We start from the raw sequence: 144,179 nt of genomic DNA on the forward strand, positions 1-144,179 counted from the left end.
GGAGTACCAAGTTCCTAAACACTCTCTCTATTCTGGACACAGAGCCTGACAGGTCTGAAATATAGATCAAAGATCGTGCCCGGGGTATAGATCAAGTATGGGCAGGGTGGAGAAACACATGCATACTTAGTGTGTTTTGTGTAAATGGAAGACACTAAAAGAGTATATTTTATACTTCATCCCGCGATCTGGCATGCCTAACAACAGCTACAGTCGTTAAGTAATTCACGTCTGCAGCAAGAAAGATGATGTTGATAAATATTGAGAGATGGATATGTGCCCGACAACACTCCAAATCTCTCTCCTTATCCCCTTCTCACTCCTTTTCTCTCTCAAAATGTACCTCCCCTCGTTATATTGGGGGAAATGAAGACCTAAACTGTATACCAGAAGTATGATAGACACAGAGGCCACAAACATCAGTCAGAGAGCAGGCAGACATTTGTTCAGCTTCGCCCTGAGCAGACCAGGCAACACTATTAAGCAGCTTTAGGCCATCCATCACCCTCTCGGTGCCGGGTGCCAGCAGCTCCCTTTTAACTTTTCGGAGGTCATACTAACAGGAAGCAGTGAGCGAACACGATGTTCACTGACATTTCGTCCAGGGGCCCATCAGTGAGCCTTAGGCCGGCCATCTGCAGGGAAACCTGCCATTCCTACGGCAGGAGGAAACTAGGGGGACACACTTGGGTCAAACCAATAGACTGGGAGCTGACAACCAACGCTGCTCAGGTGTCAGACAGCCTGCTTAGCAGACGGAGGGAGCTACACGGGTGAAACACTTTTTCAGTTGTGTTTCTCAAAGACGGGAGGCAGATAAGAGAACTGGGAATGTTATGGAACCCACATTTACCCTGAGTTTCCAATCAGTCGACATGCAGTTGAGTTTCAAATTACAATATGAATTAAGTAAGAATTTTGTCAAACGTAGAATGACGGTATTTTCGGGGTACTGTGTTTATCCTGTTTTACAGGTGGGGATTAAATAACAGCAGAAGTGTAGGCCCATGGATGGGCAGCTCACATCTGTCACACATACATGTCTGAGGGCCAAGGGCCACTATTGAGGCCAAACTCCAATGAAGAATTGACAGGGGACAGATGGATAAACAGACTGACACACAGATAGACACGTGTGGTATGCACATTCACAAAGATAAAGAGAGTATCAAGTAGACAGGCAGATACTGGCCAGAAAGAAAAATAACAATGAGGCAGATGTGAACGAAGAAAACAGTTTTACGCTAATCAAAACACTATGAGCTTCTGGTACCACAGAGTGATTCAACTCAAATGTCAAGCAGATTACCATTACGGCCTATATTTTTTAGTTTAGATTTTAGTTTACTAGTGTATGAAACGGCATGCATTTTGGCCACAGAAGGCAACTGATACATTCGTATTAAATGGCTGTTAGGAAAGGGCTCACACAGCCTGTATGCCCACTCACAGCTGTTCCAGTGTCAGTTACCAAGTTACTCCAATGTATTATTTAAAAGTTGATATTGTTGATATCATGAAAACATCCATGATAATTCAGAAGATGTTTCCCCTGTCTTAAGACTAACAATCTCTTTTGATATAGTCCCTCTCAAATCCATGAATAAGCGCCTGGATTTTTTCACATTTTTGGAGAATCTCTCATAGCATGATAAAATAAGCTGTAATGGTTGCTTCTCTAAACCCTTAGTACTATTAAGGAGTTTAAAACAAGAAGTCCTTTATTGCCATACATGTGATGGATTCTGAATTGCTAGTTATACAAATGAATAATTAAATTTAGGTGCTAAAAATAAAGGGTTTAGTAACAATGTCCTGAGTTGTTAACAGTTAATCATAAGTGATCTCCTTGAGGCCCTAGATTATTTCACCAGCTTCTGTAGTCTAACATCCAATTTGTACTATATTACAGATTGACACTCAAAATATTTACACTTTACTTTGCCATCTGGTATCCTGATGGGTGGATGGCAAAGTTAATGTATTAGATTACACAATCCAGAAGAAGCATACTGACAAACAACAATGCAACTGGAATGAAAAAAAAAACATGAACAAGAAAAAAATCACATATATATACAGCTCCGGAAAAAATTATGAGACCACAGCACCTTTTTTCTTTCCTTTCCAAAAAAATTGAAAAGGAAGGTCTTGAGTGAGGAACAGAAGCATTCAATTTGCAGTGGTGGCAGATTCTGCTATGAAATAAACCAAATCACTAGGTCATGTCTTGTGTACCTGTCTGTACTGGCATATTTATGGCAAATAATGGATGACAAATGATAATATCAGAATGTGATTGGACCTACAGACTGTAATGTTGGAGTGCCTAGAGGGGCGTGGTCAGACTCCTGGGAAAATGTTTTATTTGGGGTGCAATATTAGCAAATATGATACACACAAGGAGGTTCAAGACCCACATGATCATATAATAACAATGGGGTGTTCTCAAGTCATTGGAGAGATTGACTGATTTAAACTGATCTGGTTAACAGCAGACTCTTGAGCAGTCAATGATGGATGGTTAAATATGTTTTCTACAGGTGGGTGGGTGGGACAGGATGGATGGGAGACTTGAGGATTTGTGTAGAAGAGAAAGAGGAGAGGGAGAAAGGGGGATGATTAACATCAGGGTTGAGTTTTCATTAGAAGAGAAGAAGGGAAAAGCTGCAGGGATATGGTATTAAAGTGAACTCAAGTGAACTCAAGTATTTGAATGGTGATACATACTGATATACAGCTCTGGAAAAAATAAGAGACCAGTGCACCTTTTTCTTTCCTTTCCAAAAAGGTTGAAAAGGAAGGTTTTCAGTGAGGAACAGAAGGGTTAAAATTAAGACACCACTGCAAATTGAACGCTTCTCTTCCTCACTCAAAACCTTCCTTTTCAACGTTTTTTTTTTATTCCCGAAGAATGTGTGCAGTGTGGCAGGGCGCGTTATCCATCTGAAATCAGGTACCTGGTCTGCGATGATGCTAAGGTAAGTGGCATGTATCAATTTGACGTCCACATGAATGCCCAGACCCAGGGTCTCCCAGCGGGAATCACACTGAATTTAATTTAGGAACAGAGGTACCCCAGATATGGGGAACTTACATTTAAACTTGTTGTTTTGTGATTGTCATTTACCTTTGGGAGATGTATTGGAACATTTAGCTGAGTAGCTAAATCAGCGAGCTAAGTAGCTGGAGCTACTCAAATGGTCTAGCTATGTGACTGTTGGAAGAACAAGAGCACTACAATCTGACAGCCTTGTATTTGAGTACACTAAATGCATAGGGTCTGTATGGGTGAGTGAGACTTTGTATCCTGCCTATCTGCCTGGATACCACCGTGTCTGTCTGCCAGGTGTGGTTGGAGCAGAAAGGTGGTGGACAAGTGGAGGGAACCTTCATACAGGGAACACCTTATGGAGTTAGTCTAAACCGGACGAGTGGTGGTGGATGGCTTGAATCTTACGTAAAGACAAAAACAGGCAAATAATGGCCCAGCACAACCGTGACGTGCATAACAAAATCTCAGAACTCAACTTGTCGGTCCGCATTATGGATAGGTTATTGCAGCAAACAGTTGCTATGGTTTCCACTGCAATAAGTTAAAAAAAAAAAAAAACGGGTTCGAATTAGGGTTAGGGTTAGATGCTCCAGTGGTCACTGGATCAGTAACACTGGAAAAACAACACCCGGACAGACAGAGCCCAGTTCAGTTTCCTTCCGTACTCTACACAGGCTTCAAACCCTCCACCAAATAGCGCATTTTTGGGATAAGATGAAATTGGATGTTCACAGCATGAACGTACAGCCATCTAATCTGGAAGAAGCACATGATGCCATCACAACACATTGGAGCAGCATTCTTTTGGGAGTTCTATAAGTAACCACTCTGCCGGGGCGGATCAAAACACCACAACCGATCAGCGACCACGAAAGACTAAAGGTACGGACACTGAAAGAAACTGGAACGTAGACGCAGAACATTTCTTAGTGTCCATACCGGGAAAGGGAACAGAGAAGTGGGCCAAGGCGAGGGAGTAGGTTCAACAACGTGGCACCAGTCAGACTGGCAATGCACGCCCAATCAGCCTGTTCACCCATGTAGGCACGCTTGCTTGCCCACTACTCTTAATCCCTCTCTCTCTCTCGCTCTCGCTCTCTCTGGGGCCTTACCCTGGCAGCATACCCTGGCAGCACACCCTACTAGCATACCATACATGCCTCATCAGTCACAGCATTGGCAGCCATGCCCAGTATTGAGCCTCAGATTGTCAACTGAGAGTTAAGCTCATGATGATTCTGGGAAATTGGGAGATTGTGCACTTTTGAAACTGAAGAAGAGGGTGTGTTGTGTTCAGGACTCGGTCATTCAGTGAGACAGTTTAATTGAAGCTCTTTGCTCCGAAATCACGTGTGATGTAAAAAAAAAAAAAAAAAGAAGTGAAGTGAGGTTTTTCTGAGTTTTGTTTGTCTCCAGCCAGGTGTGACAGCGTCTGTATGAACACAAACTCAGACACAGAAATAAGCACATCTCTCTGCCCTCACACACTCTACAATATGTCAGAAGAATCTGTGAAATTGCTTTGATAGGATGGAGTAACAGTAATGAGAAGTGAGTGTAATGTGAGGGCTAAATAATGAAATAAGTTAGTGCTGGGCCACAGAGACAGCTGTCAGTAGCCCTGTTCTCAGCCTAAGCTTTGCTCAATACTGGTCGATACCCTCCAACAGACAAACAGACACCCGTTCACTATCACACACACGCTCTCTGGCTCCAACCTCCCATCTCATGCACCAACAGCTCTTAACTTTCCGTCAAACCTGCCATCATCTTCTAGAGAACATGTTGCCACCTCCCTGTTTTCAACTTACTACTGAATGGTTCAATTGAATTGCAGACTATGACTGACTTGTTAAAACTGAAAAACAAACATATCTATCCACCCCTTAAAAGAAATCAACACCTTAGGAGAGTTACACGTTTCTACATCATACTTCCCAATCCATTCCCTAAATCTCTTCACTAAGTCAAAACATGAAATAATGAAATTCACCACCCAATGATATCATATGCCTAAAACGTAAGACATCAATGAAAGTTTGATTAATGACTTTTGAAATACAACTTCGTTAGCTTGCTTGACCATGCAGCTCGAGTTGACATGGTAATATGTATCTTCTATGACCACATTTTCATGACTTTGAAAAGGTACATTTAAATTACATCTTTGCCTACAATGAAAGGATCGGGACATTCGTAGGGTATTTCTTTAATACAAGAAGTTTCCCTGAAAACAAAAATAAATGTCAAACTGTCAATAGAGTTGGCCCAACATAAGTGATGCAGATATTGCCACATTTGCTATCTCCGGTATGTGGTTATCATGCCAAAATAAAAGCAACAGGCAAGGAATATTATGATAATAACAATTAGCCTTTGCCAATCCAAATTGGACAATTTCTAAAACGTTGCCCTCCGGCTCATTGACTAGCTCAGAACCATAATATCTGTGTCATCAGTTCACTTCTATTGTTGTTATTCTCATGTCAGCGGCCCGCTGATCCACATGTTACCTCAGACCCAGTCCCAGCACGGAGTCTGGAGGACATGGTGTTTTTAAAGCATGTCTTCATGCGTTACTATGAAACTATGCAGATAATATCTTCCATGCACATGTGGTTCCCCTCCCTCCGTCGCTCCATCTTTCCCCCTCTCCCACCCTCTCTTCCTCTGTCCGTTCTGTCTGAAAGTCTTCAGTGAGTTACTACTGCAGCTGGAGCTCGTGTTCCTGTTCTAGGTCTGATTAGGAAAACACAGTTGTTTACCACAGACGCACATCTGAAGGGGTTTGTCCGTAAATACGGTTCAAACCAAAAGTTTTTTGGACAGTGACACGTTATTCCCCTTTGTTTGGGCAGTGTACACCAGCACTTCAGATTGCAATGCCAATGGTGTTATTTTCATCCGTTTTGGAAATTACTACATGTGTTGTCATATGACAACCAGAATCATTGATGAAGACAAGTGAGCCAGATCCAGTGGCAGCAATGCCCAAATCATAACAATTCACTAGAACTCTGCAGGCTGTTAAGAATTTCTTTAGGCCATCCTGTTTTTAACTGTGTTTTTTTTTTTGTACATAGCAGTCCAGCCTCTGATGTTCAGCTTGTGAAGTCTTCTGTGGATGGTAGTGACTGACGCATCCATGTCTATGTCCTCTAGTTTTCCTGATCTTGTTGGCTTGTTTTTCCGTATTATGGTGAGCGTTCTGTGTTCAATATAAATACATCTGCAGAAAAAAGTGTTACAGTCCAAATGCTTTTTGAATTTATTGTACATTAACTCTACCAAAGAATACAGACAGAACTAGACCAATGTTAAAAGGCTTCTGAACATCACCCATCAGGACTGTACTAGTTTCAGTGACACTGATGTGCAGACTTTCGTGTACTGTTGGCATGCAGACAGACAGAAGGACAGCCATGAATCTTACATTGCTGCATTACACATTTAGGCCAGGAGGCCTTAAAGGGGAATTTCACTATTTATTTTAACTTTACCTTAAACGATTCCTCCATTTTAAAAGAATTTGACTGGACAAGAGGAAGTGTGCACGTGCTCACACCAACGCAGAAGCAGAAACCCCCTCCACTCATTATGGCGTATCCTAGCAGAGCAAAGAGAGTTAGGAAAAGAAAAAACAGCTCTAAATGCCTCAGAATCCCAACCAGTTATTACAGCTATCATCCCCATGGCTGCAGTATAATTACTCTGCCTTGGACAGAAGCATAACTCTAAATACTAGAGACTGAACAGCCATAAACAAAGGCTCATCCAAGCTAAGAAAAGCATCTAATAGTGAACTGTAACGTGATCCCATACCCACCATATAGCTGGCGTCCAGAACAACAACATCAATTAAAGTTGCAAGCAGCATTGACGGACTTCAGCTGTGTGCAGCACTATGCCACAGTCAGAACAAATTGGACGCAGCCTACAATGAGCTACTTCAGTGCTCCTTACCATGCTTGCCAAGTATCACAGCTCAGCATGGAAAATCATGTTGAATTCTAGAGATGCATTTCAGACCATTTTCCATGTATTTTTGGACCAAATAGCTACAAGAGTTAGCTTATGAATGTTTAAAGTATCAGCCCACATGGAAAGAACCTATATGAGGATATATGCGCATATATGTAACCTATATGCAGTCTATATGCACATATATGCTGCATATATACAGCATATATGCACATATATGATAATATATATGCTGCATATATGCGTGTATATGCCACATATAGGCAAAACTGAGGTGCATATATGTGCATATACAGGCCATATAGGTCTCCTGTATTGCTTCTTTATATCCACATATAAGCCCTATATGTACATACAAGATACGTCTCCTAGCTCATGGCAAGATCTGGTCATTTTGTAGCTCATATCTCACTTTGGAAACTGTCATACATGATGCCTAGCTCATATTTTCTATTATCAAGGCAATAACTAAGAAATAACTAAAAAAAATTATGCAAGAACTTATGTATGTGCGAACACGTGAAATGGGTATCACATCTAATTGGCATGTTATGGAATTTAACTATGGCACTTAAGTGAGAGGAGATGGAAAGCTATGATGTCTACACGTTTTCCTGAAACATTTACAAGGTCAATTCTTTCTTGTATGAAAATAGTGGAAAAGAAGGAAATGTATAACAAAATGGTTTGTGTTTTTTTTATTTTTGTCAATCAAGCCTTTTTTCCAATTTCAAGTCACTTCCAGATTCACATTACAGCTCATACACATCCACACATTCACCGTTACATCCACCAAATGCAATGTTTTCTGTATTGTCTTAATGCATTTTCCAGAATATGGCTGAAAGGTCATTACAGTCTGAATGTAGCAAAAAAACTAACAAAAGAAAAGTACATAGAACATACATTCAGGTAATCATCATCATCCCACATCTATCTGAGCATTTCACTGTGGTTAATGAATTTGAAGACAATGTCAACATTTCTGTTCACAGTTTTAACAAACAGACACTTTTCTTTTATCTGAGATGCTTGTATAGCAACTAAAGGCCCCAGACATTTCCCTACAGGGATGAAATAACAAGGATTCTTAAATTGACCGCAGATGTCCTGTTTCACTTTTTGGTAGTACTTCCCCACTGCATAACATGTCTCCCCCTGCCCCAGATCACAGACAATGAATGTCTTCACAGAGAAAATACTTTCCTCTCGATCAGAAAGAATGACAGTGTACGAGTTTCTCCGAAAAGTACGCGAGTAGTTTTGTGAATGAACTATTTCAAGATTAACCACTACTCTGCAAAAATACTTCACAGTGACTCTATTTTCAAGGTTGCTGATGCTGTTCAAGGCCAGAAAATCATCATTTCTGATCATACAAATTTTAGGCCTACCCAGAGATGTAACACCATGACAGCGACTTACTTCCTGCACCATTTTTTTCTCAACTGAAAAAGACTCTAAGAGAGCTAAGTAATCATCAGAAGCTGCCACCACGGTTTTTTGGGAAAATGATGGAAATGCAACCTGTAGCCAAACTGTTTTCATTATCTGCAGAGAAACTCCCTGGCTGCTCTTTATCATATCTAAAATGATCCCATTGTATGACTCAAACACAAATGCAGACTGTGCCCAGAGGGGACCCCAGTTCCTCACAGTATTGGGCAGATGAAGGCACAAATGTACATTGAAAGTGACATTATTGATCCCATAAAGGGTCTCCATTTCCTGAACAAACTCTGTTAGCAACCCCTCAGATTCTGATATGTGCAGTGGTGATATATTCTCACCGAGTAGAAGAGAAACCCCCTTTACCAACTTAAACCAGTGCTTCAGATATTTTTCAGGTAAGACCCCTTTCAATGTTGGTATGCTGTAATAAAACAACCACATGTTCCACTCGTGTGCCTTCCAGAACTTTTTCTCTTTCACTGAGCGGGGGACACGGGAAACATTACAGGGGGGTTTAATAGAAGTTAAAATGTCATCAATCTGTTCTGTTGAGTGTCCGATATACCATGGCGATTGGTTGTTTTCAGAATGAAACCACAGCGTGGTGATGCTTCTTGCTACACCCAGCAGCACACTGTGCATATAATCTGGAACACAGCCATCAATGATATTAAAATCAGGTAGACAAGACAAAATACTAGGCCCTTTCACTCCCTTAGTGGGGTTTCCAGCAAGAGCCTCTTCCACCAGATCATCAGTCTGGGAGGGATTCCTCAACTCTGCTTTTTCATAGGGATAAGCCCTTACACGCCCCCTGCGTTTTAGCACACTTGTTCCTTTCTGCATACAAAAAGAACACCCAAACTCACCATTAAACTGTTTAAAGTTCTGAATCAGTGGCCGAGCAACTGAATCTGCCACCATGGTAGTAAGCAGTACTTTACTTGTGACAATTTCCCCACTTTCACTTTCCCATATAAGACCATTAGAGTACAACTCTATGCATTCATCGACAAATGGTTTCATGTAAGTGTTCATATTTGGTTTGTTTTGACCAAACCACAGGCCACAAAGCATAACATGTTTTGCACGTAGCTGTATTGGCAGTTCATTAATAGTACACAAAATTGGCCACAAACTTTTTGTGTTTGATTTGTGCACTGGCACTCCATCACAGTTGAAAGTCAGTGATATGCTGTCTGGTGATGCAAGGGGTGATAGTTTTTTGTATAAATGTCCATCATATATATCTTTGATGGAGGCATCCTTCTTCTCAAAGCGGTGTTTCAGGTGTTTCCCTAATTGGTGGTCCTCAAGCAGTTTTTTAATTTGGTATTTTAGTGGCAAGTACAAAAAACACTGGTCTTTTTGTGCATGCGCTTTTGATGTGTCCTGGTCACAGACTGGGCACTTGACATTAAAGGGACCTTCCTGCATGCTTACCTTGCAACTCTTGCACACATAATGTACTTCTAATATGTCTTTCACTGAATCAAATGCTTTGTAGAAAAGGTACTTTGAGCCACTAACCAATTCCCCACCAGGACCAGCAATAAAGTTGATAAGATGCATGATGTCCTCCAAGGCTCTATTTGTTAATCCATGTTTGAGTTTTAATGCCAGCAGCAGGAGTTCCACCTGTTCTTTTGTTGGTTTCTGGTCTAAAGTTGGACTTGTGGGGTCTTCTAGATGTTCCTCTACTGGCTCCCCAGGTGAAGAGCTAGGGCCAGGTATGGGTTGGTTCATCTGTGAATTTAAAACATTGGATTAGCAATCCCAAATTTGCACAGACTCATACAAATGTACCATTTCATGTGGTTGGTAACCACTTGCATTTGAAGGCTCAAGTGTCTTTGTTTATTTTTTTAACAGTCTTCTCCATAGATTTTTTTTGTCATCATAAATTAATTTTATGCCCCCTTTTGTCCACATGTATATTTTTCTGACACTTTAAGCAACATCAGGAGGAATTGGGTTGTGGAATTATCTATGATGATTTACATTAACTAGTGTGCATGCACATGCACCAACAAAACAAAAAACACCTAACTTTAATATTTTAGCCATTTTTAGCAACTTACTGTGTCATCAGAAGCAGTAGACACCGGGTCATCTTGATTGTCCTCTTGGGTGAGATACCTAAAATAAAAATAAAAATCATTCAGCAAGAAATATGTAGGCCTAATGCGTGTGTGCGTGTTTTCTACTTACTGAGTTGTAGAAGAAGAGGCCACAGCTTCTTCATCATCACCCATATCTTCAGAAATGTCCCTAACAAAAATGTTGTGGTAATGTTAAAACACTTCATGCATCACTCAATATAATAGGATTGATATGACTGATTGATTAAGTCCAAGCAGGTAAATTCCATTCATGAGGTGAAACCTTTAAGACTGTAGATTCAAAACACACAAAGTGAAATATTTTCCTGGCTAGAGTTCCAACTTGAACCGTTTTCTTTATTTATTTACTTTGGACATGGAAAGGTACAGTGGACATGGAAAGATACATTTTACCTTTATACAAACATACTTAACATACATTAAGGGGAATTATGCCACATGCGTTTACATGGTATAGGAAATTATCTGTAGCTGGTAGCTTTGTTAGCTGGCTAATTTAGCAAGCTAGCTTCTAGTACGTTTTGTTACAAGACTTACTTTCGTTTACGTCTTCTCTTTGTTCTTTCTGGAACGGGTGCTTCGTCGTCAACGAGGTACCTTTTGTAACGTACTGGATCCATATCTATTGCTTTTCTTTAATTGCGTCTAAATTGCATTTCTCCACTCTGCTGCCACCGATCAGCCGCTACAGCGTCGCGTAGTTGATTACGTCATCCGCATGCGGCCCAGCACACTATCTTTCGCGCCGAAAGATAACGGCTGGGCGTAAAAATGGCGATATCAGCGTTGGAGATCCGCTATGTCCTACTTGAATGGACTGAGGGTGAGGATAGAGGGGCCCATAGTATTTTGGCTCTCGACTGTGTCCGGAATTTTTCAGTAAAAAAATTTCTTGAAAGGACTGAAAAAACCGAGAAGCTGGTGGAATGGCGAAAAGGCCGCCAACCCTGGCAGGTGCACCTAGCAAGAATTATTGACGTGGCAAGTATGTTACACGCTAACTTTATCTGACGTTATGTAGTTACATACAACATTTAATGTTTTTTCTCGCTCTTAAAGAAGTCTAAAATGGATCTTGCTAGGTACCTGGTTAGCAATAGCTTCGCTTTCTGGCTCATGTTAGCTACATAATTTGCTAATGTAAGCGAAGTCCAATTGGGACTAATGTTAGATTTGGTAACGTTAAGCATGATTAGACAAACGTTTGCAGTTCATGATAACATTTTAATTTTATTGCACCAGAATTTGAAAAAACTCTCCAAATTAAACTGCGTGGGATCGAGATGGAGAAAGAAGTCACACAGCAAACAAAACGTCCTCACATCCCAAACTCAAAGTACCGTGATCAGGGGCAGACTGAGAAGGCTTCAAAGAAAAGGGTAACTGACTGCACCAATTGGTGCTTTACTTAAATGATCTCCCCCTCTCTCTCTTGTTTCTTAATGTGTAGGCATGTGTGTAGGTTTGTAATTGTGTCATCTATGATGATTTCATGTGCTTTGTTGACAAGATGTATGTGCAAGGTGGTGTAACGTAAGTTAATAAGAGTTGGGCTAAAAGTCAGTCTGTTTCTCTCTGTCAAGGTTGACAATAAAAAGAGAAGTCCTTCTAAATACAACCACGAGGAGGAGGAGGAGAAGGAGGAGGAGGAGGATGAGGCGCGTCATGACAGGCCTTCAAAGAACAAGGTACACTACCAGTCTGCATCCAGTGTGTGTTGTTACATTGCAATACAGTAAAGATAAGTAAGACTTTTATAATAAAGTGCATTACCAGTAGCTGTAACAAGGTATGACACCGGCACAGTAGGCAACTTTGTCCTCTCTCTTTCTCTCTCCCTCCCAGCGGGCCAGCGAAGAGGAGGAGCGTATTGGGGATGAAGAGGACATAGTACCACCCTCTAAGAAAAAGGTAGCCTAAATGATGACATCCATTGTGTTGTGTATTACATACATACATTACATGACATACAAGATGAGGAAGTTTCATGTTTTAAGTAAGGAATAACCACCAGGAGGCCGGACAACCAGTTACATATAGCCAAGTGGAGGGACTTCTGCCCTAGACTTCTTGCCACCTTCCTCTTACACCTCTTGTGACATCCTCCCAGCCAATCAGAATCAACCATTTACAAGATAAGTTATATAACAATTAGCTGTTGTTCTTCTCTCTGTCTCTTTCTCGTAGACAGCTGCTGAATTTAGAAAACACCTGGATGAACAGATGTGGGAGAGAAGGAAACTTGACCAAATGCAAAGAAATTTGCAGGAGTTGAGAAATGAAGTCCATTCTCTTAAAAATGAAAATGCACGTCTGAAAGACATTATCATCAATCGTAAGTATTCCTAATTTTAATATTTATTAGCAAGGTTTTTTCTGGAGATGGATATTGCGGTGGCAGAGAAGTGTAAACTTAGAAATGTTATGGGCTGAAACACGTGTTTGGCAAAATATGTTGTTAGCTGGTGAGGTAGTGTGTGTGCTCATATAGCCGTTGATAAGATTCAAATTAGATTTATATTTATTTGTCTCTTTCTGGAGGAATTTGTAGAGGGTTAACAAAAGTCATGGCCTAGAGAACATACAGTTCATGAGAATAAATGATGCTTTTCTGCCTTCAACGGCTCAAGAAGGCAATCGGCTCCAGAAAAAAACCCTGGGGAATTAGAATTTGGGAGAAATTGGAGAAAGAAAATTGCGTTCACAACCAGGTTTCCTCTGCAGAGCCTTATCAATGGGCTTTGGAGGGTTTTTAGCTTGAGTTCACAGCTGAAGGAAATGTCTTTCGAAGAGTAAGGGCACTGAGTTGCTGGGTGCTATTTTGATCTAGTGATTGTAATTATAGTTTTTTCTTTATATAACCTCTTTCTAGAAATCCCTCAAATGAAAAGTGACATCGCCATTATTGCTCAAAAGGTAAGTTCCTCTGATTTTCATTGCTTTTTAAAATTGTTTCTCAAGCAGAACTGGAGAGACTTGTGATGTTGGGCTGATTGATAGTGTTAATTTTTTATGTATTTACACTTTAATTTATTTAAGAGAATAACTATATTTTTCTTCTATGAAGAAGACTGGAAGGACTCCTGTGGAGGATCTAGATTCCTCCTTCTCGACCTTTGGAGAAATGCAACCGGTGAGTAACCCCCTTGCATTTTTATTTATTTATTTATTTTACTTGTTACTCAAACAGAGCTATATGGATTTTTATGATGTTTGGCTGATTACTTTTGCATGTAACTTTAATTTATTGGCATGTTTAATGTTTTCCAAGCCCCCCCTGTAAATAAGAATCTATAGTGGCTTGCTTGGATGAATAGAAATTGTTGAGTTTTACTATGTTTCTTTCTTCTCTAAGACTCCAGAGAGGAGACAGAGCCCAGAGGACACCGAGCCCTTTAAAGAGAGTCCCATGGTGACTGAGCGCTTTCGAGAGACACCACAGGTGTGTGTAACCCTTTTATACCTCAGATTTTACTTAAGGCTCCAACTGAGCTATAGGGATTTTTATGTTGGGATAGTTAGTGGTAATATGTAATTTACTTGCCCCATATTTATAAAATTGTTGAAGAGTTTAACAATGTTTTTCTTCTCTAACAAGACTGCAGCAACAGCTGAGACCTCAGCGAAAACACAGGTGAATAACATATTATGTAGTAAGGATGGGTATAAACTGTGTGCTTTGTAGGAGCCAATTAGTGTTATAAGTGACAATCATCCTCTCCTCCTGCCCCCCTTCACTCTCCACCCACTGTCTTTTCTCCTTCCCTACTCTCCATCCAACCTCCTCCTTTCCCCCCACCCTGTCCTCCTCCTTCTCTCCTTTAATAACGTTTTGGGCAGTGATTAATTTGTTTCATTTCTTTATCATTCATCTGCATTTATACATATCATTAATCTGCATTTATACATAAAAACCTATTAACTATTGGGAAGCTAAGCATAAGAATCAATATGAAACATGAAAAAGTTTCTAAAAGTTGCCAATAAATGTATATTGTGATGTGAAATTATTTTTCAGATGGAAGTTATAAAGGGCTCTGGGGTGTTTTGCCAGGCAGAAGCGTGGAAAGCAGCCCGCCTTGCCCCCTCTGCTACTGCCATGGTGCGGAATCTGCTGCTGGGCACCTTTGATTTGGAGACTTTGCTGAAAAGCAACCTGAATGGTACAAAACAACATGTTCCTAATCTCTTCAACATGTTCCTAGTCATATTCTGTGGAATAAATTATGTGTGTGCGGGCATACCATCGCTTTTTTACTTGGCATTTTTGTATTTCCTTGCACCTCAAGAAAACATGATGTGTATATAAAAAAAACTCTTGCTTTCTCCACCTTCATTTTACACCCCTTTCATAATAATTTTGAAATATTACATTAAGGTGGGAAGCCAACCAGAGGGGATGGGGAGCAGCTGGTCGCACTTGACCAAATTAAAAAGGCAGCCATTATTGGTGAGTAAATGCATAATGCATTGAGAAGGGAAAACCAAACTTTTAAGACTTTATAAGTTCACCACTTTAACCATAGCCTACTTGTATCAATATTTATTAGGCATCAATGGAGACTGCATAAAGTAGGGCACCAATTATTGTTACTGTATCTGCTTGGCACCTTTAATACTAATTCATCGCTTTCTGACTTCTTGATCCTACCTTTCCTCTTCTAAAGCCACATTGCTGGGGTATTGCGCTGTAAGGTGTGTAGTCCTCTATTTTGTAGAACATATAGTGTTGCAAATAACCTCATGGCATATTGTTGTCGTCTGAAGTGTTCTTAAATAATCATATTCACCCCTCCTTCACCTTAATCCCCTCTGTCCTGTGTTTGTGCCTTATTTTGTCTATACCGGTAATTGATTTGCTTGATTTTATTGCTTGATCTTATTGCTCTTCGAGTAAACCTGGCATGGCAGCTCGCGGGTGGAATGTGTGTGTGAATGGGTCAATGGGAGGACATTGTAATGTATTTTGGGGGTGCAGGAAAATGCTATAAAAGTGCAGCCCATTGACAACTAGATATGTTTACATGTGCAAAGTTTCTTACATCAGATAAAAAATTTGAGGGATTAGAATATCTGAATCTGTTTACATGGAAACAAATAATCTAATCATGACGTGCATAAACATGCACCAAGCCTTATTCAGAATAATAGCATTTTGACATCCGCAGAGCGGTCTTAATTTCCCTAAAACAACTGCAGAAGTTGTACTTCACCTGTGTTTTAAGCTAAACAAAAAACTCGGGAGTGGCAACATTTTTCCTATCCATGAATTTTCTCTGCTTTGGATGCACATGATTGACCGTGTGACTGTTAACAATGCAATTCCCATGACGGACATGTGCATATGAAAGAACGATGCCCCCCCCCCCAAAAAGGGGGGGTGATGTTTCCAATCAGAATTTCTTTCAGATTTAGCAGAATCCAATCAGAATCTTCCAACTGACGTGTTTACATGACACATTTTTTATTATGGTCAGCCCTTTATCCAAAATATGTCTCCAGTCGCAGCTGTACTGTAAGCACTTTGGGTTCCTGATGAAGCACTATATTATTATTATACTGTCTAATTATTTTTGTCTTCTCTAGATGCTACATTGAAGAAGTGGCCGGCAGCCAGCCGAGGGCAGATAGGCACATCTATCAATTCAAAGCTCACGGAGCTGAGAAGATCAACAAGATAAATAGTTTTTTTTTTCTATTCAGTTTTTTGTCTTGTTTTTGTTCTTGTTCTATTTGATTGTTCTTAAGTAAATAAATAAATGTACATTTCTACATTTTGGGCTTTTATTTATGTTGCATAGTAGCTATGGATTTTAATAATTTTACTAATATATAGGTAAACATATAGGTGCATATATACATGCATATATGCACCCATATATACTTGCATATATGTACCTATATAGGTACATGTATGCACGTATATATGTACCCATATATGTACACATATGTGCATATATGTGTACATATATGGGTACATATATACATGCATATATGTACCTATATAGGTACATATAAGCCCGTATATATGTACACATATGTGCATATATGTGTACATATATGCACACATATATACGTGCATATATGTACCTATATAGGTACATATATGTACCCATATATGTACATATATGTGTATATATGTACATATATGTGTATATATGTACATATAATATAGGAAAACGGCCAATTTTATATATGTCACATATATTAAAAACATATATCAAAACCTATATTTAAACATATATGTTTATATAGGTTATTTCCATGTGGGAGTGCCAACCAAGCCATATAGCTAACTAGCCACAACTTTTATCAGACCTAAAACAGACAAAAACCACAGACTGTACTACCCCGCATTTAACTTAGTAGATACTGATATTATTTGCTTTTGTTTTAACATTATTGTTTTTTATTTTTGACATTACTTAATATCTAGCTAGGAAGTGACAAAACATTCTGTAGCCTGGAGTCCTTCATGTAATCTGGACTGGACGTCTCTGGATAAACATGTATTTCTCAACCCGATTTGGACATTGAGGGACACATTCAACCAGCCGTGAGGTAGGAGTCCATAGCTAAGTACAATTCTACAGGAAAGCCTCTGTTGAAGTTAACCCTTTTCCAGCCTGAGTGGGATGTTCATTTTCTCATTCGATCAAGACCTGTTGTTGTATTAATTAATATAATTTGGAGGGGTAACACATTATGTGAAGAGAGAATACATATTAAGCTGTGAAACAGCCCTTTCACATCATATGACTGGTAACTGGTAATCAGTTAAGAGACAAATCCTGAGGAAATGTGTATTTCGGACAAAGACTATTTTGTCCCTCAAACAATTTCCAGTCACTCACTTTATACCGACACTTGCTTGTTTTGTACAATGTAAACATCTAAAATTAGAAATTAAATACCTGTTACTGAAAAACGGACACCACCTACTTTGAAACCTTTGGTTTATGAATGGGTACCTGCATGTGTAAATTGTGTCTGAAGGCAGGCATTGTAAAGGATTAACACCAGTGTTGGTTACGAAACTATTTGGACCGGTCAATTTGTCACTTAAGACCATTAAACGCAAGATGGTGTTTGGAAAGCCAACTGCTAATTGTGCAGATTGGTTACAGATTGGTTTTGAGGGGCCTCTCCCTGGCAGAGTATATGAGCAGAGTGGGGCTGGTGTGGGGTGAGTTGCAGAGCGCCTGTACTTTGGCTAGATATCAAACATTTTAACGCTCTGGTAAAATCCCGCCATGGGCTCTACGCTTGCTCCGCACAGCCTTTGTTGTTTTTCTTTATCACCCTTTAGATGTACTCGTAGCCTACGACATGCAGATGAAATGTTGAGTGCTTCTTCTCAGCGGCTCCATTCAGAGCTGTAGGAAGATGTTATGATCAGGGGGGCTGATAATGGTTGAACGCATGGCACACATTAATTATTATCTGCTTACCTTTGGACAGAAAGGTATGGGATTCCATAGGCTGTTTCTATTAGACTGTTGTTAAGGATCAAATAATAGTTTTCTTAGTACATGTTTAGAGTTCTGCTAGCAGTCTCAATAGTAATTGTTCCTTTTTGTGAATTATTGGTTGGTGACCTGGCCTTTGACATGGCAACCAGGGGCCAAGGGGTTCAACTGCAGAATGTTCTAGTGCCCTTGTCAATCAATGACAGTGATAGTACTGTCATTAATAGAAATGCTGATAAGTTTGGTGCTCAATCTGTTTTTACCCCACATTTACACTTAAACTAAATAAAGATACTTTTTGTATGTTTGTCAATTAGCATTTATATATCAGTCATACAGCATTTCACTAAGAAATACATTTTACATTAGCTCAGGGTATTGATTACACACATTTAGCTGTAATTATTGTGGTCAAAATAGTCTCTTCTTTTGTGTATTGGTGTGATCAGTGTGTCATTGGTTTGATTGGCTCCAAATTGTTCAAGAAATAAGGATTATATGGTAGTTTTGTTACATTGAAGTTTTATTGAACCACATCCCCTGAATGAGACAAAATTGACAGATGATTTCCATTGCATTTCTGGTACACAAGAAAAGGACACAGACACATTTCTGCTATCAAGCATTTATCAGAGCATAAAAAAAGATTCTACATAGTGACAGTGACAAGTTTGGTTCTCAGTATTCCAGCACTCTGGATTTGAAATGATAAAATGTCTATGGGGTTGAAGTGTAGACTGTCAGCTTTCATTTGAGGGTATTTTCATCCATATCGGATGAACTATTTAGATCCGCTCAGGGAGTGGATTTTGCACGCTGGATGGCTCTCTGGATGGATGGGTTTGGATAGCCTCTGTCTTTAAATCGATTAGACATATTAATAGTTTTTTCATCCAAATGTTGGAGTTCTGGGCGATAATGTCTTCAATTGTACAAATTTGCCAGTGTTCTTTTAAGTATTTTGGGTGATTTCTGGAGATTCCTTTCCGGTGTTCCTTTTCCATGACTGGCTTCACACCGAAATTCCAGAAAGTCCGTAAAAAAATTTTAAGATTGAAGAATAATTAGACTGTGCATTTCAAGGCCTTAAGGAGTCAGGGGGAAATTAATAATAAAAAAAAATTATATTAGAGAGTAACGATTAACAGATTTTAAAAAGTAACAATTTAAAAAAGACTACATGGAGACTTTACTTGCATCCAGTTTGTAAGGCTTTAAACCCCTAATTGAGTACTGCTCTGCCCAGGTTGACTGTGACTGCATCTCTCTCGTTTCCTGTCTCTTGCACACACAAACCCAGCACTGCCATGGTGTCGTCCTGCTCCCCTGTTTGGCTCAATCCGTTGCCGTCTATCGCACTCATTAGTCTGTGAGGAGTGTAGGACCTGTCATTCTCTCCCTCTATCTCGCACGCATGCACACGGAAACAGACAGACACACACACACACACACAGAGGGGAGAATGTAGGACCTGTCATCCACCCGCCCAGGCATCACTGAAGCCTGTGACCCGCGGACACAGCGCCCAGGCCCGGCCGCACCCAGGCAGCCCCAATGACAATTAGCATGGCCAGCATGATACAGGGAGAGAAAAAAGGGAGAAGGATAGAAAGAAAACAGAGGGATAGAGAGTGGAAGACTGCCACTTGGCTGTCACGGTGAGGCGCCAGGCGACAGCAAGAGTTCCCTGAGGAGAGACAAGGACTGTGACCCCAGCCGTCTCAACGGCGTAACGTTCCCCCGGCTTCGGATGCACTCTTTCTCTGCTCTTCTCTCCACTTCGCTCCCCTCTTGCTGTTGTTCAGGGCAAATGGAGATGGCCGAGCCTGTATTTCACATCAGAATTCACAGTTTCGGCAAAGGGCGATTATACTCCCCTCACCCTTGACAACGAGCAGTCCCTTGTGCGTTCCTGCCTGTCTGTTCACACCTCTGCCTTTGCGCATGGGTTTCTGTGTGTGTGTGTGTATGTGTGTGTCACTGTCGGCAGAGGTAGAGACAGGCTGGTACAATATAACCTGCAGAGCAGTGTGGCTGAGGCTGGTAATGACTTAACATAAAATAAACAGACCTACAGATCAGCCTGACACTCATTATTTCCTCAGACGAATAGAGAAGCGTGTCCTGTGAGGCCTCCAATACATAACAGATATATAGACACAGTCTATATGTCGCTGTGCTGTGCACGTGTCGCTGTGCACGTGTGGGATTATATTATCATGCCCTCCAAAGGTTTCGGTGACAGTGCGGGTGTGAACCACCTGAAACATACGAGAGTGGGCTAAACACCTTTGCCTGGTTTACCTCCATCCATCACACACCAGCATGGTCTGAGTCCACCCCCTCAAACTAGAAAACAGACCAGAGGTGACTGGTCTAGTTAGTACTTCTCACAGGCGGGCCTACCCCCCATCTCTGCAGTCCTCTTACAGAAGAAACTGCTTCTGCTGTTATAAACCAGCATCCCATCTATTCCAAAGATAAATACACAACAGATCCAGTGTTCAAGGGAATAGGTAAGAGATTAACAATCTACACCATATGAAGTTATACATATGTATACATCTTTTTTTCTACAGGTAAGGTGCTTAGCAACACCAGAGAACAGATAACATCTTGGATGGTGTGTTTTTGACGAGTGACAAGTTTGACAAGTTTGATGAGAGTCTATTTCAGTACATTCCGGTCATTGGTGAATGAGCTCTATAAGGAATGACAGCCAGAATGCGGGAGTGACCAGTGTGAAGTATCTTCAGTGTGAGGTATGTTTAATCTAGTACCATTGAGCCTGGTGTTTTTTGTACAGGGAGGGATAATTGTCCAGGGTGTAAACAACTGTGATAAATGTTGTCGTGGGGAAAAGGTGGTATAGGGGAGGACGTTGTGGTTAACTTGAAATTCATTGAGGAAGTTATTAGCTCTCATTCATTCAACTGTTTTGAAACATAATATTTTCAAATAAATGTTAAATAATTCCAAAGATACATATTTGAAGTATTTAAAAATTCATGCCTAAAACGATCAATCCACTTCCCATCATCACTATCAAATGGCGCCTCAAGGACAACCAAGACATCCAACGTAAGAAGTACTATTGTGCCTGCCACTAATTATGAGCAATATGGGCTGTGAATTTTTTTTATTTGCTGTTTATCCTCTTGGCCTTTCATTCAAAATATTCACAGAAATCAAGCCATTCATTGTAGTAAAATGATCAGACATTTTTTTATGTGAAAAGAATTCTCCTGAACAGGTGTGTAACAATTATTGGCACACCTAGAAATTCTTATGAGTCAAATCTATGTTCATCTGAGTGATTAAGAACACTTAAGTGGTAAGCCATGACTTCCTGTTCACTGGGGTATAAACATGAGGTGACAAACAGGCCAAATTCCCAGTCATCCATCACTATGGGAAAGACCAGAGAATACAGTAAAGATGGGCAAAAAAAAAAAGGTTGTTGAGCTGTACATATCAGGAAGTGGCTATAAGAAAATAATAAATAAATAAGACATTTAAAGCTAATTGAGATGTTAACAATTGGCCTAGAAAAGAGGGAGTGTATCTATTTTGACCCCACACACAGAGAGGATGGTTTGAGTTGCCAAAGAATCTCCAAGGATCACTGTTGTTTAATTGGAGATGTTTCTTAGGTCTTGGAGTTAAAAAGTCTCCAAAACTACAATCACACACCACCTACATAACCACTTGTGGTTGCAATGAAAAAGCCTTTGCTGTCACCAGTCAAACACACTCAAGCACCTATACTTTGCCAAACATTAGTTTGAACTTTCAATGGAATCAGGTTCTATGGTCAGATGAGACTAAAATAGAGCTTTTTTGGAAAAAAACACAAGAAGTGGGTTTGGCATAGACAGAAAGTTAGCCATGCAAAAATGTATCTTAAGCTCCATTGTGAAGTATGGTGACGGATCTTTGATGTTGCAGGGCTGTTTTTCTTCCAAAGGCCCTGGAAATGTGGTTGGGATACATGTTATCATGGACTTCATCAATTACCAGTAGATATTAAATCAAAACCTGACTGCCACTGCCGGGAAGCATATACTGGGCCATGGTTGGATATTAGAGCTGGACAATAATCCAAAGCACACCTCAAAATCTGTTTTTAATCTTCCAGCACAACAATACAAAACATAAAAACTCTGCATTGTTTCACAAAGTTTGGACTGTTCTGGAATCTCTATTCCTCAGAAAATGAAGAATTTGAGTGGTTTCTTACAGAAAATGTTGTAAAAATATCAGTAGAAAACCACACAGAAACTAATTTATGGTTACAATAAGCATTATGGTCAGTTATCTTCTACTTTATCGATAAGGTGTATCATCTGCGAGAAGTTGGCCCCCCAACCAAAAATAAGCGTAATTGTTTGTCCATTTGTGCAGGTTTATGCCATTACATTTTTATTTGTGCTGCTATATTTTTTTTAAATATTTAAGAATATTTTAGAGGTCATCCTGAGGTCACTAAGCCCCAAATTCAACCAACATAGTCTTGTTTGTTTCTGTATTATTTGTGACGGTTTGTACCGTTAAAAGTTTGGTTTGTGCTGTTTCCGTGTTTTAGATAATAGATATTTAATTATAGGTGATGACGTCACCAGCCCCTGAACCTTTTGCCATGCAAGCACACATTATAATACAACAGAATCTGCACAGCAGGCACATATGCAAAATGAGCACAAATGCACACACAAAGAAAATGACCAGACCCAGAAAAACAACACACACACACACTACGCAGCACACTGAACTGAAACATGTCAGACATGTGAGTCAGACACCAGTCACGCGTCTCACATTTCTCGGTGAAAAACCGCACACCTCGTCTTAAAAGGAGCCCACACGTGTGGACGTTTGCATGCCAACTGACTTGAAGCAGGTGTGTAAAAATAATTGTTAAGTGTGTATATGGTGACAGCAAGTAGAAAACATTTAAAAAGGAGTCAATCTAATTGTTAAGATTAAAATGCCTGGGAAGTAATCTACCATTGGCTCAAATTCTGTTGCTTTTTGTCTTCACTATTGTGGATATAACGGAACACAGCAGTGGAACCCAGAACTATTCTGTGTTCCATTGTGGATCATTACCACTGGAGCACACAGAAGAACTCAGAAGGATTACTATGGTGTAAGTAGGAGCAGGCAAAGCTCCACGCCAGATAGAGAACCTAAACATACACAAGTATGCACATGAAAGAAACAAGCAAAAACACATCCATGCACACACTGGTACTGTATGTTTACTAACCTCCAAGTGAGGTCATGTTGAGTTTTTATACAATCTTTTGTCAGGAAGGGAGGGCAAGGACAAGGAGGAGTTGAGGAGCTACATCTGCAAGTGCTTTACCGACTTCTGGACTCACGCTGCCACGTCAACAAAACACTGACAGAGCGCCAGCATGGGAGTCGAGCAGCGAAGAGCACAGACACGCACAGACACACCCACACACACACCCACACACAAATTCCACATTAACAAGAAACAGCTCATTATATAAAAATAAAAAAAATGTAAAAGAAAATATTTGGGGATATTCTTTGATATCCTGTACGAGCCCTTTGAATAGACTTATTTTCCACAAATTACCTTCAATGAATCTGGAAACAGGCCTTAATGGCTTTGACACGACGGAACAATAGCACCCTGATTGATTTCATTTACTTGTAAATACCAGAATGAAAAACATACATCAGAGAGCTCCAGCCAGAGTCAGACAGAAGGGAATAGGACCTAAGCTCAAGCTGTGTTTATTTTTAAACACAGAATTTCAAAAGAATATCTGAGGAAATCTTACTGCAAAATAAAGAATGACCTCACATGCCTGTCAGAACTTCATCAATGCACTGGAGCTCACACACACAGTAGCCGATCACGGAGAACCAACGTCAGTGGAGTTGAAGAGTCACCACCAGATCTGTATTAAGTCAGAACTTCAACGTTGTACCTGCAACGTGTCCGAAAAGCATTTCCCTCCTAATTACCACTAATACCTCGGGTAATGTCAGGTAGGTAGATTTGCCGGGCGGGCTATACTTCCAGCTCTTTTTTAAAGTGGCTTGTTTCTCCAAACAAATTCAGATCTTGAGGTCCACAGTGCCCGTCTCTAAATTAGTCTTTAATCAGCACTCCATCAAATATTATTGAATCTTGATCTGTAAGGCGAGCTAAGCTGAACCCCTGGGTCAGTTTCTGTTTAAAAACAAAAATGTGTGTCTATGATCGTTAACTCCTGGTCACTGATGTCATTTCTTTGTACATGACTATGTTCCTCCCAACCTTCAAATGTTAGAGTACTGCAGCATATCCACATTGAAGATGCACTTGAGATTAATAATATGTAAAGGTCACACAACAGGCCTCAGTCATCAATTAACATGATCCTTTTCTAGTATTTTCATACAAAGGACTGTATTTTTGTGATCATAAAGCACCACCTTGTGGTCATATAATAGAACTCCCACTGAGCAAAAACACTCCAGCCTCTCAGTCTCTTATTACAGAAAAAAATTAAAGGCTACAGGACAGAATTAATGTATAAACTAAACATTAACCCAAATCTACAGTTAATGCAAAAATGAGTTGGACATAAAACCGATCCACAGCAAAGAAACAGCAGAGACAGGATGAAACAGATATAGAATTTATTTTCAACCAGAAGTAGGAAAATACATAGGTAAGAGAAAAGAAAACAAGCCAAATGTGTTAAACAAAAAAACTAGTCCAAAACACTTAAACAAAAAAGAAAAAGCCTTGTTTACCAACGCGTGTCTTAATTTGTACTAGAGTTTAAAAACAGCTGCCTTGATTTTCCCCATCTCTGTTGATGAATATTCTTTGAACGTTGTGCAAGTGTTTTTGCTGGTATTCCATAAACGGTAAACAAGCAGTTGGTCCAGTGTATGTACACAGTGACACACAACATAGATGTACTCATAAATCAAACAACCTTCACTACTGGCAGGAAAAAGGATGAGCCCTAAATGCACAGGGACAGTTAGCGGCAGGAGAGAGAGGTCAGCCCTAAACATACAGGGAGGGGTGGAGGCAGGAGAGGGGTCAGCCCTAAATATACAGGGAGGGGTGGAGGCAGGAGAGGGGTCAGCCCTAAATATACAGGGAGGGGTGGAGGCAGGAGAGGGGTCAGCCCTAAATATACAGGGAGGGGTGGAGGCAGGAGAGGGGACAGCCCTAAATATACAGGGAGGGGTGGAGGCAGGAGAGGGGTCAGCCCTAAATATACAGGGAGGGGTGGAGGCAGGAGAGGGGTCAGCCCTAAATATACAGGGAGGGGTGGAGGCAGGAGAGGGGTCAGCCCTAAATATACAGGGAGGGGTGGAGGCAGAAAAAAAGGGGCAGAAACCACTGGTACGTTTAGTGAAATTGCAGAAATCAGCAGAAAGGAACTGTAGGAATTGACCTCCGCTTGATGGGAAAAAGAGTTGAGTTAAATAAAAAAAAGATTACTTGATACTTTCAAAAAAGTTCTTAGTGACTGAGTATTATTGCCCAGTTTCCAGAGAATCAAAATGACCTGTCTGAAATGAGAACTACTGCAAGACAAACTTTTGTTTGAGGAAAATACTGGATGTTCCTTCCCTTACAGCCTATCTAGTTACACCAGCAGTGCTAGAACAGGATGTAAAGAGGGACAGAGGGCGCTCTAGACAGAACGCAGTTTTGGCGCACACCTTGACAGGGGAAGTCCTAGAAACACCTACAAGCTGACAGAAACGATGCATAAGTAAAAATTGTTGTTACAATTTTAGTAACACTGATCCTCAAATTAAGCTCATGGTGACACATTAAGCCATGCGATTCCAACTCTTATCCATTCATAGAAACGCAAGGTTTAGGGTTGGCAAAGAGGGAGTTAAGAGGTTTACGGACATACTAGGCAACTACTCAGTTTAGTCACTGTGAAACAGAGTGAGGTGGACCAAATAGTACTCAAATCACATCTAGCTACCAGCAGAACATCTTTAGCTTGTGTTACACTAACATGGTTCACACAAGGCAACAACAGGGCAGCCTACAACCGAACCAGTTAGGAAGACAAGGTCTACTCTTGCCTAAGATCATGGCATATGTCTGTTAACCTAAGCGACATCCCAAATAAAGCAGAGAAGATTAAATATTCACATTTGCAAGATAAACTATTAGGAATTATTTCTTCAATTAGCATTCTGCTTCCACATTGAGTGATCCAAATTTGTCCAAGTATATCTGTCAATTATAAAAAATAAAGTATAGTTTCTACAAAAAAGAAAATGTGTCATTCGAAAGAATTAGATTTTTGGAAGTTAAAGTTGAAAACAATGTAGCAATCATTGGATATACACATTAACAACACAATTCAATGTTTTAGAAAGGAAACATGAGATACATCTTTTATTCACACTTTACAAAAAAAGCTAAGTCTTTAAATCTACTACAATACTATCAGCAATTCAGGGATATTAAACCAGACACATTGGTTTCTGTTCAAAACAACATATCAAGTGGGAAAGAGGGGACAAAAAAAATGAAAAGCTTTTGAACTAGGCTTACAACTAAATTCCCTGTTCAAATGTTTTCCCTTTGTAAAAATTCATAAAATTGTAACTTTTAGCAGTGGCAAAAGTATTATATTTTACTTTAAAAGCTGATAATTTACTAATAATTGGGGGAAAGAAGGAGGCGCTGTAACTGTCTACCGTAAGTGCATATCATTATATTTCCTGTTAAAAAATGTGACAGCTGAAACAGAGTCAGTCACCACTGACATACTTCATGTTTTGGTCCAGGTGGAAACAAAACAGATGGATAATAGCAATGTCTGTCAGGGCCACCTGTCCTACAGATGGTACTACACAGAGGAGAGTGGATGGAACCATACAGGGCCTTCAGTACAGAGGTTAAAAGACTAAGGTAATACACTTGACTGTTCTGAATTAAGGGAGGTAAGACATGGGGTTAGGGGAACATGCTTTCATAGATTAAGAATTAATCTTAGAGGTGGCGGGCAGTGGCAGGAGAGAGGCTTGGTGGTTATGGGGTTAGGGGACCATAGAAGGGGCCAGGAGCACTGCTTAAAGGAATATTGACTTTGAAGCCCTTAATCTGCCTCCCTACCCAGATGAACTTGAATACCATTGAGTCTCTGTATCCAGGATTAAGAAAGTATGAAGTAGTTTTACAAGCCAATGCTAATTAGCGTTAGCATAATGATGGGAAGGCTACCATAACCGCTATAATGCACAGAATTCCTGTAGATTTCCATTAACTGCACCACTGCTAGTTAGCATAGACACAAAAAGACCACATCCAAATTCAATTATACTGGTGAAGGAGACAAAATGGAATACACAACTTAATCCAACTCTGGGAGAGCAGAGGGCTACTTCACCAAAATCATCAACTATCCCTTTCAGTACAAGGAGGGTGCAAAACAAGTGAAGGGGCTTAGAATACAAATATTTCATACCTGATTACTAGATTGCTCAACAAGGAAGTATATGTACACATCATAATAACATTGTCACAGCTCATACAAAAATGAAAGAAAATCCAAACCATAACAAAAAAACAAAAGGACATAAAATCTTCACAAATGTCTCAACAGTATTTAAAAATAAACAGAAGAGGTTGTTCCGGTGTTCGGCAATTGGAAATAGTGCAAGAGGACGAACTGCTACGGTGAGGCACGATGTTTCCGGTTACACTGAAACGACGAGAGATGGAGACACGGGTGACCAAAAAGCATCACCCAGGAGAAAATCGAAGATGACAAACCATTTTCCTGTGTTGAGCACTACAGACCGGGGCCACATACGCCTGGTCTAGGGCAAGGAAACAGGGTGTCATTAAAGAGCCAGCCTTACATCAGTCTGACCTGTGAGTGGGCGAATGGGCAGGCTGGCAGCTTGTGAGGATCAATGGCTTGTGAGAAGCGTCAGAAGGTTTCGTCAGTAGATCTATTTACAATCTGAGCAATGTGCTCTCAAATCAAAACAACAGCAGGAAAACAATCAATAAAGATACATCCAAACAGTTAACCATGGGAGGGAGTGCAAAGTAGTGGCAGCGATCCCCCGGAACAACCCCTTACGTCTTTTCTACAAGCTGGTCATTTCAATTCATCTTAACATTTACTTGATAAAAATTTAGCCATAGTTTACAATACAATCTTGTCTCGTTTTTTTTTTTTCTCTTCAAATTGGATCATAATTTACTCCTAGTACAAAAAAAATGCCAGAAAACAGCTATTTTGTGGCTCATATACAATCGTGTAAAGACTGAATCTATATTTATATTCTGTACAAACACTTGTGAAAAAACCCACTGCTGTAGAGTAGGGAATTTATGGCTGGGGGAAAGTCACTACTGGCCTCAAGAGACAGTGCTACAACATCTGCCTGTGTGTGTATCAGTGAGAGGATAGCTGGTTTAAACTCCAGTATATCAGCGATCGTCCTCCCTCTGCTTAAAAAGTAACAAAATATCTGAAAAAATAAAGTTGAGAATTTCCCTGTTGCCTTGCCCCTCAGCCAAAATCCCCTACACCCTTACGAAAGTTGGTATATGGTCTAAATGAAGTCATTAACAAGACAAAGTTGACGACTGTCAGGTATGCATGCAGAAGGTAAAACAAGTGTGCAAAAGGGAATGGTAGCTGGCCACTAAATACATGTTACAAAAAACGAATTAAAATCATTCAATTTGGTTTCAGTCAAGAGGAAACAGATTCATTTCTAGGACTACGCCTGACTGGCACACCGACAAGACTCTGCTAAATAGAGCTTTGCTGGCTGCCACCAAACAAGTAAAGACAAGTGTATTTGGTGGTTGCAGTTGTCCTTTCCTAAAAGGACCATAACCAACATCTAAAAAAAAATATATATATATATAATCAGTGAAATAGTCTGCCATGCACCACTTGGAGAGGGACACAACTGACTAGGTTCTAATACCCAGTGGACTGGTAGCACCAGATAAGCACCACAGTACTGGACCCAGAAGGATGGGACCTGTAGCACAGAGAAGACTGGGCTACACTCACCTGGGACAACCCATCCATGGTAGATAACCATCTACGGTCTATCATACCTTCATTGAGCCCAGTAGGGAAGAGAGAAGGGCCCGCCCTTAGCCTTGGCTGGTGAGCCAGAGACAGACATGCTGTTTTTGCTGGTTTGAGATTGGTAGACGACAGACAGACCATTGGCTGCGAGCTTAAGGAGTGGTTGCCTTTCTCTCCTGGCCTTGTGAAGGGCGTCAACAGCTTAATTGATAGGTTTTGCTTTTGTGGCGTTGTTTAAGATCGCACAGGTCATGTCAAAGACAAGTATCCGGGGGTATTGCTAAAGGGACCTGTCCATACGGGACATGGGAGATTCAAATTTGTCACTATACGGTCCTTTTCATCTGCTCAAGAGATACAAAAGCATTTTGGGTTAGAATGACGGGGAGGGGGCATCCAAAATACATTATAATATGCATAACAAAACAGACAGATTGACTTTAGCATTTTCAAAATGAAAATGAAAAATGAAAAAGGACAACGAGGAAAAGAAAAAATATATATATAATATATCCATAGCAACAACATTAGAAATCCCTGTGGGCCAGACCTCACTGTACGGCTGGTTCTTATTTTACAGGTTGTTCGTGTTGTCCGTCTCGTCTTCCTGAAGAAGAGAGGAGCTGGAGGGAGAGGTTGCGGGCTGCAGAACAGAACACAGCGCCCCCCAGAGGTGTGGGTGTCTCACCACTACCTGCGCCCTCCAGGCAGGTGGATGCCGTTGACCTGGTTGTTGCCCTGGCCCTGGGGCAGGGTGCTGGGCAGCAGCAGCTCCAGCTGGGCAAATAAGGAGAAGTGGTCGGAGGGGATGTGAGGGTGCGGGCAGCCGCTGATATTGTTCTCATGGAGCCAATTGGAGTCCAGGGGACCCAGGACACCCAGCACATTGAGCTGAGGCTTGGAGTAGAAGATGTAGTCAATCACACCCTGAGGACAGAGAGAAAGAGACGCAGTCAATCACGCCCTGAGGACAGAGAGAAAGAGACGCAGCCCGGAGGACAGAGAATAACAGTTGCAGAATACCTAATAAAACATAAGACCCAAAATTACAAAAAAAAATTACAGACTCCATGAACATGGCCTTGCGATGAAGGCAGACCTGACTCTCCAAAAACATTCCATGTGCACCTATCCACAAAATGAGGTGGAAGCAGAGCTGCACTTTCAAACAGTCTGAAAAATCTGACCACACTAGTCACAATTTTCCTCCATCACATAAGCAATATTGGTGACCGGTTGCTATGCGGAACGGTCAACCAGTGGAGCACAAACATTGTGAACATAACCCATCTCCACATATCTATCAACCATGTGCATTTTGAGTTATAAAGGACCATTTTATAACTCAAAAAGCAAGATTTTTCATATTCAAGGGCTTATTGGACAAGAGGCCAAGTCAAACAGTGTTCTGTAACATGTTAAAGTTTGAGATGCAAAGACCCAAACAGCATTCCACACTAGTGGATTGTAGCGCTGCATTTTAAAAGGCATGTAAACAGGACCGCATCAGTGTTGAATTTCCTGCCACCGATGACAGTCCGTTACATTCGCAATTCTTACACGGTCCCGCAATTTGTTTGACGTCACCGCTAACACCTCAAATCTAGTTAGCACACCGACATCACCCCAGTAACAACACTACCGGAGCAGCACGAAATGCGGAGACCCAACACAACATTCAAGCGGCCCTTAGCGTGGTCAAATCGTGCTTGAGAGCAATGTGTTGTTAGTGTGTATAGCCGCAGATATGGGCACATTCTCTGAGTGGGAGAAAGAGAAGAGGTTTTTAGCATCTTCTAAGTGCCCGAGCCAAGTTAACAACATCCCTCTGGTACCCATTTCAGCTAAAAGGTACACCCACACCATGAGCAAGCCAAATCTCTAGTCAACAATGACTTGGCCAACAAGAAACAGACATGGCAAATTCATTATTTTGTTTTCATTTCAGAAAATATGTTGTTGACTTTGTGCTGTCAACAGATGGCCAATCAGACCCGGATTAGTATTGCAATGTTTGAAAAACCATACCAAACCTTTGCGACCCCATCTACGGTACTCCAGGTTTCCACGATGTTGTTATATCCCTACCTACAGCATAAAAGTCACAATGCTTTAACTCCCCTAAAACTCCTCTAACGCCAACTAAAGTGTACAGTTTGTTATTCTTTCGGTTTTCACTTCTGTTATTTATTATTTTCCATTTGGCAATGTTTACCATGCTAATAAGGCCCCTAGAATTGAAGTCATGAGAGAACATGATGAGCACCCTGATGAGAACATGCAGCACCATCAGCACCTACATAGTCATCATCAGTTAGGGAAATGTTTACAGGTCAAATATCATCTCTGTGTAGGGTAACGCTTTCTGGATTGCCCAGTGTTAATGCTGATAGACACCACATGGAAGTGATTGCAGTGATTCTGAGCTACCGTTCAGTTCTTAAATCTTGCTTTGTCCATCAGGCATTGGTCAATATCCTGTTAGTGTCTATTGTCACACTTGTCGGTGCCTCCCTTTATGGTACAGTCAGTCTGGCTGACACCTAAGTTGAAGTCATAATGAAGAGTCTGGAAATGCTATTTTGATGTCGATTGAAGAAGGATTTGCTTTTCTACTCCAGTGTTTCCTCCTCCTGAAAACGCCCACATGGCACACAAACCACTACAGTCCCAGCCGAAATGCCTTTCCAATACAGCAGGGGACTGAGACTAACCACCTGTCATACCGGAAGCAACAGTCACTCACAGAATAATTACCCAACTCATTTAGTGGATATTTTGCTGCAACATTTACAGTAAAATAACAAAGACAAAACCTGTGCAAGCCTAAGTACATAGTTAGCTACAAGCTAGCAATGTGTGTATGGTTTTAAACAGTTAGATTACATTTGATTAATGCTGCCAAAATGCCAAATTGCTAATTACACTTAATAAATGTTGCAAAAAGAGGAACACATGGCTGCTGCACAATTTCAGCTAACATTGGCAAAAAACATATAACCAGTTCCGTTTCTGAACACACAAGCATTCTGTTTTTGCAAACCTCTCCCAAGCACCACCCAACAAACGTGTAATTATTTATTCAAACCGAACTGTAACTTTTTGCCAGTAGGTTCCACAAATGAAGCAGATACATTTAAAAAAACACTCCAGCAACCCCATGCAAAGTCACTAACATAAATAACAAATGTAGTCATCAGGACGTTTTCAGCAGGATTGAGGCGATCAGTCAGAATTTGTTTAATCAGCAAAAGCTGTCAATTACAAACTAATGATAAGACTGCTTAAAATGTTATTTTACAGCCTTCTAAATCCTACAGTCACATTATTATCCTATTCCAAATCTCGTTCAGTGACGTTCTGTTTAGCCCATTAAAACAGGATTGTGATCGGTGATGTCTGAGACAAGGTGGGGTCCCTTTTTGTGGGTGGCAGTTTAAACAGGGTGATCACATGACTGGAGTACTACTCCAAGGAACTGTCAAGAAAGCCTCAGAACACTTTTTTTTATCTGCGGGTGTCTCACCTTGAAGTCGAAGGTGTAGTTGGTGTAAGGCATCAAGCCGTCCTCATAGGCGCTCTTCAGGTTAAAGCCGTGGGTGATCCTGGAGTTGGACGTGGAGTTGCCGTTCTTGCCATTGCAGTTGAAGTTGGTGAGGCTGTCGAGGTAGCGCAGCTCCTTGAAGTCCTTGTGGGTGCAGTCTACTCCCCCCTGACTCAGGTACTCTACCACGCCTGGGGAGAGGGAGGGAGAGGTTTACATGGGTCCTTTACATAGGGACACAAACACGGGTCTTAGCTAGAGTAAGTTTTAGGACAGGGAGTTCAAAGGAAATCATAGCACAGGTTTTATTTTATTGCAAAACGTTTGAACCTACTGAACACCAACATGGTGGTCAAGCGTGTGCACAGTAAAACATCCCCTACCGGGCAGCTAGTGGGCCAATCATATTTCATGCTGAAATCTTTCCATTCCATACAACCCAGCCACTCACCAGAGTCTGGCAAAGAGTTGAGGTCAGCACAGAGGACTAGAGGGATGCTGTTGGTCTCGCCCGAGACAGAGGAGAGTTTGAGGCTGCGTGTGGCTTTGTCCACGATGTTCTTCACTTCAGACAGGAACATCATGGTCTGAACCAGCTTGACATCAGAATACTCCGGGTCCCAGTGCATGTGAGCGTTGGCCACCAGGAGGAGCTGTTTCTCCATACCATGTAGGGACTTGCCAGCTGTAGAGTGAGTGGGAGAAGTGTACTGGTTACATTAAAGGCAGAACACAACCAAGAGACACTCTTGAATAGTAGAGCCCTTTTGAAGTTTTAGGATTGTGTAAAAGAATCGTGTTACAACTTTAAGATCAGTTTAGGATACCTGACTATTCATACGCAATGTGCACAAAGTGAAACAAATGTATGACTTTTTAACCACTGTCAGTGACAATTAAATTACTTCTACAGTCCTTTCTGTTGTATGAAAATGGTAAGAACCAGCTGAAAAGGCAGGTGCTAAGTTTAGGGACTGGCTGCAGAGTGAAAAACAGGAGAAGGGTCTTAGCTTGAGTAAGATTTTACAACCTGGAGTTACAACCACGCTTTTATTCATTTTTGTTAAAGCATCTCGGAGCGTAACTGAATGCGTACAATGGAATTAGTTTATTCTCTCTAAAGTCTACTTACACACATACATAGAATGCTATAAATAGAATTTAAATAAACAGATCATATTATCCAAGGCTTTACTGCTACAATAGCATGTGACTAAATATGCAGCAACCCTAATCCAAAGGTATTTAAAAACTGCAAATATAAACAGGACAGTTGTAAAATCTTAGAGATTCTGAATATTTGGCATGAAGCTCCATCTACTTTCCCTGGAATCTGATTAAACAGTGGACACCATATGTATTTCTCTGCAGTTTCAAAGAAAGTTGCACTGTAGCATTACCAACTAGGGTTGGTGAAATGCCAGGAGAACTATGGGACCAACTAGCATCCTAGTTGTTCCAGTAAACTTTTATAGTACCAATGGTAGTTAGCAATGAATAGCAAAACAACTTCAACCTTCCTTCACGCTGAATGCAGGTACAAGCATCTACAAGTTAATTGGCCCCTGGGGAAACCATCGTTATATATTTGGGGCACTACATGGATCACTGGTGCTCTCAGATTTGATGCCCTCACATTTTCACAAGGACAGCCAGTCCAAGTCCCTCTGCATGGTGGTAAGTTTCAGGTTTAGTTATGTTATTTACTGACGAGTATCAAAAAGGGGAACAAGTCACATGAACACCCATTTAAATGCCCAAAGCCATCTAAACAGATTGTTCTTACAAAGCGTTATCACCTTGTCTAGGACTTATCACTACCAGTCAAGATAAAACAAATGTATATATTTTTAAAGCAATTTAGCAATTATCCAGAATGACTTGAAGTGGCGAGTGCATAGATTTATATAAAATGTCTTAAAGGCCTTTTGTGGGAATTGAACCCACAGACCTGCTGCTACACTACCAACTTAGCTAATAACCAACATTTAAATATTTTAAGATAGGGATGTGGCATGCTTGCGTGCACATTTCCCCCACTGCATGCTTTAGACAGGACACAAGCACTGGAATCCATAGTATATAAAATGATGGAAGCACATGCAAGCAATTGCATTAAGTAAGAACTGTTGACTAAAAATGTATACTGTTCTAGTGTCCTTCAATAGCCAAATAAATTGGTATTTTTTGACCAACAGCCTACAGATGAATAAACTAAATGAGGTCAGCCCTAATCAAAAACATTCTGAACAGTGAAAACCAGAAAAGGAACCTGGCAAGCCTAGTCCAGCCTGCCAGCAATTAAAAGTGATGAAACGTTCCTGGGTTCGAACCTGGGTCTCCAACGCGAGCGGCTGTGTTTTTAACCACTATGCCACAGAGATACACATTTGAAGATCACAAGACACCATTAAGCATTGAATTAAATAGACTAACATTTCTTATTAGGTTCACCTCCACCACTGTATGGCTTTTGCCACTGGCCGTTTTAACAGCTTATTAGCCAGTAATAGACTTACTAGTATCTACTAACGTACTGGAATAGTCATAGGAATTGAGCAATTGCTAGAGAGCCTGAAAATGATTACACTGCCAAAGCTACTTCATTTCATGGCACAACTTTTGTTTTTCTTGCATTAGTGAATGACATTGACACAATAACTATCAATATAGGTGACAATAATCAACTTTTTCGTCAAGCGAAAAGACGAGAGAATCGGGGAAACCCCACTCTTTTGTGATCTAGACTATATTACCCCAAAAAGCATGCACGGGTGCGTACTTGAAAACCCATCAGAAATAGTCGCAATACAAGCGTAGTCAGTTTTATTTTAGGTTTATTATAAAGTAGATACTGAAGGTTGTAGCCAGTGAAGTTGTCTATCCTGAATAAAAAAAGCAATACACATACGAGCACAGTGATATTGTGAGGGTCCTGGCAATCCCCAGCCCTACCTAGGTTCATACTTTTGGTACAGTAGAAGATTGGGTCAGTGTCAATAGACTAACATTAACTTGCCCAGAGTTACAGTCAAGTGGTGCTGATCCCCTGGTTGTGCGCCAACTCTGAAGATCTCAGAGAGAGTGGGATATGCAGAAACATTTAAGTCAGACGCGTATAACACCTTGTACATTTGGTGAAATAAGACAACTACAAGCACCAACCCAGGGTTTTTCCTGGACCAAAAAGTAGCTTAGGAGGTGGGCGGGGAGGGGCATGTCAGGGGGCATGGCTAGGCGCTGCAGCAGTAGGCAACGTTGGCCCCCTCATTTAATAAGTTGAGGCCCCTCCCCATCTTAATATTTAAAAAAAAATCCTGAAATTCTCCAAAGGATATGTTTGTTATTTTTAAGAATTTCCTGAAATAAAATTTAAAAAGTTCTATGCAGGTGAAACCAATTGCCTTGCTAACACGGCATTTTAGATGCTGCTATAATCCTATATAAATATGTTCTGAGAATAGCCCATCAACAAAATGTAATTGTCACATGTTGTAATGTGAAAATATTGAATACATACCTCAAAGCCACTAAGTATTAAAGGCTTTAGAACTACCAACCCTAATTAAGACTGTATACTGTACATGCTCGTAGGTCAGGATTTTATTCCAATAATGCCCAAAACAAAACCTTGCTCACCACTTTGTTGGTTCAGTCACTGTCTCACTACTCTCTGGGCCACTCTGTCTTCCAACTCCTCCTGGCTGCCACCTCTACTCTAGCTTCAGTGACTGGCTCACTAGCTTACAATCCATTCTACAAAACTAAAAACAAATTGTATAAAGCAGTTAAAAGGAGTTGTTGACATTAATATATTACTACTTTATATTTAAAACGTTATTACAACGTTTTGCGAGTGAAATGTTTGGGCTTTGTGGTCATCTTGCTAACGTACTTTCCATTCGTGGTCTCTTACTCAGAGGGGAAGATTTAACCTATTTTGCCTTTTCCATGGTTTCACAGGCAAAATATGAACCCATTATCTAGCTACCTAATTATTCACAAAACCGAAACGCCAGAGGCAGCATTAACTTAGCTAATGTTTAAACATATAGACAAAGTAGCTAACAGACAAAGTAGAGGCTTCAGTCTGGGAGATTATTTTCACTTCAAATATCTTAACCATTTCAGTGCCAGTAAACAAACGGTTATGCTACTACGGCGCTAGCTAGTAGCTACCAGAACATTGTGCCCAAGATCCGAAGAACGAGTTAAGACCGGATTGGCTATCGGATGTCCAACTTTGCTCCTTGTTACCGTAATCCTTCAAAAATGCCAAAGTAACGGGTGGGTTTCAATGGGTTGGTCATTTTCTTTGGCGGGTCGAAAAAACGTTTAGGCGGCCGGCCCAAGGGTTTCTACAGCAGAAAAACTCCTGCTAACCTAAAGCACATTGGCAGTGCTCACTAAGATTTGTGGTGCAGCACGGACACAGGAACGGGAAGAGACGTGCCAGGGGCCGGATGTGGCCCGTGGGCCTCGTATTGAACAGTGTTGACATGTTACAGGGCAATGGTACTCACATGACTCCTCCATCATCTCCTTGCGGACCTCTAACAGCACGGCCACTCCAATGTTGTCCTTGGTCATGACTCTGTTGAGCATGGCCTCCGAGCCCTCAGAATTCGCCATGGCCAGCTGGTTGAACTCCACTGTGTGTTTTTGCACCACACCGAATCTGGGAGGACGGGAGAACAAAAGGACAGAGAGGCAAGGGTGAGGACATGGAGATGGCCAAGCAGAAAGAATAGCGATGAATGAAAATCATTGAGCATGTCATGCATGGGGTGAAGAACGTCTTGGGCACGCTCACTTTTCTGTCCTGTAGAACACAGCACACCCGTCTACATGCTTTCGGTCTGACTCGTGCATGGTTCTGGCTCGAGATTTCGGGCTGAAGAAGCCCTCGTAGCCCTGCTCCTTTAGCTCTGGCAGGAAGTACTGGTAGTACTGCTCTGTCTCAACTTCCTGTTGAAAACAAATCAATAAAATTCATAAGATGAAAGGGGACAGGTACTACTGAATGCACACAAATACAGCAGAAACAGGCATGTGCACTTGTGGCAATAATTTAAATAAATGCATCGATTACATATCAGAGACCAAACCATAGGACTCTAAGCCCTGGTTAACACACACCTGCAGGCTAATTATATCAGCGTTACAGCTCATGATTTCCTGCATGATGGACTTCTTCCTGTACTCCCAGTGGAGGGCCCAGGAGGGGCAGTATCCGTAGAGCTGGCGGGTGGCGTACTTATCACAGAGCACGTTGTAGCACATCACAGAGAACAACGCTGAGAGAAAGAAAAGAGGGGAGAAGGACAGGCACATCTCATTCACCTCTATTATGGTTTTCTAATTTACTGTGGTTTTCAGATGTTGGAATTGTGTGCTGGTTGCAGCACTAAAACTACACAGGCAGTGTTTGCTGGTTTCTCACCAGAAGGCCTTGTCTGGTCCGGCTCTTGGAGTGCAATCCACGACCGAGACGGAGGCTGCTCTGTGGGAGCTGGGGAGAGGTCAGTGGTCAGCAACCGGTACTGTTCGTCATACTATTCAGTGTGAGTGGGTGGGTGGCTGACTTACTGCGTTTGATTGAACCTGCCAGATTGTCCAGCAAGTAGTTGAGCAGTTTCCTGGTGCCATCATGCTCCTGATAAAGGTTCATGATTTCTTGTGCAAGTGGGTTTCCTGTGAGGAGCAGGAAGACAAGGAATAGACAATGAGGACTGATATGAAATAAAGGGCCACAGGATCAACACAATGGGGTCTCCAGGACAGAATGGTTACCAAGACGATAAGCCACACTCACCTTTCAACCCCAGTGTTTGTAACTGAAACAGTTTCCCCAATTCGAAAGGCAGAACCCGCAACTGGTTGTTATTTAAAAGCAGTTCCCTGTTGAGGACGGACACATGTAAATGCAGTTGTCAGAGACTAGCCCCCTGACAATAAAGCCCCCTTTCCTCAACCTTTCATAAACAACACATTGACCAGTCATCAAAACAGGCAAAAGTAAAATCCTCTGGAAGCCAAATAGGCTTTTTAAATGGGACAATGGTATTTTCAGGCACTAACTAGTGACAGGGCCAGTTTAGAACAAAGTGAATCGTAGGAAACGTGGTCATCAGCAGCTCACCTGAGAGACACCATGTTGCCGAGCTCTGCCGGCAGGCTCCTGATCTTATTGGACGACAGATCCAGGTACAACAGGTTGTGTAGTTTGGCAATGTCGGGCGGGATGCGTGACAGGCAGTTGTCAGCAATGTGTAGGGCCGTGAGGTGGGTCAGAGACCACAGAGACGGGCTCAGGCTCCTGACATTACCTGGAGCGAGGGATGTGATGGTGTGTATATGAAGGTAAATCAGGTCTCAGGATGTGAAAACATTCCAAGCCAAGCAGACCACTGTTTTTACATCATTTGACTGACCATATAGGTACACGTCAACAATCATTCTCAAATTCCCTGTAAAACAAAATATAGAGGACCACATCTCCTAACATGATCTAGCTTGCTGGTCCCTGAACAAAATAGGTTGAGCAAAACAGGCCTAGACTAATAGGAGAACAGCATTCCTCCAGAGCCTCTGGGCTACCCCCTGCCATGCTCACCAGTGATTTCCAGCTCAGCCCAGTTAGACTTCTTTCCATTGGCTGCCTCCTCTGTTGACATGATGGTGTACATCCGCCTGGGGTCTGGCGGGTCATATTTTTCCTTGGGCATTCCTGCTGTAACACTAAGGAAAATAAGCTTTTTTATTAACTATGAACATTTAATATACTGATTAATGTCAAGCATTAGGGTATCATTTCCACAAAGCTTTTTTTAAGGTAGCTACTTTAAATACTGTTCACTTTAAACACGCACATGGCATACATCCTTGTACGTTTGTTTGCTTGAGTCTGATAACTTCTAAAAATGTATGGCTAGGATTGTTAGCTGGCTGGTAGGCTACTAATTGCCCTAAACGAGTCGGAATGAGAATGCATAGATTTACCACTTAGCAATGAGGTCACTGAAACAGAACTTGTAGAAAACTCATGATTTAACACTACAGGTAGCAACTGATCTAAAGTATTTTCAAGCTATTCATAAATTAGGCCGCACAAAGCAACTAAGAACCACCACTAGCTTCCTAGCTAACTCTGAGACAAATGTGCAAGCTAAAAATGAGTTACGCGTTGAAGCCACCAGTTCAGGAAAACAGTGGCTAACCAACCTAGCCTGCATGTTAGTGATAGGATAGTTAGCAAGTTAGCCAACGGCCTTCAAATACATTATACAGCACAACTTCGCAAGAATCATAGTTGGCTAGCTAACAAAAATGTAGAAATGAGAATATACTAACATTTGCACGTTTATTTCTAACTTTACATAAAACAGTAGGTTGATTGAGCAGTCAGTAGTTAACTACCGTAGCTATGTTATGGCTAACTAGCTAGCGTAGCTATGGTAGCAAATAGCTAACTATTGCTAATTCAAAACTCCAGTATAAGCTTACGTTGGCTAGCTACGCCAGCTAGTTAGCCACATTTTTCGAGCCTATCCGACTTCATAATGGAAAGGTGTAGTCGCACTTTAGGAAACATCCATGCAGTAATAATTTGAAACATTTGATTTGTGGATCTGTTTCACCCACACACAAAAAATCGCCGCGAATATAGATGTTTACCTGCAAACGCATACCAAATCGTGAGGACGAGTGCGTGCTTTCTTTTGTTTCTACTCTTCACTCGTTTCCGCTGCTATATCACAGGGAGCAAACAAGCATCATGGCGACTGTCAGGACTCAAGATTTTTTTTGTGTGTGTGTGTCAATGTGTGTGAGATAACAACGCTTGATGCTATTGGTTGGCTGTTGGACGGACCGTACCACTTATGGACGTTACCATTTCTGGTTGAACCAGAGCGGCTTTGGTTGAACATTTGCGGACCATGGAGCAGTAAAGGCGTGTTTTTTTAAGAACCAACAGCTGATAATCAAACTCTTACATATTAACTGATCCACGTCTCATCTATCATGAGTACTCGCTCTTTTTATCTGATGTTATTCCTCTCCCGGAAATAAGTATATTTGGCCCAGATGAACTATAAAGGCTACAACCAATGATTCGTGTACTCCCGCATATGCATGTAGTCAGGCTGAAGCTAAAACGCATGGGAGTGAATCGGACAGAATGGAAGTAAATACCGTCTACGTTGTCTTGTCAAAAATAAAAGGTCTATTTTTTCATGACTACGCGTGCAACTCTGGTAAAAGACACGTGTTTAAGCAGGATCTGACATTGTGAAATATGGATGAAAAAACTACATGTAGTGTGAACATTTTAACTGACAGTTGCAATATAAGAAGTACATGTGCGTTGTGCGTTGGTTGTTATATGGCGTTCAGATTTTAGTGGGTCTTAGTTGAAAAAATTAATTAAGAGAAATTCCCTGTACATGACCTTCCCTACAGGAGATAAACGTAATTTAAAATATAAAATAGTAATTTGGTCTGAATATTGTAATGAATAGTAGATTACCTGTTTTCATATTGACTATTGCGACCTATGCAGGCTGGATAACGTTACCGTTTCTGTTACCTATATGGGTAATAGGGATGCACGGATATATTGACCTGCAACTATCGATTGGTTTAAAACGGCAAATTATTTCCTGCCGATGTGTAATGTACAACTACAGAAAGAGGTGTATTTATTATATTATCAAATAATTTACATTTTTCATTGTGCTTATTTTTGTGAGTCTAGCTGTTATTAAAATATATAGCTGATTGAATTAGCATTTCTTTATATAAGAAGCATAATCTAAACCAACACTTATTTAATACCAGGTAGAGAAACATTGGTATCAGTTGGCTGTGCTTTATGAATATCGGATATTGGTATCAACCAATCCAATCCAACTTTATTTGTAAAGCACATTTAAATCAACCAAGTTGCTGGACATTAACATGATTCAGGACAGATTATAAACACAGCAGTAACAAAACGAACATTATAAACAAGTAACAAACTGGAAAATTAAAATGTAGTGAATAAAAGTGAGTTTTAAGTCGTGATTTAAAAATGTGGAGGCTGGGGGCCAATCTGACTTGCAGAGGCAATCCATTACACAGCTTTGGGGCCACGACTGAGAATGCTTGATCTCCCCTTTCTGAGCCACGTTCTAGGGACAACAAGGAATAGCTAGTCAGCAGACTGATTTTCTAATCAGTGAAGTCCTAATATTAATACTGTCCCTAATATTACTACTGTCACACATTTCAGGCCTCTTTATTGTTCCTAGAATATCTCCAATTCTGAGTCAGGGCTTTCTCCTTTAACAGTTTTGTGGAATGATCTGCCAATACATGCCAGAGACAACACTATCAATCTTTAACTCTTTACTGAATACTCATATCATCTGTAGGGTCTATCATTAAGTGTAGTCTTGCCCACTGATGTGAATGGCAAAGCACTGGATTAATCTTTATCTCATCCTTGGATGTCTACTTGCATATTCAGCCTGGCAGTCTCCCTTATATCCACTGAGATACACTTATTATTGTACCAATATTATTACTGAGTCATGTTCCTTCCTTTCCGTCCCTAAGTGCCTCAGGGTGGTTGGTGGTCGGTTGGTGTCCCTTTGGTGGCCTGGGGCTATGCTTGGCAAAGTAAGTGGAGCTATTTCCTGCCTAGTTGGCGCTGTTTGAGGATATCTTTGGACAGGGCCAAATTGTCTCCAAACCCCTTTCATTTCTGTTTCCAGTTTAAATGCACTAATAATCCATGTGCCTAGAGCTAGTTGTTCTTGTCTGATGTAAGTAATCTTATATGGTATCAGATACTTACAAATGATAAAGGCCAATCGTCCAAGCAGCCTTATCCTGAGTAGACATCAGTGCTTGGCTAACTTTTTCTGATGTTCAGAAATATCAGACCAGCATTTTTAAAAAAAGGCAAGGGAGGGAGAAATTCAGCAGTAGCACTTAAGTTAAGGGGGATCAGGTATTTTGATGTACAACACCGTTTCCCAAAAAGTTGGGATGCTGTCTGAAATGCAAATAAATACAGAATGCAATGATATGCAAATAATATATCCCTGTAATTAATTGAAAATAGTACAAAGACAACATATCAAATGTTGAAGCCCATATGCCCATTTGGAAATTGATGCCAGCAACACGTTTCTGCCATACTGGCATTTGTGGATGCAGCGACAGTGTGTTTACAGACAAGGGTTTTCACAAGTGTTCCCGAGCCCATGCAGTGATATTTGCTACATAATCATGTCTGTATTTAACGCAGTGCAGCCTGAGGGCCCGAAGTTCATGGCCATCCAATATTGGTTTTCGGATTTGTCCCTTGCGTACAGATTTCTCTGGATTCTCTGAATATTGTAATGATATTATGTACAGTAGATTATGAGATCCCCAAACTCTTTGCAAGTTGCCGTTGAGAAAAACATTTCTTAAAATTGTTGCATTTGCCCGCAGTCTTTCACAGAGTGGGGAACACCTCCCCATCTGCTTAGTTGTGGGGTGTTCCACCATGTCTTTTCTAGCCTTACACAACTTTTCCAGTCTATTGTTGCCCCTGTTCCAGCTTTTTTTAAACTTGTTGTTGGCATCAAATTCAAAATGGGCATATATTTTTCAAGAAATAATACAATTTCTCAGTTTCAACATTTGATTTGTCTATGTACTATTTTCTATCGAATATATTGTTTAAATGTTTTGCACATCATTGCATTTATTTCCCTTTTACAGTGTCCCAAAATTTTGGGAAACAGGGTTGTATATACACACACGCATAACGATAAAAAAAAAAAAATGTGTTTAGCTTTCTTGAAAATTAAAAACTGAAGTATCTGATGTCAGTGCCACTCTAACAGAGCTTCAGAGTTTCTCTGGAGATGGAAGAAACTGCCAAAAGCAAAACTATTTCTGTAGAACTCCATCAATCAATCAGGCCTTTATGGTAGTGTCTAGGCAGAAATCACTCCAGAGTAAAAGGCATCAGCCCTGAAAAAGATTTTCAGGTCTGATGAGACCAAAATCAATTAGGCCTGAATGCCAAGTGCTACTTCAGGCAAAAACAAAGTAATTATTATCCCTGGCTAATGATTATCCCTACCGTGAAGCATGGTAGTTGGAACGTCATGCTATGTGGATGCTTCTCAACAGCAAAGATTCATCTTTGTGTGACCCAATTCACACAGGCAACATAACTCTGGAGTGGCTTTGGGACAAGTCTGTGAATGTGCTTGAGTGTCCTGAAGACTGAATTCACTGATGCTCCCCATCCAATCAGACAGAGCTTGAGAAGAACTACAAGAATGGAAGAAACTGCCCAAATCCAATACTTGTGTATGAGATATTTCTTTGATTTCTTTTTAATTAACTGTCACTTATCTAAAAACATATTACACTTTGTCATTGTTGGGTATTGTGTATAAATTATAATTTAAGATGTGGTTTTATACATTTTCAAAAGGCACTGCAGGTCACATCAATACTAATTTATATTAAAACAACTTAAAAAAGAATAAATATTTATTTAAAACAATGAATTGGTAAATTATTATTATTATGAAAATGAATTAATCATGAATAAATACAAATAAATCCACAACCACTGAACTCAACTGGTTAACTTATTCTCAATGAGAAGAGGCTAGCAGATGATCCTGAAGGTAAGTGAGGGACTCGTGTACATGTGGAGGCAGGGCTTGATGCAGGTCAGCCTGGGATCTGGACAGGAAGGATTCCACAGCCTCTTGGACATCCAACCTCAACACAAATTCACTTTTAATCTGGACCGGAATGCGATCGTAGCCCCTTCGCTCAGTTACTGCAATTCTCAGGTGACCTGGAGGATATGAGGTCAAGGTGCAGATAAGTTAGGAAAAACTGTAAACTGTGTAAATTAGGTGATGTTGAACATATCCATTATTAATTAAACTGTTGAGAAAGGCTTTTGTTTTGATGAGTAAATCTTTCAGTAACCCACATTTCATGACTTCCTCATTGCTCAGCAGCAGCATCCATAGAAGCTGAACCAACTCCTCCCACTTCTTCCAGCTCTCGGCTCCATCCTGAAAAACAGGATAGACAGACCGATATGCTAGACGCACAGGTAACTGATGATGGAAGGGAATGTGACCTAATTCCAACCTAGTAACTCATGGCAGTCATCATTATTTTTTTAGATAGAACTACTCACCGTCGAGTCTGGTGTGGGTGAGGCGTTGTGTAGGAAGTGTAACAGCAGGTTCAGAGACATGAGCATTGGGGTTTTCTGTGGACTTGCGTGTCGCAGCAGGTGCTCTGTTAGTTTACACCTCAACAGTCTGCTTTCTAAGGTCTCCAGTAACAGCAGTCTAGGCACAAGAAGAGAGTCTATACACAAACACGTTCATTCCGACACTTCCAACCATTTCACCAATATTGTACCAATCTCTCTACCCTCCAAACTACCCCTTGCCCACCTTCTGACCACCCTTTCCCCCTGCCCAACATCCCCCTTCTTTTATCTGACCTGTGGTGTCTTAGAGGGAGAGTGCTGATTATCATGTGGAAGAGCTCCCCAGATAGTTTGCTGGAGTTGAGAGCTGGTAAGAGGTCCACCTCCAAGGCCAGGGACAGCATCTTCTGCAGGAGAAAAACCATTCTGCACACACACAGTCTGAGTGTACTTCTTTCCATTTTGAATCCTTTGAACAGTGATGGTGTGTGCTTGGTGGGGTGCTATATTTCTATTCTCAAAGCACTGTGTCAAGGTCCGTTTAACTCACTTTAGATGTTCCTTCTGGGTTTTCACCTTGATGATGTCTGCAGACATGTTGTTGTTGTCCCCAACTGATTTGACAATTGCAGCAAAGAGCCAATTAATAACATCTCTAATGGGAAGGATAAAATGCACAAATATGAATTTATTGGCACACAAACAAAAACAAAATGCAAATCCATATTTTAAGAAAGTTATGAAATAAATATTAATGTTTTGTCCTGGACACAATGCTTACCTGACCTGGCTGAAATGCAAGTTACATGATATGGTTTTACTGGCGATGGAATGGTGGAGGTCACGGAAGGAGAGTTTGACCCGGAAGTCATCTTCCAAAGTCTGAACAACATACTGCAGCAGCATACGTACAACATCACAGCGGAACCTTCCTCCTTGGCTCTAAGGTGGAGAACCGAGGGAAATGGTTGTGAAGTTTCTGGATATTGTCAGGAACTGGAACACATTGTTGCACACATCACTACAGAACATCCCAAACATGCTCAATGGTTGACATGACATGCCCAGTGCGTATATAGGCCATGGAAACAGAGACATTTTCAGCTTTGTGAATTGTGAACAGATAGTTCTGACAGGCGGCATTATGATGTTGAAACATGAGGTGTTGGAGGTGGATGAATGGCAAAAAATGGACGACGAGACCTCGTCACAGCATCTCTGTGCATTCAAACTGATGAAATGCCAGTGGGTTCCTTCTTTCTTAGGTAATGCTAAACACTACGATGACTCCAGCCCCACCATGAAGCATGCTGTTCACAACACTGACATCCGCAGAACGCTTGCCCACATGACACCATCTGCCTGGTGCAATTGAAACCGGGATTCATTAGTGAACAGCAGTATCTTGAGCATTGAGTTGAACATTTGCCCACTGAAGCTGTATAGACAACAAGCATGCAGAAGAGCTTCTTACTACAGTGTCTAAGGATTGATGGACGTTCAGGGCTACAATTGTCTAGGAGACAGCACATTAAATGAACCTGGAATGGGAAATAAGGATGATGCCATAGGCATGGCCATGTTAATACTATAATTTGTTTAACCAAAACCACACAATTGCATAGAATGAAACAAGGAGAAACCTGCCTCAATTTGTCAAATAGAAAGTCTGTATATCAAAACGCTTTGTAACCAAATGCATTATTTAGAATCAATTATTTCATGCCTCTTGATCTATTCCTGGGTTAGTTTGGCCTGCAAACCGACCCCTGATCTGAAATCCTCGGTTTGATGAACTGATGCATAAGCCCAAGTGTATAATTCAATCCTCTGATGCTAACAGAGGGCTGTCCAATACCTGTTCAGCAGTCATTACTGTGGTCAACAGCTCCCAATCCCATGGGACAGTGGCGATGTTGGTGTGACTGTGCATCTGGGTCCTCATGAGGAGACTGTAGGCCTCCAGACAGAGAACGTCGTGACACTGGGGGTCCAGCAGGATGCCTCTTAGGAGGTGTCTGGTGATGTCGACAGGGGGGAAGAAGCGGGGCTGCAGCAGGTCAGAGAGCAGCTGCACGGTTCCCTCTGGGTAGTTCTCTTCCATGGTACTGTACACCAGACTCAGGCTCTGTCTGCACAGAGGTTCCGGATCACCTAAGCCATCGTCCTCCTCTTCCTTATTCTCCTAGACAGAGATAGATGTAGCAGAGGACATACATTAGACGTTTTTTTCTGCGTTTGTGTGTGTGAGAGAGTAGAAAGAAAGTAGAGAGAAAGAAAGGAGATAGAGGGAGAGAGAGAAATATCTTTACCAGGTTCTTAACTGGTCCAGACAGCAGGGGCCTTAGCTTCTTGAGCTGGACTGGACACACATAACACTTGTCCTCTCTGCTGACCACTGCGTCATCCTCACCACCTCCTCTCTCTCCACCCATATCCTCTCCATCACTGCCATTCTTCCATGCAGTTGTCATCAGACTCTCAGCCCCCAAGTCAGCTTGAGGAGCTTCAGTAGATCTCGCCTCCTCATCCACCTCGTCAGACCGCAGAGACAACGGAGGATCACTGGGGATACTAGACATGTATGGCATCGGGGGGCTATCCATTGCCAATTCCAACTCAGTGTTATCCATGGTCAAAGCTGGGGACTCACCAGCTAGGAGAACTGTTGAAGTAGGACTAGGGGTCTTGTTGGGCCGGCTTACGTTTATACAATAAGTTTCTTCCGCGCTGGGACCAAGGGATGTGGTGCTGGTGGTTAAGGGGGGAGGTTTGGGGTAATTGTGGGAACTCTCTTGGGGAGCATGCTTGTCCGGTTCTATGGAAGGACAGCTTGGCATGAAATTGTTGTAACTGGTAGAGGGGGCATTTGGATGAACTTTGTCCTGCTTGAAACTCTGTTTGCCAGTTGCAGAGGTGGGATTGTAAACTGGGTCACTCAGGTTGACACGCAGTGTGTCATCATCAGACGGAGACGGACAGAGGGACGTCTCAAAGGGAATTTGTGTACGGGAATAACAGGTGTCGTCGTGCTGAGCTCTAAATGCACCGAAGCCATCTGAGAACCTGACAGGGTCAGGGACTAAATCACCAGGTAAATGATGTGGTCTGTCTACGAGGCTTTGGGAGGAGAGAGAGAGACCTGTGTCTCGTAGTAATTGTGTGGACCCTGGTTCTTCCTTTTTCTCTGTCCTAACAGTTTTGTCTATTGTACACAAAACTCCTATTTCTTGTACTTTTAAAGCATCCCTTTCTTCTTTTCGAGTACGGCTCGTCTGCACTTCTTTTGAAAAATGTACAGAGTTCTTGGTCTCCGGCATTAGGCATTGTGGATCCTCTTTTCCTTCACACAGTGGTTTTGAAGTTATACCTGAATATAGTTGTGACTCCTGAGTGATCTGTTCAGGGGAAGACTCTAAGACTTCTGCTTTCTGTGCAGGCATGTCAAATTTTGGAATACTTGGTGATTTTACAGGACATTTTGGAATGTCTATGTCTGAACTTTTCACAGTGCTTTTGTCATCTGGTTGTTCAATCAAAGAAGAGTCACTGATACAACCAATATTGGATTCAAGAATGTCACTTTCTTCTGCTTTCAAAACAGCTTTTTTCTCAGTCAGCCCTTTTTCAGGTGGGGAGTGGGACAGAGACCCTGGACTTCTGATGTGTGCTCCTTTGTGTTTTGAGATTCCCTCACGTCTCTTATTCCCTTGACATTCTTCACTGCCCAGCACTGGACCTGAGTGATCTGACAAGTTGTCACTTAAGTCCACCACTTCCACAGGCTCATCTGGATCTTTCCTTCTGCGCTTCCTTGGTTGTGGTATAGTCCATTTCTGACCAGTAGATCTAATCACAAACTGAAAGGGAGACCGGTGAACAACATAACTAATATGAGACTATTTACTGCAAGGTGAACATGAAAATAATTTTAACAAATTACATGGAAGTATTTGCATACATTTGCAATATGATCTCAGGTACAACTGACAACAGACATTTCTGCTAAACATATTATCAGGGATGCAGACACAATTCAAACATGTTTAAATGTTATGAATTCATTTTGATTTCAAAGGTGATTCCTTCCTCTGTGACCAAGAGAAAGTGGTCATACTGACTTAAAAACTGTTTAGTATATTTTAATGTTTAGAGGTATAACTCTACCTAGTACGATAACATCCTGATCCTTCTGTTCCGGTTCATTTGTGCAAGAGAGAAAAAAGTATTTATCTGGACAGCTAAGGAAATCTGACCCGGCACTTACTCTGTACTTACTCTGAAATCTATAATGACATTACAGATTTCATATACTTTATCCTAGCTCCTACAATGGGGAAACCAATCTAAACACAGGAGTGGGCAATAATTACTGCTTAGCCATTCCTAGGGCAAACTGCACAGTTTTGTCAGAACCAGTCCAGAATTGCTGCTAGGTTACCTTGTCTGGGTAATTTGTTTACGTGGTTTTCAATATTTTTTGTGAGACATGGGAAAGGCATAACCAAAAAGTGGTTACTATCTATGTTGATATGGCCAACCAGCTGCTAACAACAGGACGCCAACGACCTTACGAGCTAGCTAAGTATTTATAATTCAGAAGACATTATTCTAATCGAAGTTGGAGAATTAGTAGTGATGTCGTAATAGATATATTATACAGCCAGTCATAAGGTGGCATACATAGTATCTAAACCTGTCTCCCTCCAAGACTCACCCTAACTGTACATGTCGTGATTAACGACGTAGGAGAACCCGTTACCAGCACACTGTACTGTAACTAACTACACACGATTGTCACGAAGCTGGAAGTGGCTACTGAAAGTCTTCACCAAAATGTAGCTACAAATGGACCGTATCTTTTAAAGAAAAACTTAAGGTCAGGTCAACAATTTTGCTAAATTCCAAATGTAACCCTACGAGTTGGTGGGTGATGCGTCGTACAGTAATTGTACTGTGTATATATACGTGCATCAACAGTAAAACGTTTACATTTCCTCCACGCCCCCAACTGGTTTTGAGGTCAAGCTACCATACACGCAATTAGTGAGGCATGCTACAGAATAGGGCGTACGACTTACCGGTGTGTATGCAGCAAGGTTGACCCATCCTCTCCTGATAAATGGTCTTGCCTCGGCCTTGTTCTCGGTGTCACTGTAAACACCTACAACTTCAACATCCGAGTCCACTTCACTCCCCGAGCTGAGCGAAATAACATCCTCCATCTCTCGCTGTCACCTTCTCAAGTTAGCCATTTTATTAACCAGCTAGCCTGCAAATAAACTCAATCATTTGAATTTGAATCTTAGGTCCGGGTACCTATCTATTGTAACATTACTTAAACTAACGTATTAAGACGATTATATAAATTTTATAAACACTAGGTCGTAAACGTTTTGTAGAGATAATCCAAGCCATCATTCAAAGTATTGCAACAGAACAAAGCATGTCGGTAAATAGTTTTTGCAGTTACGCAATACGTTACAAACTTGTTAGCTAGCAAGCTACATCAGATGAGAAAGGATATCTGGCTACTACAAACGTCTACCGTTATGGGACACCTGCCGCAGCCGACGATGTACTTTTAGAATAAAAGTTTCGAGATGGACGATATTTAACGCCTAATTATGTTACTTTATCATAACACAATTCTAATAACTCATAACGTTGGTTGAAAATGTACATGTAGCTAAATTGACTATTTCCTTGTTTTGAACAGGATCTTACTGGAGGAACTACACCGCAGCTTATCCTATATTTCCAGCAGAGGGAGATACAGGTCAACAAATAGTAAGCGAAGTAAAAATGCGACATTGGGTGTTCTATGCCACATTCACACGAGTTTATGGGGATGGAAACTACAATAGGCACCCACTAAACACAACAGGAAACAGCTGTAGCTGTGTGCAGATGTACCATGTTTGCAGACAGGCGTCCTATTCCAACAAGCCATGTGTAGACATGTTATAGTTTGCAGTAATGCGGGAGCAAGAAAATAAGTAATAACTGTATACATACAGAACCAGGCAAAAGTTTGGACACTTTGGACCCTGCACATTTTTTTTTTCTCATTGTAAAATAATAGTGAAGACATCACAATTAAGGTATAATGCATATGTAATCATGTAGTTATATTCAAAATTGCTGCCTTGGTGAGAGCTTTGCACAGTCTTGGCATTCTCTCAACCAGCTTCACAAGTTAGTCACCTGGAATGCTTTTCCAAAAATCTTGAAGGAGTTCCCACATATGCTAAGCACTTAGTGGCTGCTTTTCCTTCATTCTGCATAGCTAGCCGCTTTTCCCTTATTCCAAACCTTCTCAATTGGGTTCAGGTCGGATGGTTGTGGAAGCCAGATCATTTGATGCTTTGAATTCTAAATAAATCACTGACAGTGTCACCAGCAAAACACCCCGACACCATCACACCTCCTCCATGCTTCACAGTGGGAACCACAAATGCAGAGATCATCTGTTTACCCTCTCTATATCTTACAAAAACGCAGCGTTTGGGGTGATGATGAGCCTCAAATTTGGACTCATCAGACCAAAGGACAGACTTCCACCAGTCTAATGTCAATTTTTCATGTTTCTAGGCATCTTTTGGTGTCCTTCATTCATGGTTTCTTTGCAGCAATTAGACCATAAAGGCATGATTCACATAGTCTCCTCTCAACAGTTAATGTTTAGATGTCTGTTACTGAACTATGTGAAACTTTTATTTGGGCTGCAATCTGAGGTGCAGTTTATTACTGATTTTTGAAGCTGGTAACTGTAATGAACGTATTCTCTGAAGCAGAGGTAACTCTCGGTTTTTCCAGTTGCTGTCCTCATGAGAACCAGTTTTATCATAATGCTTGATGTTTTTTTCAACCGCATGGGGAGAAATGTTCAAAGTTCTTGATATTTTCCAAATTGACTGACCTTCATGTCTTAAAGTAGTCATGGACTGTTTGTTTTTCTTTGCTTATTTCAGCTGTTCTTGCTGTAATAGGGACTACTACAGTACAGGAGATGATAGTCTTCTGTATACCCACCATGCTTGTCATCCTCTGTATACCCAGCCTAACGCATTAAGAAGGAAAGAAATTCCACAAATTAGTTTTTAACAAGGCACATCTGTTAATTGAAATGCATTACAGGTGAATAACTCATGAAGCTGGTTTAGAGAATGTGAAGAGTGTGCCAAGCTCTGATAATGGCAAAGGCTGGCTCTTATGAAGAATCTAAAATATAAATGTACTTTTTTGGTTTCTACATGATTCCATATGTGTTATTTCATAGATTTGAGGTATTCACTATTATTTTACTATGTGGATAAAAGTGTGTCCAAACCTTTGGCTGATACTGTATATTGACTGGGTATATTGTAGGTTTTCAAGATGATGGTCTTACAACAGATTAACTGTATACATTTTCCTTCAGTTATGGGCTAAGCGCCTTCTATAATGTTGCAAATGATGCTTTCTACTACTGAGACAACCATAAGTCTGTTTTCTCTGGAAGGGGTCAGTCCTTGTGTATTGTCAGACTCCTTTTGATTTGATGAAAAAAAAATGAATTTTCTAGGCATTTCTTTCAGAACTATTGTCCTTAAATTACATAAATCTTCAGAACACATTTGGAAAGAATATTTTTGATCATCAATACGGTTAGGACACACTTTGACTATCTGTTCTGTCACAGTTCTGGACCCTTTTCATGACGCAGAAAAGTATTTGTCAATTGTCCTGTGTTGTCTTTTTATGTGTTGGGGGAAAAGGTTTTATTAGATGCCAAAAAACAAACAATTGCAAATGAAGACAGAATGGGTGCATGCCTTTTGTAACATATTAGAAAACAAACAAGAAGACAGACACATAATAAAGGCATAAAAAAACAAGGTACAAACACACAGCAAAAAAGAAAGACTCCTAACATCCTGCTCCCACGTTCCCAAATAACTCACCAGAGTGTGGGGAGAGGAGGGCACATCATTCTAGTCTACTTTAATTTCTCCAGCCAAGTTACATGAATAAGAAAATTTTTTTTTAGCCAGAGTTCTGATAACTAGGGCAGGTAAAACTGCAGCCCTTTTTTAACATGCATTTCACAATATGAAATGTTGATAGACTAATTGTGGTTTACATTGGATATTTTATATATTGTCTTGGAATGCCCATCACACACATAAGCATGTAGGTTTCTCCCTTTTAGCTTTAAAAAGTGAATAATATAGCTTTTTATATTCAATCTCCACATAGCTGAATTTCTTTGGGGAGCTCTTAAAAGGGAGATGCTATAACTTAAAGGATTTCTGTATCCCAAAATGGCATGTAACTTATTCACTTAATTATTTGACTTTACCTCAACTCCAATGTAAGGGCTGTATCAGAACTTTACAAACAGAATACACAATAATTTGTCTCCCTTATCCACCTGGGAAATACAACTGTACGCAAAGCATCAAGAACATCATGCAAATGAATTCATCTCCAACATCCATCTGAGAATAACCCTTTCCTCATAATGAACATCACACAGGGAACATAATTCACATTACTAATGACTTTTTAGGTTCCTATGACTTTAACTGTGTAAGCAACCACCCCCACATCAACGCTTACAGAGCTATATCCTGTCTCTATTACTGTCAACAACCTGTGCCGTTTCTCCGGGTAGGCCTCAGCCACCTTCTTGCCGTCATTGTACAGATGCAGGAAAATATTTCTACCTCGTTATGGCGCCCCTGAAATGGACCACGTAGAAACTGCAAATTGAGTTGAGATACTGTTTGTGATGCCAAATTTTAAGTTGCAACAAGTGAAGCAAGTAAAAGACACGACGACTAAGTGAAAAGCTGTAAGAACAACGTTTACTATGAAAGGCAAAACCATCCGTTAACGTGTGCAAAGATTGACAACCATCACTTTTCCCAGTTGCATTACATTCCTGCTCTACTCCTTCATACCACAGGGGCCTACACTGATGGACCAAATCTCTGGTAGACCAGAAAATCACAATGTTCAAGTCTGAAGGCTGTGATATCTCTCTGAAGCTGTTGTTCTCTCAAATAACCTGAGACCATTAGAGAGTCATCAGCCCATATCAGTGGGGCAAGAAACATATCCACATTTATAATCACTGCAGTTTTATGGAAAAATAAAATATTGTAAATATCTTCTCATCTCAACCCTATTATCTTGCTTAACTAGGGATTTATTAACACATTAGCATAGAGTGGCAATACAGTATGCATTAAAATCCTGGCTTGTCTTAGCTAATGGCTTAAGCTGAATGGCAGTGCGTTAGTGGCATTTTTCTGCTGGTTTTCATTGAGTTTTGCTGTTATTCAGCATCATATTTCTTCACTTGGTATTGATTTTCATTTTTCTCTCTTACTTAGCCCGTAACAACACATCTCCATGATTGTCTGTGAGAAAATTCAGAATGCCCAAGACTGCTGTCAAAGTTGTTTTTAACAATACAGCTCCAGAAAAAAACTTCTGAAAATATCAAATTAACCCTGAGGAAAAATGTATCTTTGACAGTTGATTGAAAGACATAAGTAACTTGAAATGTCAGCTTCCTTTCAACTTCGCTTCGTGCCTGACCTTCATTTGACGGGATGATTCATCACTATTTCTTCCTCCAAATGCAGTGGGATGTACAGTTTACTTGTATCATCTAAGGGGAACATTGTAAGATTTTAGGGCTATGATTCATTCTAAACAGGATGTTCCTTCTCTTTTGGGCTATCTTACTCTTTCCTTCTCCCCTGATGATCTTCCCGATCACAGACATGATAGGACTGGATTGGTAAAGGTGACAAGATGGTATTTCAGTAACCAGATGGATTTTCTTTTACCCTCCCTGCCATTGCAGATACACAACACGTTCAGAGGGGAGTGGACTGCTAGGTTGCATCCCTAAGGCTGAGTCACTGTACGCGACTGATCGGAAACGATAGATAAAAGAGCAAAGGCAGAGAGGAGAAAATGTATATATGTGCATCTTTACCCCTCAGCACTGCGGTCTGTCCCCTCAGAGCAGAGATAGCTCAGTGGACTGATTCACACTCATTAGAGCAACTCACACACACGCATGCACACAATTACACACACCATCATAGAGATAGCAGTTTAGTTGACAGAGCCAGCGGCTGACTTCAGGGCTATTTGGGAAGATATTATACACATGAGGAGTGCCTTAAGCCTTTTGGGAGGCTCTATACAGGGTTTCCTGTAATTCTACAGAATTAATTATGGTGTGAGAAAATCTGGTATTTTAATATATATTTTCCTGTAATTCTATCATTTTTGCCAGGGGGTGGGGAAAACAGTTACAGTTTTAAAACACTTTCTTTGATTCAACATATTTTACCATTATATAGCCATTATCTGGCATTAAGGAATCTAAGGGAGAAATGAATAGGGACCATCTGGAGGTCAGGTCATTGTTCCCTATCATTTATTCGGAACTTTCTCGTCTTCCTGGTTGTTTGTGTGTAGGCAGAGGTGCTCCTCGTTTGGAGCTGCATTTATTGATTATTTTTTTCTGAATACAATAACATAGGAAGTTTAACGTACTGTAGATACATTCAATATAATGTATTAATTATAAATTATATTGTATATAATTATATTTTATATTTCATTTATAATATAAAGAGAGCCTGTTATCTACAAACTCTACCTTCTGCGATGGGCAGAAATCTGTTTTCAGACAGCGATTGAGTTGCGCAAGTCGGCTTTAGATCTCGTCACTACCCCTAGCTGTTTAAACCTTTTTCCTACGCTTGACTTATTTTGGATTAAATAGTGTGCAATTACACAATTTCTGTATACAATTTGGTGTGTATTCACATATTAATGAACTGGTGTTTCCTGTGACTGATGGGCATTGTGGAGAACCCAAGTGACACTGAGACAGAACACTCAGGTGTTTTTAAAAGGATTGACAGAGGGGGAATTGGTCTAATCTTTACCAGCTGTTTTTCAAAAGTAACTCTGAAAAAGTTTTGTAAGTCTATATGGGTGATTTGATTAAGTTGGCACTTACAGCTGGGATGTTACAACTATTCATCAATGTGCCAAGCCATTGTAGCTGCCTTGGAGCAGTTTTTAATGAATATAGTAGTAGGTGCCTTAGCCAGGTGAAAAATAAAGATGAAGAAACAGTAGACATTGCTTACTGCTGCAGTTCTCAGCTGCTGGCATGAGGCCATATTTTCTATGCATAATTTTCATTATTTCAGTAAGACCTACTGTTTACTCTCTGGCCATACATCCTCATCACCCAGACGAGATAGTTCTGTTAGGAGTGTTATTTAATATTCAGCAAGGTCATTTCCTCTTTTGTGTCCTACAAGGACTTTCAATATTGAACACATGAACAACACGTGCTTAGGTCCTTATTTAAACCTGAATAACAATGTAAAGATGAATAACTCTAAAATGAAACCAGTGTCCTTCTTGAGCAACACAGAAAATGTATTGAAATTCATATAATTCTGTATTATTCAGCTGTGTCCCACTGCATAAAGATGGTTGTTCTGAGCTAGCTGACAAATCAAGGTTCCCAGAGCTTTCTAGGACCATGTGTTGTTTTTGTTAAAAGAAAATCTAGAAATGCCGTAATGGGGGTAACCTAATGTCCACTAGAAGGCAAACAGTGTGAAATAGTGTTTCTTCTTGCATATTTTGAACATATAGTAATATAGTCACCTTTGCTACTGGAATTGAAATTCTGAATAGTAAATGTATTGTTTTCTAATGCAAGTGTTTATTTCGGCATACTTTTTTATATTTAGTAATTTAGTCTTTTTGTCAAAATGTGGGTAAAGTTAACTTTTTTTTTATTATTGCAAAAATATAGTTGTACAAAATGTACTAAAAGAAGCCAAGAATACAGTGTCAATGAATTACAAACAATTTGTGAGTTGTTGTTGCAACTCCCACATTGACATCAGCAGATCAATGACATCAGAGTGTACGAGATATAGTTTGACATAACTTTTACTATTCAGCGTCAAGTTCACTTGACATAAAAATCACTGCGCAAGTGCGGAACTCAATTATGTGGATTAATGCAAACGTAGAATAGTGCCTATGTCATTATGGTGTATTCCACATACACAACAGTTGTAGCCCAGTTTGTTGCAGTGAAAAAGTCCACCTCATTCAAGCCTTTATTAAAACAGTGCCCAGGATACTTCCACAGATGGAGAACACGCCCTGTTAGACAGCCCTCGCCCCTTAATGTCATATGCTATGGAGATGGCTCAGACAGCACCCTGCCCTTACCAGGCTACTGGAACCCTTGGGTTCAGTTCATGTGCTGTATGGGCGCAGAGTCTCCTCCAGTAAATTTTAGGAGGAGATGAGGTCCTGGTACACACCTGCGGATTATCTGGTTTGGGGGGCCCTGATGCTGTCCCTGTTCTTGTCCACCTGGTCATACTTTTGACCTAGTCTAAAATCAAATAGACTCTGGATTTAGCCCAGAGAAATTTATAAATTATTCCAATTGGAATCTTAATATCTCACCCGGCACAGCCAGAAGAGGACTGGTCACCCCTCTGTGCCTGGGTCCTCTCTAGGTTTCTTCCTAAAATTCGGCCTTCTTAGGGAGTTTTTCCTAGCCACTGAAATCCAACACTACTGTTGATTGCTCCTTGGGGTTTAAGGCCGGGTGTCTCTGTAAAGCACTTTGTGACAACTGCTGTTGTAAAAAGGGCTTTATAAATACATTTGATTGATTGATTGAATGCACGAAGCACAGCAGGCACATCCACGGATAGACCCCGGAGGGGGCTTGAGCCCCTGCCCTTTGCCCATCGGTGCTCATATTCATGCATCATTCACATGCATTCTGTCTGTATGATATGCGTTGTTCATGCGTCGTATTGTTGCTTTGGCTCATGCCCCATGAAAGGTCTGTGCGCAGCCTTGAGGCACAGGACATCTCTGTTGGTCCTCAGAAACAAATGATCCACAGATTCTAATAGTTCAAAGGAATATGCACAGACTGTGTCCAGAAACAGAGCCAAGTCAATGGCCTGAACTGGTCTTGAGCACCCTTAAGAAACCGTACAACCAGGAAGTGCGCCTCTCAGGTTGCTTTATCAGTTCCCATGTGACAGGCTCAGTTAGCACAGAGGTAAGGCTTCCACCCTGCTCAAAGAGGCTCTGTAGGATCATCTGTAGAGGAAAATCATGGTTGGAAGCTGCAACAGTTACACTGACAGGGCTGACCATGCATTTTTATCTCCCCTGCCCACTCCAGCTGTCAGCACCTCTGCCCTATCACCCTGTGGATTCATCCTGAGCAACCCCTGTTTGTCCTTCAATCCAGTATTGGTGAATGACGTGCGGAACGAGTTGCTTAATACGGAACCTTGTGAACTTTCTGGGCTCGATGTTCTGGACCCCTTTGTCTGATTCCGTCTGCTTCCATTATCTCAGCCTCTATCACCTTCATGTTAAACCTCTAATTACAGTCAGCTGTATTTCCACAGGACTGGAAAGCGGCTGCTGTTGTCCTTCTTTTCAGTTGGGCAAAAAGCAAGACCTCAACTGTTATATGACTAAATCCTGCCTTTCTTAAGTTTTTTTCATTTGGCTAAAGCAGTTTGATTCTGTCTGCCACTGCATTCTAATTAGTAGATTCATCAAGCTAGGTTTCTCAGATTGTCTAGACTGGTTTGAAAACGATGTGTCTGTTTATTCTACAGTGTGTCAAATCAGAGGCCCAGTTGTCTAGATCTGTAATGGTATCTATGGGTGTTCCGCAAGGTTTGATTGTTGGCCCAACTTTGTTCTCTGGCTATGTTAATGATGTTGCTGCCAGTATCTCCCTCAACCACTTTTATGCCAGTGTACACAATTTGTCCAAAACTGGTTCCTAATCCACAGCACAGTATCCCCTAAAGACCATCATAAACAGATACAATCCCTCAGATGTAGTTCACCACATTGCCTTTCGATTTGTCTTCAGGTCCCCCTTCAACACTTATCACTGTTACCTTTACCCCTTGCTTGCTCTTGCTAAATACACAATGCCAGACTCACTGATATAAATTAATTATAGAAGTCACTGCAGGAGTTTAAAACTCTAAAACAGGCAACCTCAATTCTAAGACCAACAGGCAACCACTGCAGGGTGTTTGAATAGGTTATGCATGCTCTCCTATTTAATGAGGGCTCTCTTTCTTGTTGTTGTTAGCATACAGGGTAATATATTCTGAATTAACCATTCTGAATTTTTCGACAGGAGAACAATGCAATAAGCCATGTGCTAGTAATAAAAGCATGCATTAGTCTTCCAATGTTGGCCTGGCGGAGAAATTTAAAAGGTTTGGCAATATTTGGGTGGGCTGCACCTGTGGACCCGGCGCTGGCACGGTGATAACGGTTGGCGTGACTGTGAGAAATGCCATGTCATTACCAACACGTGGAGAGGAGGAGAGCTAAGTGCTGTGCGAGCCTGGCCAGATGGTGTGGACAGACAAATCCTGGCCCACTGACATGGATACACAACTCATGAAAAGAAACATGAAGAGGAAGAAGCAAAGAAAGAAACCTGATGGGAGGGAGACAACAAAGTACATACAGACTGAGATACCGAATGAGAGGATAATTGCTATTAGTAAGAGAGAGGATGAACACTACGGCCCCAGAACCTTTTAAAAGTTTGGCTCCTACAATCAGACTGTCTGAACATTATGTACTTGTAAGCACAAGAAAACATGAGAGTCCAGAGTAGAACAAAACAATTTGAAATGTAGAGAGGTTGAAAGAAGTGTACATTTCTACGAACAGATTTGAACAAAAAACAAAGCATTGGCCAGGCTGCCCAGTGCTACCCACCTGACACTGTCTGTCTGAGTATGACAAGGGCCAACTTCCAACTGTCTGAACAGACTAATTACTTACTACTAAAAGGAAACAACCTGTCAAGGTTTGCTGAGATTAAAAGGGATTAAAATGAAATGTTTTGGGAAGGCCTACTGTGACTTAAGAGAAAGTTGAATGTTGCAGTATGTTAGAGTGGGGCCATTTGAGTTCTTATGCTCACAAACTACATTGCTGTCATGAAGTAATGGGCCCTGCAACTGACATAATGAGCTTTTCTTATCTTCCTTTCCTTTTTGGGGGTATGAGAGAAATGTTTACTTTAAAACGGTTGCCTCGGTTTATGTTTGGGTGGATTTAGAGAGAGTTGTCATTCAACTAATTGGACAGACAAGGAACAATTAATCTTGTGAAAAAAATAAAAAAAATACACAATGCTTACATATTTTCTAATTTTTCATTCCTAAATAATTTGGAGTATCAAGGAGAGCATTACCCGTGACAATCTAAATACATGCTGGTGAATAATTAAGGGACATTTTTTTCTTCAGTAATAAAAAAGGCACATTCAAACATAAAAATAACAGGGAAAGGAGCCAACATTAAATTAGATTAATTTTCTAATGCATACACTGGAAAGTGATTCACATACAAAACATTTCTAAGTGGTTCATCCGATATAGATGCAAATACTATCAAATTATAATCACATTTACCCATAGTCATTGTATCATTTCACATCCAAAGAACTGGAAAACAGAAACCAAAACACAAAAGAATTGTGTCCAAATGCTTTTGGAGTTCACTTCATATGCATGGGTTGGCTGGCGAGTTAACTGCACAGGATACTGGACACATATTTGATAGGTATTGTGTAATTACGAGACATCTTTCTATTTTGTCACAAGTTACAAGGATGGAAAACATATCAGCAGCTTAACCTGATGTGTATACCAACCAAAGTAAGCTGTCACCACACATAAAATGCATAAAATGCAAATTAATTATTTAAAAATCATATAATGTCATATTCTGGATTTTTGTTTTAGATTCCGTCTCTCACAGTTGAACTGTACCTATGATAAAAATTACAGACCTCTATATGCTTTGTAAGTAGGAAAACCTGCAAAATCGTCAGTGTATCAAATACTTGTTCTCCCCACTGTACATGTCACACAGAGGAGCAACATGATACATGCTATGTTTCTTCATTATTATTATGTTGAAAACAGAGTGCTTAGTTATTCTATTCTGAGATGAATCTGGGTTCCTGTTCAGGTGAGCTAGTCATAATCAGAATACAAGAATCAAATAAATGTGGTGGTGTTATTGCTGTATATGCTGTAACTAGAAATATCCAGCAGTAACCTGCAGATGATGAGCATGTCCCAGATCTCCTGACCATGTTTACTACAACCTTTGATGTTAAGCCTATTTTTATAATGACAGTATATCAAATGTTTTTTTTTTTTACTTTCAAGTGCAAATTCCTCTTTCTCTTTCTCTGTCTCACTCTCTCTCCGCCCCACAGAATATCAGAACCACCATTATTTCCCAAGTAAGTTTAGACATTCCCAGAATGGTAGTGCTAGTGTAAATAACATATACAGAAATTATTTTTAAAAATGTATGCAAGTTGACATCCATGTATGTTTTTGAGACAGTGAATAATTTTTTACTTAAGAAGTTTGGATTTGAAGTTAAACAATTACTATGCAGTTATATTTTAAGTCCATTTAAAAGATGTGTACATAGTCCTCTTTTTTAGTCTAAATTATCTCCAGATAAAAATTAAACATTCATTATATAATTTTTAACAGCAATTGAAAATGGCGGCACTAAAGGCTTGGCAGAGCCTCATGGGGGAGGCGATACTCAGCATTGCTGCAATAGGGATTTGGCTGATTGACATTGGCACAGAATTGAACTTGAACTTCCATCCTCTCAGGCTTAACGCACATTCTAGGCATAATATATACTCTAGCCAACACAGAATTTAATAAAACCACAAGAACAAATGTGTTGATCCATGAGTAATTTGGAAAGAGCAGATTTGAGCTTGGTAGACACTGAAGAACAACTGCAACATGATGATGAAATTCAATTTGTAATTGCACAATTATGCTTTTAATTTCATATAATCTGGCTTCACTTGCGGGATGTCTTGTTGTGCAATGACCACCCACAGTTGCTAATTATGTAATTATTTTATACTTCTTTTTTTAACGAAGAACCCAAATGTTAACTAACATCACTCTCATGATGCGGACTGCGACTTGTATTGTTTTTTGTAAGACAGCATCAGATACATCGCCAGGAAGTACACACACTTAGATCACGGGACGCTGCTTAGCTCCCTCTGACGGTGTCTGTTTTGTAGAGATTGAACCAATGGCGAATTACAGGAAAAGTATGAAAATTCCAATGCAAATTTGACAACATGTGGCAAAGAAAAATATAAATAATGTCTGCAAAGTATTTTAGTCTGCATATTTATGTATATATAGTTATGTGTAATGTATAATATTTTACTGATTCGCTCAGAATTAGCCTTAACAGCAGTAGGTACAAATAATATCCAAGTCTATAATGACGTAGTTTAAGTCTAATATCCTATATGACGAATGAATAAGAAATTGGTGCTGTGGAACCAAATTTAGAACAGAACAGTGAATGGAAACCTGAGTGTCTGAACCCTCTGTGACTTGTCTGTCCACACCCAGGCTCTGTGATTGGCCAGGCCTCAGCAAAGGAACCTCTCACCCTCTTGCCGTCTCAATCACTAACACACCCAGTATTTCTGGTCATTAGTAGAAGACAGACAAACTTGTTTCATGCTGTCGTTCTGGCTGATTCCTGGACTAGTCTTCAGTGCTGGTTGCCAGTCTGCTGCCTGCCTGACGCACATGAGAGTGAGAGAGAGCATGAGAAAGATCGTTTTGGCTGGGAAAGGAGCTCCAGCAAGAGGGATAATTATCACTGCTCCAACCATAATAAAAGGGCTGTAATTATCAATACAGCCATGCGGAACTAAAACACTCTGATGGACTCAAGGCAAATGTCACACTATTAACAACGTTGATGAGTGTCTCAAACATTTTGGCACTTTTTACAGTTCATGCCGCTCTAGTTGGCTTTACATGGGCTTTAGGGCATATCTCTATTTAATCTCAGTTGACATGGAGGTCAGTCTACTGCCTCCCACATCATCCGTGTCAATGAAGGGGCAAACCTGCCACTCGGCCATCGTGTGAGTGTGCATGTGTGTTTGCTGCTCGCAGGCAAAATGGTATTAGAGGTGAGAGGTCAAAGTTGGAGAATTAAAGGAATGCTAATGGTGCTGTGGAAGGAGAGAGGAGAAACGTGAAGCGTGCGATGGGAGGTGTGCTATTATTTGATATATGAGGTTAGAGGTTAAAGTCTGGGAGTGAGATTAGAGGTGGAATTGGGTTTGTGACGTCACGAGGGGCCTGGTGATAGAGGGGCGCTACATTCCCTCCAGCTGGCCAAGGATTTTGTTAAGCTGTTTTTTTTTCTAAGCCCACAATTTGAGTTACTCTTGTTTAGTTTTGTTTGGATAAATAAATTGACAAAAAAATCTATGAAATAACAACCCTGAGGGCTACCTGCACCCCCATAACATCACAGGATGTACAATGAGATGTGAGGTCACTAGTATTATTGGCAACCCTGTGGCTACATTGAGGACTTACTGATTGTGTTGATTACATCACAACAGGAAGCTGGATCCCAACTGGCAGGATGTGGGGTATTGTTTTACAACTTGGAATAGAAAAAGGTATGTGTGTGTGTGTGTGTGTGTGTGTGAGAGAGATAATATAGAATGAAAAGTTAATGTGTAAATATTTAACTGTTACTCTTACTATTATTCAGCTGTTCAATCTACGGTTATTCAAACCACAACGACAATATCTCAATGGAGCAGGCATAAAGTCACTCTCCCTCGGCTGTTACATATGTTCAAGGTGAAAACAAGTTCTCAGTAAAAGTCTATTACACAGCATACTGCATCACAATAATACATCAATTTAGAAATATCTTCTCTTTGTGGATGTATTCATCTGGCCGACCCAGACTGGCTGACCTAAAAGTGTTTTGATGTTTGGAATATTCTTTCTTTTTTTGCTGTGCTGCCGTCTCGGAGACATGTTGCGTTGCTAATGACTGGACCAGAGCAGAGGTGAGCGGAGGTGGAGCCGGTGAGACTAATGTTCTGTGTCTGTATTACAGGTGGAGCTCTTGGGGCATATCTGCATCACCAGGCCCAGCTCTCATTCGCTATGACAGTCGCCCTTTATGTGAGCAGACTCTCACAGCACTCAGGGAAGTACAGGGGTCAGTCGGAGAGTGGAGAGATAGGGGACCCCTGATAAATGCATGTTCCACAGCAGACAGATGCAGAAAAGAGCTTCTCTGAAAACAAACCTGCAAAATTCATATATGCGTAGAGACACACACACACACACCCCCACACGCATATATAGTCATACACAAAATGCGTCACACAGAGGAAAACACAACACAAAGTCAGCCTTTTTATTGTTTTTTTGTCCGATTTCTTTTCATTCAGTCGTCATTCAGTCCATGTGCACCAGCGGGTTCAGAGCAGTGCTGGGTTTTGTCAAATAGCAATCTGCTGGGCTTTCCCAGTGACCCTGTGGCTTTGTCTCTGTATGCATGTCGCTACGCCTCTATAAGCGCTAAATAGCTTCATCCCCAGCCTTACCACAGCCACGCCACTGCACCGCTGAACAGAGCATTCTGTTACATCATTAAAAGCCTACAGCAAATCTAATCCGAGGAGCTGAACAGGCAGCCAGGTATTTCATTCATTTCCAGCTCATTGTGTAATTTAAAATGGGATTGAGCGAGTGTGGTGAATTATAATGCAAAAAGTGCATTACTTAGCATGATTTACACATTGAGACATTTACACATACATTACAGTAATCTGCAAGTAATTTGCACAGTTTCAGTCTTCATCTCTTTATTTCAAGAATCAAATACATTATTATATATTTTTTTCAATTATCAACTGTTATTATCAGTAGATGGGCAAAGAGATCCTTTTCTTGTGTGTATAAGAGTAAATAAGGTTTGGAAATATTAAGTAAATAACCAAACAGATTATTCTAGACAGCCTCGACTGTTCTTTATTCTAGGTAAACTCAGACTCTCTCTCCCTCTCTTGCTAAGTTTGGTGATGGGTTGGTCTTAGAAGTGATATCGCCCACTTCGTTCCCCCGTGAAAACACATTCCACAAGCAGTGTGCCTCCGTTCGCAGCGCGCGCTGCCTCTTGTGCGTAACGGGGACGCTTGCCTAACAAACGAACGTACAGCACTGCGCACAGGATTGGCCGACAAACCTGAAAGAGAATGTTCTTTTTCACACTGGAATATCACCCATATATGGAGACTTATTTGTATTCCGGACTTTGGGGTGATGAAAACACACTGGATATGGTGTGAGCACGGAACATGGAGCTGCTGCAGACCCTGCATGAAACTGAAGATGATAGCAGCTTGCCGGGACGCAACGGTTCCTCAGGTATTATACCTATGTGCTCTACATTTCTTCATAGATCACGCAAACTAGCGCACGGCACATCTCCATTTCTGAAATGCTCTAGGACTAATGGCTTGGTCTACATTTTAACAATTAAAAGATAAAAGCTGTTTTGGGAGGAGGCGTGGCGGAGGGCAGGCAAACAATAAATATAACACTGTAGAGAAGATGCCTTTAAAATGGATGTAGCCAAATTCATCCCTGTTGCCAACGCCTCGCAGAATGTCAATGCCTCAGACATGCCGAGACCTCTGCCGCACACAGGGCTGGTCTCTGCTCTTATCGTCCTGGTGGTCTCCGTTATAATTATGGTCACCATCGTTGGTAACGTGCTGGTCATTGTGGCCGTGCTCAACAGCCGGGCCCTGCGCGCGCCCCAGAACCTTTTCTTGGTGTCCCTGGCATGCGCGGACATCCTGGTGGCCACACTGGTCATCCCGTTCTCCCTTGCCAATGAGGTCATGGGTTACTGGTACTTTGGGAGCACCTGGTGCGCCTTTTACCTGGCACTGGATGTGTTGTTCTGCACCTCGTCCATAGTCCACCTGTGTGCCATCAGTCTGGACCGCTACTGGTCCGTCACCAAGGCGGTGAGTTACAACCTGAAGCGGACCCCGAAGCGCATCCGTTCCATGATAGCTGTGGTGTGGGTCATCTCTGCCGTCATCTCCTTCCCACCGCTCATCATGACCAAGCACGATGAGCACGAGTGTCTGTTGAACAATGAGACTTGGTACATCCTCTCCTCCTGCGTTGTGTCCTTCTTCGCTCCAGGCTTCATCATGATCCTTGTCTACTGTAAGATCTACAAGGTGGCCAAGCAGCGCTCCTCCACCGTATTCGTGGCTAAGAACGGCCTGGAGAGACAGCCTTCCCAGTCGGAGACATGCTTCGTGCGAAAGGATCGGATGGAGATGGAGAGCCCCAGTAGCCTGAGCTCTGAAGAACGCCACCGGCAGGAGGAGCTGGACGATATCGACCTGGAGGAGAGCTGCTGTGCCTCGGACAACAAACCACGGAATCCATCCGGCGCGCGTTTCTCCAAGCGCAGGAAGGTGGAGGGCTCAGATTGTTGCCCGCGTCAGAGCTGCGGCATGTCTTGGGCCTCGGCGCGTGCCTCGCAGCTTTTCCAAGACCCTAAAACCTCTGCCAACGTGGCCCTGGCAGCCCAACACCACCGCTTTTCTTCGGCTTCGTCCAAGATCAAGGTGGCCCAGATGCGTGAGAAACGCTTCACCTTCGTGCTTGCAGTTGTGATGGGGGTGTTTGTGCTCTGCTGGTTTCCCTTCTTCTTCACATATAGCCTGCATGCAATCTGCAGGGATAGCTGCTACATCCCTGGCGCTCTCTTCAACGCCTTCTTCTGGATCGGTTACTGTAACAGCTCGGTGAACCCTATCATATATACTATTTTCAACAGGGATTTCCGCAAGGCGTTTAAGAAAATAGTTTGCCGGACTTCAAAGCGCAGTAATGCCACTTGAAATGAAGGGGTCAATGTGAGGCTGGGGAGACTGAGCGTTACTGCTTATCCTTACAAGACTTCAGTTCTTACTGTACCTGCGCACATCCTTGCACCTATGAATGACTATTCATTCCAAAAGGAAGTTATAGGCTTGTGAGTAATATGATGGTATCAAAGTATTTAGTGTTGTAAATAAATATGTGAATATTGAACAATGTACCAAGAAAAGAGGATATATCAAAACAAGAGAAAAATATAATGTTGTGAATGATGATTTGTTATTGCTATACTGAATGTTATTCCCTGCTTTGAACGTTAGGAATTCATTGCATATTCAGTCAGGTAACTGAGGTAGCCTCACTCTGAGACACATATATAAACATGTGCCCGTTATAGTGCCACTGTTTGGGTGACAGTGTTTGCAATGTGTCTTATAATACGAATGTAGTTGACAGATTTTTATGCATTTATGTGACAGACCACACCCATGTGAATGTTTTTTTGGGGTCAGTAGAGGCCATTTTGTTTAAGATACTAATGTTAAAAATATTGTGTTGAGTTACATGAATTTCGGTTTTTATTCAAAATGGTGTAAAATCCCATATGATGCATCTTACGGGTTCTTGAGTCAAATTTGTTCCTTATGAGGTGAGGGACCTATGTATTGAACTGGACTGACACAAGAGGTGTGACCTTGCCAAGGTCAAATTAAATTGCTTGTTATGGCACCACCATCTGGAACGTCTGTGTGTTTTAAAGAAAAACGCAACATTCACCAGCATTTAATCACAAAGTTTCTTTTTTTTGCTAGACTCAAAAATGTATGGACATGCAGAGACCAATTTACAGTGCCCTACCCACTTTAGTTGACATTCTTGTAAACTGTGAATCATTCATTACACTCGTTATAAGGACTGAGAGTAAGCACAAAGTGAACCACCTACTCGCACTCTTAGTTGCTAAAGAGACCCATTTTTCTAAGAGTGTGGCCTTTGAATTAGTAGCCAAAATGGTTGGGAATTACTAAAGTTGCTTGAGTTTTATCAAGAGGTGTCAAATGATCATAATGTAAATAAATGTTAACTTAATAAGTTAATGTGGCTCTTAATCAATGTTTTATTTAAAAATCTATATTCTATTAAGGCTGCTTTAGGGTGGGTTGCTCTGCTGTCCATGACACAGTATGGGAATGGCATATTCTGTGGTTTACGAACCATCCTAAGACCTGGAAATAATTAGATGAAAGTAATCATTAGCAGATTGAACAATCACACTTTTGCACCAAAATCTCATGAATACATACAGATGAAAATAAGGACAAATTACCTACCGAATAATCCTTATTTATATCATAAATATTTTTGAATGTGATATATTGTTGAAAGTATTTTCATTTTTGACCAAAGAAGAAGCTATTTGCCTGCAGATTAAAAACAGGTCTTGATAGTATCACACAGTGTGATCCATTTTCCAACCTTTGGAAATAGAAAAATGAGAAAATGTGCTACTATTTGTTTGTGTGTGTGTGTCCGTGTCGGTGTGTGCGTGTATGTGTTTGCTTGCTTATGTGTGCATTTGTTTATGTGACAGAGAAATGTAAGAACAACTAAAGGAGAACATCAAGCATGGTTATGTCTTTCTGCTACTTCCTCCTCTGTGTTGTTTTGGTGGCAGTCCATTAATGTTGAGGCTTTGTGCGTTGTGACATGGAATTACTGTGGGCTTTGTTTAAATAATGGACGAATGTCCAAAAACTCAACTGTTGCTCCTTAATCCTGTATGTGTTCTTGTGATTCGAATTTTACCAGAGGGCTGAATGTAAAAAAAAATTCAACTCTTCATCTTTTGTTTCAACACGTTAAAGCAAAGCCACAATGCATCAGACGTTCATGCCACCACACGTGAACCCACTGCTGGCCGTGTTGCCACATGAGAGTGCTTCAGTGAGGTCATGGACTGCATGCGTGTTAGATATATATCCGTTCGTGCCAGATATTGTCATCACACATACATCACATACTCTTGGTGCAGGTCGAAGGGTTGAATTAACAGAGATGTGGAGAGTGACAAATTGTCTTTTAAGGAAACAGGCTAGCAACTCCAGTCCGTGGTTTTAATGCCACAGGGATCTCTGTTTTACAGCCAGCCAATCAGAACATGCTTCACTTGACCTGGGTCAGGTCTCATGTGGGGTCTGTCAAGACGCATAGAGGATGTAAGTCCAAATATTGGGTTATAGTGCAGTGTTTCCTAAACTTGGTCCATGGAACCCCAAAGGGGGTTTGCATTATGGTTTCTGCCCGAGCAATAGTCAGCTTATCAAAACAGTGCAATCTTAACAGTAATCATATCATTTGAATCAGCCGTGTGGTATAAAATGAATGGCACAGCATTATTGTTCAAGACGAGGACGTCATGCGGTCGACTTCAGCCACTGTCACCTTTGAGTTAACCTTTCAAATGGTTGGGTTCAGAGGTTCCAAACCTGTTCTGTCTCAGAGACGGCCCTTATTAGAAAGGACATTTCCTCGACGAAAGTCAATTGTTTTCGTGGGGAGGGGCGTTCTGGGTTCTGTTGTCTGAGCCACAGAGGAATGTCTTGAATCTTCCACCACCCCCTATTGGCTGGGCAACAAACAAGCTGAGCTGCACAAACTGTGTAACAGTGTCAGTATATAGTGTCTAGTGTCTAACAGGCTAGTGTACCAGTGGCTAAGAAAAATAAGACAGTAACTGTCACATCAACCCGTCCTCTGGGGTTTCACTGAAGCTGAGATCCTTGAATTCGTTTTTGGGGTTTATTTATGAGGTACTTGTCAGAGGAGGGAGTGATCAGACATTATTTTCATGTGTATTTTCTGTTTAAGGGAGATGGTTTGAAGTATTCTGCAGATTATTTATTCACGAAATTAGTGGGTCTGCATGTGAGATGCGGGATTGGCGAAAATATGTGTTTGTCTCAAACACACCCAGAACAGCCTGGCATCAAGGGATACCCCTCAAGCCAAAACAAATAATTTTGGCTTTATCATCTTAACTGTCAAATAAATAGATTTCTGAAAAAGAGTATTTTGGTGGTAAGAACACAACACGTTTTTATTCCAAGGATTAAATAGTATTTTTATTAGCGTAAAGGGGAATTTCACCATTGCTCACCTACTTAATTTACTAATTACTTTTGTTAACTATGATGCAGGTATGTGACAAAAATACAACTTCTCCTCAACACAATTTAGGACAAGCAAATGAAATTGACTCTCTGTATTTGTTTGTTTATTAAGTACCTGCATTCATAGCAATGTAGTGGCCTCCTACCTAACAACGTGGTGATCCGAAAATAAAATAAAAGATTTATGGAATAATTTAAAAACAATATTTTTTTTTATTAAACACGCCAAAATGTGCCTGTGTAGTGTTCAAGGCCTGGCTGTACTAATTACAAGGAAGTGAAAAAAAGTGCTGTTTTGTGTTTCTTTTGCCTTGCGGATCACATTATAGGCAACAGCTCACTGAACACTGATGTTTTGTACAATCCAAGTCAACTATACCTTAAACACCAACATTAACACGTTTACCAGTAGAAATAACACCTACTGCTATAGATGTTCAGAGAGAAGCCAGAACAGCAAATTGACCATATATAAAATCCGTTGGCTATACATTTTACAGTAGTCACAGATCTCAATGGTTCATTTTCACATTGCACAGATTTAAACAAGCAAAACTCAAATCAGTAGCCATTTGAAAGACAGGACCATGCGTAAAAAGAGTAGTCTAAACATTTTACAGTACCACAGAAGGTGAGTCCTACGGCAGCCTTTCTTTTTAACAAGAAGCAAGGCAGAAATCTACAGAATTAACTTATTTGCCGTTTTAGTCCTGATAATATGGTTGTTGTCCAACTAATGTAGGACTAGTAAATACATTATTTAGTCTGTATTACAGTGTGTTTAACTAAGATATCAGCCGTCATATCCCAAAATCCAGCTACTACTTTCTCTGAAACTATTGCATAGAACTAGCCTACTCTGGTTCAAACATGCACAGTATATGGTACAATTAGAATCAGACACCAGAGACTGGACCAAAGCAAGAAGCACCACCCTACCAGAGTTGTCATCTTTTAGAAACAGGAAGAATGTACATTTGTCAAGATATCTGCTGATTAGAACGTTGCCAAAAGACATCGAACAAGGACCACTGCTGCTACACACACAAAAATAATTTTAGCGCAGTGTTACATGGAGCCCTTTGCTCTTCTGTACACACTAGTGTGTTGTTTAGCGCACAAATCCCATTCCTGCTCCTTCTGGCCAATTATGTGTGAACCAATTCTCACTGACCTAGAAATCTCTCAAGATTCAAACCACCCAAGGGTCCCCCAGGGTGAAATGCCTTTATGTTACGGTTGCCTTGTACTTAAGTGTTTAGTGCATGAACAGTGGTAATTCTTGGAAAAAGTGATTTTTTTACAGAGCTCATGTCTTCAAGTGTTTTGGAAACCTTACAATCTGATCTTTAGCACTACAAAGAAACCAAAGAGTCTCATTTGCTGACTCTGTCGGAGGAAAAACACTATATTCTTGTCAAATAGAGTAAGTTAAGGAAAGTCAAGGTGACATTGTTATGTACAATTCATATTCAGACAAAAGCATTCACATGGTGCTTCTAATATTAAAAGTATTAACATGAATATAGCTTTTTCCCTGGGTACTTTTTAATCATACATTTTAGTCCCAAAAAACAGACATCTTTTCAAACAGCAAGATAAGAGTTGTGTTATGTGTTATTTGTCTGTAACTTCCAAGTTACTGTATCTTCTAACATTACATTATGAATGCACAATAATAATCCAGGACTCCCGTGCAATTTATTTTCTGATAGCATTTTGCTGTTTTCGATCACGATTCGAGGCGACATGAAACTCCCCTGTCAAATCTTGCTACTCAATTCAATTATCTTTCTAATCAGCTGCTTTATTGCTGCAAGAATGAAAAACAATGCTGTTTAATTATCAGTGCTGTTTCTCTGTGCCCCATCCGTGTGTCATCTCTCCAGGCTTCTCTTCTCACACTGACCTTCCTCAGAATGCTGTCTCAATGCCCCAATCACAGCCTGGCTTGTTAATACCCCTTGGTTGACCTATCTTCACGTTTGGATTTGTTTAGTAATTCCCAAATCAAAACACAAGGAACGATGTGCATTCCCAAGTGATAGATATACCAGGCTCCAAAGCTGTTTTACTTTTGCTATATTTCATCCTTATTTATTAACAGAACCAATTGATGAAGACTTCTTTCCAATGATGCCCTGAAAGATATCATTTCTGGTATCTGAAAATTATTTTTCTAAAAAGAAACACTGTTTTAATAATACCAAAAAGTTATAACTTCCGTTCCGCGCGCTCAGCATCCCTTCAGTGGGTATGTCTCTGTCTACTCTAAAAGGGCCACTATAGCCTCTATACTGGCCACCCTCATTAACTCTGTTCTAAATAAGTCAACAAGAGAATAGTCATGGAGGAGAACAGCCACGCTGACCCCTGACCCCTGACCTCTACCCTCCGTTCTCAGAGTACATAACGAGAGTTCCAGACCAATGGGACCAGGACGGATGGAACTACAACAAGGAAATCAACAAGAACCATATTGAGGGGAGAGGAAGGGGTGTAGCTGACGACAGGTTGTTTAGATTGACAGGATGGACAAGGCTATTTGCAGGCCCAACAGGCTCGGCATGTGGATGGGTTCTGAATCTTTCAAGATTTAGGGAAGGAGGAGGAAAGTAAGGGTCTGAGAGAGAAAGAGACATGGGGGGGGGGGGATTAAAAAGAGAGAAGCCTGGTTGTTACATCTCAGCCCAATTATCTTGATCTTGTTTGTCAGACACAATGGGGACATGTGGGTAATTGCTTTTCTTCAATTGTTTTTAACAAGATAATGCTGGAGGCGTACAAGGCCAGTCCACTCGTCACTCCCTGGATTGGACCTGCGTAGCTGCAGCCAGTGAGGGCAGCTTGGCGTTGTGGTGATTCACCTAACGTCAGCACTGAGCGAGGGGCCAGATGACACCAGGCCACTGTCTGCTAGTGGTTAGCCCTCTACAGCTAATATGCCAACAACACCAACCCTTATCAGAGCTACCAGCAGGGGAACACAGGATAACTGCAGGGGAAATCACCAGTGTCCTGGAGCAGCTAACGCTATGTAGCTCCATGTGTCATTGTGAAAATGACAGGATAGGCAGCGTTAGGAGAACGTAGTGTTCAGAACTGTGTTCTAGAGGAGCTTAAACTGTCCAGCTACTAGGCTCCCAGAGGAATCAATACAGCATTTCCCTTAACAGAACACAGAATCACCATCACAAATCACACCATCATCTGCTATAAAAAAGGACATGTCAGCCACTTAAAACATGTCTGTCACATTTGTCCCCCAACATGGACAGAGAGGAGGCAGGCATCAGGTCTTTGTAACAGCTGTCACTTTATAATACGTTCCAACACCAGAGATTAACATTGAGATTTATTGTAATAGGCTTTGGTCACCAACACTGTACACACATCTGACAAACGACCAATGGGACGACAGGAGACAGCATAGTCTACTAGAAAATGACTAATCCAACACACACACACACTGGCTTCCTCATTTATACTGTATGTAATTATTGAAATGAATGGAGCAGAGGGACTGTAACATCCCTCTGTGTTGCTTGACTCTGCTACAGAGCAAGTGGAGCCTAACGTAACATCTGTCAGTGATTAAACTAAATGCTACTGACATCTGCTCCTATCTGTCCTGTTGCATAAGCTTCCACCTCTAAGACAAGTCTCTGTTGATGAAGTGAACTAACGTCTATACAAGAGTCAGAAAGGCATTCGCTGGGACTCAGCTTCAGATACCATTCAAATCTAACCATCTTTTCATGCTCATGCAGATGTCTGTGGAGAGCAGAGATAAAAAGGGCATTTTCTGTGCTGATTGCCAACAACTAATAATTTTGATTCAAATGTGTCCTTTCTCCTCATGGGCCTTCTGGGGCTGATAATGGTGGCATCAGCTGTTTCCTCGAAATGAAAGTTGCTCATTTTTAAAGTCGATGTATATATATGTATCCCAGATATAGTTGGGGGGTATCAAGTTTGTGTGCGCGTGTCTGTGTGTGTGCCTGTGTTTAGGCACATAGGCCTACTCTTGTGTGCACGTGTGTGTGTGTGTGAAGTCTATTCACGCCAGCATGTGTAATTGAGTTAGTGCAAACTTTTTGTGTGTCCAAGTTCCCAAAGTATTTCTGAATGTGTCCTTCTCCAGGCGTGTGTGGGCTAGCTAGCTTAATAGATCAGGGCAGTTTGCAGTAGCGATTCTTGTCCTCTATTGAGCCAGGGTACTCTGGGTTGTGATTAATGAACTATTTTGCTGAATGTGTTCTCCTTCCACATCGAATGTACTGAGTGGCTATCGTAGATGGGATGGGGCTTAATTAGCCGGCTGAAAGTGGGGAGAGAGGGTGCCTTGGGGGGACAACACAAGGGCAGACAGGCCTGCCCACACACCATAGCATAGAGCAGTAGACCGATCAGCGGTGGTACTGAGTGTCGCAAGTACTGAGATCACATTACTCTCTGTCTCTTTGTCTTTCTGTTTGTTTATATATTTCTCCCTGAACTATTCACTCAAGCTTTCTTCTTTCAGCAGCCACACACTTAGTAGCTCACAAATAGCCTGCTCATGTACAAGCACTCCCTGGCCCTCGTCTCCTGTTGTCTGTTATCGACACGACCCCACCACACACAGTTTCCCGGGCGGTTGCAACAAACACGTGGATGTCGGTGGGAAGAAAACAGTTTGGAAAAACACTTTCACCTCTCATATCAGAACATGAACCTGTAGAGAACCCTAACCCTTACCCGTTGTCCTCTGTTTCTGCAGGGTGCTTCTTCATAACACGTAGAGACAACCTGAACATACGATTGGTAGCTGTATTAAGTCCAATCAACCTTGATAAGCAGCAGATACTCAACAACTTGTATTTAGTCCAAGAGTCATTTAATGAAACAGCACTGAAGCCTTCTGTCTGTATTATGAGGGGGTAGGAGGGGTTACATTGTTTCTACAAGGAGGACCCATATGGAAATCTAATATATGGCCGTAAACATTAAAATACATGATCATATAAGTTATTTACATATTTCTTGTATATTTTAAAATATATGTACATATATCTATATGTGTTTTGATCAAACCAAATACATGGTTACAACATATGTGCTCATATAAGAAATATAAGTTACATACATACACTCACCTAAAGGATTATTAGGAACATCTGTTAAATTTCTCATTAATGCAATTATCTAATCAACCAATCACATGGCAGTTGCTTCAATGCATTTAGGGGTGTGGTCCTGGTCAAGACAATCTCCTGAACTCCAAACTGAATGTCAGAATGGGAAAGAAAGGTGATTTAAGCAATTTTGAGCGTGGCATGGTTGTTGGTGCCAGATGGGCTGGTCTGAGTATTTCACAATCTGCTCAGTAACTGAAGACCCCACCGGGTACCACTCATCTCCACTACAAATAGGAAAAAGAGGCTACAATTTGCACGAGCTCACCAAAATTGGACAGTTGAAGACTGGAAGAATGTTGCCTGGTCTGATGAGTCTCCATTTCTGTTGAGACATTCAGATGGTAGAGTCAGAATTTGGCGTAAACAGAATGAGAACATGGATCCATCATGCCTTGTTACCACTGTGCAGGCTGGTGGTGGTGGTGTAATGGTGTGGGGGATGTTTTCTTGGCACAATTTAGGCCCCTTAGTGCCAGTTGGGCATCGTTTAAATGCCACGGCCTACCTGAGCATTGTTTCTGACCATGTCCATCCCTTTATGACCACCATGTACCCATCCTCTGATGGCTACTTCCAGCAGGATAATGCACCATGTCACAAAGCTCGAATCATTTCAAATTGGTTTCTTGAACATGACAATGAGTTCACTGTACTGAAATGGCCCCCACAGTCACCAGATCTCAACCCAATAGAGCATCTTTGGGATGTGGTGGAACGGGAGCTTCGTGACCTGGATGTGCATCCCACAAATCTCCATCAACTGCAAGATGCTATCCTATCAATATGGGCCAACATTTCTAGAGAATGCTTTCAGCACCTTGTTGAATCAATGCCATGTAGAATTAAGGCAGTTCTGAAGGTGAAAGGGGGTCAAACACAGTATTAGTATGGTGTTCCTAATAATCCTTTAGGTGAGTGTACACTCACCTAAAGGATTAGGTGAGTGGTTATTTCAGTCAAAGTTGCTCATCTATCAGCTTGAATCAGTCGGCCCATTCTCCTCTAACCTCTAGCATCAACAAGGCTTTTTCGCCCACAGGACTGCCGCATACTGGATGTTTTTCCCTTTTCACACCATTCTTTGTAAACCCTACAAATGGTTGTGCGTGAAAATCCCAGTAACTGAGCAGATTGTGAAATACTCAGACTGGCCCGTCTGGCACCAACAACCATGCCACGCTCAAAATTGCTTAAATCACATTTCTTTCCCATTCTGACATTCAGTTTGGAGTTCAGGAGATTGTCTTGACCAGGCATTGAAGCAACTGCCATGTGATTGGTTGATTAGATAATTGCATTAATGAGAAATTGAACAGGTGTTCCTAATAATCCTTTAGGTGAGTGTGTATTACCATATATTACTTTTCCATATGGGGATAGTCTATTGAAGCTATTCCTTCCAATTTTCCCTGCTTTTATCTCTATTAGTGGGGACTGGCTGATGACTACAGAAGTCTACATTGCAGCAAAACCAGTTGCCAGTTGCAGGGCAAAACAGCCGAACTGTACAGAGAAGATCTGCTCATGCTGATGTTAGAACAAATTCTCCCCTAGGGATCTTGAATGACAAATTGACTGCCGGGGTCATTCACATGACCATCACAATCATCATCCCAAGATGGTACAGTTCTCATGAGTCCCCATGATCTGCCCGATAATACAAACCAACCACCCGTTGAGACCTAAAGTCGTTCTGTTTTCCATCCAGTCTCAAATTTCTCTTTTTGAACTCCCAACTATTTGAATCCCCAGAAGTAGGCCCTGTGGTCAACGCTCCCAGCCACTAATTCTTTACTTTAGTGATTTGAAGCGGATACAAGACAGCATCCCAGACTCAAATATGAAAGACATCAGGAAGTTATAAATCAAACAGGGGTGAATGAGTGAAATTGAACGTCTTGGGACTTAACAGCTGTGTGGAACAGCAGCTTTAGATTTGTAATGAGAATCACTGCTTTTCCTCGGTGCCATTCAAAACAGAGACAAACTTTGGGTGAAATGAAACAAATCCGACACCACCCCAAAGACAAGGGTCATAATTAACCCCTAGAGACGCAAAACAAAAGCAGAGAGAACTGTAGGGGACAGGGTTATTTACATGACCTCTGACTTCTTTGTAAACACATGCAGTGCATACACACAAATACACACGTACACACACACACACACACAAACAAACACATACACACCCTGCCCTTCCCGTTTCCTTCCATTAAAGTTGTTTCAACAACAGGAAGTATTGATCCAGTTTAAAATTATGATTCAGTATAGCAAAAATGTACAAACGTTTCTGCCATCAGTCTCGTAAATAGCTCTGGATAAACATCTGTTAATTACTCAAATGCATAAATGTAGTTTACGTTGATAAGAAAACTTGCATTGTAAAACTAGTTGAAAAACAAACATTAAATTAAATTACTTTTGGAATTTTAACATTCCACCAGGAAGTAATATCTTTTATACCCACCATTGAACTTTCCCTTACATGCTCTCATTAGGTTTCCAGGTAATTTAGTAACACAATGAGCCAGTAATGTTTTAGGAACACACATCCAGAACAAAATGTCAGAGTGACGTTCTGGAAAAATTCTTGCAACAGCAGGAATATATTTATATAAGACATCATGGTATAATCATCAGCACACCTGGACAGTTTTTGTGTTTTGCTGCAACTTTAACCAATCTTGGTTTCCTGGGTTCTTGCATGTTAATGGAAGACATAGGATTGATAATGACAAGGCATTCATTAGGGGTAGAATAAATCCAACCAATAATAAAAACCCTTCCAAGCACATTCTCTGGGTAATAACAAGAAAGTCCTCAAACCAGTGTGGAAATCACATTATGATGTTACTGTCATTTAGTTAGGACACAGAGGGCTTTGCAGCTACTAGTGACAGAAGCCTGAGTCCCATGTGTTGTGTAAAGGTATTGATATTTCTACTGGTTTTTATTGATTTCTTCAAAGCGACAATGACAGGGAATGGTATTTTCAAGTGTCACACCTGCTTTGTCTTATTTCTAAAGTTCTGGTAATACAAATACATTTTCTCTGAACCACTCAAAAGGGTTCTCGTAGCCATTTAATTCCTCCAGGTTCTATTAACGGAATTTGAACATTGGGTGAATGTTGTGTTGATTCATTGGTATAGTTATGGTATAGGTTATTTGTTTCACCACAGTCCTAACCTCTGGAATAGAGAGAGGCCCTACATCGGTCTGGTCTGCCCACCAGTTGTCACATCAATCTGCTGTATGTGTTGGGTAATGCTTGATGGGCTGGTGTCCATCCAGAGGTCATGCAGAGTGCCAGTGTACCACAGTCCTGCACATCGTCTCATTGGGGTCTCTGCAGTTAATCTTTTTAGGCTCTCAATTTGCTATTGCACACGCAGCAGCTTCTCATGCTTGGGTCCACATAAAACAGAAGACAAAGAATCGAACAGTCATAGGCAAGGCATCATAAAGGAACTCTTTAAAATATTGAGTAATACAGCTCCGGACAAAATTAGGAGACCACTGTACCTTTTTCTTTCATTTCCAAAAAAGTAAAAAAGGAAGGTTTTGAGTGAGGAACAGAAGGGTTAAAATTAAGAGACCACTGCAAATTGAATGTTTCCTCATTTGAAAGTTTCCTTTTCATCTTTCTTGGAAAGGAAAGAAAAAGATGCAGTGGTCTCTTCATTTTTTCCGGAGCTTTATATTGGCCAAAAACAAAGGATCCCAGGGAGATGCCCATTGGGTGGGATGTACTTCAGTGTCACGTTATCTCCAATAAACAAAGACTTAAAAATACAGACTCTCTGATGAGGTTTTCATTTTTTAACTTGGTTTGAAGGTCCTCTAAAGATATGTACAGATGGGGTATAAAATCCTCCTCGGTCACTGAGAGAATACTAATAACAGGATATAACATTTTTCTTCAATCAGGCTGCAGACAAATACAAAACCCTGCAGAGTAGACACAATCTGTTATAATATTGGGGTGTTTTTTATGGTATGTGTCTTCCTGTGTACATTATCCTACCGAGGAAGAGTTTTAAACTTGAACTTTTGTTAATTCAAATAAAATAAAAAATTAAACAGTATTCTACTTGCCACAACAAAAGTATTCATTTTCCTCACTAGCAGTTATTTCATGTGGTATCCATCCAGGTAAACTGGCTGAGGTAATTGGCATGATGACGCTGGACTGGAGAAGGTGGGAGAAAGACACCAGTGCATTTTCATGTTGGCCTTCCTTACCTCCTTGATTACAACATTGAAAACAAAATGCCCGTAGAGAGGGAGAGGAGGCGGGGGTGAGGGGGTGAGTAAATGAAATCCCACAGTGAGGGATTTGACTCCCTGGAAAACCGTAGTACATTGGAAACATGAGCGCCCCCTACCTGCTGGTGGAAGCATGATCCCCCCATTACCCGCTGGTAGAAAGAACAATTGCAAGTTGAACATAATGAAAAACCAAAGTCACGTTCAGCAATGAAACAGGTTTTTAATGAACAGCCACATATACAGGCTGAAGCCGTTTACAGCAACTAAACAAAGTTAGTGACCCGACAGGAATGATGACAGGACATAGGAAAAGAAAAGGGTAGGGCTGGTGTGCACGATATTTGTAAAACATCTGGATTAGAGCTTTGGTCGGCCATGAAGCTTAATTATATCTGTTTTAGAGCTTTGATCGACCATGAAGCTTGATTCTATCCGTTTAAGAGCTTTGATCTGACCTGTCTAAAAATATGCTACCCCATCAGATAAAATGGTCACTAGACTGGAGTCAAAAGCAGGTGCCCTTTGAGCATCACAAATGATTAGCAGGACATGGTGTATTTAACTGTTATGAAGTATTTTATTAATACTTCCTCATATGGACTTCATTTCAGCTGCCTTTCAAATATGCCCAAATTCCAGAAAATAATGCTTATAAATGCCTCAAAGGACACAGCCTCGTGATCGAGAATGTATATAATAGCCTACTGAAAAAATTAAATGCTACTGAAAGTATTTTCAGATGAATCATTCCTCACACATTCCTCACATCTCACAAATTTAACACGTTTGTTTTTTGTTCAAATGTTAGGGTTTTTCACAACGATTGTGATGTTTTTCTTCTTCGGTCACTTTTATGGATTGAAACAATTTCACAAATTTGTGCTGTTTTATTTGGGATTGGCTTACACAAAGATAATCTGCTCAACAAGCTGAAAATCTAAAAAATTATCACGCCTGTAGCATGAAGACACACAGAGATATTTCACAGAACACAATTACAAAATGCATTCTATTCTTCAGTGTTTAACCAAAGCTTGTGGAGACCTGCTTCACTTTGTACAGGTTCTAACAACCCAGGTTTAATTGGCAAATGTGGAAATGAACAAACCAAGAACACCATGTTACAGTTCAGTACTTTACTTCAGCCTTAGACAGCCTTTACCAAATTCAGCAATTAGATCATTTTACTTGGTTGCACAACCTCATGCAAGGAAAATATTGTTAAGAGGTAAGTCAGCCATGTACAGCAACACTAAATAATGCAACTGCTCCTTTTGAGTCTATAACCATATGACACTGGTAAATGGAATAATGTTTGAATCACTGAAGATAATAACGGTAACATAATAATCAACTGAAGAAAAAAATAACACTTTTACATGGTAAATAACATAGTTATTCTGTGGGCTCTGTGGTTGCCATGGCGGTGTGATGTCATCTAGGCGGAGAGCTCTTGTACATTCATAAAATGTTATGTGCCTCTCTGTATGTAAGACAAAAGAAATAAAAGGAGAAACACGTTAACCTTAAATTTCAGCAAATCAAAATACTACAAGGCATTGGTCTGAATGGAGCGTTATTTCTGATGTTTGATATTGTAAGATAACACTTTCCCATTATATCCACTCCTGAGTCATAAGGTATATATTTATATCGTAGGCCAATGCATCTGTACGTTCTGTCAGTGTCACTTTATTTTCTGCAAAGTAAAAATTTACGCTTCTTGGTTGAACATGATATTGCATACTAATAAATGAAAACATCTGCTAAATTTGTTGTTGTATTTTACTTGTTCACAGCATGTCATTTCTTAGGGATATGTCAGAGCTGCTTTCGTATTGTAACATTACAACAGAAAAAAGACTAGTTGCCCAATTTGACTTACATTTTAAATTGAAATATCTCTGCCATTTTTAAAGCCATTACTGCCTACTTCCCTAACTTTTAGCCTACAACAACCAGTAACCTACCAAACTTGATGTTAAATCAGTTAGCTAGCTAGCTACTGTTGTAAAGTTATCACAATGATGTGAGAGCACAAGGCACATTAATGTTGATTTGCTGGTGAAGCAAATTCCTGTTGGGTCAGAAATGTCTCAAAACTTAATATATGCCTAATAATGGCCAAGTCTGACACATTGTTCCACCAGAATATCTAAGCATTTGAACGGACATGTTTGGGAATTAAATTGTAGAATAATATAAGAAAAGAGCATTGCTCTGCCCACCAAAAAATATAATATATACATTCTTAAATAATTTCTAAGGATATTACAAATGTTTGTTTTTGCCAGTTTTGTCAGTTTTATCAATTCTATTGATTAGCAGGGCTTGTTTCGCAGATGTCATGCAAATAAAGCACATTTCTTAATTAAAAGCTTATTTGACTATTACATTTTAACACACAGAGACCCAAAAAAGTGTTCCAAATCCCTGAGAAAAGCAATGTGATTCAGACACCCATTGCATAGTGTATCTATTATGTCATTTTCTTTTTTTACATTATGTCATTCATTCTGCCTAAGGCAATGCATTCTTATGTGTGGTTACTGTCCTGTATTGCATCTCAGAAAACAGTGGGATTCTGCAAGCTGAATACATGAATACAACAACTCGTGCCACTAATATGAATTATGCAATACTCAGGTGGCATACATTGCCTTCCAATGACAGCTGGAGCCTTTACCTGGGAAGGTAAGCCTTAAATCCTCAACCTATAAAGATTTCTACAGCTTTGTGAAAACCTACCAAATCGAGTATGGATTTGTTCCAGATGTTCATTATTGAAAGGCATCAGAGAGCTGGGTGATTCAAGGTACATTTCCAATTGGTTAAATATAAACCTTTCAGAATAAGATTGAAGTTTTCAGGTTTTGATAAACACCTCAGTGAGTTACCCATATTACAAGACAGACAGGCAGGTAGACTGACAGTCAGACAGACCGATGGCTTGTCATTTGCTCAATTACTCTACGGTACACCGATATATTTTCAAAGTTTGTTGAATTGCAGTTATTTAGGCAAAGCAAACACAGATATGTGCAAACACAGCGCATCCGTCTTGGTGCTGGGGCATGCATTCAATCAAGGAGAGGACTTGCAAAGTTAAACATCAACTGAAGCTTCTGTGAAGCATCTCATTTACATCACGGCCTACCCCTTGAGGAACCGTTTTAATCTTAGAAAACAGGCCTTTCTGTTTCTGTCGTGTCGGTCTTGGTTCACTGCACTGCAGTCAGATAATTTCACAGTTAAAGGGAGTGGTAAATTGAATGACACACAGGACTGAGGTGTGGTAGTAAAAATGAAACCAAAACTCTAGTGGGCAACCGAGTTAAGATATTCCACCAAAACATGTACAACATTGTACTGTTTGATTGCATTGTCAGGAACGTCTGTAGGGAAGCCTAAAGTTTTTTTTTCTATACATTATATGAAATTATTAGGGTCATCTCTCCCATTTTCCAAAATTTGAGATGTATTCAAAGAGACTCTTGGCTGTAATTCATGCAAAAGGTGGTTCCACTAAGTATTAAGTCAGAGTGGTGTTCACAATAGGGTATTTTGCGGTTTTAATTTTAATATATTTTCAGAGTTCTATTTTCACATGCATATTGTAAGGCAACTAAAGGTGAACATTTTGAAAGGGTTGGTGACTTTCAATTTCCACAGTATTTATTTCATGATATCAAATTTGTGATTAAGGCTTCATCTCACCAACTCCCAATGGACTTGTGACAGTCAATCTTGTGATATGTCTCTTCCAAAGTATAACTTGTTATCACGCTGTTCGTTCAACATGGAAGTCTAAAGTGAAATCATAAAAGTTCTGGGACGAACGCACTCTCCTGCTTTCTGCATTGATTGAGGTCACAGGCACCCAAGCCACCACAAGGAGTCACTAGAGCATGATTAGGCAAGGCAACCATATTCAACTACTAACCATCTAAACCAGGCCTCACCAGTTGCACCTGGACCCCTGGGCCAATTCAACTGTATAAATGTACATGTGATTAGGGTAGGAGGAAGCCTATTGTATTTTTGGTTTTGCTTTTTGGTTTTCCTCATGTGATTTTGCACTGGCTTCAGACAATCTTCTCTAGCACAAAACATCTGGAGATGTGCATGCTTTCTCCAGTCCATCTATATTCAGCTTCAAGAGTCACATCCTCTGCCTTCTGGAAATAAGCAGTCATTACCCATGTTCATCTCTCTCATTTGCACATCTGTGTACACGCCAAAAAATGTCTCCAGTCTGCTCCTTGAGCCAACAAGGTCCTAGCTTGTCTCTCTTGAAAGCTTCAGTGTCAGGTTCACCAGGCGTTCCGGATAGCATGAGGTAAACCAGACATAATGGTTAACGTAGCCTTACTACTATAGACTGATAACAGTATGGTATGTGTGCACAAAATGCTTGGTTCTGTCAACATTTCCGTTGCTTGTACAGCAACATCCCGCCTTTACAGCTCACAGGATAAAGGCCTTACTATGGAACTGGTCATTCTGGTTCTCTATATTTAGAGTAATGTTTCTATTTATATACTTTTAGACACACTGTTTGAATGCTCTGTACTGGAGCCTTCATTTTCATTGTGTTATTTCCTATCCTAAGCTGCTGGAATGATATCAGTCCTTAAATAACTACAAAACATGGATAGGGAGACCTGTTGGGGAGAGAGAAACATGGATAGGGAGACCTGTTGGGGTGAGAGAAACATGAATAGGGAGACCTATTGGGGAGAGAGAAGCCACATTAGCCCACATCATGGAATGCCCTGCATCCTTTATGAATCTGCATGCAGTGTGTTAAGTGGTAACACAGCAATGGAGACAGCGTTGTGAAAAATGTTGTGTTCTGATTACACTGACCGTAATCGGACCAGAGCTGGCAGAGAAACCTTAATCTTTGGCTACTGCCCGTAAAACCAGGCAGGATAAAAATCACATGCACTGAAATCACCAGATACATGAAATTAGATAGCAATTAGAGATAGGGGATATCGCATTGACATATCAACTAGGGACAGATGTGGATCAGAGATGACAGGGTGGTCCAGATTGATTGAGTGTGTGTGTGTGTGTGTGTGTGGGTGTAAATGCATGGGTGAGTATTTTGACATTTAGGCCCTACTAATACACAGACAGAGAGAGGAGATCAGAGAGAGAGAGGAGCTGAAAGAGGAACAAACGCCCTTTGTGGTCCCTTGGTGTGGGTTAATCCCTGAAGCAAAGAAACATGCTTTTGTTGGACTAAGGGTCAACATTCTAAAAAGATCCAGCTATAAAAGGATTATAGAAAACATTGCTGTATACTGTATGTCTTTGTATTATTTTTACCTGTTTTATTTTCAGATGGAGGGGAGTCAGTAGCTACACTCAAATGTATTTTTAGTTTTGTGTTTAGAACCAAAAATATCTCCTTAAAAGTATTTATATATAGTTCTTCTTCTTCTTCTTCTTATTTTAAAAATTTATCAACTTTCCCTTGTTATGTGCCCCCTGTAAGTAAAATGTTTTCTGTTCTTCTTTTATACTTGAAATATAAAAACACTATTAGGTTTAATCATAGATTCTCACCTGACATTTGAGTGTATTCCTGTACATGATTTCATAATTTATAAATAAACACAAGTTTGTCATCATCGTCTAGATGTATGATGAATACTTCACAAACGAGGTGGTGTGTAAGTGATATTCAGCAGTTTCTTCCTCCACACTTTCCTCTTGCCATTTTCCAGTACATGTTTATCTTCTGTTTCATCTGTCCACATGATCTTTTTACAAAACCTGAGGTCTTTTAAGTACTCTTTAACTACCTGCAAATGTTTTTAACTACAACCTACCTGTGACCAGGCTGACTAGTGGTTTGCACCTTGCTCTGTTGTTTCAGTTGTTCTGCTGGTGAGGTCAGGGTAGTGGCCAACACATCCGCAATTATCTCCTGGAGGTTCCTGGTCTCAGGACACTACGTAGACTATTTTACAAAAACCCGTAGGACCAGATTTCATATGATATGTGACGTTACGTTAGGTTACATTACAATGCGCCACCAACACGTATGATACATAACGAAATTATTAAAACATAACACATCTTACGAACGCTATTACAACGTATCAAATGTTATGAGTGCTAATAAAACGTAAAATAACATACGAACGCAAGACAAACAAATGATATTTACGAACGCTATGAAAACGTATAAATAATGATGAATGTTTAACCTGTGTTTTGAACCAGCAATAACCCTACCAATTGTCCCACTCTGGATATGTAGACTTAGGATGAGTAACAGCAACACCAAGGTCGCTAGAATATGTTGTAAAAGCATTTTATCATTAAAGTTAGGTTAACATTAGGCATCACAGCACTGGGGTTAAGGTTTGGGCTATGGTTCGGAAACAAAAAAGGTTTGTTTAGGGTTAGGTCTCACAGCTCTGGGGTTCAGGTTAGGGTTATGGTTTGGGTTAGGATTACAAAGAAAATCCCTTCAAACATATTTATGTTGTGACACCACCACATGCCTTCACTGGTTACAGGTTCATCACTGGTTACAGGTTCCTCACTGGTTACAGGTTCCTCACTGGTTACAGGTTCCTCACTGATTACAGGTTCCTCACTGGTTACAGGTTCTTCACTGGTTACAGGTTCCTCACTGGTTACAGGTTCTTCACTGGTTACAGGTTCTTCACTGGTTACATTTTCCTCACTGGAGCAGTGGGTAGTGCAACTCTCTGGGATGCGGAAGGTTGCCGGTTTGACATACGTGTTTTTCCCCGTTATTTTACTGAACGTAATATATCTTACGAAATCCCCTGGCAAAAATGGACGTAAAATAGTCTGCGTAATCCTTCTGAGACCAGGTTGTCCGGAGAGTGTCCCTAAACTGTCAGACAGTTTGTTGTCTTAATTACGTGAGAGTTCTTCATTCCTATGGGGACAGATAATGGCAGACACAAAAGAAAATTGCAATTCTTAACCTCAACATTAGATGTTCATAACTCTCTTGTTCCTGAACAAATGATGATGGAACTCACCTGACTAACCAGAAACTCAAAGCAATTGTACACAAAAATGGGGGGCACCATATTTCTTTCACTTTTCAGAGCTCAGCCAAGGTGTGAATTGACCACACTGTCAACTCAAATGTAGTTCATACTCAGAAATGCAGTGTGGAATATCTACTTTTAGCCACCATTTCCATCTGTGGTTCTGAGCGCATGAAACATACTGTAACCAAGACTATTTAGACCAGAACAAAAACCCCAAACAAATACTGTGTGGATCTTCCGAACCAGGTTTGGGTTCTGGGCTTACATCCATTTTCCATTATCCGAGCCAAGCCAATCAACATTCCTTCTTTGAAACCGAGAAGCTGTGGCCACTGCAATCTCGCTCGACAGCACAACACCACTGTGCAGCCATATTGCTTCCAGGGTACTCATTCATCTTCTAAAATGAGTTTTGCCACATAACAAATGTCTGCTCGCACCCCAGACTCATTTGGATGGAGTTAGATTGAAGCATTCGCCTACTGTACAATACAGGCCACAACTCTGCCTATATGGTTCATTAACCTCTGCTTTCCTAGAGATTTGCTAGGCTGGACTCAAATTAACACACGCTCTGTGTGTAAGTGTGTGTTCAGGATGTAATGTGAGTGTGTGTGTGGGTGTGTGTGTGTGTGTGTGTGATGCATTGCAAGTATAGACCATTGTCCTGTTCCAGACCTTCCTGTTCCGCAATGACAGCGGTGATATAAACGCAGTATTACATTCAACTCATCCCAACTAAACGATTACACAGTCGGTTGCATGTTGGAATTGTTTTCATAATGACAACAATTCTACAATGACATCAACTTGAAGAGAAATTGTAAACACGGAGTTCAGTTTAGATTTGGATGGCCAGTAAGGTAAGGTTTTGTTAAAACTGAATGGTTTGTTTTGCCATACTTCCCTCCACCAATTTGAAGTAATTGAAGGGAATTCTTTAGGTAGTGGATGAGGATGATAACCATGTTGTTGAATTAAATAAACAGCTCTTGTGGGGTTAAATTGGTAATTTCCCCACCATGTGACTGAAATGCATTAACTCTTCTGTTGGTTCCCCTACCTTCTTAATATAATCCTTGGATGAAACAAAATGTTCACCTTATTATCAAATCACAAAGGACTGGAGTGAAGAAGCAGAGGTTCTTTGTGTCTGTCTTAGCTCTTTCTTTCTTTCTTTTACACAAACACACACACACACACACATTTGTTTTTCTATTCTTATGTAGTTCAGAAAAATTATCCCATATGAGTCTTTTTCTAAGAGAAGAAACAGTTTGGACCTGGAGTATCTACCTCCACACCTCTGTCATATATGAACCCACAATATCCACTAGTGAATAGGGGTGTGAGTTTATCACAGAGCATCACAAAAATACTTCTAACAGCTGTGTGGTGTGTCTGGATTAGGAAGGAAGCAGGGAGCTGGAGAGAGATACCAGCCAGGTTAACTAATGTTAACTCATTTAACTTATTACTGACAACGTGATAGTTCTCTTGACTGTTTTAAACCCGAGAGGAGCTAATTAAGCTTGCTAGTTAATATTAGCTTCTTCCTAAAATTCGGCCTTCTTTGGGAGTTTTTCCTAGCCACTGAAATTCAACACTAATGTTGTTTGCTCCTTGGGGTTTAAGACCGGGTGTCTCTGTAAAGCACTTTGTGACAACTGCTGTTGTAAAAAGGGCGTTATAAATACATTTGATTGATTTGATTGATTGAGGTATCACAGCCCCGCTGCCCCAGTACTCAGCTACCAGAGCGCCCTGTCCCAGTACTCAGCTACGACAGCCCAGGGGCGCCTTATAAGGGGGAAAAGTTAGGACAATTCCAAGGGCTCATGACTGACAGGGGCCCCAAAAAATAGGTAACAGCCTAACAACTTTGACCCCTTTCTTACCCTTGTGGTATTCACTTTGACTCTGGGGATGGTGTTTACCCAGATACAGAACTCAGTGGAGAAACCCATTGTCTTTGCCTGCCGGCGTTCAACCTGATGAAAAGAGGTATGCTGTAGGGTGAATGTGAGGCATTGTATGGCATTTGAGAGAAGGCATCTATTCTTCTATTGCCACACCTTCACCCTGCAAACTGACCACAAGGCCTCGCTGCCCTGCTATGGACACCAGTCATGGCCAACAGGGCACTGCGGCTACAGTGTTGGTTTGACCTCTTCAGCCATTATATTGCATATTCAACCCAGGACGTGACAATATGGTCAGGGATCAGCTCTTCCTCGCCTTCTCTGCCACAGCCCCTCCCACAAGTATAGAACAAGCATCATTAGGCAAATGCGGAACCATGGCCCCTCTCCAAGCACTCAAGGAGGCCTCTGAACAGAATCCTGTTCTCTCCCAGCTTGGCTCCTCCATGATGAGCAGCAAGCCTCGTACAAAGCCTGAGGAACTGTCCGCATTGTCCGAAGTCAACAGCGAGCTCTCCTGGAATCAGTGCTGTGAGGCATGCAGGGTTTGCATTGTGGTCGCAAGTGCCCTTTGTGCCCTTGTTTTGTCGATGGCCCATAATAGATAAGTGGTACAGTAAAGCTTAAATTGAGACGCCAAAACCTGGTGTGGTGGCTGGGCATTGACTGTAAAGTTAGTAAATGTTGTGCATTCAGACTGGGATTAAAGATTCGAATGCAGTCACATTCCCGCACAGTTCCAATTTTTAAATTAAACCACATGATTAATTACAGCTGGCTGTAACTGATATATCACCCTAAACAAATACTGACCTCGACCAAAAACAGCAAAAGTGGTTTTGAATGGAAGATTTAGCAGCCTGATAATGAAGCACTTAATAGCAGAATAATGCTGTCTTTTTTCACACCAACTTTAATTATTTAGGTTTAATTATTAAGCGATATATATTTATTTTTACTCCAAATTCCATTACATAGATTGCAAGTCAGTTATAATGTGGCTGGAAGACTACATAGCTTAGCTGTTTATACACAGTACCAGTCAAAAATGGACACAATTCCATTCACTAGAAGTTTGTATTTGTAATTAAGCAAGCTAAAGTAAGCCAAGAATAAACATAGACCGCTGTCTTTTGCATTTCCTAACAATTTGCCTAATGAGAAACAGCTATGTTGTCTATTGTCTCAACACTTTTTTAAATTTAAATATATGGAGTACACAGCATTCTGTGCTTTCAAAATGGTTCATTCGACATTGATCAAAAATGCAAATCAGTTAATAGAAATGGTAAACATTCCACAATGATCTGACCACATTAATATTTGTGTTTTCTGATTAACTAGGCGGATAGCCTGGTGATTTAGGTGTAGAGCCAGTGGTTGAAAAAGTCACAGGTTCAAATCTCCAATCTGAGGTCAAAATGTGGTTTTTATGCTCTTGAGCAAAGGTCTTAACAGTAATTATACACGTAAGTCGCTATAGATAAGAGCATCTGCTAAATGACAATTTTCATTAAAAATGATTAAAATGCAGTTGGCATATGTAATGTGTACATCAACTTTCCACTGGGAGAAATTATGAGTCTGTGAAATTATGAAATTCAGCCAAAAGAGCATGTGTGAGGTCAGACTCTGAGAAGGCCTGGCTCGCAATCGTCATTCCAATTGATCCCAAAGGTGTTAAGAGGGGTTGAGTTCAGGGCTCTTTGCAGGCCACTTGAGTTCCTCCACACCAACCTCATCAAACCATGTCTTTATGGAGCCCACTTTGTGCATGGGGGACAGTCATGCAGACGCTTGGCATTGCATATGTTGATGTGAGGCTTGCGTACAGCTGCTCGGCCATGGAAACCCATTTGGTGAAGCTCCCAACACGCAGTTTGGAACTCTGTGGTGAGTGATGCAACTGATGACAGGAGATGTATATGTGCTACACGCTTCGGCACTCGGGGGCCCCACTCTGTAAGTTTGCGTGGTCTACCACTTCGTGGCTGGGCTTTTGTTACACTTCCACTTCACATTTGAAACGCACACAGTTGACCGGGCCAGATCTAGTTGTGCAGAAATGTCACTATCTGACTTGCGGCTAAGGTGGCATCCGATGATAGTGTCACGATTAAAGTCAAGATTAAAGACAATTTTACTGCCTCTCTTCATCAGCTGCTCAGTTTCTCTCTGAATTCAACAGAATGTGTTAACATGGAAAGTTTAATTACCTACCAGTTTTTATGTGAGTAATTCTGTATATGAAAAAGATCACAGCGTGTGTGATATATTTATGGAAACAAACTGTAGAGTGTTATCTATATTGTCAGTCTGTTAATTTAACATGGTTGGATCTATATGTTTTGCTAAAACAATGTATATGAGAAATGGTGAAGGAAGGCTGTTTTACTAATGTGTTTGCAGTTTGGCGGATACAAATGATCTTGCACTTATCCTAAAATTATGCTAAACATGTGGGGTATCCAACCCGCACTGTATTTTAGAGCTGCTGTTGTTTTGGTGAAAGCATACTATTTAATAACACAACAGTTTTTGTGACAAAACTATAGAGCTGAAAACTATGATGAAACATTACAATGGAAAATACTGAAAGGTTTTTATTCAGTACATGAAGAAGTGAGTTATGTGCCCTACTTAATCACACATTCCTGTAGCGGCTTGCGGGTGTAGCAGAAGTAGGCGCAGGCAGCATGGCAGTTCAACAGATAATTTTAATGGAAAATAACTGGAACAACATAACAAAAGTAATGCACAAACCTACAGTGTCTCGTGACAAACAATAATCGCCCCCGACAAGGGAAAAGGATAGAACTTAATAAGGTACCCAATTAAAGGCAACGCTGCACAGCTCCTTCTAATTGGGGATGCCTAGAGGCATCTCTTCTGCCAGGTCCAGACTATTGCCCCAGACCAGCGCAGAGATGGCTAGGGGCCTCCTCATGGCCTGGACCTAACAACTGCTTTATTTTGGAAATGCACCACTGGAAAAATCTTGGCCAGACTGAACGTGACTGAACCACCACATGGCGTGGTAGGAAAAGACATCAGTAAACAAAAATGTAAATACAATTGATAAGTCACTGCACTTCCTTATGACTCTCAGATGGTGAGTCATATGACTCTCAAATGAACATTTGGTCTTCACAAACTATGGCAAACTCCTCAAACCCACAAACATACCTGAAGTGACAATACTGTGGATCCTTTCTCACTCAGCAACATACTGACACACATTACACATCTTAAATCTCAGATATTACTCTGCCACATGTCTCTCTAATAGCCACTTAACAGTGTCAGAGATTGCCCTGTAACACAGTGTGGTATTGAATAATTGAAAAACTCAGACAAGGCGCCATTCTTGGGTTCACATGAGTACATACTGTGTACAAAGGGCAAGACTTCACGACAGGCTCCAAATAAATTGCACTTGACTCTATTACATATTGTACATATACGTATGTTATTCCATCGTGAGACATTTATCATGGTGAGAAAAGCGTTGTTCATATTAGAAGACTGTGTACTTCTTATTATGAGATGATGTATTTCTGGTTGTGAGTGTGCAATGTAAATTGCCACTGAGCCTAGTGACACGCTTTATCTTCTACCTTGCCTTCTCTGTCCCTTGCCTGCCTCCACTTTATCTCCCTGTGCCGTCCTCTCTCTTCGCCCTGCATAGTGATGAGGGAGAGAGAGAAGCTCTGTATCCTCTAGCCAGTGTAGAATTTACTAAAACATCGAAGGCATATCAGGGATTGGAAGGTATGCTAATCAAAGACATGGCTTTATAGTCTCTACTTGTCATTTCAGTCTATCTGAAGCACGATGAAGGTGTTTTATGTACCACGTCACATGATTGTGACCATGTTGGTGCAGTAATAAGGTGATTATGCAAATCGTCTGGCATTTACAGTGCTGCACGTTTCATCCATAGACAACTGCCATCGTTTATTGCTGGGGTGGGTGCCCAGCACACAAAACCCCAAATGAATGAATCAAGACCTGACCTACAAGCTTCTACGGGGAGTGGTTTTGGCAGTGTTTATCTCATTGGAAACCAAGGCGAGGATACAGTCCTCACTTACGCCCATACAAAACACACTCCGTTAGTGTCCTATGGCTAGCTAAGCCATCTCCTTCATTGAAAATTAAAGCAAGCATATCCCTCAAGTATTACCCAGTCCACACCACTGCCATGGTGCTGTCAATTAAAATGGAGTCATCTGAAGAGAGAAAGGCATGAGGTTTAGAGGTGGTAGAAGTAGCGGAGCGGAGATGCAAGAGGGGAAGAGGTGAATAAAGAGGTGGAGAAAGAGTAATATAGGGGAATATGTGGATGACTGTGAAAGAGCTCAAAGAACTAATGGTGTGCTGGTATGAACCTGAGCTGCAGGGAGGGCGGCTTTCAAAGTTTTACGTGAGAGGTGTTGGTGATGAAGGGTGATGATGAGTGAGGAGTGGGGTTTGGTGTGGCCTTCGTAACCAGGGTAACCTCTGGATCTCAGAAGGCCGTGTTGAGCTCTGAGAGCTCTGGGGGGGGGGGGATACAGGAATGTAGGGTGTCAGCATAACCTGAAGCAAGCGAGCCACGATAGTCTTATAGTGAATGCAAGCATCAGCTGGAAGCCAGGGACATGTGTGTAGGATTGGGTGTACATGGGAAAGCTTAGGAAGGTTGAACACCAGATGGGCTACAGCTTTCTTCTAGAGTAAGTTGCTAGTAGTCCATATATGACATGACAACAACCTGGATTAGTACCTGCATGGCTTTCTGTTTGAAGTCATACCCAATTAACGCTGTAAAGCGTGAACCAGCAGGAATGAGTCACCGTCTGACAGGGTGTTGCCAAAGGTTTTTTGCACTCTGTCTTGCACTGGGCAGACCCTCCCCAAAACGTTCTGTCTCGTTGAGGTAAGCCGACATCAAAGCTGAGATGCCTGCCGGGCACTGGAAAGAGTCTCTGAGAGGGTTGGTGCAGAGGTCAGTGGTATTTGGATTCAGCTCTACTGAAGGTTTTGTTTGGTGGGCGTGGGACAGGACTGCCTTGACACCTACGATTCCTTGTGGCAAGTCAGGCGCCAGCAAAATCAGTCAGGGTGTGCATGTTCGGTAAATACTTTCTGACTGGATGATTCAGGAACAGCGAGATGTGCATTGCAGGACACGACTGACTCCTTAGGTGTTGCTGTGATGTAGCTCGGCCATAATCCAAAACAATACATTTAACCACAAACAAACAAACTTTCATATTTCAGTTTGAAGATATTCCCAAAGTATAACTTCCATTGTCTTGGCTACTGTATCAAAAAAAGTATTCTGTAAGTTTTATTCATTTGAAAGTGTCTATTTTCAGCAGTCATTTGGTGGATTATAGGTCTATCTCATCAAAAAGGACATATTTCAAGCGTAGAAATATGTCATTTCTGGCCCAGTACATCATCCCAGTGGAAAGCAAAAGTCAATGTTATCGAGGTAAGTGTGTGAGGTGGGTGAAGTGATATTGGAAGACAGACAACTGGATTACCATTCACACAAGATTTATTTTGAATAAATCCACATTTCTAAACCCCCTAGCATACCTAGTCTACAGCGAGCCACTAGCCTCTCTGCCTAAAATTAATACAGCGAGAGGTCCGTCCAGGCCTTACGTAGGGCATATAGACAGAGGTTCTCTATGGGTATAAGTATGCCCAAGAGCCTCTTGCCTAAACTCTCCTATGTGCTATCCCCTTTTTCCTGGGACAATTAAGGAGTAATGGGATTGTAATAATATGGACAATAAATGAATAATAGGACAAATCTTGAACATTAACTAGAAATAATACATTAACTGTAAATAATACACAGCAGATCCCAAATGATGTGACACAGACAAAGAATTTATTTAAAATGTTGTACGTCTAATGAACTAATGAGTATGCGTAAATGTCTGGATGTTCTAAATGTGTAATCTGTCTCTTGGGTTCTGCGGTCGAATGTGTCTAAAGTGTTTTAAGTGTTATGAACTGCACCAGGTCAGAAATGTGTGGCAAAGCTACAGCAGTGAGAGAGAGCCCAGACAAAGGAAAAAGTGTCTGCATTTAAACAGTGGTGGGAAGGATGTGATTGGTCCATGAGGAGTGGAAACCGGTGGGCAGATGTTTTCATATATAGCCATAGTCTCATTTAAGAACAAACCAACACTTCCCAATACTTGTGTGACTTGGTGTGTTAAGTGTTGAAAAAACACAAAGCAATTTTTATTCCACTGTGATGGCAATGAAGCAATGCTGTGAAATAAAATGCTATCAAATATTAATATAGCGGTGATTATTGTTACACTCATTATAGGTGATCTAACATTTTCTAAATGTTAAACCTAGCAGAAGATCAGAAATCTTGGTCATGGATTGTGTATTTTTCAAAGTACACTTTAAAAGTTTCAGTCATAAATATCAGCTCCATTAAGCTATGCTTAAGGAGAAGGGAATGTGAGGCTTGTAGAATCATGACTCATTAGAGTTTTAATTCACTATTCAGTTCAGCAACTCGAAAAGATCAGAGTCAGTTAGAAAAGTTGAACTTCCCATCAGTAAAGCACGCTAAAGACTTGGCTACTACGTTATCATTCTGCACCTCAATAGATAAATAATTGATACTTATGGCTTTTTAAATTTAATGACAGCATAATCATGTTAGTGTAATTTATACTCACTGGTATTGCATACACAACATGTCAAGCTGTAGGAACACTTAAGGACACTCCTCAACTGTACACATTTATATTTGAGTAATTGAGCAGACTCTTATCCAAAGTGAATTACATTAGTGATTGCCTAAAATTACACATCACTAGGCAATCTCACGCTGATTCACAAAGAGCAAGGGCAACGAGATGTGGGAATATCCAAGCCATGTTTGCCTGAGAAAAGTGGTAGATTGACTGAAATAAGCTGATTGAAACTGAATGTTTCAAAAAGATTGAATCCTGGCCATTATCTCCTTTTACATTAGCATACTTCCTGGGTGACAGAGAGCGGTTGAAGAATGGGATGAAGTGGTGAGATATAACATCACTTCACATTACTGATGAAGAACTCACAGTGATTCAACCCAATGGAATGGTGATCGAAAGGGAAACCGCATCCTGCTGTGTGAAACAGTATCCTAATGGCAATGATAATTCCATTACTGTGGGTTTGTGCAATGCCATGCTGTCCAATGCAAGCTTGCAATGCTGATATTCGTCCAGTCCCCAACGTTTAGGCTGCAGGCTCGCATAAGATGTGAAGCAGCTAGCGAGGTACTGCTCTGTATATACAGTCATTTAAAAAAAATGTGTTCCTGCATGTGCTCGCCTGTGTGTATGTGTGTGTGTGTGTGTGTCTCTGTGTGTGTGTATATGCGTAGAGGTCAGACCATGGTCACACTGAGCCAAGAAGATTACATTTGGTTTGTGTTCAGGTGCGTCGTGAAGTGGGCCACAGTAATTGTCCACTTCACCCACCATCAACCTATTATGAGTTTAATTCTTTTTTTTTTTTGTCTGTGAAAACAGATGGGAATTGAACATAAAGGGACACATCATCTCCGCTGTCCGACAACATACAGCTCCCATTGCAAAGGATTGGAGACCAAGTATAAGGATAAAATCGATGCCTCACTCTGGCCCAGCCTTACCCCTCTCCTGCTGCACATTACTCAGCCTGTCTCTCCACTAAACTGGAAGTGATTATCGTGTGTGTGTTAGTGATGGAGTGGCCACTTATTTCTATTTCAGATCCTAGAGACAAACAAACATGGTTTCCAACTTCTTCAGTCGTATAATGGATAATTTAGGTAGGGGTGGGTAGAGGACTGGAAATCTCTACTTAAGTAGATGTACTGTTACATGGATCGCAATTTATTCCCGTAAAAGTAAAAGCAACCCTCTTCAGAAACAACTCAAATAAGAGTAACAATGTATCCGATCAGAAAACTACTTTAGATTTGGTTACAAAAATTATTTCCATTTACAGGTATTACAGGTGAAAAATAGTTACATGAGCACCCCTTTCAAAAGGGTCCTTAAAAAACACACTAATTTGTTTGCTTAGAAATTACTTTTCAGATGAAAAGATATTTCAGGTGAAAGATCATGACCGATTTAGCAACCGTGTTTAAATAAAATAAGTATGGGAAATAAGTAGTATTCTTTTGTTTTAGTATATGGCAAAAAGGTGAATTACTCCAATGTCAATATGTTAAAGAGATATCCTAAATACATCATAAATGTCCCCTACACCTTAAGCAAATCAGTATTTTATTTACTGTTTGTAATAATTTGTTTATAGTCCAAGTCTCTTGTCAAACCTGTAGATGTACAATACACAGCCAATGAATGAGGCCAATCTAAAGTGTGGATTAAGTTTAGAGTTGTTGTTGTAGTTGGCTACAAAGTCAAAGGGTAGAAATCTGGAATAGTACAGCAATCAGCAGTACTAATATGTTGACAACATTGTAACCTGCAGTACAAGAAAACTCGGTTTTGCGACCACTTGACAATGTCAGGGCATTTTCATTAATATGCAGATGACAGCTGCATATTTAATAAAAAAAAAAAGGCAAAGCCCCTAAATTGCCTACTCAAGAAGCCTGTGTTTCAGACATAAGGAAGTGGGCGACGGTTTTACTTAAAAACTTCAAGATCTGCAGTAAAATCTGAACACAGTATTGCAATGACCTTCTTCATGGCTATAGATACTAAATAAACTGTAAATAGTGCTAAATACAGCTACTAGAATCTTGACTAGAACCCAAAAATGTGATGACTCCAGTATTAACCACACTGACTGCAAGTAAAGGGGATATTTTGTTTGTTAGCATGTTAGACCTAATTTTCCACGCAGGCTTTGTGTTGAACCATCATCCAGACCACAAGATCAATGTTCAATTGTTGGGTGCAAAAGCCATATACTGCAGTTGCCAGACGCAGCAAAATAAATGTCCCAACAATAAACTACAAAACCATATCATGTCTTGGAGGTATATAAAAGCATGTCACTGCAAAACATTTTCTGCTATTCCTCTATTTCGACTGTTTTCCTGTCCATGTCTACCTAGTTCTGTTTCTGATCTGGATTCTGCCTAAAGCGTCGGGCCACAGCCCGCCTGTCCTCACCTGAATTTATAGACCCACAGATTGTCTGAACATGATAAAAAATGTATGAACAACATGACCTTAAAAGGCCATGTACTCATATAACCTCCACCCAGCCCAGACAAGATATGACAGGCCACACCTCAGAGTCTGGTTCCTCTCTAGGTTTCTTCATAGAGTATCTCTATGAACACTGTAACAACTGCCGATGTAAAAAGAGCTTCATGAAATACACTGGATTAGATTATTGAGTTGGGGAATGAGGATGGCAAATGGGACAGAATGCATTCTCCGGCCCCATGGCTAGTGGGTTAATTCTGTTTGTTGTTTAAAGCCATTCACAAACCTTAGCCCTTAAACACACCGACAACATCAGGTTGATTATAGTGTTTGTCTGTGTGTGTGTGTGCATTCTTCCATGTGTGCATGGTGTATGTGTGTGTATACGTGCGTGTGTGTGCGATTGTACTAGCACTAACCCATGCAATTGTGACTGTGTGTGTGTTTACTGAAACAGGACATTAGAGTCAGGGCTCTGTTAACTGAACAGGCACAATCATCCGTGACGCCATGTCACAACACCAGTCCATTGAGAGAGGACAGCCTGGAGTGGACCAAATAACAACAGAACACAGCCAAGACATGTTAACCACCCACTTGGCCACCAGAAACAGCTGTTTATTGTTATCATGACGTTCAACAGCTTTTTATAGCTCCACAGATTGTGCATCTGTTCTAAAGGTCACTAAAAGGTAGTGATTGCTTCTAGTGGAGAACAATACTAATAGAATTGATCTAATAGTATTATAAAACATATCATATGATAATTGTTGTCGGCAGCATCCTCACCCGATTGGTTTAAGGTTTTGACGTCATTCACTAAGGTTCTCTGAATAAATCTTTGTCTTGGCCATCACATAGCGTAATGACAAAGCTTAAATGTGTTTTTAGAAATGTATGACAATTTATTGAAAGTACTTATGTATATATGCATTCAGACCCTTTATTCACTAATTTGAAGAAGCATATTTTGCAGAGATCACAGCTTCTTCTTGCAGATTCTTTAAGTTTTCTTGGGTATGCCTCAATCCCACTCTTACTTTTTGAAATCTGTTAGATCGTATGGGGAGGGGTTCAAGACTAGGCCTTGTCTCGGCTGTGTGTTTCGTTTTGTGCTGAAAATGAATCTCTGCCCCAGTCTGAGGTGTTGTGCGCTCTGGGTAAGATTTTCTATGTTTTGCTCCATTCATCCTTCCATCAATCCTGACCAGTCTCCCCGTCCCAGCTGCGGCGAAGGATTCCCATAGCACGATGTTCTCACCATGCTTCATTGAAGGTAAGAAGCAGAACCTTGTTTTCACCCGATGTGGTGCTTCACACACAAGCCTAAAAGGCAGATAGACGGAGTGCTGAGATGGTTGTACATTTGGTGGGTTCGACCATTATTGAAGAGAAACTCTGAAGATCTGGTGGGGTGGCCATTGGGCTCTTGGTCACCATCATGACCCAGTGCCTTCTTGCCTGATAACTCAATTTGGCCAAATGGCCAGCTCTAGGAAAGATATTGATGGTTCCATACTTATTCCATTTCACAATGATGGAGCCCAGTGGGCTCCTGGGAACTTTTAACTTAAGCAATAAGCAATTTGATATAACCTTTCCCAGATGGCATTTATTGTTCACCTTAAAAATGGGATATGTGTGAGGGACGGTTTTGTGTGGGTGTAGGACTATATTTCGATTTTTTGATTTGAAAATAATATGTATACTTCGCTTTTCATGTAAACACAGTACAACATTATGTACAGATCAATCACAGAAGATGTCAGTGGAAGACATTTCAGTCCCACGTTGCAACTCCACACAACAAGTCCAAGAGAGGTGAATAGATGTTCCAGCCTACAGTGTGTTTATGGGCAAGATTTCCTGAGGTAGAACTCTCAGCCTGATTTCCCTGGATCAATACACCTCTTTAAATAGTACCTAGGCTAACAGCTAACTGTCTCTCTGTAGGATGCTGCTAATTGGGGAATTGAGAAGGGTACAAATGTGCCTGTGTAATTACATGTGAACCTGGAGACACGCATTTTCTTTGTTTCCTAGTAGTCGTGATCAATGCATGTTAGACAGAGTCATTAAAAGTCATTACCAGCCTCCTCTTGCCTCTGTTATGTTATTCATTCTCTCCTATTTTTTTTTTATCCCTCTCTCATCTCATTCTGTCTTTTCTTTCTCAATTTTGTATCTCCCTCTTCATCTGTTGCCTTTTTTCTATTTTTATCTGGCCACAGTTACATACACAATCATTAGATAATAGTGGATGGTCTGGTTAACAGAACAATTTGATTTAAAAAAGTTGACATGCTTTGCAAGAAAAATACTTTCTCTACCGTGTACGTGTCACTCTGCCTCAAAAGGGATGTTTGCTTGGCTGACGTTGCTCAGAGACCCAATTAAAATAAGCAGAGTAAAGTGATTACATGACAAATCCCTATGTCAAATTGTTAGCTAGTGGGCACATAAACAGTTTTTATGTTTAAAATAATTATAGTGCTCATTATCTACAGTATAACTATCTCTCCCTCCCTCTTCTCTGTTAATGCTGTCTAAACCAGTTCTAATCCTAGGCTGATGTTAACTTGTAGTGGTGTGTTTGTGCTGCAGAGGTCGAAGTCAGTAGCTGAACAGCCAGACAGATAACAAAACACTGACTTTGAGGTACCTTATCAGAGTTAGTCGGAAGGCCAGAGAATAGAACAAGAGGGAGATGCAGAAAGAGAGAGAGATGTTTAAAACAGACTGAATTGTGTTGTTTCTGTTCTATTTGCAGTGATCTGTGGTCAGGTAGACGCTTACAGCGCTGTGATAACCTAATAAAAACAGCGGCTTTGGAAACCTAAATAAAACAGGAATGTTTTGTAATGATTTTCTACTCAGTGCATGTAGTGGTATGCTCAAGTGAACCAGACTCGCTAGAGCAGCATCACAACCTCAGGAGAATTGTCGGGGCGTGCATCGTTGATGTATGGCTCCCTTCGTCTTCCTTGAAAGGCAGGCCGACGGTTAGTGTGAGTGTGTGCTCGAGTCCCCCGTGACCATTGATCGATAGGGTAATCATAGTGCTTCGTTGCTTTCTCTATCGCACTTCATACGTTTTCATTTAACTTATTAATCACCTTTTGTCATATTTTGTATATTGATATGTACATAGTTCATTTCCAAATGATTTTATGAGTTGAACTTCCTGGAGATAAGATCATCAAAGCCATGCCTAGCGCTGAAATTAGAAAATAAGTCTATACGTAAAGCTGCCAACATTTTGCTCAAACACTCTTTGAGCTAGCAACTCTGTTTGTCAAAGCATGCCTGTTTATCTTCAACGTTTTGTCCAAGTGCATGGACCATTACTGAGCAGATCAGTGGTGAGTAGCCAATCAGTGTGCATTATGCATTCCTTTGTCATGAGTCTGACCACTAGGACGTTTACTGAATATCTTATGTTTTAGCCAATAACCTCTATGCTGTACCTTCATAATATTGTACAAGCATTGTTTATCATGCATTCATTCAGAGAGCTTATTATGCAGTTATAGATTCATTATTGGATGTGGTCGAATAGCTTCATTTTTTTTTGTCATGCCATATTTCAGTTTCATAGGCCACATTGTTTAAACTTTATTATATTGGCCCTGGAGGTTTTTTATTAACAACCAACATGTATTGTTTCTTCCAGACTATATGTATTCTGTCTAATGCCATGTATTCTCAAATAGGCCTATACGTCCATTCAGAAAGGCCTATATGTCCATTCGAAGTTTATTAATTTGTGTCATTGTATTCTGGTTAAACCATCTTGCCTATAGGCCAACTCCTGGTTAGTAACAGAAGCATGTTTTTGCTATTTGTTGACAATGATATTGCCCTGGTCTATTTTAATGTAAAAACACAAATGCCGTCATTAATTATAAAAAGATTTTAAATCGTATGCAGATTTCAAGCTCTGCTCATTTAGCCCATTTGGTTAATCAGCAAGTAAAACCTTAAGGTCAAATATTAATTGCATGTACAATATTTTCTTTTTAAAATCGGTGCCCCAATATAAAATTAAGATGTCTTTCTGCTGATGCCCGTCTGCAGGCGGGTCTGTAGTAATCATAAACCTGTCCAATAGATTAATGGAAGGTATTCTGGTGAAAGAAAGCATATGCATTTTCCTTCACACTCACACTGTTGAATGAAGGTGAGAATATGCCTAACTGACACCTTTTATGTGACTTGCTTCCTCATTGATTATCAACTGCATGAACCACAACTAATTTGTGTACTAAGTTCTATATACGCTAAGAAGCTGACAGGGCTTATTAACCTTGTTGACTCTGGGATTTGATCTAATGTAATTTAAGTTACTGGTCAGATCCTTCCATAGGCGTTAATCCACAGGGGGACCAGGGGGGATATGACCTCCCATCCTGGGGAAAACTAGGATTTGTCCACCCCAATATATAAATGTAAAAGTAACTATGTAATTACCATAATAGTTATAAAATGCTATGAAAGCACCTTTGCTGATTATAGACACTTAATAGCACGTTTATGTTTCACATAATTGTGACACCCCCACACTTTGCCTCACAGTAGTTTGATCCACTGCCCTCCAGCCCTCAGCAGTGGCACATCTTGCAGGTACAGTGCATGTCTGAGAATCTTTCAGTAAGTAGTTTAAACAAAGGATATGTTAGACATTTCTTTACTTCTATTACTCAATGCAATAAAAATTTCGAACCATCACCAGCCTTAATTTTCTCTGCAATGAATTACAGGTCACTCGTTATGTTAGCTAGCAGTTATCATCAACCAGATTTTGCAGCTGTTTGAATTTGAGTCAATGAGAGAAGCTTTCAGTGCGGTGTATGTATGTAGTGTTCCTTAGTTGGCAAGGTGACAGTGTTCGTGTCTACCGTCTGAAGGGCACTCAATGCACGTAGCTAATGTGGGCTAATCCAGTAAATTTGTTTTATGTTGGTAGGGTTCACACAGCATAGCTGAATTTGCAGAGCTACAGTAGCAAGCAAACTGATGGTCCAAACTAAAACACTATTAAAACACTATTTTTGGTGTCCCGCTCAAAAATTGCTCTTCAAAACATTTTATGCAATTGTCCTGATACTTGATATCAGATTTTCGTCCCTGGATCCTTCACTAGGCTACCTGCCTGCTTGTCATAACAGATTTTTTTGTGTTTAGACCTTGAAAAATGAAAAAACAAATGGCTTTGATTTGGATTTTTTAGTGATTTAGACAAAATAAACAGAAATGTTAAGAAATAAAAAAATATGTACAAAATGTATAACTATGATGAACAAAATATGTCAATTTAAGTGGACTTGTGGCAGTAGAATTACTGAAAATGTTCTAACAAGTTATTCAAAATATTATGTATCTAGCAGTATATTTTGATAATGTACTGTACATGCGTTTGTTGTACTGCAGTCATAAGGCAAGAACAGTACTCCCATGTTTCTCATTTGTCAACATGTTTCAGCTACAGTATATATGTAGCCTAAATTGGTGGTCAGTGGAAGAAGTTAAGCCATCCTAATTAGCAATGACCCATTTGTCCGTTGATGCAGTGCTGTCAGTGAGGCAGTGCTGCAGTGCTATTGTGATCAGGCCTCCATCTGCAAGACGATAGTGAGCAATGAGTAATCTCCCCACATTAGTCAAACCACCATTGGCGGACCATCTGTAAGACGGACCATTTTTGCTATATAAATTGTTGTCAGGATGTAATTATAGTTAGCTAGACTAACCAGCTGGGTCATGATTGGCAATGTCATAGGATGCCACCTTTGTAACAAGTCAGTTTGTGAAATTTCTGCACAACTAGATCTGCCTCGGTCAACCATGTTATAATTGTGAAGTGGAAGTGTCTAGGAGCAACAACAACAGCCCAGCCAGTGGTAGACTACACAAATTCACAGCCGGGTCGCTGAGTGCTGAAGCGCGTAGCGCATAATAATCACCTAACATCTGTTGCATCACTCACCACAGAGTTCCAAACTGCCCCTGGAAGCAACATTGGCACAGGAACTGTGTATCAAGAGCTTCACAAAATGGGTTTTCATAGCTGAGCAGCTGTAAGCAAGCATCACATCAACATGCCCAATGCCACTGGACTCTGAAGAAGTGGAAATGTGTTCTCTGAAAAGTAATGAATCACGCTTCACTATCTGGCAGTCTGATGGATGAATCTGGGTGTGGTGGATGCCAAGAGAACACTACCTACCAGAATGCATAGTGCCTACTGTAATGTTTGTTGGAGAAGGGATAATGGTCTGGGGCTGTGTTTTTCCGGGTTTGGGCTAGGCCCCTTAGTTCCATCTAAGGGTCAGGATGCAAAGAAATTTTTGACAATTGGGCACTTCCAACTTTGTGGCAATAGTTTGGAGAAGGCCATTTCCTGTTCCAGCATGACTGTGTCCCTGTGTTCAAAGCGGGGTCCATAAAGACATGGGTCGACAAGGTTGGTGTGGAGGAACTTGAACACCTTTGGGATGCATTGGAACGGCGATTGCGAGCCAGGCTTTCTCGTCCAACATAAGTGCTTGACCTTACAAATGCTCTTTTGGCTGAATGGGTACAAATTCCCAAAGAAACACGGAGTGGCTGCAGTTATAGCCACAAACACCATTTTAATGGCCATGGTTGTGGAATGGGATGTCCAACCAGTTCATATAGGTGTGACGGGCGGGTGTCCACATACTTCTTTGCGATGTGGTGTACGTCACTTTGTCATTGCTAACCACTGCATGGATGACATCCCGACTGTAGTAAACTAGCAAGGTGACCAAAATTCTGTCAACATTTGGCACTGCCCATACTACACTGCCAATCAGAAGTCACCTCTGGATTACAACTAGCCTCACATCCACCCATTCAAGGTAGCGTGTCACAGTAGTGATGGGATGTCATACTTAACAATACTGATGTTACTTAACCACGCATGCACCATTTTAACTCAGTTTCATTTCTAATAGGAGTCACTGATGTTTCAATTCAACAGCCTTCTTTGTAAGGGGTAAGAGTTTAACCGATAGACAAAGCCAGATATGTGTATTAACCTCCCACACATTATGGGCTAATTGGATCATCCACCCAGTACAAATCTGTGTAGCGCTGTTAATGAATAGCCATCACACTAGGTCATGGGGTTTGTAGTGTATCTAATAATATGAATGAAGTATTAAAGAATTAAGTATTAAAGAATACTGTTTGGACGTTCTATTTGCTTATAGGGGCACTGTGTAGAATCCCAGCTCTAATGTTTACAAGACAGAATTTTAAACAGTAAGACAACTTATCTCTTTCCTTACAGAACTAGACCAGCGCATATGGAAAATGAGGGGTTTTAGAGTGTGGAGATGCAAGTGTCTAAATCGAGTAAGAGGAGATTATAAGTCAACGTATAAACTGATGGGCTGGTGGGAAATATCTCAGGCCCTTGGAACAATTTTGTAGAGAAAAATGAAACATTAAAAATCCTGCAGATATCTTCTGGGCATTTTTGATAGTAGTACAGTACAAATCTTACAGATGGCCCCTTTAACCATGCAAGAAGAAACTATTTTGATTCAGCAGTATTTACGGTCTAAGTACTTTTATAATGTATATCTGCTATCCGTCTGTATATTCTCACTTTATGATCTGCGGTAATTGCGTCCAAAATGTCTGATTGTCTCTCATTGTAGATTGTTGCTGTACAGGCAGCTTATTTTTTTTTAGAAGAAATTCCACAAAAGCAGAAAGGAATAGGCTCCAAAGCCTTTGGGGCTAACGTTTGGTAGGTCTGTGTATTAGTTATTATGGAATGTAATATGTCCTTAACAAAAGGGTTTACAGTCAATTTGTAGCCAAATGTTATTATTTTAAACTGTATGATGTGCCTCTAATAAATCAACACTTTATAAAATCACAATCTCATTGTGTCCTCACACTCACAAACTATAAAACAAGCTTGTGGACTCAAGTCATGTGTGTTTTTGTCTGTTTGTCAATCAGTCTGTATCTATCTCTCTGTGTGTCTGTTTGTATGGTCCTGACCTACTACTCGTCCTGTATATAAAGGTCAATTGTTAGTGAAGACATTCATCTCGATCAGCTCATTCATTTGCCCTCTCTCCTCCCTGGGTTCAGTGCTGATAAGGTTCAGTCTTTTGGTTAAGTCCCAGGGCAGAGCTATGGAGAGAATGGGCCCACTATCAGTAGAGAGTGAAGGGTAGAGAATAACGGACCGATCGGGTATAGGGCTGCTGACGGGGTAGGAAAACGGATCATAGAATCAGGAATTAGAAGAGTAATTTAACAGGATCTCTATGTGAGGGAGTTAAGGGTCCCTGGGGAGTTTATAGCTTCAAAATTCAATAGACATTAATACATACTAGTTTTCTAGTATGTATTCTGAAGTAGTAGAATGCTACCTGTTAAATGTTTTCTGTGGTTCCCACTATATAAACAGCAGGTGTATGACGTGCTATGGATACGTACATCATTTGGCAGACATTCTTATCCAGCGCAAATTTCAGGAGCAATTAGTGTTAACTGTCTTGCTCGGGACAGAAGGACAGATTTGACCTAGCCACCTTTTGGTTGGCTGTCCTATGGTCAGCTGTTCTCACTATCTACCACCCGTTTTTCTGACTTCCTTAAGATTTCAGAAATAGCAAGACAAAAAAGCATTTGTTTTTCTTCTGGACACCATTATATATTGTAGATTACATGCCTAAACGTATTGTTTGATGATATATGATAGTTTCTATTGGCTTTTAGATTTTCTGTTAGACATGGTTTACTGAAAACAATCTATGGCATATCAGTTTTTATGTACAGAAGTAAGCGTCTTTTTAAAATTATCATTATAATTATTATTTCTGATAAATGCTTTTCTTTGTGTTTCATACAAGCACACTCAAGACTTTGTTATGGTCGTGGAGCTAAGAAGAACATTGTTTATGAACATTTCTTTCTGTTCCCAAAGTGCATGTGAAGCCTTTCTTCCCTACAGACACCATCAAAGCACTTAAGATATTATTATCTTGTCTCATTGAATCTTTTACTTCTAGGAAACTACATTTGCTATGGTTAGTACTCACTTCTATCACATCAAAGTGAAGCAAACCCAAAAACAAACTCATTTTCACCCACAAACAAAAACACCTCTGACAAACATTCTCACCCACATTTTGACAAACAGCACACATTAATCAGTTTTTTGTTTATCAGTGAGAAGAGAGCTCTTGGATTCCTCTTCAGCATCTTTGTCTTTCTGTATTTCCCGTTGCCATCCCTGCATTCTAACCCCATATACAGTTGTGAAACAAGTTTTGTGAACCCTTCTGAATGTCATGCATACCTGCATAAATTGCTCCCATAATGCTGTTGAGATCATGATTTTGGGGTGTCTCCTACCCCTCATTCTTACAAAAGACATGCTGTTGACTTGCTCCCGTGCAACCGAATACATCGACAGAGCCAACTGCTATCTACGTTTGAAGACTTTTGATTGTAAATAGTATTACAGAGAGGGATTTGTTGAGTTTCAACAAATGCAATATTTATTTTTTACTTACAGAAATGTTTCAGTTAATTGATATTCATGGGATGTCTTGCATGAATGGCTTGCCTTCACTCCTGAGGAGATTTGCAGTGGCACTGACTTTTCTCCATTTGTACACAAACCGTCTAACTAGACTGAGGTTTGTGTACAAATGGTTTTGTAGCTTTTTTTTATTTCATGACCCTCAACAATTCTTCTCCTGAGGTCGGTTCCAAAAAAAACAAGGCCAGCTTTGACAGGTCTCTGGTGTGGGGTGCAGACTTAGCCGGTTAACCAAACATAATGTATTTGTTATATAGCAGGGCCCCTGTAACCCACTAGTATGTAATGTCATTGATTGGTACACCTGACATTATTACCCAATCTGGAAGAAGTTATTGTTCTAGATGTTCATATACTTTCTCCAGCCTATTCTCTCTCAGAATCTCTCTTTCTCTATCTCTCACCCTTTCTCTTAGTGACCAAATAATTGTAAAGAAATGTCAAATAACAGTCAGACGAAATTGCAACACTGTATGCAAAGGTTTTATTGACCTGAGGAATGATCACACACAATCTATGAACACCTATCTGAGAATATTGTCTGGTTTAAACTGTTTCTATATTCACATTTTGTAGCCTTGTCAGTTTTAACAGATCCACCCCGCTCTGAGTTTACCCCTCAAATCTAAGGTCCTTGGTCCACACAGTTCATCTCAGCCTATGCTGTCCTTTCTGTCCCTTTTTGGCCATGACAGAGACATGGATAAACACAGAAGACACAGCTGCTCAGGGTATTTTCACATGCTCCTGGTGATGGCACTGTGCTATTAATCTCAAGTGAAAAATGTTATATTAATATCAAGTGAGACCTCCTTAAGGACCTTAACATTTTAAATAAACTAATTTCCCTACTACTCAAATTACTGACTGACTTCAAATGTCCAACATCTTTGTTTGATTATCCTTCATAGTATCTTCCCTCGTTCTTTCCAATCCTTAACACTTTTCACCTCACCCATTTCCACACCCTGACTCCCAAGGCCGACAATCTACTTGACCTTATCTTAGATTCTGTTTGTCAACTAATCTTGCTGTAACTCCCCTCCAGGCATCTGATCAATACTTTGGCACCTCTCAGCTTCACCCTAAACACTCAGCCTCTACACAGACAACCATGCATCTTTACGATCTTTGTTGTCTCTCTGTTTCTACTCTCTCATTTTTATCCTTTCATCTCTCCCATCTGCCGAAACCTGCTCCCATTTGTCTCCTGATTCTGCCTCTTTGGCCCTACTCTCCTACCTCTCCACATCAAATGACTCTCACTGTCCCCTTTCCTCCCAACTGGCTTGGCCCTTCAATCCTGCTCCGTGGCTAAGTGACTCGTTGGAAGCTCAGTGGACAAGGCTGCTGGCAGCAGAGCGGAAATGGAGGGAAACAAAACCTCCTGATGACCTATCATCTTTTCACTCCCTCCTCGTCTTAATCTCTACCTGCTAAATCCAGTTTCTATCACTCAAAATGTCAAGTCTCTTCCTCTAACTCAGGAAACTTTGCAAACTTCTGCCCTGTCCTTAATCTTTCTGACTCACTCTTTTCTCTCAGTGGATGAGTTTTTGAACCAACTTGAAGAGAGGTTTGATGTAATTTGCACCTTATTGAGTCAGTACCATTCTCAAGAAATAAACACCTAAACCCCCTGACATAAAACATAAACTAGTTACCCTTCTGATCTTTCAAAACACTTGAGTGTGCTTTGTGTGACCACCTTTCCCAATAACACTCTCAGCATGATCACATTGACCCTAAAGTCTAGGGGAAAGGGTATTCAACTCTGGCCTGGAGTCATTTCCAAAGCAAGTTATTGGCATTGCAGGTTTTAAAGGCAATGTTTGCAGAGATTACCATCCACTGTAAAAGCTGCAGATGTTAATAAGACATGGCCTTTAATAAAAGCAGCAATATTTATTACTCACTTTTGGATGTAATCCAGACCTTCCCCACAAGGTCAGATCCTGTTCCCTTGGTGTTTGATCTAATAATGAATTGCTCACACTCGGTGTGTTCCAGGTATCACTCCTTGATTAGAGAACTATGGGCACTGTTACAGGCAGACAATACTGTGTTTCATAGATTAATGGAAGTTTTGACAAAAATTTGTGAAATGAACAAAATTAAATGTATTTCTAATAATCATCAGCCTACCTGATAGGAAGTGTAAAATCATTAATCAAAATCAACTTTAAACTTTTTTTTTTTTTAAATACCTTTTGATTTTTAATGGATATGTGGAACATTCATATCGGAATAAAAGTGTTCCTAACTTACTTCATTCCTAGTTAAGAGGGAGTCTCTCTTGCAGATAACATTTCCAGAACGCTGACTGAAGTTTATATGTATAATAATTTCTGAAAAAGCTCAGAAAACCAGGGTATGCTGACTTTAATTTTGACCTTATGCTGAAATAAAACAGGGTATCGTGTTTACATGATGAACGTCATAGGTGGCCTGTGTGGTCTTGGATCTTTGTGGTCTTGGGACTTCGTGGTCTACAGGCTTTGTGGTCTAGGGGTTTTGTGGTGTATGGTCTTGTAGTCTACAGGCTTTTTGGTCTAGGAGGTTTGTGGTCTTTGGGCTTTGTAGTCTACAGGCTTTGTAGTGTAGGGATTTTGTGGTCAATGGGCTTTTTAATATACAGGCTTTGTGGTCTATGGGCTTTGTAGTCTACAGGCTTTGTGGTCTAGGGGTTGGTGGTCTATGGGCTTTGTAGTCTACAGGTTTTGTGGTCTATGGGCTTTGTAGTCTACAGACTTTGTGGTCTAGGGGTTTTGTGGTCTATGGGCTTTGTAGTCTACTGGCTTTGTGGAACTATGGGCTTCATGGTCTACAGGCTTTGTGGTCTAGGGGTTTTGTGGTCTATGGGTTTCATGGTCTATGGGCTTCGTGGTCTACAGGCTTTGTGGTCTATGGGATTCATGGTCCTGTACGTTTTCTTGCTTGGCTTTGCATCTCCCTGGACTTAATTGATGCATTTTATCATGGACCACACACCTGCCTGGCAGAAATAATTTCTAGATTAATAGGACTAGAACATTCTGTGGCCCCTGGAGACCAGAGCTCTGTGGCCCATCAGAGGCCAGAGCAGTGCACTCCTGAGTCTATATAAACAGGGTTATTTTTAGCATTGACCTTATCATTCATGTTTAAGAAGATTATGACCGTTTGCAGTGGAACACATGAAATTGCATGAACTTTCAGAAATCTTTGGCCAGCAAACAAAAGTTAGCAATCAGCGTTTTGGAGACCACCAGTGGAACATAAGACCCTGTCAGGCCACTCCACTAGAGAGGTGTGCTGTTGCACCTCTCAAGACCCTTCAGTTTAAATACAGTTACACCTGGCTTAGTCTCGTCCAAGTACTGTAGGACAGGATTATCATACGCCAGCTCGGCCTTCCTCTGGGCCGTCACCGTCTGCGTGTCAGGAGGGCTTGTTACCGCGGTGATGGGCGCCGCCTGGTCATCTCCGGTTGCATGGCCTGGGCTGCAGCAGCTGGTTGCCTTGGTGATGACCCTGTCGAGGGGTTTAAGGGAACGCATCCAGCGGGGAAGGAAGTCCCAACTCTGGAGACGGGTAGGCAGATGTCCTGGACTGTGGGCCTGCAGCACAGATGAAACATACGCTGACGCATCTCACGGTCTAATCAAAGTTCATGAATTGAGGCACCAACTTCATTGATCGGAAATATTCCAGCATTCTTACATGCTAATGGAAATGAAGCAGACATTTTATTGATTAAATGAATACAGCTTCCGTCATCCACTCAACTTCCAAAGAACTCCAGGAATGACTGAATACAGAATTCCCCAAGTATGACTGAATACAGTATTCTCCAGGAATGTCTGAATACAGTATTCTCCAGGAATGACTGAATAAAGTATTCTTCAGGAATTACTGAATACAGTATTCTCCAGGTATGACTGAATACAGTATATCCCACCCACCTGCAACAGGTTCACCATGGCAATGAAAACAGTCACCCCAACAAACGGTGCTCCCACACCCAACATCACCCTCCAGCCAGCCAATGAGAGGCCTAGGACCAGGGAGGGGAGAAGCAGGAAGCAAACGAGGAGGTAGAGAACGGCAAACCAGCGGTACTTAGAGGTGCGTTCACCCAAGGCCCGAGCCATGCGGACTGGGAGACGGGTCACAGGAATGGGGTACCACAGCAGAATTCCCAGGATGTTGAAGAAGAAGTGACACAGAGCAATCTGGAGGCAAGATGGATATAGGTTTATATACATTTAAGAGAAACTTGCCTTAGTGGATTGGAATATTGTGTCATATGCATTTTTTTTTTATGCTTCTCAGGCTATTAATTCAAACACAAGCCTCCCTCAGTAAAGTTTGTTTGCCAAATGAGGAACTCCCAAAGGGTCAACACCTGTATGGCTGCCTCCAGTTTGTCCCCAGGGCTGGCCAGAGCTGCCAAAAGGGCTGTGGTTGTAGTGCCTATGTTGGAACCCAGTGTCAGAGGGTAGGCCCTCTCCAGGCTGATCACGCCAATACCTGCCAACAGCAGAACCAGCAGAAGGGTTCACCTCAGTTCATGTATCGCGTAATGGACAGGGTCTGCTGTATGATGACAGGGATTTGCATGTGTCAAAAAGGTCCATTCAAATGTACACCAACACACAATATCCAAACAAAGCCTTTCCCTTCCTATGAAACTGAATTTGGATAGAGCGTTCACATGACATCGACCCAAAGAAATGAACAAACAATGATCTACTTGTTCTCAACGGAGAACACTAGTACCCAGTGAGGTTTCTGCTGCGGTGGTACCTGACATATCCCCAGTCAGCACTTGAAAACATTCAAGACACTTGTTTTGTCAATAGTTTATACTCTTATCATTACCGGCTACTTTTGTCATCCAAGAATGTAAGAATTGGTGTGATGAATATTCCTCACTCAGAACTTTCCTTTTTAACTTTTTGGGAAAGGAAAGAAAGGGTTAGTGGTCTCTTAATTTTTTCCAGAGCTGTATAAATAAAAGAAATGACATTATTCTTTAACAACACCAGAAGAAGAAAAGCAACATTTTGGGAGAAAGACTGTGATAAGTCAAAAGTGATAAGTTAGCCAGGCTGCATAAAAACCACACTGCATAAAAGCCACACTGGATGAAGCCACACTGCATGAGATGACTATGACATTTCCATATAGGCAATTCAATGTACAATAATACCACTATTATTATGATTCACAATTAAAAAACTTGGACTACCTGTTTTTGTTCTTGAATTCAGAAATCAGTGGTCATATAGCTAAAGCAAAGATTGGCTTTATTTATGCTTTTTAAATTGTCTGTTTTGATGAAATGAGTGAAAACTCAAATTGTTGGAAATCGCCTCTATAGACAGAACACAAGCGTGTATTTTGATATACAACTGAGTTGTTGGTTGTCTGATCTTTCATTTCCTGGTGGAATTGTGAATAGCCTAGCCTAGTAAATAATTAGTAGGCTATCAGGCAGGTGGAACGTATTTTGAAGTTTGCCAAATCTATAAACTTAGTTGTTAAGATACTTCTACACAAGAATGTATAAGATGTCCATTCAACTACTGAAGCTGGTCAGTAAGATCTAGTCACATTTGTCTTCAGATTTTATGTATGGTAGTATACTAATTTGGTAACATTTAGATTGTGGAAAAATTCAAGACATTGAGTGTATATAAACTGGGCTTCAGAGGGATTATGCAAATGTATACCATAGCACATCATCTTTCTTCACCTAAAATGAATTTGGATGGCAAATTTACATGTAGAATTCAGTGTTGCAAATAACTGTACCTCCACCATCTAATGCCAGTAATTCAGGTTCCCTTCCAGTGGGAGAAGAGGTATAAGCTGTTGATTTAGTTTGTACCACTCAACCACCAGTCAATCTTTTAACACAAGACATGGAGCATTTTAACGTCACCTTAAACTCCTCCACCTACAATGCCTCCTTTATCGGATCTCCACACTTTTCCTGGGACCGTGGAGGTCTGATTCCAAGCATTGTCTTCTCTTTCTGCTTCATGGTGATGGGCGTCCTTCATCAAAACAAAGAACTTTCCAGTTTGAGCCAGATTCTGATGATGAACCTTGCAGTTTCTGACTTGCTCTGCCTGATCACTCTACCTATATGGATCTACAGCCTTCTCTTCAACTGGTTGCTGGGCCGAGTGGCTTGTAAGTCCATCTCATTCCTAGTCCTTTGTAGCATCTATAGCAGTATGCTGACTGTAACTCTTCTTAGCCTCCAACGGTACCTCCAGGTCCTGTTTCCATACACTTGGCGCAGGCTGGGAAAGGCAAAAGAGGGGGGCCTTCTGTCTATCTTGTGGGCGCTGGCAATGGTCTTTTCTATCCCTAAAGGATTGGTGGCCCGTGATTTAAAGCAGTCTGAGAGTGGACAGGTCAGCTGTTCATTTGTTTTTGCATCAGATACTCAAGAAGTGGCGTTTTTGCTTTTGGAAACTCTCCTGGGATTTGTTGTTCCCTTTTCCATCATTACAACCACCTATATCTGCCTCCACCAAAGGTTGAACCAAACGCCTTTTTTCAGGAACATCAGGCTGACCAAATTAGTATCGAGCATCATAGTGACCTTCTTCATACTATGGACTCCTGTCCATGTCATGAATGTAGTGGACATTGGAGTTGTTTTGGGGAAGGGGAAGGCTCTTACAGAGTTTTGCAAGGCATATTTGAACACTGCTATAGCTCTGACCTTTATCAACAGCTGTGTGAATCCATTCCTCTATGCCTTTGCAGCTAGAAACAGCCATCTACAGATCAGTAAAGGTCCCATTGAAATAGAGTGTTCTTGATTCCAAATGAAAGCCCAAACCCCATGGACATATCAATCAATAATTTGTTTTTTGTAAAAACTACCATTTAAAATTCAAATTCAGATGTTGAGTTTAAACTCAAACTTCAAACTGTCTGATGCAAAGTTATCTGATTGTACCTGTGTTTGTTTGTCTACCTGATGGTTTTCTGTATTTCTATGGTATCTCACAAACCACACAGGTTTTGGTCTGTACCATCTTGTCAGCATTGAGACAAAACGAGTACACTGTCAATGATTTGTGTTTGTACTGTACAGAGTTTTTGATCCATGTTTCTGAGGCTAGTTAATAGCCAACTCCTGTTGACCCTCTCTTCTGTGTTATAAACAGCCAATCTGTACCATAATCAGTGGACTGATAATAAAGTCAGAATGGCCTCCAAACATTGATATTCTGTCCATCCTATTCATAATCAAATTGTACTTAATGTCACTCATTTAAGAATGCGGTAAATAGATTTCCCATAGGCCAGGTAACAACTCACCTATAAGTGGTGTCAGGGCGGAGGTGAAGACAGAGCTACTCTGGACTACGAAGGTCATCCCTGCTCCCACAAACATGGCCAGATAGCCCGCCAGCCAGCCAAATGGATATGGCAAGTCTGAGCACAAACGGTGGAAAGGTTAAAGGTAGATAGGGATAGATGTCTTTCTCCTTCTGTCTGTCTGTCTCTCTGAGTGCATACCTGTGTTGATGACCTTCTGGATAACCTTTGCCACTTGACCTTGGAGGAGAGAGTTGAGCAGCTTGACCAGGAGCACCAGGCAGGTACAGAGCAAGGCAAGGGAGCCAGCAAGGAGGATCAGCCCCACAGTCAGGTCAGACAGATGGGCATCTACAAACAAATGCCTGCCTGGGGTAGAATTCCCAGTTATTCTTTTTTTACCCTTATTTTACCAGCTGTAAGAATCACTTACAGCACTTTTAGCAGTTAGTGTAACAGCCCTGTTCAGGGACAAAAAAAAAAAGAAGTTCAAACCTGCAATCTTAGGGATTCGATCCAGCAACATTTTGATACCATGACACCTCAAATGTTTTCACTGAGTATATTTAGAATGTTTTTTTTTAACTTTCTGTTGGTTGTGAGTGCATGTATTCTGCATATATAAATGTATATACAGTTCTTATTCTCCTAAAACAATCAAACCAACTTATAAATAGCCCCCAAAAATGTACATTGAAAAAAAGCATGGTGTAATTTTTATAATTCTTTAGAAAACAGTTCTTTACTCACATTTCTGGAAGTTGATTTCTGAGGTGAGATTCTGAGTGGTCCATGTGATGTCACCTTCCTGCCAGCATGGGTGGGTGGAGCTACAGTTCACTGGACCAATAATGCTGACATTCCCAGAGGACTGAGAAGATAGAAAAGCGGTGAGAAATAAACCTATAAATAGGCCTTATTCCATATCATTCACAGACTGTACATTAATACATCTTATTGATAGAAAATGGAAAGAAAATGCTCTACAGTCACAATCTTCAGAGCCAGAGTTTACTGCACCAAAAGCTTTAATAGCTGCTTCGGTCTGACCGGGTCATGGTGACAGGGTATGGAGTAATAGTGCTGACATGGTGACAGGGTCTGGAGTAATAGTGATGACATGGTGACAGGGTCTGGAGTAATAGTGATGACATGGTGACAGGGTATGGAGTGATAGTGATGACATGGTGACAGGGTCTGGAGTGATAGTGCTGACATGGTGACAGGGTCTGGAGTGATAGTGATGACATGGTGACAGGGTCTGGAGTAATAGTGATGACATGGTGACAGGGTCTGGAGTGATAGTGCTGACATGGTGACAGGGTCTGGAGTGATAGTGCTGACATGGTGACAGGGTCTGGATTAATAGTGATGAGACAATGAAGTAATAGTTTTGATACAGTGTTGACACATTGAGAGGGTCTGGAATAATGGTGTTGAGACAGTGTTGACACATTGAGAGGGTCTGGAGTAATGGTGTTGAGACAGTGTTGACACATTGTGAGGGTCTGGAGTAATGGTGTTGAAACATTGTTGACACAGTGAGAGGGTCTGGAGTAATGGTGTTGAGACAGTATTGACACATTGAGAGGGTCTGGAGTAATGGTGTTGAGACAGTGACAGTATTGAGACCTAAGGTCTGGGGGTGACAATGATGACAATGATGACAGTGATGACGGCGGTGAGTTGGCGTGGTGAAACAGGTATGGTTTTGAGACAGTAATATTGTTGACAGTAACTATGGAGTGCCGAATGAAAAAGTTCGGTTACAATTTTTTAGCTGATACATTTTCAACATTTAGCTCACTTTCCTCACATTTAGCGCATTTTCCTCACATTTGAGACAGAAATTATATATATATATATTATATCTAAATGTTAAATGTTAAATCTAAATGTTATATCTAAATCTAAATGTTAAATCGAAATCTAAATGTTAAATCGAAATCTAAATGTTATATCTAAATCTAAATGTTAATTCTAAATCTAAATGTTAAATGTTAAATCTAAAAGTTATATCTAAATCTAAATCTTAAATTTATATCTAAATGTTAAATCTAAATGTTATATCTAAATCTAAATGTCAAATATATATATCTAAATATTATATCTAAATCTAAATCTTAAATATATATCTAAATGTTAAATGTTAAATCTAAATGTTATATCTAAATGTGTCGCCAAGTGTAAAGCTAAATATTTCGAAAATATTCAAATCCCCAAGGAAACCATGCCCACTGCAGTGGCTTCAAATCCTGCTGCTAAATGAGCTAAATGTTGAAAATGTATTAGCTAAAAAATTGTAACCGAACTTTTACATTCGGCACCCCATAAGTAACAGTGTAATCAAAGAAGGTGTGGTCAGTACCGTAACTAAGTCGGAGTGGCACCAGTGTTTCACCAGGCTTCTGTTCCGCATGCTCTCATCGCCCATTGCAATGCTGGTGATCACACGCTTATCCAGCTGAAGGAGAGAGAAGGGATGTTTGTGACAGACACTGTATATTTAATAGGTGTTTTATTATATATTTCATCTGGATCCTTTGCGATTAGCAAAACAATGTTTTAAAGCTCTCATTTTGGACATGGACATGTTGCCAAATCTATAAGTGGAATCACTATCATGCCTCAGGGTCCAAATCGAAACACATGCGCCTAAGCTTAAATTTTTGGGGTTTCCTTATCGGCTTAACAGGGCCACTTCTACAACCAGTGGCCAAAAATTACAGACTACACATTAAACTGTTTTATTTTTTTTTGTATGATGTCTTTAAGTGACTGAAGTTTGGTGACTGATTAATACCTGTATGATAAGTTTGGTGACTGGTTAATACCTGTATGATAAGTTTGGTGACTGGTTCAGTGATGACCTTCAGAAGCTCGGGTGCATCCTCTCCACTCTGGATGTTGAAGCTGGAGACTATGACCTTGGCCAGCCGGGTCATCAGCCCAGTGGCCACCTCCAGGGGCAGCAGCACCAGCACAGACAGCCAGTTGAAACAGTCGTGAATGGTGGCCCCAGCAAACGCCCTGAACCCAGAAATAGAGCCCAGTTGGGGCTGGTCGGGGCTTTGTTTGGGATCTACTTTAATCGCATAGCTTAGCTGTGTTACAGGTACTTGTGAGCAATATAATTTTCATAATCTGTCATTTTAATCCCTTTTTAAATGTTGGAATGTATAATCTGTCTTTACAAGTATGTCCCGTTATGTCGTGTAGCCCGCTTATGTAACCGAGTTATGTGACAGAGCCAGCTTGTGAATGTGTCAATTTAACCAATGAAGTGTTTGGACTTTGAGCAGAAGGTCATTGGGATGACAAACGCGAAAGTAATGCAATGCTGGTAACATAATAATGTTTAAAGGTCAGTAATACAGGGTCCGTGAATTGGAAAATGTGATTGCAATCGTGGATGGGCTTCTATATAATTAGATGCTTTTACATTGTCGGTTAGACATGGAATAGAAAGCATAGTACAGTAGTAATTAGATGACTGCAAAGCCACTCCTCTTCCTCATTTGGTACCGTTTAAATTCATTCCTCTCCCCTGCTTGCATCAGGGCAACAATGGTGTTGGTGACCGACGTCCCAATGTTGGACCCCATGATTATGGGGACAGCGGACCGCACCTCCAGCACTGTGAGACGGAGACACACACAGCACCCATCCATTAAGGTTTTACTATCAAACTGAGGGACGGCAATTTATTACCATTAAAAATAACTATTTTCCCTTTTACCTAAACCCGAATCTTAACCGAACCCTAACCTTAACCTCAATAGCCTACCCTTTATGTCTAGTCCTAACCTTAACATAACTCCTAAACCTTAATTTCTTAATGCCTAATTCTAACCTAACCCATCTCACCACAAGTGAGATAAAGTGTGTTGTTAAAGTGAAGACTGGCCAAATGTCCTCACCTCCCATTGGACAAAGTCAGAAAACCAGAAACACTCACAGTTACACAATCTCCCTTGTAAATTGATTATGATTCATTATGATAATGAGTGGGATTAAGGGTGGGATTAAGTGCTATCAAACCAGACCCATCACATTTCTAAATGCTTTCGCACTATTAATGGATGAACAACTGAAGGCAATTTGAAAATGAGCTGAGGCATATTAGGTTCTTTACTAAAGAGCTGGTTTTATTGTTGCTAGGACATGTTATGTAGAAGGCCCTTTAGTAATCACCAAACAAACACACAGAGCTCCCGGTTACAGACAGACAGGCAGACAGGCAGACAGACAGACAGACGCTGCGCGGTAGTAAATGCCCATAATTGCCCTCTTGTGTCCTCTCTGAGAATGGCTGCTGAGACAGAGCCTGGCTGACTGATGTACTGTGCCCAATGTTCACATGCACTGATAATGAGAGGTCACGATGAATGACCCCTGTTAGCAGCAGACAGTTGGGCCTCAGAGAACTAAGCACTGACAATGACGGGACAAAAAAATAGCTCCCCTTTTGTTTGAAATTCAAAGGAATATTGTTGTTGCTGGTCCCTTTGATCCTATTCAGTTTTTTTAGTTCAGATTTACAAGCCATATTTTCACTCTCATTCATGCCCCAACACACACACACACACACACGCACGCGCACACTGAATCAAACTTGTCCAGTACTCACACCCAGAGGACACCAGGCTGACGATAATGGAGGTGGATGTGGAGGAACTCTGGACCAGTACCGTGACCAGTATGCCCACCACCAGCCCTGCTACCGGGTTAGACAGCACCACGTTGTCCTTGAAAATGTCTCCCGCTACCTTCCCTTCAGACAAACACATACCGGACATTAATGTCTTACAACAGGACATCAGACCTGACCTATTTCTGGTTCTGAGTAATGCTGCAGAATAAAACAATTTGTATTTAGATATTCAAAAAGTTGGTATTAATATTTGGTTGGGTCATGTCCAGTTCTTACATTGCATCCAGAAACAACAGTGTGACAAAGAATCCTTTAAAACCTAATGAATAATGATTAACCCTAACCTGGGAGGGACAGTGAAAGTGACTCACCCCCAGCCAGCTGGAATGCTGAACTCAGTGTGTCTAAAGAACAGACGAAAAAGAAGAGGAGGAGGAGGAGGAGAGGGATCTTGGAGAGGTTGATGAAGAGTACTCTCCCCTTGTTGGGTATGACCTCCATGTCAGAGGTGTTGGCTGATCAAGACAAACATAGGGAAACAAAACAGAGACAAATAATAAGAGAATATGTAGAAAACAACATATATAAAAACAGACAAACAAAATGGCTCAGCACCGTTCTTCATGTGGAACAAATCAACATTTGTCCTGGTTTGTAAATTGTTTAGTCTTGACCAGACCTGGCACCACAGTTATGATTGACATTTGGATCACCACCGTGTCTCAGGCCCACATTCATTTACGCGGTATGATTTCAGCTGACCTAAATATAATCGCATGACAATGCCTGAAACTTTGGAGTGTGTTACCTTGCTCTTTGGGGGGGCTTTTCCCCTCCCTGACTTTGGAGGAGGTGGGTGAGGGTGGGTGGTCCCCCTGGCTGTACCCCTCCCAGCTTGAGATGAGGTCTACAGTGGATCCGAGGCCTGACTCCATGTCCTCATCCTTGAGGTGCTTGGGACGGAGGCAAGGGGCGGTGTCATGGGTCTTAACCCCTAAAAAAAAAGTGTTTTTCTTTTAAAAACAATAACAGCATGTCTGGATTTAAGGGTCAAGTAAAAGTTGTAATCTATTCACAAAGTGCCTTCAAAATCATACAAAACCACTGCCGGAATTGGTTACCGTTGTAGTTGGTTATTGGTCCCCCACTGGATAAAAGTATTGTGATTGGACGAGAAGACATGATGACTTCACTGTAAAGGGGTGTAAAGAAAGTGGGGCAGTTAACAAAAAGACCCACATCCTGTAATACTATAAACAGCAAGTCCTTACTTCATTGTCATTCACACTGTTTCTCTCTTGCTAAATTCCATTACCGGCTTTAATTTCAAGGTCATCTACAGTATCAGACGGACGTTGAACAGGAACAAACATGCCCTTACGTAACACTGTCTGCTTTCACTGTGTGCATCCATTCAATCGGCTAGCGAGACAGAGAAACATGATAGCGGCCAATTAAATGTGAACAAAGGTAGGCTACATTGTATTAATTGACAGCTGTCCTTGATCTAAGGGGTCAACACTCCTCTGATGAGATACAATTACATTTGTGTAGACGACCATCCCTACCAATAAAGAAACATCACCGTCCTAATTTTTCCCTCTGAACTCCAGCAGGTACATATGGTCATCAGACAGTCAGCTGACACTTTGTACTGGAAATACTTAGGCAGCACAAATGTTGCCCATTAGTGTCCATTTTCAAAATGGCCATGAAACCGCTGCTTGGGATCACGGTTCACAGTTCACCCTATCCCCATGGATGATTGGTAAATACAGCCCAAGGATGCCATAACACATTTAAGGGGGGTCTGGAAGTGAATTTCACAATCAATCATACATTTTAATTATTTTCGGCTGCAGTGTCCAGGCTGGGTCTTAATGCCTCTCTTAACAGTTAGAGTTAATTCTGTTTCATGGGGAAAGAGCAGACTTTTCTCCATAAATCATCCATAAACATAAACATACATCACTATTTAAATGTTTTTCGAAAGGATGTCATCAGACCAAAACACACCTTAATGACTGAAGGTAATATACAATCATAAGTATTTTAAATATTTTCTATTGGTTATATTTTGTGGGCAGACACCAAAGCACAATCTTTACAATGTCATTTAATGTATCTGGTATTTATTTAGAGACTTCATATGAAAGTATCCAATTATTTCACCCATTAACCAGACTATAAAGTCTCTCATTTTCTCTCTAAGTTAAGGCTTTTTAGTGCCTAAGCCATTACTTTAAAGGTCTTACGTTCGGGGACACCTGCGGAGTTGTTGCAACTAATGTGTTCTAAAAGCCTCCTGGAGCCTTTTCAGAGACTGTGAGTTGATAATTATTTTAGAGTGACAGTAGCGCACTGATGTTCCCTGTCATTTTTATGGTGGTGAAGTGTAAAGTGGAGCTGCTATCTAAGTGTGTGAAGTGTCAATTTGCTGGGCACCAACAGGGCTGGAAGCAAGAGCACTGCAGTCTCTTCTGAGCTGTCTCCTTTTATCTCTTCAGTCCCCATTGCTGCCCACAAACGAACATGAAAGCGATGGGGAAAATAGCTTGGTTAACTTCCCCAGCTCCATCCACCTAACTAATGCCTCAGTTAGTATTACACTAATGTCACTGTGTTAAAATGAAGTCACCTCATTGGTTGGGGTCCTAAAACTGTCACTAGCCCTTAAATTGAACCTAGCCTTGTTTCCATTATACTTCAATGGAAAACAGCCAACCTGGCACAATCTGCTTTTGTTCCTGTAGAGGATCTCAACCAGTAGAGATGCACAGGGGGGGGAATCCTTTGTGAGCTTGTTTGAACAGGTTTCACTATACACTAGACCAGAAATCTCCATTTGAATGGTAAAACTAAGAAGTCACACGTGAGTGAAAAGGCACCATGGTTAGAGTAAAGGTTAGAATTGAGTTTAGGATTAGAATTAGGGTTAGGGGTTAGTGGTAGGTATTTGGGGTTGGGGAGAGGGAAAATAGGATATTCAATTGGAATGATCTTGGATTCCACACAAATGGCATACTCAATTTATTTGAGTATGTATGAAGATTGCGTAGCATTATTTTAAAGTAAATTGACAACCATTTGTATTATTATTGTGGGGAAAATTGTAATATGATCCAATCACATCATAAAGTAGATCTTACCTTAGCTGGTCCTTTGCGTTATTGTCCCATTGATGAAGTGTATACTCCCAAATGAGGTACTCTTCATGAGGAAAGTTTCTCCAGCCTTATTATATACTAGGTGACTGAGTTCAAAGTTTAAAAAGAGAAAACACATTTCTTACTCTCATTAATTTGTCACATAATTTGGGCTCACACTGTTAATCAATAATGAAAATTGAGAACATTACCCATTAACACCCATTAACTACACAACTGGTCAAAAGTTTGGGGTCAATTAGAAATGTCCTTGTTTAGATAAATTAAATACAGCAACATTAATAGGGATTTTAGTCATTCGCAAGGTTAGAATTCTTTTTTTGTTGAAAGAATAATTGTCCTTCAAACTTTGCTTCCATCAAAGAATACTCCAATTGCAGCAATAACAGCCTTGCAGACCATTTTTAAAGATTCCTTGTTTTTTCAGCATAAACAAACAAACAATGAATGGATAACTAGCATGCTGTTACCTAGGGTTACCATCTCACAAAGCTTTTTCCCTAGAACTTTTCTAGGAGTTACCTACTAATTTCCGCAGAAACATGCTGTGTGTAGTTACCATGTTGTTACCCAGTTGTTTCCTCGTTGTATCTATGTTGTTTCCTGGACATAACCTGGTTATTACAGTTAATTCCGTCCTGCCAAGACCAACTTTGTAATAGAAATATTTGCTTTTGTCCCATTACTTCAATGCACGTCCTACTATTTTAATTAATTGTTTTTAGTTCACAAGTGGCACGATAAAAATACATTTTGGGGGGTGTTGAATACATTTTTAATGTCCAGTACATCACAGAAAGGAGAAAATTGTTTACTCTGAGGCCAGTTTATTAGGCACTAGAACAGCAGAGGGCATGGGCTCCACAAGGTGTGGGAAACATTCCACAAGGATGTCAGCTCATGCTGCGGTGACGGCATCACACAGTTGCTGCTGATTGGATGACAGTATATTCATGTTGCAAACAGTCAGTTTAGTTACTGACTGATCCAGGATTCTTTGGATCAGGCAATGTTTCTCCCCTTCTAAATTGCAGTCTTGGTGAATGCTGGCTCTTTTTATTGTTTAAGTGTAGTTGACTGATGCCATAGACCGTCTGTGACGCGTTACAAGAGGCAATTTTGGAGATCACTTTTGTACTGTGCCATTAATTGCCCATTTGTAGCCCCCCTGTTATTTGGCACAATTCTTGTCCTTCACTTGAGAACTTTCTCATCAACTAACCGTTTAGGCCCACAATCCGATACAATGTATTCAATTCGTAGGGTGGTTGGCTTATTGAAGTATCCACTGGCGCACAGAAACACAATCCAGAATGGTTTAATAATTTGTGTACAGCTGCAAAAAGCAATAATCAAATCTCTCTAATGAAAGGTCCCAAATGTTTGTGGTAATGACTCAGGAGAATTACAAAGTTATAATGAAAGTAAGCCAATCTCATTATCTTGACATAGGCCCTGCAATATTGCAAACGTTTTTGCTGTACTATTTAATTAGAAACATATTAACACATTTCCATAAATTTCTTATTTTATGAAAAATATAAAGTATATATTTTCTGTGAACAAAACAGCATTCACAGATAACATTGATATATTTGCAAAAGGTGGTTCAAAGACTTGGCAGTCAAGTGCAAAGACAAGAAAGATCTTGTACTATAAATCTGTCAAAAAAAAATAATATTCCTTATACACAATAGAGAAACAATTTGGTTCTCAAAGTAAGTCAAAACTGACACCTTGTGGTGAGATAGAGGATTACATTCTTAATTCCAGCCTGACTCTCCAGTGTAATTCAAAGGGAAAAGGGTATATCTGTCAGTGTGCACACAAGGTCCAACTGAGATTTGCATGCTCACTTTTCTACGGATTTCATTTTTTTAGCCTGGCCCTTGAGGAACACAATAGGGCACTCACTTCTGTGTATGCCCTAGCCATGCAGTATATTCAAATTATCCACTCCAGCTTGGATTATTTGAATCAGGTTTATGGTAATAAGCCATGAACAAAAATGTGCACCATATTGGATGGGGACCAGCACCAGCAACCCTGGTGTAAAGACACTTCAAAATACATACTTTGTAGCAGCAGTTCTTTAATCAAGAACCAAAATGAGACTGATTAAAAACCGCTTACTAGGTTATATCTCTGCCGGTCTTCTTGAATTTCCCCTGAGTTAAGGCCCCCCAGACAGAGAGGGTAGTCTGAAGTTAATTATTACACTACTCACAAAACCTTAGTATCAGCAGTAATGTCCCCCAGATCTGCTGAACCTAAACAATACCCACTGGATAACAAGAGAGACACGGAGTTCATTGTCCTTAGTTCTGTCTGAGTAGAGGAAGGCCTATGGCAGCAGGTTCTCAATATTTGTATGTTTTTAGCTGGTATTGAAGACAACGCTTTCTTAAATCGCATACAAGCGTATCTTGAAACAATGTTGCAGATACTCTAGACACTTAAGACAGGATTCTGGATATGGAATGGAAATTCTAATATTCAAAATGTAGTTGCTTTCTCAAAGCAAATACATTTATCAAAACAATGTTAACAAAATTACAAAGAAACATGTAAAAAACAAAATGTATCGAGTCCAACTTATCGGTAAGTATGCTATTGGTACTTAAAATACACCTCCAGAAAAATGCTTGTACAAGGTTAAGAAAAACTAATACGGAAGTTAGGTAGAAGTTAGTAGGTAGAAATGCCACCCGGGGTTTCTACCTGCTAACACTGCAGTGATGCCAGCGTAATGTCTCTACTGGCACTAATAAACAACACTTGGCAGGTACATTGAGTCAGCCAAAAAAACATGACAGCCAAACTGCTACTGCCTTGAAGCATGCCAGTATAACACCAAAATCAATACCATGCGAACAGTTAAATGTCCTGGAAAACATGCCAACTGACATGGCAACAAGCCAAAAGAAGAATGTATAACAAAAACATGCCACATGTATTGAGGCATCCTACAGAGCTACTATGAACATCTCCAGAAATTATCCATGTTGCCAAAATATGGTGTGGGAATTTAATGAATCACACTTCTCTTTCCAGATCTTTCCACCATCGGGAAGCAGGCTGTTAAATAAAAGCCACATTTTATGCCCTAGGAAACATTCACATTCCCAAGCATTGTAAACCCCTTTAACATTGAACTGTTAATCTGCAGAACCATTCTGAAGAAAGTACAGAGAAGCAGGTCCTCTCAACAGCATTGCTTTATTGTGAAGAATGACCATTCACTTTGATATGTACAGAAGACTCATGGTACAGTGATAATGGATCATCATAGTTTATTTCAAAGGACACCATCGGTCATCACTTGAGCTCCTCTGTAGAAGTTGAAGGTGTCTCGGATCCTTCCGGACTTTCCTGCAAGACACCACACCATAACACACACACACACAGATGTTACATTTCGCATTAGCTTCCACTCATTATAATAACACCCCACTCAACACACACTGACCCCTCACCTTGACCTTCTCTAGGTCTGGCCCACCAGGAAGGGACTTCTGTGAGGAAAGCTGTCAGGAGAAATGTGAAATGGAATCAGAAGTTGTGAGCGATGGATAGAACGGGTAAAGAAAGAGGCAGTGCAAGGTGAGGCTGCTCACCCTCTTGGGATGCTGGATCTCATCCGTGGATTTGGACCTGCTCTTCAACGGTTTCTGAGGGGAGGTGGTGCCAGGCCACTGGACGGACAGAGTGTGAAACACAGGGAGAGCAGGTCAATTACAACCCCACCAGAGAATCACACCTGAAAGGCATCAGCATGACCAAATGCTGAGGGGGACGGCACTGTGGGGCTTGTTTGAAAACTGGTACGCACATTCTGCCCGCCACCGTGCCACCAGGAGATGAGAACCACGAACACGGTTAGAGGATATTAACAGCAAGACAAGCTGTTCTAACAATGAAAGACATTTTAATGTAGTCAACTGGACGGGACTGAAAACCAGTCCATAAACATTATAATTTGGTCTATAGTATTTCTGTAGAATTCATAGGATTATCAATCTTGATTAGCCGAATAGCTAAAGTCCCGGCTGGTCATGGGATCACGTCTCTAACTGGCTGATCAGGATGGATCAGCTAATGAATTACACCGAAATAGACTAGTGTAACATGAGATGTCCTCAATGGCACCGCCTTAAAGTGACAAGACATGGAATGGAACAACTACACTGGGACCCATTTGCATCTCTACAGACATTATAAAGCTGGTACTCACATCATTGTTTTTCTGCTCCATGGTTGGCCTGTCCTTACTGAGATTCAGTTATTACAAGGCTGGGGTTGGAGTGAAGGCTGTACACAAACAATAAAACCCCGGATGCCAATCTGAGGAGGATAAGAGTAGATTATTAGTTCAAACAAAGGGCTTGTGCCACTTACCAAAAGAGAACACACAAATGTTGTTTTTCTACGCTATAGCTTGGTTAGAGTGACAGGTGACTGGGCCTGGGTAGGTGAAGGCACCTCGCAAAATGGTAACACTAGCGCCACAGACGTAACTACTTTTCAGAAACATAACCGGGACTCCATCTCGAGGCGGAGCTGTTGTTTTAAACCTCTACTTTAACACAGGAAACAACTCACAAATACTCCTCCCCTTATAGAGCTCCGGGTCAGAGCAGGACTACTGAAATGAGTTTTCATTTACATTTTGTCGTGAGACCAACAGGACTACACGCTAACCAGATCAAGTCACCTGTTAGCCCTTAAACAGCTGCACAATACTACCGCCAGACCTCCGCCCATCCCCAGACACCTATGCAGTTATATAGAGCTGTAAGTCTGTAAATCACACATTAACGGAAAAATGGTGTAATTCGTTGAGAACAAAATGGGACAACGGTCAGTGGGAACCAAAATCACCAACCGATTGAGGGCTGGATTCAAACTCGCCACCGAAAATCAAGGTAAACAATTGAAATCACAGGCTGTTCCAACTTGCGTGAATTTCACCACGGCAACTCAATGTGTCTCAGTAGTGTGTATGGCCTCCATGTGACTATGCACTCCTGACAATGTCTGGGCATGCTCCTGATGAGACAGTGGATGGTGTCCTGTGGGGGGGGTTATGCTGGATGATGTTGCAGGCTGCATAACGTTCACCACGGTGTCTCCAGACTCTTTCTCGTCTGTCACAGGTGCCCAGTGTGAACCTGCTCAAATCTGTGAAGAGAACGGGGCGCCAGTAGCAGACCTGCCAATTCCGGTGATCTCTGGCGAATGCCAGTCGAGCTGCACGGTGCTGGGCTGTGAGCACTGGTCCCACTAGAGGACGTCAGGCCCTCATGCCACCCTCATGGAGTCTGTTTTGGACAGTTGTGTCAGACACATGCCCACCAGTAGCCTGCTGGATTGTGTAGGGCTCTGCTCCTCCTGTTCTTCCTCGCACAAAGGAACAGATATCGATCCTGATTCTGGGTTGATGCCCTTCTACAGCACTGTCCAACTCACCTCGTGTAACGGCCTGTTTCATTGTATCTCCTAAATGCTCGAGACTGTACAGGGAGACACAGCAAACCTTCTTGCGTTAGCTTGTTTGGATGTGCCATCCTGGAGGAGCTGGACTGGCTGTGCAACCCGAATGTGCTGCAGGTACTGCCTCATCCTACCAGTAGTAACAAGGCCACTAGCAAAACTAGAGAAGAATCAGTCAGGAAGGATAAGGAGAGAGCATTAGTCTGTGGCCACCACTGGCAAAATCATTGCCTTTTTTGGGGTTGTCTTGCCGTGGCCTCTCCAGTGCACCTGTTGTCACTTTCATTTGCACCAAAACAGGTGACATTGATTCACAATCGCTTATGTTTCCTAACTGGACAGATTGACATCCCTGAGGTTTAATTGACTTGGGGTTGTACTGCGATGATAACATGTTCCCTTAATTCTTTGGAGCTGTGTATGTGCTCATGTCCATTATGTCATATGTTAAGACTGTTCATCAAGACCATAATAGGTCGTTTTTCCGGTCTCAAAAACGTTTACCCAGAAAGAATGGGACCAATATACGACAACTGCAGAGGTAAGCAAAAATCACCGATGCTACAACTTAAGCCTCCCACCCACACACACACGCCAAACTTCTGCAGAGGTTAGCAAAAATCACCCAGGCTGCAACTTTTTTTCTCTTCTCTTTACCATCCCCATTTCGTCTGTCCATCGTAACAGCTGGAAGACACAAGAGGCGCCCACAGAACCCGGTTTAAAAGCAGCTGCGATGAGGATTGATAATCCCTGGGTGAGTATGGATGTAAACTTGTGTTATGTAATGGCTCAGTCAGCCTGGTCAAGGGGCCAATCCTTGCTTCGGGAAGGGTCACCAAGTATGGCTTCATTCAAAACTAAGGTCTTCATGTAATTAACTCGCTGACTGAGTGAAACGTTACGAGAGGGTAGAAAACAGGAGGAATGCAGAGAAATGGAGACCGATGGAATTAGGCAAAATACCACAATGTGCATCATCACAGCAGCCTGGTTTGTGACCAATTTCCATGAGGAAATGGCAACCAGAGGAGCACAAACCACACTGGAAACAATCAGCATCTACCTCAGGATTTTCCCTTGTTATTCATTCTTTATATGTCATTAGCTGCAGTTCTGAGTGATCTTCATTGACACTGACCTGATCATGCTGGTCGGGTCGGATAAGTCAGCCCCACAGATAAAGCTAAATCACAACTGTTCATACCCAACGCGCCACACAACCTTTCGAAAGGAAGCCATAACACTCCACAAATGACAGCGTGTCAGAAGAACATTATCACCTGAGAGCCTTTTAGTCCCCCCCCCCCCCCACCCCCCTTTATCAAATGTTTCCCCAGAGGTCAACACATACCATAGAATTACACTGACCGGGTGAAACACGCATTGCCTACCTCGATCTGTTCTAGTGAACATTTTATCAGAGATGAGAGGCGGGAAAGAGATGATTCACAGTAATTACAGGCCATCTCCCACACACATAATAGGTGAAGGCAAGAAAGATACAGGTTGTGAGTAGAAGACGACAGGCATGGAGAATTATGAAACAATCACACCGATTTAAGGCACTGAATCAGAAGACGTGTCACTGGGATCTGCTAGCAACGACAGTGAGTCACAAACAGCTGAAACACTGAACAGACTAAGGCCTTCCTGTACTTAGGTTAGTCCAGTACAACCGCTGTCCATTGTTCAACCGAACCCCCCCCACCGATGATGTTATGTTGACACAACCTTATCTAAAGGTTCTGTGATTTGCTGAGACCATAAGAAGTTGGAGAAAAACTGGCCCTGGCGTAATACCCAAATAGAGGTTCTGTTGACGAGTAAGGTCGTTGGCTTTTTTCAACGCATTATTAAAAGTATGAATTGGACGACGCCCCTAAAAGACCACATTTGTCAAAGACAAACATAGGTGCAGCCCAATATGCATGTAGAAATCAAATTTTCGGCATATGTATCTGGTGACGTTATGGTGACTCAACGTGTTTGTTGGTTAATCCTGCTAACATTGACACTTATTCAACTCAAACAAGAGCGGGCATGATCAGCTAGTACAAGATCACTGGCTATCAAATGTACCCAGTTATCTCCTCTTGCTACCCTCTGACAACCCTGAAACAGCGGTCAATGCAATCTGGCTCTCCCTGTGATTGACTCCCAGCAGAACCAATCACATCTCACCTGATCCCGAACCGGTTCCATAGGAGTTCCCAAAATCACACAATCCCGTTTTACCACACAGGACACATCCTCCACGCCCTTCAACGACCAAGCGCACTCTTCTTCTGTGTGTAACCTTTAGCAAGCTCCCCTGTAATAAATAGATCTAGTTTTACACAGCCCATGCATTCCAGTACATAGCCCAATGCCTCCAGGCACAACCTAAGCACCCATCACCAAAGGACTGAGGATCACAAAAACACATGGAACCGGACTGATATTCTATACCTAATCACACAGTTTGACTGCGGATGACAATTAACAAGTTAGTATTATTATTTTTTTTCCAGAAGAAAAATCACACACGCCCTGCATTGTGACCTTGCCTGCACGGTACCTGGTTATTATGCTATGTGCAAGTCTGTTTCAGTAGATAAGGGAAGATAAGTGTAAAACCTCAGTAGCTCACAGCAACGAAACATAGCTAACCATTTTTGTTGGGGGGGGGGGGGGGGGGGGGGTACAGTCTGAGCGAGAATAAGGGAGAGAAAGAAGACATGTAGACTACAGATGACTGAACCAGCCCTCACCCAAAGAAAATGACAGATGATCGCAAAAGGGTTAGATCCTACTCACCAGTCTCCAGGTTTGTCCTTCCCTTCTCTATCAGTGGAGACGTGCTGTTAGAGAGACGGTGCTCTGCATTTCACTGGTATACTGCATCTGACAGCACACAACCCTCCCATCCTAGCGCACGTACACACGCACATGCACGCACGCGCGCGCACACACTATAATTCATGGCGTTAAAGGATTGTGGAAACAGGCAGTAGCATTACAATACATTAAATTAACAACTAACCAACCATAACTTGCTTCATTTTGTCATAATAACAGTGCCTTCCAGCAACAAGTTGAAAGGTTAGGCTAAGCTGCAATTGGCTCATCACCTGCGATAGGGAGCCAATCCCCGCACAGCCTTAGGGAAATGGTCGATTCGGCTGACATCAGCAATCAACAGTTACCTACAATTTGGCGACAGACGCTCAATACGGTTTGGGTTTTGTGGTCTGTCCACAAGAGATAACATCTGCAGAAGTATATAAGATCAATAACATGATTTATTCATGTACTGTACAATGCATGGTGTTATAATTTGATACTTAAGTTTGACCCAGAGTTGCTCTCTGATAAAACACAGTGAGGGGAGGAGTGGTCATCACAGGGGACCTGGCATTCAAAGTGCAAACACAGCAAACAAACATGTGCTCAGATATATGAAATACCAACCAATTAAAATAAATAAACCTTAAGAAAGAAAAGCACTCAAAACACACCCAAAATAAAAATAAAAAGTTACATATAAAATGAAAACACAAGCACTACTGAAAAAGTACTCAAAATAATTAATAGATTTGAGAAATTTTGTTTGGATTAAATATAATAAGTAACATAGCATGAAAGAACCTTATGACAAAAACTTTCCCTAAAAGACAAAACTGTGTTTTTAAGCAGAGTTCAGGGATGAATTGAAAGCCACAGTATATAAGATGCATATCACAATACATTGTACCTTTACCACTGGAGATGGTAACATAGACGAGACAGATGTGTACCAGAGACAGTAAAAATACGGTACATATCTCAGCTTATAAACACAACCCTAGGCAAAAAAGCTTGAGTGCTTCTCTTAATAGTTCTGGTCTATCTGTGCAAAAACAAAAATAATGACACAACAAACTGCAACTTCAGGACCATAAAACAGTGTTGTCTTCTCTAGTAGTAATATTACGTTGATAATTGATCTTTGAATAGGCAGGAAACAGGATGAATTGCTACATGTGTTCACATCCCCTTGACCCAACCTGACCTCAGCGTAAACACGCGCGCACAGCCACACACAAAATGTCTTTCACTCAAGAAATTCTTCACACACACACACGCCCGCACGCACCCACAGTAGGCACTAAATTATGCTCCACCGCTTCACACACTTTTGCTCTCACAACACACCATATTCACACACCATATTCACACACCATATTCACACACCATATTCACACAAATGTTTCGTGTGGGTTTTTGTGTTTGGAACCTGATGAGTCTGTATTAGCTCCTCCAACTGGAGTGGAAGTGGAGATGGATTTGACGGCTGTGTTTTTAGTGTCTGTGGGCGCCACCTTGCCCGGACAGCCTGTGGCCTTTCCATCCTCCCCTTGGGGGGTCTGCTGGTCCTGGACTGGGGGTTTCAAGAGGAACTGGGGGAGCTCTAAGTGTTCTTTAGTCAGGGGGCCTCTCTGGTCATCCACTCTACAGGCCTGGGCTCTGGATAAGAGCTCAATCATCTCTGCGATAAACAGTAGGAGCAGAGGAAATCAAATTGAGAGAATGTTTCTTAGACTAAGACAACCAGTACAATCAGAGTAGGTCTCAGAGCTCTAGTATAACCAGACTATGGCACTAGTACAGACTAGGGCTAAAGTGAATCTAATGAGTAGAAGTGGTACAAGTTTTTTTCCCTCTAGCTTCAAAACAATGCAGGTAATCAAGGTTTTCACGCATGTTTAAAAATAAAGTGCATCTTAAATAAAAACCACTGCACCCGTCCCCATTACTTCCATTTATATGTCATCTGTTGGCCGCAGATGCAGGGGCTGTCAAAGGTATTCAGACACTTGGACGTTTCCACATTTGATTGTGTTACAGCATTAAATCAAAATGGATATAATCAAATGTTGTAACAATAAAATAATTTGATGTTGTAACAATAAAATCCGGAAAAGTCCAAGGGGGTAAATACTTCTGACAGGCACTGTCGGAGCTTTGTTTTCCCTTTCAAAGAAATGAACAATGGATTTTAGTTTAGTTCTGAGCTCAAAACATTAAGGCTGTGGCAGTCTATGGGGTGTCCTTGACAGGAAAATTAAATATGGGCCTTGTCCTGGATCTTACCTTCCATTTCAGGGTTCTTTCTAACCCGGGGCTTGGGTCTGTCTGTCGGAGGGGACACACTGACCTCTGGGCGTACTGGACATGTAGCCTGCTCCTGGAAATGGGCCAGACAGAAAAACACATTTCAGTGAATAACAACTGGACAACAGATTAGAGGATCATGTGTATCCCCATATAGTGCGGTATTTAAATTGTTAGTGGGATTGTAAAAGTATGTTGTCCTGTTTAGTATTGGACTTAATCTGGTTAAATAAAGGTGAAATATAATTAGGGACAGCAGTTTTTCCTGACCATGAGACTTGACCAGGAAAAACTCTAAGCCCAACATGACACACGGCTCACCTGTGCAGATGGACTTTGGCCACCGGACCTTGGACTGGTAACTATAACAACCACACAAGAAGAATCGTAAGTTAGATATTATGGCAAGAGAGTCACCTAAACATTTTTACCCAGAAGAATCAAGAACACCACACCACTCCCTCCCTTCCACAGTCCATTTCTCCTCAGTAACGAGCTCAGGAACTGGCGACTTATCCGAAGTGAAGGCAGTTGTGGTCCCAGAGCAGTAGAGGAGAGAGACAAGCCAACTCACAGTGACACAGGACTCAACAAGCCAAATGTACTAAGACGTCTGAGAGAGAGAATGGGGTTGAACATAGAAAGAAAAGACAAAGATGAAGAAATATAGAAAGAGGACAGCAAGAGAGAGATGCAGTGGGAGACAAAGAGACAGGCAGTGACAGGAAGAATGAGGAAGACAGTGAATGTCATACATTTTTCAGTATGATATAGGGAGTAAATGAAAGGGAAGAGGTCCGTTACTTTACATTCAGTCTACAATGTCATTACCCACAGATAAGCTGAGAGAGTTTCTGGGCTGAAAAAAAAGAGGATGATGTGCAAAGCACCAACTTCACCATCTGGACCAGTTACCACTGTATTCGTATGATGTCACCCCGTTCGTATGATGTCACCCCAGCACATTATACAATTGCATTGCGCAATTTGGACCACATTTGGGCAAGTATATTTTTTTATAAGCTAGAGCAATCAAGCACAAAATTATTGAACATTTCACTTCCTAGATATATTGTCATATTTATCAATAATGAATGACATAAAAAATTTAAAAAATTACCATTTTCTTTCACCATGTTGCTCAGCCCTAATCACAAGTATGGCAATAAGTATATTGTGTGCCAGCCTACTCTATACTGCCATGCCAGCCTACTCTATACTGACATGCCAGCCTACTCTATACTGACATGCCAGCCTTCTTTATACTTTCTTTTAGAACCCAAGACAGGAATAACTGACAGTTTACTGGTAACAGACGCTGTATTTGCTTTCCCTGTCACTGGGTAGACCTGTCCTTGCAAATGTCTCTGGTTAGTCCATGTCTGGTTAGCATGTAACTAGTTACAAGTTCAATCCCAGTTACAATAGCTTGGTTATGAGAGAAGGTTGGTTATATAAATATTCCCCCCATTATATCAACATGTTGTGATGGGCTACTACAGAAAGTAACATGCATTTACACCTTAGAGTGTAATTTTAACAAATTTGTACAAACTAATTGGCTCAAGTATTTATTGATGCACATGTAAAATAAAAAGGCCCTTGCAAAGTTTTGGAACACTAATGAAAATGAACAACTCCCAGCATTATAATTCTCTCTGACATTATTTTAATGATTGGACAAAGCACTAGTAGCATGTGTGGATGACTAAATCAGCAGATATTCACCTTTGACCTTGTCCAGCTGTAGCTTCTTATTGGCCAGACTTAACACATTAGTTGTCATGTTCAGGGGCACATCACTTCCACTCTGCAATAAGACACAATTGATCAAACACAACACACACGTTCTAGGTATGCACCAATAAAATGATTGTCTGATACCGACAATATTTAAAACAGAATTGGCCGAAGTCGATAACGATGTTTTTGACAATGCCAATCTGGTATGAATTGAATAATTTATCAATAATAACCTGATGATTCTTCTAATATCAACAGATGCTAATTTAATCATTAAAAACTGATCTTTCTGCATATTTTTATGATAAAGTATGCAGAAAGTGAAATCAAATAATGAATGGAAAACATAAATTATATAAAAATAATAATGCATTCTCTCTCTGTAATTGTGCATTATGCTATACCTGGATGTACATTTAATAAATAAGATAGACTTGAAAAAAACTGCAACAGAGAAACAATAAATTAATGGGACATGTGACTGGCCCAATATAAATTGTCCAAATTGAAAGTAATTGGCTCACACCGATGATTATAGTTTACATATAATCGTCCAGTATTGATGCTGGCCAATATAACGGTGCATTCTTAACACTTTCCATAATTCTCTCCCACAGGCAGACACACAGACCGTCACAGAAGGAGACACTCACCATTGTGACCAGAGCTTGGTGTAATCCTAGTTGGTGTTTCTGTAGTACAGTAGAGAGGGCTTCCTGTAGGGTCTTACTGGATTTCACCATGATGCCAACTGTTTTACCAGTGAACACCACCTCCAACCTAAACCCATACACATTTTCACTGTCTTACAATTGAACACCACCTTCAATCAGGCAGACAGAGAGTTCAGGACAGAGCCTGAAAAGAAGCTTCTATCCCCAGGCCATCAGACATCAGACTATTAAATTACCAACCTGTCTCTGATCTGCCCCTTTGCCCACACACCCCGCTAGGTCTGTGCTACGGAGTTCTGTAATTAACAATGTGAAAACCCTGGTCAGTTCCCATTTGATTTATATCCTGTTACTTGTTATTGTAATGAATTCATCATTAGGTTATTGAGCTGCAGAGCTTAAAAAGGGGTTTTGATGGTGTCACTTCAATTTTTCATTCATTTTAGATCAGAAGGTCCTTTATGTCACCCAGCAGTTCAGCATAACAATTCTCCTGGGAAAGGTCTGTGGACCTCGAAAGAAAGGGTCACGGATGGGAAGTTGCCTTTCTCCAACAAGGGACAGTCATTGAATAATTGGCTAACAGACTTTCATATCATTCAACCATAGTGTAAGCCAAAGCGAAGTGTACAATTGCAGGAGCCACCGTAAAGTGTAGAAATACAGGAAAGTATGAGAATGCACGGTTTTTCCTCTCTGCCCTATTAAAAATATATATTATTTTTGAATTAAAATATTTTATGTGCAAAAAATAAATAAACTTGGATCACTGTACACAGGTGTAAAACAAAGTTGTGAGCAACAGGCATGACTACCTCAGTTCTACTGGGTTGGTAGCAATACTTGGCAGGATGCCTTCTTGGGCATTGCTCGGCCCTTGGCGTCCGAACAATGGGCAGATGACAGGTACAGAACAACGCAGAACACATTTGTCGCCAAAATAGGTACAGCCATTGCCAGATTACAATGACATGAATCTATGCGATATCCCTTGGAAAGAAACTTCCTTACTGTTCCAGCTGTATGTGTGATGGCAAGCTTTGCAGGGCTAGTATTTCCAGGCTAGTATTTAAGGAGCCTGTCAGTGAAAGCCTACCTGATTGATGTTGTCTGACAAGCCCACTTCCTAAGCCAGATCCTCTCTGTGTCTCCCCTCCAAAACAATTACACATCATCAGGGTTGGGTAGGTTACTTTTTAAATGTAATCTGTTACAGTTACCTGTCTACATTTGTAATCAGTTTAAACATATGGGTCAAAAACAGGTCAATAATCACAATTAGTGATCGCAGAGAATTCAGCAACATTTAAGATTTCTATTCTGTCATGAGCATCTGACCATGAAATTGCTTTTATGATCTGCGAAATCCAACATCACCCGCATTAGCCCTGCATTTGCCATTGTACGCATAAATCTATGAGTGTAGCCTACCTATTTCCGGTTGGCACGTTAAACAATGGCTTGCCTTCAGAGAATGACTGACAGGGCCATAGAACATGAAAGGGCATTGCAATGTCATTTTCATGAAGTGAGGAAAACAACATTACATTTGAATTAACATTCAAATTTTGTTAACCACAAAGCAGACTTTCAAAAATGCCAAACTGCACAAGGCTGCGATGGGCTACAGGACAATAGGCAAGCAGCTTGGGGAGAAGGCAACAACTGTTGGAAGAAGTTCAAGATGACGGTCAATCTCCCTCGGTCTGGGGCTCCATGCAAAATCACACATCGTGGGGCATCAATGATCATGAGGAAGGTGAGGGATCAGCCCAGAACTACATGGCAGGACCTGGTCAATGATCTGAAGAGAACTGGGACTACAGTCTCAAAGAAAACCATTAGTAACACACTACGCTGTCATGGATTCAAATCCTGCAGCGCACACAAGGTCACCCTGCTCAAGCCAGTGCATGTCCAGGCACGTCTGAAGTTTGCCGATGACCATCTGGATGATCCAGGAGGAATGGGAGAAGGTGGTCTGATGTGACAAAAATAGAGCTTTTTGGTCTAAACTCCACTTGCCGTGTTTGGAGGAAGAAGGATTAGTACTGCACCATATTGAGGGGAGGATGGATGGGGCCATGTATCACGAGATCTTGGCCAACAACCTCCTTCCCTCAGTAAGATTATTGAAGATGGGTCATGGCTGGGTCTTCCAGCATGACAACGACCCGAAACACACAGCCAGGGCAACTAAGGAGTGGCTCCGTAAGAAGCATCTCAAGTTCCTGGAGAGGCCCAGCCAGTCTCCAGACCTGAACCCAATAGAAAATCTTTGGAGGGAGCTGAAAGTCTGTATTGCCCAGCGACAGCCCCGAAACCTGAAAGATCTGGAGAAGGTCTGTATGGAGGAATGGGCCAAAATCCCTGCTGCAGTGTGTGCAAACCTGGTCAAGAACTACAGGATACGTATGATCTCTGTAATTGCAAACAAACCAAATATTCTGCTTTTCTGATGTATCAAATACTTATGTCATGCAATAAAATGCAAATTAATTACTTTAAGAAAATCATACAATGATTTTCTGGATTTGTTTTAGATTCCATCACTCACAGTTGAAGAGTACCAATGATAAAAATTACAGACTTCTACATGCTTTGTAAGTGGGAAAACCTGCAAAACCGGCAGTGTATCAAATACATGTTCTCCCCACTGTATTTGTTAGAGCTATTTGTAGGCAAATTGTAGCCTGCTCCCCTTGAAAAGTCCCATCGTAAATCAGAGAAAATAAAAGGCTGCATCATGGGAAATACCGGGTGTAGCCTATTATTGTCGGTAGTAGATTACTAAACCACATTTTCTATGGGTAGGCAGATATTAACGTAGGCATACTAAATTTTAAGTCAAGATAATTAAACAATTGCTACGGTCACTAAGCTCATATCTGATTATGAGCGGGAACCTTTACGCGCATGTGGATCAAGCCAAACTTTAGGGTGAGAATAACAATGTTTTTAAGACAAAATAAACAAGAAACCAGGCAAGCCTACAGTAGTTCAGCCGGCCCACTTTTTTTTAAATCATTGCTGTCCTCCCACAAATCAAACCTGGGTCACCCACATGAAAGGCTGTGTCTTTAACTACTACGCCACAGAGCTATACACTTGCCGTGTGTCAGTATAGCAGTAAGGCATAGTGTTTTTACTTTAAAAGTAATCCAAGAGGTAATCATAATTTTTTTCAAAAGTATCTGTCATCCGATTACTATATATTTTTGTACTTTCTTTTTGTAATCTGTTACATAACTTGTAATCCATTTCTCCCAAACCCTGCACATCAACATCGAACCACGCTACTTTGACCACTGAATGTTTTAAGGTGTGCCCATGGTCACCCCTCACTCCCCAGAGTGTAAGGAGAAAACCTAATTGTTGCTAGGTTAGCAGAATGTTGGGTTGTATTTTTTTGTAGAATCTGTAACTTAATTTTAGGTGAGCCGGTCCTTGCCAATACTAGCATTCTGATCCATAAAACCGTGGTCTCCTAGCAGCCTGAGGCCAGTCCATCAATATCTCAGGTGTCATCAAACTACCAACGTTCCCTTGAGGTAATTAAATGGCTGAACTACTCATTAGGTGCTACACTGAACCTGCCCGCTGCTTCAGCCTCTCCAAACTAACGTGTCCAGCAGTACATCTGACAAGCTGGGTTAAAGCAAGAAAAATAAACATTTCAAATCACATGTGTTTTGGTCATTACAGGGTATTGTGTGTAGAATAATGGCTAAACATATTACATCAATTATAAACCCGATAGCACAACACAATTTGGAGAAAGTCAAGGCTTCTGAATACTTCCTGGAGGCCCAAACATGTCCATTAACACAAACTCACAGACACTTGACATGGAGAGGAAGTATTAGAGCTGACTCACGTGAATGTCACCCGCAGCTCAAGGTAGACCTGCTGGTCCCTCAGTACTGAACTGTCCTGGTCCATAGTTAGAGGCTGCTGCGGGGGACAGGACAAACGAATAACATAAGTCATCCCTCAGAAGACAACTGCACAGAAAGACACGGCATGCAGGCTTACCTTTTCCTTTCCTTGGAGGTAGATGACGACATCTTTTAGGGGGAAGCATCTCTTCTCACAGAGGGCAGACAACATTTCCCTCAGGGGCAACCCGGGCCGAGTGGGGGCCAGGGAAGCGCTGCCATCAGGCAGGTAGACACAGCAGTAACCCCCCTCTGCACCACCTCCATCACCCTGCCCCTGGTCTGAGGGACGGGGACCGGAGTGACCATTCTGGAGAGAGGATGCTAAGAAAGTTTATACTTAAAATACAATACATATTTTAATACAAACACACAAATTATATGGCAGGCACCCCTAATCTCGTCCCACTACCTGCGGTGTTTTTTTTTAATAAAGTTATCTACCTGGGTTTTTATGTTCTGTATTTGATTATAAATAAATGTGTCATTAGTAGAATATTGTACTTGTATGGGACTAATGCTTAATTTATTATATTTCTATGCATTACCCAACCAGAGGACTTTCTATGCATTACCCAACCAGCCCACACAACCATGGGTAGATATCAACTGAATTCTCCTCACTTCCTCTATACTTCTCATTAACCACTGGATGAGGTCAGAAGGAGAAGGTAATCTTATCAGACAAGGAGAAATGATTATCTTCACCATGTCAATACCATCCTGGGCATATACCTCAATCTGAGCCAAACCCCAGAACACTTTTGCACATTTGAGATTCCTTAGAAGATACTAACCTTGGGGTATGACACCTCAACTGAGAGAGGGGAGAGAAGAGAGACAAGGGGAGAGACAAGGGGAGAGACAAAGACAAACATGTGGAGGTATAATCATTAACCAGCAAATACCAAGAGTTGGGTGAAGGGCTTTGAACATGTCTTTCCATGACTGAGAAGAAGCCTACCTCCCCATGATCCCCTATTCTCCCAATGCTTCTCTTTCTGTTGAACAAAGGAACAAGCGGTTGTTGAATAACCATACCATGCAATGGATCAAACATTTCAAAATAAAACCAAAATAGCCAAGAAGCCCTAAATAAAGTCAGAAATCCCCGCATTTGTCCTACCTTTTTGATGTCATTAAGGGAGGGGCTGGCGGTGGCCATGTTCTCCCATGACCTTGTGCATGTGGGTTCTGAAGGGATACTGGGTAGTGGCTTGCCCTCAACACTGGCCAGGGTGCACTTCTGGTAGAGAGGGGAGCGGACAAAACGCCGGTAGCTGTCCATCTTCATTAGCTTAAAGATCTGACCCCGAGAGGGAAGAGTTGACCAGACAGACAGACACAAGTTCATGTTTCCTGGCTACACAAACTCCTTGCTCCAGCCAAACACTACACCACGCCCACAGACGTTTGTTTTTTCTCTGGAATGAGTCTGGATTGGAAAACACCCCTGTTGACTTTGAATTCACAAACCATCTCTTTGAACCCGGAGAAAGAAAATCAGCTTTGGTACACTGATAATTATGAGAAAATTTAAAACAATTTTGTAAAAAAAAAAAAAGTATTTTGACATTACCAATAATGACAGCAACAGAAGGGGTCCAATATGGAGAAATGTGGCAAACGATGGCCATTAAAGAGAAACTGTGTATTATATGAGTGTATTATATGAGGGAACTGGTGTTGCTGGTCTGAGTGAGATGAATGCAGCAGGAAGATGGCATGTAAGGAGACCTGTGTCTGGGCCTTGTCAAACATGTCAGCTGTAGGTTTGTGCAGGTCCTTCTCCTCCACGCGGGCTGTGTCATCAATGTTCACTGGGTAGGGAGCGTGGTCAGACAGGTATGTCTGGAAGATGGAGCAGGCCTCCTCACTCAACTATGGGACAAAGACAGCAGATATAACAGGTCACAAAATGGCACTGTATGCCTTTTGAATGCACTACTTTTAAACGCCCTAGAAGATGTGCGGCACTATATAGGGATTACGGGGTCAGAGAGCCAGTCTTACATCTATCCAGATCCATAACCTGTAACACTCCACTCCAAGCCACCGAGCTCCGCTTTACCGTTTAGTCAAGTGAATAGACCAATCAGCCCATACCTCTTTTGTCCTGTTGGGTGGAATCTTCCGGAAGTTCTCGCAGGCTTTATAAAATAGGATGTTCTCCGCACTCACTTCTGACCTCAGGAAGGCCTACATGAGATGACACATCAGAGCTGATCAACAGATGGCCTACAACACAGCTTCCATCAGACCTGATCAACAGATGGCCTACACCACAGCTTCCATCAGACCTGATGTGTCAGCGGTGACTAACAGTCTCTGGTTCTCTATCATTTCGGGGTAGTGTCATTTCATTCCCAGACTTTCACCCACCAACATAAGCAGAACATCTGGTGGGGAAATGTTTCAAACTTGACATTCGTTAACCAACAAGAAATGAGCGAGACATTCTCAGTGCAAAAGGCATGGTCTTCATTACCAATCTCCCACACAACCCTCCCACACGTCTTGTGCACCCAAGCACCAAATCACTACGTTGTGACGCTGTTGTAGAACAGCCAAACGTACTTGGGTCAGAACCAGGCAGTTCTCGCTTCACTAAATCCCAAAATTGTGATAATGCTAATATAACAGCTTCAATTTGAATTCAGATGGGACTCAAGGGTGCGTAAACATTCCATAGGGACGGTGTCTAAAAGCAGGTCCTGCCGAACACACCTACACCTGCGATACATCAGGCGCACTTAATTACCCATAGAACGGATACACAAAGGTTATTCTAAAGAGCTCTGAGGATCGATCTGCCGATCCACCTGAGATATGAAAGTACTGGATGAATCATCCTTGACTGGCAGGCTTCCCTCTCTCCCCCGGGATACAATGCCTCAGAACCCATTACTGATACTCCACCTTACTTGCGCTTTCCCACCCTGGCGCTAATGGGGCTGTTCACGCCAAGCTTTCCCACCCTGGCGCTAATGGGGCTGTTCACGCCAAGCTTTCCCACACTGGCCCTAATGGGGCTGTTCACGCCAAGCTTTCCCACACTGACCCTAATGGGGCTGTTCACGCCAAGCTTTCCCACACTGGCCCTATTGGGGCTGTTCACGCCAAGCTTTTCAACACACGCAACGCAAGCAGGTTGAGTCAAAGACCATTTTTGTGTGAAGTTTTGCATCCTGAGGGACATAAGATGTGGGCTGTAGTCAGAAGTGTCTTAGCATAATTACTCCCAGGGTTTGGGGCAGCGGGGCAGTGGAGGAAGACAGCGTGACGGCCCACTGACGTCAATTCCACTGTTGCACTAACCGACAAGGGCAAATATTTCCCTGAGGTAGCTCATACTGGAACACGTTTCTGAGGTGAGTGTGACAACTTGCCCTAAGTGCAGACCACACAGTTGGCTAAAACCGCTGGTAAGTTGTCAAGACGGGCGGTAACGTGATTGTGAGTAGGGAATCACTGGTTGACAGTCGGTGTCAAATGTACATGTAGCCAATTCACTATTGCCCTGACAATGGCGGTGTGGATGGAACGCCGACATTGTTCTCATTTAAAAGCAATGACTTGTTATTGTTTGTGTCTCTCACCGTGAAGTAGCGTAATCCCACAGGGTCTTCCAGTAGCTTCTCAAAGCACACCGCCCAACTGACAACACTGCTAGCCTGGGCATCTACCCTCTGGGTCCCTGGTAGACTGGTGCAACTGCCCCCAGAGCCACGACTAGACATGTTCAGCTCTAAAAAAATAAATAAAAAAAAATAAAAAAGTATACAAAAACTGACACAGTAACTGTTAATAGAGGAGTCCTGGTAGCAGTCAAGCACTACTGCCTGTTCAGGCATGTTCAGCTCTGGAAAACGGCTGAGACAGACAGATGCAAGCCTGCATTAACACACACCCACACCCACCCAATTGCTTACCTCCATCTGATACTGCCTGGCTCTGTAAAGGCGAGAAATGGGAATGTGTCAGTCTCCGTTGAATAGAATTTTACAAATTCCATTGAACACAGTTCCACTGACATTCAAATATATTCAAATCTAAAGTCAGCATCATAAAAGCATAGACCAACTTCATGAAAAAGAGAAAAACAAACTTTAAAGATCTGAATACCTTTCAAATCAGGAAAAATCTTACAGTCACCCAAACAGGCTAAAAAAGCAAAGTAAGGCTGTTGGTGAATGAAGGATGCTTTTAAAAATACCAATTCAGCCTCAGGAAGTTAAAAGTGGAAGAGGTAAGCAGCTGCGCAGCCTTGTGTTTCTGACAGCACCCCTCTACGCTAGAGCTCTCAAGCAGACAGGCAAGGCCCCAGCTCACACAGGAAGAGGGTGTGCCACTGATCACTCTCATTCAGCTTTTAGGACAGAGAATATTTGTTAGTCAGCTCTAGTGAAGCTTACCCTTCACCTCTGTTGAGTGAGAAAATCTAAATCTTAGATAAGCAAATGTAAAGTTAGGACATGAGTGTGAATGTAAACAAAGAGAGGCAGACCCATGGGCAAACATGTTCCATGCTTTAAAGAAAACATGAGGCAGTCCCAAAAAAAATAAAAAGCAGTTGGCCTAATGCACACTGTTCCAACCAACCGTTGAGATGAGCAACCTGACAAAACATGTTATGCAACTCTGCATGTACTAAGGTTATGATCAATGATGAAACTGTTAAACCTGACTGTATTGTGTAAAACAGTGACAACAAAAGCGGAAGTCAAATGTTGGTCGGACCTTCTGTTCTGTACCGGCAAATTAATTGAATTTAATCATTTCATTCCTCATGCCCACCCTCGCTAACTATAGATTTCTCAACAGCCTCATCTGCGGATA

At 41.1% G+C, this 144,179-nt stretch overlaps 7 protein-coding genes and 1 long non-coding RNA gene across 15 annotated transcripts in view; 3 read left to right on the forward strand and 5 right to left on the reverse strand.

The window, feature by feature from the left end:
- Nucleotides 1-551: 551 nt before the first annotated feature.
- On the reverse strand, nucleotides 552-11,255 carry LOC114839822. Its single transcript, XM_034291980.1, has 5 exons — nucleotides 11,149-11,255; nucleotides 10,700-10,759; nucleotides 10,570-10,627; nucleotides 8,462-10,234; nucleotides 552-656 (listed from the first exon to the last, which is right to left on the reverse strand). Exons 1-5 carry the CDS (start codon nucleotides 11,229-11,231, stop codon nucleotides 552-554), a joined length of 2,079 nt encoding a protein of 692 aa, XP_034147871.1. The 5' UTR covers nucleotides 11,232-11,255.
- A 41-nt stretch (nucleotides 11,256-11,296) lies between these two features.
- Nucleotides 11,297-16,467, forward strand: LOC114840332 (myosin heavy chain, clone 203-like). Of its 3 annotated transcripts, none has more exons than XM_034291619.1 (13): nucleotides 11,297-11,596; nucleotides 11,854-11,990; nucleotides 12,195-12,299; nucleotides 12,457-12,522; nucleotides 12,799-12,946; nucleotides 13,484-13,527; nucleotides 13,682-13,744; nucleotides 13,967-14,053; nucleotides 14,210-14,245; nucleotides 14,630-14,774; nucleotides 14,990-15,061; nucleotides 15,279-15,306; nucleotides 16,198-16,467. In XM_034291619.1, the coding sequence occupies exons 1-13, from the start codon at nucleotides 11,383-11,385 to the stop codon at nucleotides 16,346-16,348; spliced, it is 1,296 nt and encodes a 431-aa protein (XP_034147510.1). In that variant the 5' UTR covers nucleotides 11,297-11,382; the 3' UTR covers nucleotides 16,349-16,467. The 3 variants fall into 3 exon arrangements, with proteins under 3 accessions (XP_034147510.1, XP_034147509.1, XP_034147511.1); XM_034291618.1 differs by having other exon boundaries at nucleotides 13,679-13,744; nucleotides 16,198-16,466; XM_034291620.1 differs by lacking the exon at nucleotides 15,279-15,306 and having other exon boundaries at nucleotides 13,679-13,744; nucleotides 16,198-16,464.
- Nucleotides 16,468-24,728: 8,261 nt separating this feature from the next.
- Nucleotides 24,729-40,527, reverse strand: LOC105025822 (CCR4-NOT transcription complex subunit 6). Its single transcript, XM_010896802.4, has 12 exons — nucleotides 40,383-40,527; nucleotides 39,322-39,446; nucleotides 38,848-39,034; nucleotides 38,521-38,606; nucleotides 38,295-38,399; nucleotides 38,149-38,217; nucleotides 37,845-38,002; nucleotides 37,519-37,673; nucleotides 37,229-37,383; nucleotides 33,157-33,390; nucleotides 32,688-32,896; nucleotides 24,729-30,088 (listed from the first exon to the last, which is right to left on the reverse strand). Exons 2-12 carry the CDS (start codon nucleotides 39,431-39,433, stop codon nucleotides 29,852-29,854), a joined length of 1,707 nt encoding a protein of 568 aa, XP_010895104.1. The 5' UTR covers nucleotides 39,434-39,446; nucleotides 40,383-40,527; the 3' UTR covers nucleotides 24,729-29,851.
- Nucleotides 40,528-44,062: 3,535 nt separating this feature from the next.
- On the reverse strand, nucleotides 44,063-50,663 carry simc1 (SUMO interacting motifs containing 1). Its single transcript, XM_010896803.3, has 9 exons — nucleotides 50,025-50,663; nucleotides 47,256-48,803; nucleotides 46,802-47,128; nucleotides 45,725-45,885; nucleotides 45,494-45,598; nucleotides 45,238-45,369; nucleotides 44,923-45,079; nucleotides 44,710-44,794; nucleotides 44,063-44,568 (listed from the first exon to the last, which is right to left on the reverse strand). The coding sequence occupies exons 1-9, from the start codon at nucleotides 50,166-50,168 to the stop codon at nucleotides 44,360-44,362; spliced, it is 2,868 nt and encodes a 955-aa protein (XP_010895105.1). The 5' UTR covers nucleotides 50,169-50,663; the 3' UTR covers nucleotides 44,063-44,359.
- LOC109615676 lies at nucleotides 48,829-63,755 on the forward strand. The gene is made up of 4 exons (XR_002196651.2): nucleotides 48,829-49,822; nucleotides 50,663-50,733; nucleotides 63,515-63,574; nucleotides 63,670-63,755. It is a non-coding gene; the product is annotated as an uncharacterized LOC109615676 (long non-coding RNA).
- Nucleotides 63,756-65,028: 1,273 nt separating this feature from the next.
- LOC105025824 (alpha-2Db adrenergic receptor-like) lies at nucleotides 65,029-67,884 on the forward strand. Its single transcript, XM_010896805.3, has one exon. It carries the CDS (start codon nucleotides 65,543-65,545, stop codon nucleotides 66,845-66,847), a length of 1,305 nt encoding a protein of 434 aa, XP_010895107.1. The 5' UTR covers nucleotides 65,029-65,542; the 3' UTR covers nucleotides 66,848-67,884.
- A 39,792-nt stretch (nucleotides 67,885-107,676) lies between these two features.
- On the reverse strand, nucleotides 107,677-122,411 carry LOC105025825 (sodium-dependent phosphate transport protein 2A). The gene is made up of 14 exons (XM_010896806.3): nucleotides 122,339-122,411; nucleotides 120,311-120,381; nucleotides 119,998-120,183; nucleotides 119,561-119,704; nucleotides 119,166-119,309; nucleotides 118,061-118,172; nucleotides 117,370-117,565; nucleotides 116,904-116,999; nucleotides 115,286-115,406; nucleotides 114,737-114,904; nucleotides 114,536-114,652; nucleotides 111,594-111,718; nucleotides 111,151-111,420; nucleotides 107,677-110,805 (listed from the first exon to the last, which is right to left on the reverse strand). The coding sequence occupies exons 2-14, from the start codon at nucleotides 120,369-120,371 to the stop codon at nucleotides 110,488-110,490; spliced, it is 2,058 nt and encodes a 685-aa protein (XP_010895108.2). The 5' UTR covers nucleotides 120,372-120,381; nucleotides 122,339-122,411; the 3' UTR covers nucleotides 107,677-110,487.
- Nucleotides 122,412-125,556: 3,145 nt separating this feature from the next.
- Nucleotides 125,557-144,179, reverse strand: part of LOC105025826 (regulator of G-protein signaling 14) — a 20,546-nt gene continuing 1,923 nt past the window's right edge. For 3 of the 6 annotated variants that reach the window (XM_010896807.3, XM_010896811.3, XM_010896810.3), the window contains 18 exons: nucleotides 143,273-143,294; nucleotides 142,940-143,088; nucleotides 141,447-141,539; nucleotides 141,078-141,221; nucleotides 140,467-140,646; nucleotides 140,305-140,341; nucleotides 140,138-140,157; nucleotides 139,438-139,650; nucleotides 139,280-139,356; nucleotides 135,382-135,508; nucleotides 134,714-134,795; nucleotides 133,307-133,347; nucleotides 132,965-133,058; nucleotides 130,649-132,359; nucleotides 126,591-126,700; nucleotides 125,974-126,051; nucleotides 125,833-125,883; nucleotides 125,557-125,728 (listed from right to left, as the gene is read on the reverse strand). In XM_010896807.3, the coding sequence (XP_010895109.1) occupies nucleotides 132,070-132,359; nucleotides 132,965-133,058; nucleotides 133,307-133,347; nucleotides 134,714-134,795; nucleotides 135,382-135,508; nucleotides 139,280-139,356; nucleotides 139,438-139,650; nucleotides 140,138-140,157; nucleotides 140,305-140,341; nucleotides 140,467-140,646; nucleotides 141,078-141,221; nucleotides 141,447-141,539; nucleotides 142,940-143,088; nucleotides 143,273-143,294 (1,569 nt within the window). In that variant the 3' untranslated portion in view covers nucleotides 125,557-125,728; nucleotides 125,833-125,883; nucleotides 125,974-126,051; nucleotides 126,591-126,700; nucleotides 130,649-132,069. Of the gene's footprint in view, nucleotides 125,729-125,832; nucleotides 125,884-125,973; nucleotides 126,052-126,590; nucleotides 126,701-130,033; nucleotides 130,164-130,648; nucleotides 132,360-132,964; nucleotides 133,059-133,306; nucleotides 133,348-134,713; nucleotides 134,796-135,381; nucleotides 135,509-139,279; nucleotides 139,357-139,437; nucleotides 139,651-140,137; nucleotides 140,158-140,304; nucleotides 140,342-140,466; nucleotides 140,647-141,077; nucleotides 141,222-141,446; nucleotides 141,540-142,939; nucleotides 143,089-143,272; nucleotides 143,295-143,465 lie in introns of all 6 variants that reach the window. The other 3 variants (XM_010896808.3, XM_020046084.2, XM_010896809.3) reach the window with 3 other exon arrangements.

The sequence above is a fragment of the Esox lucius genome, chromosome 4 (genome assembly GCF_011004845.1).
Source record: "Esox lucius isolate fEsoLuc1 chromosome 4, fEsoLuc1.pri, whole genome shotgun sequence".
NCBI lineage: Eukaryota > Metazoa > Chordata > Actinopteri > Esociformes > Esocidae > Esox > Esox lucius.

What these genes read in the sequence shown, in the direction of transcription:
- LOC114839822 (XM_034291980.1), bottom strand. Translation starts at nt 11,231, where the DNA reads ATGGATCCAGTACGTTACAAAAGGTACCTCGTTGACGACGAAGCACCC. An exon ending in AAGAGAAGACGTAAACGAAA is followed by an intron (nt 10,760 to 11,148) that starts GTAAGTCTTGTA and finishes CATTTTTGTTAG; the next exon opens with GGACATTTCTGAAGATATGG. An exon ending in GCCTCTTCTTCTACAACTCA is followed by an intron (nt 10,628 to 10,699) that starts GTAAGTAGAAAA and finishes TTTTTATTTTAG; the next exon opens with GTATCTCACCCAAGAGGACA.
- LOC105025825 (XM_010896806.3), bottom strand. Translation starts at nt 120,371, where the DNA reads ATGTCTTCTCGTCCAATCACAATACTTTTATCCAGTGGGGGACCAATA. An exon ending in ACCAATAACCAACTACAACG is followed by an intron (nt 120,184 to 120,310) that starts GTAACCAATTCC and finishes CTTTTTTTTTAG; the next exon opens with GGGTTAAGACCCATGACACC. An exon ending in TCACCAAACTTATCATACAG is followed by an intron (nt 117,000 to 117,369) that starts GTATTAACCAGT and finishes TCTCTCCTTCAG; the next exon opens with CTGGATAAGCGTGTGATCAC.
- simc1 (XM_010896803.3), bottom strand. Translation starts at nt 50,168, where the DNA reads ATGGAGGATGTTATTTCGCTCAGCTCGGGGAGTGAAGTGGACTCGGAT. An exon ending in TTGCATTTCAGCCAGGTCAG is followed by an intron (nt 45,599 to 45,724) that starts GTAAGCATTGTG and finishes CCTTCCCATTAG; the next exon opens with AGATGTTATTAATTGGCTCT. An exon ending in CTCCCTCTAAGACACCACAG is followed by an intron (nt 45,080 to 45,237) that starts GTCAGATAAAAG and finishes TCTTGTGCCTAG; the next exon opens with ACTGCTGTTACTGGAGACCT.
- LOC105025822 (XM_010896802.4), bottom strand. Translation starts at nt 39,433, where the DNA reads ATGCCCAAGGAAAAATATGACCCGCCAGACCCCAGGCGGATGTACACC. An exon ending in GGCAGGTTCAATCAAACGCA is followed by an intron (nt 38,218 to 38,294) that starts GTAAGTCAGCCA and finishes ACCTCTCCCCAG; the next exon opens with CTCCCACAGAGCAGCCTCCG. An exon ending in GGAGATGATGGAGGAGTCAT is followed by an intron (nt 33,391 to 37,228) that starts GTGAGTACCATT and finishes CTCACTCTACAG; the next exon opens with CTGGCAAGTCCCTACATGGT.
- LOC105025824 (XM_010896805.3), top strand. Translation starts at nt 65,543, where the DNA reads ATGGATGTAGCCAAATTCATCCCTGTTGCCAACGCCTCGCAGAATGTC.
- LOC114840332 (XM_034291618.1), top strand. Translation starts at nt 11,383, where the DNA reads ATGGCGATATCAGCGTTGGAGATCCGCTATGTCCTACTTGAATGGACT. An exon ending in TCGCCATTATTGCTCAAAAG is followed by an intron (nt 13,528 to 13,678) that starts GTAAGTTCCTCT and finishes TCTTCTATGAAG; the next exon opens with AAGACTGGAAGGACTCCTGT. An exon ending in CTGGGGTATTGCGCTGTAAG is followed by an intron (nt 15,307 to 16,197) that starts GTGTGTAGTCCT and finishes TGTCTTCTCTAG; the next exon opens with ATGCTACATTGAAGAAGTGG.